This window comes from Lepidochelys kempii, chromosome 12 (genome assembly GCF_965140265.1).
Source record: "Lepidochelys kempii isolate rLepKem1 chromosome 12, rLepKem1.hap2, whole genome shotgun sequence".
In the NCBI taxonomy this organism is placed as follows: Eukaryota; Metazoa; Chordata; order Testudines; family Cheloniidae; genus Lepidochelys; species Lepidochelys kempii.
Genome location: NC_133267.1, coordinates 27,021,846 through 27,166,024, shown reverse-complemented (window position 1 = coordinate 27,166,024; position 144,179 = coordinate 27,021,846). Strand labels below are relative to the sequence as shown.

Sequence of the window (144,179 nt, the reverse complement as noted above, 5' to 3'; positions counted from 1 at the left end):
ATCTTTTATTGGCCCAACTTCTGTGGGTGAAAGAGACAAGCGTTTGAGCTACACAGAGCTCTTCTTCAGCTCTGGGAAAGGTACTCAGGCTCGCTCTACATTAGAAAATGAGGTCGGTTTAACTATGTTGGTTAGGGGTGTGAAAAATCCACACCCCTGAGCATCATTGCTAAACCAAACTAAGTCCCCAAGTAGACAGCACTAGGTTGTCAGACATTCTTGACCTTACCACCACCTCCACCGATGGGAGTCCTACGCACCGATGGCTGCGTAGCTAGAGTCTACACTGAAGCACTACAGCAATACGGTGCCAGTGGCACAGTTGCACCACTGTCGCATTTTAAGTGTAGACGAGCCTCCTGAGCTTCACAACCGACTATAAGGGGGGACACATTGTTTAGCAAAAGAAGGTAACATATAATCTAAGAGACCATTCAAGGTGAAGTTAACATCTCTCCAGTCATAGGCCAAAAAGGGGGCGGTTAGTAGGTTACAGACTGTAATAAGCCATAAATCCAGTGTCTTTATTAAGACCATAATTTTTAGTGTCTAGCAAAGTTCCGAATTTAAGGGCCCAAGCTCGTCTTTTGAAGGTGTTGTGCAGGTTTCCTTTGAGGATGAGCACTGAGAGGTCAGATATGGAGTGCTCATTTTGTAAAAGGTGTTCGCCCACAGGTGATATGGTGGTTTTGCCTTTTATCATTTTTCTCTGTGTGAGTTCATTGAAGGTATGAAAGGTGTTTTACAGGCATGAAGCATGACAGGTCCCTGCTCTGAATGATCTTACAATCTGAATAGACATACTGACAAGAAGGGGGACAGAGTCCTCTTTTATTTTCTTGTTTCTGTTGTCCCATTCCTTGTGATTTTTTTCCTCTTTCAATGTTTCCTCTATAAATGTGTGTTTTAAATTAAAATGTGTCTGAGTAAATCAAGATGGCATTTAGAGCAGCCCAGTGCCCTTCTCCAAAGTTTTATAAAAAAGCTCTTGCCAACAATGAAGTTGTTCCTCCCACATAAATTTAAAATATGTATTTCAATACTTTCCAGGCCTCTAAGACATAAATGTTTAATTCTCAGTATTGTCCTCAATCAGGTTAGATGATCTATGAAAGATGTCGCTGGTAAAAACTTCCTTGCATTGTTTGCACTAGACCTCTAAATGCACTGTGGGTGCAGGGAAAGCTTCTGAGGAGCTGATGTCAGAGTGGGGCTGTTGATTAATGGTTCCCTGGGACATTCTGACACCTTCGTATGGATCAGAGAGATAGGAGACAGCTAGAGTCTGCCAGGGTGCAGTGCTTTATAGAAGTGAGGCAAAGGTTAGAAGCATTGTAGCATTCCAGAGAGAAACATTAGATACAGAGTTTCCTCTGGGGGCGGATAATGGTCTGCAAAGGCTAGTAATAGAGTGAAAGATCATTTTGTAGTACTCAAGCAAAAACAAGAGACAAGACAGATGATGTTAAAGGGTAAGAATAAAAACAAGAATAAGAATCCACAGAGAAATGAAGCTTAACGTGTCAAGTTTTTTAAAAACAACAATATGGTTTAATTTGTCAGTGGTGAAAAGGGGCTTTTTTCATAAGTTTTCACTTATTCATTTTTGTTAGAATAATCTACCACACATAATTAAAACGCACTTCACAGTTGTGAAAACTGTGGGCCTATGCTGCAGTTTACTAAGGCCATATCTACACTCCAAAATTATGCTGACCTAGCTCACGTTGGCATACAGCCACCACAATTATTAAATCGTTTGTGTATACACGGTTGGTTCCTTGTGCTGGTCGTGCACGTCCTCACCAGGAGCGCTTGTACCAATTGTATTGTCAGTGTGGGGCATTATGGGATGGCTCCTGAAAGCCAGTAACAGTCAATGTAACACATTGTCAATACTGACACTGCAGTGACCTAATTACATTCCCTGTGACTCTATCCCGCTTAGGGAGGTGGAGTTACTAAATCTGCATAGAGGCACTTAGGTTGGTGGGAGCCAAATTTAAGGGAAGACACTTCCACAGCTAGGTAGACACAAAGCAGCTTACAAAGCTCCTGTTGACTACAATGGGAATTTAAATTGATTAAGGGCTAACGAATCTGCACTACAGCATTCACAGCACTATTTTTAGCATGCTAGCTTAAGTCCCACAAGTCTGTCTATCCTGGGTAGGTCTATCCTGGCTTGCTCCCAGCTGCGGTTAGACATACCCTTATATTCCAGGGAACCTCACTTTGTGTCATTGATAATAATCTGCACCTAACACAGGTGTCTCAGCAAAGATTTAACAGCCGAGAGAGTGCAGCAAGCTATTTGAGCAACATAGTGAGGTCTCATTTAACACAATGCTGTTGTTATAACTCCTGCCATGTAAACTGAAAATGTGTGTCTGAGCCTTCATTAGGAACATAGGAACAGCCATGTTGACTTAGAGCTCAGGTCCAGGTGCCTGTCTCTAAGAGTGACCAGTACCAGATGCTTCAGAGGAAGGTATAAGACCCCCACAATGGACAGATGTGGAATAATCTGTCCCGCACACTAGGTCTCACCCTGAGCTTTAGTAGTTAGATATTGTCTTGAGCCCTAACCATGAGATTTCATATCCCTGCCAGAACACTTATCATTAATTATGACAACTCTGGATATTCTTGATATCCATAAAGCTGTCCAGTCTTGACTTCAATGACTTCCTGTGAGAGTGAGTTCTAATTTAAATACATGTTGTGTGATAATGTATTTCCCTTTTATTAGTTTTAAATTTGCCACCTTTTAATTTTATAAAACGTTCTCTTGTTCATAGAAGACAAGGAAAACAGATGTTCCCATACGTTATGTTCCCATATGTTTCTCATGTCCCTTTTTATTCAACTTCTTTCTATGGTAAACAATCCAATCTTTTCTATCTCTTTTCATAGAAGAGTTTTTCCATGCTTTTAATCATTTGCATCATCCTTCCCTGACGCCCCCCCCCCACCTATAGTCCTGCAATATCCTTACTCAGGTGTGGACCACTGTTGCACACAGTATTCGAGATAAAACACCACTGATTCATAGGAAGGCATTATAATCTCTGTATTATTCATCATCCCATTCATTACGCAACCTCATATCTTGTTTGCTTTTTTGGCACAGCTGGCACATTGAGCAGAGGCCTTCATTGAGCTGCCTACAATGACACCCAAGTCCTGTTCTTGAAATGATACATTGTATTTAGACAGCTATAAGGTGTAGGAATCGTCTAAATGAATATCCCCATTACTTTAATCCATATTCTAAAGACAAATTACCTAGCCATTAAATACAGTTAAAGTACTTTATGCACTTTACAGCTTACTGTGAAATAGTGAAGCTCTATTGCATTCATGGTTGAAACCAATGTATGTTTTGCTGCTTACCACACAGCTGTAAAAAATTATTCTAAATTCTGGCTTGTTTTATTAAAGAATTCACTAAATTGAAGACAAAAAATCCCATTAAGTCAATTGGTGTTCAACTGAAATCTCCCGTTGAAGTCAATGGAATGTTTTCTTGCATAAAGGGCACTGAATGGGTTACACATCCCTGACAAGGAGAGAGTTTGTTATTTACGAGTCTGTGGAAAAACAAAGCCAAGCAAACCATAGAGCAAGTCTGGTCCTAAGATTGGCAGTTGTAAAGGGGCTTCAAGTAGAATTCTGCAATTAGGGCCTGAATCTAAGACCATTGAGATCAGTGGGAAGACCTCCATTGACTTTAATGGGCTTGAATCAATACCACAGACTACTACAGTTTGGCAGCTGGGAGATGGGGTGAGATTTTGCACCACAGCAGCTGGGGCTGGAAAAGCCTAGTTCCAAGGGAAATAAATGTGATTGTTTTAATGGTGTTGGACTGGGATGCTTATCACTTAGGAGACCTCACAGGAGTAGATCCTAATATTTATCTTTTAAAGTGAGAAAAGGTCCACCATCAGGTAAGTGGTGAGGTAGATGTTGTTCTAGAAATGGGTGTTAACTGTCTAGAGCCACCAGAAATATAGAGCTTTCTGTAGCCTCATACTTCTCACGTGCATAGCATGAGCACTGTGTAGAAATGAATGATCAGAGACACTTATCTCCTACTAATGCACATAGCTTTGTTATATAAAGTAGTTTGTAAATGGTATGCTGTAATGATCTCAGTTAGTTATAGAGAAAAGAAAAAAAAATCACATGCAGTTCTTGACATAACTAAAAACAATATAAAAACAAAAATCAGATACAGAAACGTAAAAAAAAAAAATTCCATGGATTAAGAATAGATTTCAAGAAGATCCCAAAGGGCCATATTCAGAAAAATCACTTGGAGATGCTTAGTAAAGCTACAATAGTATTTCATTCAGATTAGTGAAGTCTATTATTCATAAGCAATCATGCACAGCCCACATATACTGCACCCAATTCCAAAATACAACAGAAAAGAAAACAGCAAAAATAGGATTGAAAACAGATTAGCATGGTACTTTTGTTTTCTTTTGCTATATGTTACAGGTGATTATACATTTCTCCTACAGGGACAAACTATGCATGAAACAATAAAGTTACACAATACTGTGGTGCTTTTCTTTCTTTCTTTCTTTCTTTCTTTCTTTCTTTCTTTCTTTCTTTCTTTCTTTCTTTCACAAATAAATTAGTTTTTTATTTCATTACTTAGAGATATTGACATTATTGAAATAAAAACATGAAACAAAATGTCAACAGGGTATAGAAATTGGAGGAATTATTACTTAAAGTGGTATAACTGAAAACAATTACACTCTGTGACATGCTTCCTTTCCTTGTTAGAGAGGCCTAGCTTTTATCAACATTTCCTAAGGAAAGAAGGCGGTTGAGAGGGATACACGACCAGGCTTTTAAAGCTATTTAGACACCTTGAGATGCAGATAGGAGCCTGCTAGCATGATTTTTCAAAACCACCCAGATATCTAACTCTAACTTATTTCAGAGGGAGTTAGATGACTAGGGGGTTGTGTGAACTGAGGATCTCCTACATCTGGTGAGCACCCACTCCAATAGGCATAGTGAGCTTCTTTTCTTCTTTTCTTCTTCTCCACTCCTCCCTGCATTTTGTTTCAGGCCCACATGATTTTAGGCAGAAGAACACATATCTTGTGGGCTGTAAGTAGAAATAATCATCTCCCCACAGCCTGGACTTAGGTACCTATCTCCAAGACAAGGGGCAGGACTTTGGACTCACCTCTCTGGTTAGCATCTCCCATTGGCTAGCGTAGGCAGGGAGCCACCTAGTGTGCTGGCTTTGTGGAAAACAGCCTAAGGTGTCCATCACTCCTCATTCATTGTCTAGGAACCTAGGCATCTAACTCAGTCTTTGTGGATCACAGCGTTGTTCCTGTGATTTTTCTAGGTACCTAAAAATTAGACACCACAATGCTCAGCATCACAATGTCCCTTTGTTGATCTGGGCCTTGGGGCTTTGAAAATCCCACCAGACACCTAACTATATCCTCAGGCACCTACATATTTTAAAAAATCTGGGCAACATTACCATGGCTCTTTTAAGGCACCACCTGATAGAATTGAGCCCGTAAAGGGTGCTGTGGCTGAAATGCAAAGTTATTAGAGGAGTTTTACTACTGAAAAAAAAAACAACCTTATAAGTAAAATCTCACTAGGGACAGGAGGTTTGGAAATAAAAGGGAAAGCTAATTAGTTTTAATTAGGTCAGAATGGGTAGGCTGATTGCCATAATTAACAGAGCCTAATGATTGTCCTAAGGGATTGTGCTTGGATGCGCCAGGTGAAATCTGGTGAAAGTGGGGATTTGCTTGGCTCTTGTGGTGTGAGAACACTTGCAGCTTCTGACTAAGGCAAATGTGTAAGCAGGGAACGTGTGTGGGAGGCTGGGAATTCTGAAGACTCAGAACAGAGTCTGCTTTAAAGAGCTTAGGGCAAATGTAGGTTAGTGTGCTGAAAGGCTGCATGGACTAGGTTAAAGGCAGTTCCCTCTGGAGGGAAATATGTGTGGGCTGGGGAAGCACTTATGGTCTAATAGCAAGGGAGCTGGGTGTAGCCTGTAAGTGGTTAGAGATCTCTGTATCAAAACAAATTGCAATATTACTTAATTTAAGCTGAGTCTTCAGATGCTAGAGAGAGAACATATGCTCATGCTTTGGCATCCTAAATCTGTAGATCCATCCTGAAGCCTTTCTTGCAGGCAGGTGTGAGTGAGTCCAATAAACCCATAGACCTGAGCATGTAAATATTTTTTTTACATATAGTGACTCCAGTCATTAGAATTACCAAAAAAACCCGCCACCCCACATGTGGTATAAGCTTAAACAGAATCCTACAATATTCTATTGTGAGCCTGCTGAATCATGTGTCCTGGTTACCTATGTACCTCTATCATCTCTCTTTTAGAAAGTGTCCCACCTTTAGGTCAGCTGGTCTCTTCGACTTTGCAGTAATTTTGTGAAATGGGCTTGGATGCTGGCCAAAAGCATAGAAGCAGCTAACAGTTAAGCTAGAAGTGACCAGGGGACACAGAGTCCTCTCTACCCACTTGAGAAACAACTAAAGCTCCGCAGTGCTTTTAGCTTTTGATATCCTGCGTGGAAGGACACACATTTGAGCCTCACTCTTGGCCTTAACCTGCTCATCCTGTTCAAATGAGTATTCCTACTGGAGGCAATAAGGGCACTTCCATGAGTAAGGTACCATCAGACCTTGTACAGATTTCCTCCCTTTTATTTATTTAGATTTAAATACAAAGGCTTGAGGTGCTTGACAATTCAATGTTATACCATAATATCCCCGTAACATTAAGAAAGCAAACAGTCTGTGAGGGACAAATGACTCAACTCAGCCAGCTCAACATTTCCTGCCAAGAATAAAACATCTCCTTTCCACTCCCACACCATACATTAGCTTTGAAAACACACTCAATCTACCATACACCCTGTCAAACAGAAGGCTTTTCAGTGTGCTCAGAAGGTTATTAAATCGGGGCCATATCAGACCAAGCTCCAGACCTCTTAAAGAGACCCCCCACACACCAAAAGTCCCCTTATTTATAATGAGGATCTGACTTTGCTGACCACAGATGTGGCAGTATGGAGAAGGAGACAATCTCTCAGCTAAACTGGTCCCAGGCCATCCAGGTTTTTGTAGGAGATTACACTCTAATCTCCATTTGGAGATCAATAGGTAGCCAGTGTGAATCCCAAAGCGCTAGTATCCAGTCCTTCCAGTGAGATACCCAGTTCAGTAAGCAAGCCATAGCATCTCCACCATCATCAGTCTCCGAAAGGTTTTAAGGTGAATCCCTATGTAGAGTGCATTGCCGTAGTGTAATCTTGAAGTAACAAAAGCATGGATAATGGTAGCAAGGTCCATCCAAAAGGAAAGTTTGGTAAGCTCTGAGCCAGACGCAGACGTTAAAAATCTGACTGGGTTATTGCTGTATTTTGGTCATCCAATTGTGCTGGGGGTTTAAAATTACCCCTAAATTGTGGCAGATGCACTTCCTCCGTCAAATATACTACGTCTGCCGTTTCCTCCAGCACCTTCCCGCACCCAACCATCATCACTCAGTCTTCTCTTTGCTGAGATTCAGCCAGCTCACTCCCACCGATGTCCCAACTCTACTGAAGACTTGTGGTGGGATCAGCTAAAGGATGTAGGCATTGTAAGGCCGAGCACCACAACTTGTAGACACCAAGCAAATAACAGCACTGCCACCCACACAGCCTGAATTAGACACCTAGGCTCACTGTCCAATGAATGGGGGAGAGACAAGTGTCTCAGAAGTTGATCAGCAAAGCTAGTATGCTAGGGATGGAGCCACCTAAGCCAGCCAATGGGAAATGCCAACCACAAAGGTGTGTCCTTGGCCTCGCCAGTGTCTTGGAATTCAGCGCCTAAGTCTGGGCTGCAGGGAGGCACTTCTCTCTACTTGTGGTTTCTGAAAAGGGGGAAAATAGGCATTTAACCACTTAAGTCATGTGTGGGGCCTGAGCTGGGAGGCTGCCTATCAGATCGGGCTCCACACACAAAACTGCCAAGGGATGGAGGAGGTCTTCCCTTATGACCTTTAGTGGTTAGGATACTCCCAGGATGTTGGAGACTCTGATTCAAGTCTCCCCTCTACCTGATAAGAAGGGATTTGAATGGGGAACTTCCCCTTCTTAGGTAAGTGCCATAACCACTTGCCATTAGAGTCATTCTAACTCTTTCTCTGGCCCAATAAATAGTTAGTTATGGATGAACAAGTTCAATAGGAAAGATTGAGGGCGAGCCACATAACAATATTTTATTGCTTAGTGCCTAATGATTAGGCCATTTAGCTAAAAGGTGGCCGATCCCTACTCAAATTCCTTCCCCTTGTAAGACAGATGGGGGACTTGAACTGAGGGTCTCCCACATCCTGCGTGAGCACCATAAGCATTGGGCTAAAGATTATAAGGGAGGGCCATCCTCTCCTCAGGTGTTTTGTGTGAACTTTCCTGAGGATCCCAATCCAGTAGGTGACCACTTAGCATGCCTAGTGGATCGGGCCCCTCAGGCATGCTAAGCAGTTGCCTACGGGATTGGGCCTGGTATGCAATTTAAGTGGTCAAATGCCTCTCTTCCCTGACTTGTGAATTGCTCTGGGGCTCAGGCAAGAGACAGGTGCTTGAGCACCTAGAGTGATTCTGCAGTGATTAAAGTCAGAAAGATAGGTGCCTAGGCAAATGTTACTACAAAAATGTAGTCACTGAGTTACTTCAGGAACCTACAGAAGTTTTTTAGATCACTGCAGAGCCCAAAGTGGGATTTAGATATCTCAACTCAAGATTTAGATACCTTTAGATGCCTAAACACCTTTGTGGAGCCTACCCTTTTAGCCCCCACCCCCATCACAAGCTTTTCTGCCAGAGGAGGCCCAAACTGGGCCCAACTTTTTTATTAGTATATTGAAAATTAACACACGCATGAAAAGCTATTTAGAAACACAAACAGACAACAAGATCAGCAAAGCATTAGGGAATTCAGAGGAGGAGCACTGTGTGCATCTGCAGTCCATCGTCAGCAATTCCTCGAGGTTGAGGATGATCTCTATTTTTCATGGGTCCTTTGGTGACTGAGCAGTCCAATCCTTGAGCCACAAGCTCATTGGCAGACATTGCAGGTGCTGGTAGAAGACAGGGTTGGGCCAAGATTGCTGTGTGAGAGTTGTCGTTCCTTTCTTTTCTGGCTTTTTTCTGAGACCAGGGCAAGGCGATTTTTCCTCAGACAGGATGTTCCCTTTCTGAAAAGTCTTCACCAGTTATCTCTATCCTGGGCTGCTGTTTCCCAGTGTGTGGTGTCGATGTCACATCTCTTGATGTTTATTTTGAGGGTGTCTTTAAAGCATTTCTTTTGGCTTTCCCGTTTCCTTTCTCCTGTGGTGAGCTGGGCACACAGAAGTTTCTTTGCTAAGCGTACATCAGGCATGTGCACACGGTCCCACTCCGCCTCAGCTGGTGCTGGACAATCAGGGCCTCAGCGCTGAAGATGTTGCCCTCTGTGAGGACACTGACATTAGTGCAATGATCCTCCCACTCTGTGCTGAGGATTTTCTGAGGAAAGTGCTGGTGTTGGCGTTCCAGGTTTTTCAGGTGTTTTCAATAGGTCACCCAAGTCTCACAGCCGTAGAGGAGTCTGCAGGCCACAGAGGTGTTTGACAACGCCATGATAAACCAAAGGAGGATGCAGCAATGACTTAAGAAACTGAGAACTAACATTAAACTAGCATAAGATAGTTTATTATAACAAAATAGTACCTCCAAATTTTAAACTAATGTCGTCTTTCAGGCACGGCGTAATTATTGCACCAGTGGGATCCCATATGTTATGGAACTTTCAAATGTAAAGGTTGTGCCTACAAAATAAAGCCATATATTCCTATTAATTGAAGCCATTGATTTCCAGTTACACAATATTAGTTCTAATGTTAAGACTATTAGGAAGTCTATGCATTTCTTTTTTATTATTGATTTGCAGTGTTAAGATTGCACATTTATAAAGTATCAAAGTTAGTGAGAGGGTGACATTCACACCAGTAATATTATAAATAAAGGTGAGACTCTTCAATTTGTCCTCGGGAACTTAACAATAGAATAACCTTGGAGGGATGGTAGTTTTGTGCAGTCAGCACTAGCATAGGCTGGATAGAAAAGGACTAGCCAGAGAAATTTTGACGTGGTTATTTATTAGCAACAAAAGCTGACTTCAAAATTGCCTTTATCTGAGGTTTTCAAAGCAATTTATATTCATTAAGCCATACAAAATGTTTGTGAAACAGGTAAAGGGTAGAAAAATGCAGGCAATTTGTTGTGGAACATACAGTAGTACTGTGAAAGCATACAGCAACACAACACAACAATTTGAAAAAGGAATTTCAGGAGTCCAGCATGAGGGTGTAATTATCTGAATTGGAATTGACCAGGATCACAGGGTTAACATTCCCACTTTCTCTGAAAGTGCTTCAGAATCTTCATTGACCAGTGCTCAGGGCTTCTGTTTTACAACTCATCTCATCTCTACAATGCAGTAGTATAAAATAACCAAGTCAAACACATTGGTGACCCCTGTATTTTTTGTTGTAATGATAGCTGATTTGTAAGCTGCCAGCTCCAAGAACTCAAAAATCATGATCCAGGCCTTTGAAAATGAGGAGTTTGAAATCCAAGAGATCTAAAAAAAAAGAAGAAGAATTTGCAGTTTTGGTTTTTGAATCACATTTATTTCCTAAAAAGAAAAGGAGTACTTGTGGCACCTTAGAGACTAACCAATTTATTAGAGCATAAGCTTTCGTGAGCTACAGCTCCTTTTCTTTTTGCGAATACAGACTAACACGGCTGTTACTCTGAAACCTGTCATTTATTTCCTAGTTTTCCTCTGCAACCATGAAACTTTTTTAAAAAATAAATAAATAAAGCTGAAATTCTTTGAGTAGTGGCCCTGTGGGTGCTCCACTTCAGATGCACATGGGTGTCTCAAGTCCTTGATCAGAGATTTTCTGTTAGCAGTGTCTTTTTGGCCTGCCATGCATCCTGTATATCCTCATGCCAAGCAGCAAGGCTACATAGCTCTGCAAAGATGAAACACCCTGAGTTCCTTCTAAACCATCTCAGTCTTAGCTGGAGCCATAGTGTGTCTGCTTTGAGTGTGACTAAGCTAACTTTTTGTTTATAATTTACTATTATATAGATATATAGTAATTATATAAGTAGTGAGAGGATTAATTTTGTTCCTCTCTCTCTGGCAGGGCATGCCCGGCTCTCCAGGATTCAAACATTGCCTCTCTTGCAGGGAAGCTGTCTCAGTTAGTGATGGCCACTTGCAATGTATCCACTGCCTTGGAGAGTCACCTGTCTCCCAGATGTGTAATTTCTGCTTGCCCCTTAAATCCAGGGCAAGGCAGAACCAGGAGATCAAGTTGAGGCTGTTGCTGATGGAGTGCTCCCTTGGACACACTTCAGAGTCCCCTGGACATCTATCTCCAGGAAGATCCAGAACCCCTTCAACCTTGGGGCAAATCTCTCCTAGAAAAGGGAAGATTCTTGAGACCTCAGTGAAGGCTCAAAAGAAGAGGAGTTCTGACACCAATCATAAGGACTCTGCTCGCAAAAGATCTTAGTTCCCTGCTAAGGCCATGGTATGAAAAACCTCAACCTCTTGTCTTGGTACCATAGAGGCAAAAGACTCCCTCTCTGGTATTGGCAGGACCGGAAAATCCCAGCATTCTAAGGAAAAACATGATTCTGACAGAAATCTGGTACCATCTACCAGAGTCAAGGAGAGTAATAACAAACATCTCGTCCAGAGTGGTACCACTGAGCACAGCTCTGTCATTGGTACCTCCCCAGTCGGACCCTAGGTACTGTGCAACTGAAGTATCAGAGACCATTGGCGCTGCTTCAGTGTGGTGCTGTCTTCTTCAATGGCCAAGCATGCCACCACATTGGTACCGCCACTTAGTGCCACTGGAATTTACAGTCAAAAGACTTAGCAGTGGCGGATGAACCAGGCTCTCCACTACTCAGAGGTACCAAATGTCTCTAGGTACTGAAACCTTGGTCTCTGGATTACCATCACTCTCCAGTACTGCTGGACTCGCCATCCTTTTCTGATGTTTCCCACATCCATATTGAAGGTTATTGAGGAGGATGAGGGAGTCCTCCATTCAGTATCTTCCATCTCAGTGCAAGGTTCTCCTACCTATCCATAGAGGGACCCATTTTTGACATCCATAGGGAAGCCCATCATGCATGACATGAAGGATGGTGGGACCAACCCTGGATGCCACTCCTTCTCCTGTATGCCCTCCCCCCCCCCCCCGGCCAAAAGGCCCTACTGGGATACCTGGGCTGACCCACTGGTGACCTTAGGGAAGTCACTCCCCTTGTCTGTGCCTCAGTTTCTCCATGTATAAAGGGTGTATAATGATGCTTACCCCATTTGTAAAGGGCTCTGAGATCTACTTATGAAAAGCATTATATAAGAATTGGGTATTATTATTAAAGCCTAAAGTAATGTCTGCAAAATATTCTGTGGTGTGTGTGTGTATATATATATATATATATATATATATATGATACCTCACATATTTATGGTCATAAATATGTGAGGTACCATAGCATTTGAGTACCTCACAGCTTTAACATCCAGCTGAGGTAAGGAAGTACTATTTATCCTCATTTAACTGATGGGTAAATGAGGCACAGATATGCTTAGGGCCAGAAGTTTAAAGTTATTTAGCCATTTCTCCATTTGTAATGTCTGATGGGTATTATGACGATAAATACATGAAAGATGGGCCCTAAATAACAGATAGCACATGGAGCTGAAGCGCCTGGTTGACCCATATGAACAAAGCCCTTTCAATTCTATTCTGTTACATATGTTGTAAGGTAGATGAGTGATTTTGAAAAGTAGCCTCAAATAAAGTTAATTATGCTAAAGTTAATCTTGCCCTGCTTCCAAACCCTATTCTCCAAGAGATACCCTGTCATCAAGAGAAAGGACCACTACCAAGCAAGCAAGATTCTTGCAACAATCAGTTTTTTTATAACACTTTCTACAACTTGGATATTGGTCTTTAATGTTGGATTAAGTCATAGTGTTGCTGCTTAAATGTCCTGGGTCGTTCAAGTGCCATGGAATCAGTTGCTATAGGACCTGTATTTAAGCAACATCAATACAATTAGTCAGTCTTATAAAATGCAATTAATTTAATAGTGTTTAAGTTAAGACTGCCAGAACATAGAATAATCCGCTGGGAATCTTAAATTATATGGGAGTTGAGGGGATGTTCGTAAAAGTAGCACATTTTTACTTGGAAAATAAATGCTGGAAAGAATAGAATAGAATAAATATGTTGAGAAAGGGAAATGCTACAAAAAGTAAACCTCCCGTTCAGATTCAGCTACATCCTGCGAGTAACAAATACAGGAATGTTCCTTACATCACAAGGTACCATTGTATCAATATTAATAATAATTTGCCCTGACGAAGCACTTTTCAGCCAACAATGTCAAAGGACTTTGTATAAGCCAATGGGCAGAGTCTGCTGCCCTTACAGTGAGTAGAATGCGTTTCTGTGAGCAGCCATATTGAAATCCCTGAACTGCTTTCAGAAGTCTCCATTATTGCTTTGCCACCAGCCCCTGAGCAGGGGACCATCCATAGTTGTGCTGCTCCAGGAGCAGATCAGGAACCAAATTGTGGCGTGGTGAGTCTGGTTCTCCCCTTGCACTCAAGGAAAAGAAAGGGACGTAATCTACACAAACCCCGGACTCTGTGCTAATGACTTCCCCTTGAGCACCAACTGGCCAGCGTATTGGGATGGAGTGTCTAGTTTCCTCCCACTTCCCAATCAATTCCTTGGTTAGATGTGCAGGACAGGGAGTAGCAGGATGATAAAGGGATAGCCTGTGAGACAGGGGTAGACTGCACCAGGCTCTAAGGGCCTTATGCCCTTCACTCCTCTGTGGCAAGGGCACCACCCAGCCCAGTGTAAGGTACTACACAGTGTGAGCAAGGATATTGCAATCTGGCTTTCATTGGTAAGTGGTACATTTTGTATCCAGTTTATGGATTGGTAAATTAAGGTACAGGGAGGCTAAACTAGGGTGTAGGCTGAGCATATTGCACCTACCAGGGGCTCCTTGCATCCCTCCATTCCACCCCACAAGCTCTCTGTGGACCCCTTGACCATCCTGCTCTAGTTCAGGGACTCCAGCAACTCTCAGCACCCTCCTCCCTTATGCCTGGGGCACTTGGAGACTCCATAACCACCTTACCCCATGACGGTCTCCCCATGTTCCCTCCCATGCCAGAGGCTCTGTGTGCCCCCATGCCTCCTGTATACCAGGGTTCCACACCCATGAACATGTCTCTGTGTTCCCTACCATTCCCCCTCCAGGTCCCTTCTTCTCCCTCACCAGCTCTATTCACCCCTCTCTGGGTCCCTGCTTCTTCCCCATCACTTCTTGCCCTTAATCTGTGGCCCTACTTCCATGACTTCCCATATCTCCCCCTCCTTGTCACTACTCCCCCACACTCATCCCCAGTTTCTTTCTGAGTCCCTGCTTCTTCCTGCATCTACTACCCCTCCAGTCCTTGCTTGCTTCCCTCCACTACAACTGTCTCATCCGTCAATGTCCTGTTGCCAGACTCCCAGCCTTGGCCTCTACCCCTCCTGGTTCCCATTTCTTCCACCCATTCTGTTCTCCCCTGCCCCCTGATGCCTGATTCTCCCCAACAGACCTCCCTGTAAGTCTCTCTTTTTTATTTTTTCCCTTGACAGAGTCCAAACTACAGACTCGCCTCACTCAGCGAGTTAAGCTGCTGCCTCTGATTTGTTTGGGTGGCAGATTCCTCTTCCCAAAGCACCAGGCAGTCTGGGGACTCTGATTTTTCCTATGAATCAGGCTTTTCTAATGTTCCAAATTTGTATAAAAAATCAATAGGCTTGTGCCCACTGATGCTTAGAACATTCCATGCATTTTAGTCACGGGTCAGATGCAGCATCCAAAGTTAAAGCATTACAAATAAACAGGCAAATGCCACCTAGTTGAGTGCCTCTTGCTTGCTTCGTTAAGCCAATGATGTGTATATACTCACATAGGAGTTACTGGCCCAACCAAAACTGCAAACTAGGAGCTTTAGCTCTTGGGTTCTTTGCTGTAGTATCCTCAATGGCGGGTCTATTTTGTGAGTGGTCCAAAGGAAGAAAAAAACTGCTCAAATGTCAAGCGTTACTGTGTTTGTTCTCTTTTCTTGTTTTTCATTACTTTTAAGTGCTGCTAGTCTAGGGCTGGTGGGAAAGATGAACTTTCAAACTATTAAGGTGCTGATTGGAATTGGCAGCATATCAGCTTGGGTAGCATATCAGCACTTGATAAAATTGACTAAGCTCTCACAGAGTAATCCATCACATTGTTTCCTGGGTTAATGTGCAAAGCAAGGAGCTTTACTAAAATCATTATGGCTGCATCTTTTATAGCTCACAGGGCCCAATTCCAGGAGGTCCTAAAACCACCCATGAATTGCTGAGCATTTGCAACTTTCTTGGTATTGTGAAATCCTATTAGGCACTGAGCACCTAGGAAGCTTAGGCTCACAATTATTAACAACAATTAATAAAAACAATGTATTGCATATCTATAATGTACGTTGCATTTTATTATGCAACAGTATATACTTTTGTCTGACAAAAATATTATGTAGGGAGAACTGCTGTGAAGATATTTTAGCAGAAATTGGGTGAGATACTGACAGTATCAGGTGTGAAACCCATCAGCTAGTGTTCTGTTCTATGTCCCTTCTCTCCTTTATCCATTTATTATAAGCATCACTTACAGCAGCCAGCTTGGGGCTTATCTCTCTAGCTCAAGCTAGAGTTCATTCTTCAGCCCTGGAAAAGAATGGGCTTAGTCCCCAGTACTGTCCAAAATCCATGTCATAACTATGCAGTGAAAATAAGAGAAATAAATTTTTGCATGCGTACATATATTACAGAGCAACTGTGTGTGCTTAGTGTGATACTTGCATAATTTCTGCTGTTACACACACCTCCTGGTGCGGTGGGCACAAGGAAAAATTTTCACCTGTAAAACCCATTGCCAAAACTGAGATTTCCATGTGAAAAATTCTAGTACACATGGATTAACATTTTCTAAATGCATGTGCAGGTGTTTGTGTTCCCAACTACACTAGCCAGTGTATACTCATCTTCACTAGTGAAGACATGGCTTCGAACCACAATGGAAATATAGTCTTTAAAAAAAATACTGGTTAATCTTGTATCTAAATTCAGATGTAACATAAAATTGAGAAACGTGGTAGAGGGAAGAAGACAACAAACAGAAAGCGGTAATATGTCTTCAGTTCTACACAGCATTGAGATCTTCTGTCCCAGTTCAGCAAGCGCGTGTGTGTAGTGACTATAAGAATAGTCACACTCAGGTCCTATTACGTTCAATAAGACTAGTTGCATGCTTACCATTAAGCATGTGTTTACATGTTTTGATCTAGTTTTATAGAAGGCAACCTTTTACTGTCCTGTGCTACAATATTCTAGCCTGCCTTGTGTATGCAACTTGTGGTGGCAAGAATGTTCAACGCATCTTTCCTTGGTAGCATTACTTGTAAGAGCTTGATAAGTTTTCTTTCTTTCTTTCTTTCTTTCTTTCTTTCTTTCTTTCTTTCTTTCTTTCTTTCTTTCTTTCTTTCTAACTGCCATATGATTGTAATGTTGTTAAGTAATGAATCATTCTTCAGGCTGAGAGGAAGCATTTTAGTTCCTGTCTAGCAGTAGGCTGGGTAGCAGTAAGATGAATTTCAGTTTGCAGTGGTCCTACTGAGTAAAATATTCTCATTCTGTAGAGTTAAGCTGTTTTATAATAGTCTGGTTCTATCTGGTTCTGGCTATTGAAATACACTGTAAGACTTTTTTTTTTCAGTTTGATTCACAGCATTTTCAATTATTTTGGTAAGAACCTGGTTAGTTTCACAATTAGAGGGAAACTTTCAAAGCGGTGCATAGAGGTACAAACTCCAATCCTGATAAAGATGAGCAATGCTTTGAAAATAAATCCCTCAGAGTTTGGTGGTTGTTTATAAAATCCTACAGTAGGTGTCCACAGACAGCCTTTGAAGGCCCTTTAATTCTTTCTTTATATATTCTTGGCACAGAGAACTTTTAAAGTGCACAACTAATTTTTAATCAGAGGCATGAGCGGTGATATAATCGCCATGTGTATTTCTTTGACTAGACTTACCCAGTACAGGAGTACAGTATAGGGCAGTGGTTCCCAAACTTGTTCCGCCGGTTGTGCAGGGAGAGCCCCTGCCGGGCTGGGCCGGTTTGTTTACCTGCTGCATCCACAGGTTCGGCCGATCGCGGGTCCCAGTGGTCGCGGTTCGCTGCTCCAGGCCAATGTGAGCTGCAGGAAGCGGCGCGGGCCGAGGGACGTACCAGCCGCCGCTTCCCTCAGCCCCCATTTGCCTGGAGCAGTGAACTGCAGCCAGTGGGAGCCACGATCGGCCAAACCTGTGGACGCGGCAGGTAAACAAACCAACCCGGCCCGCCAGGGGCTTTCCCTGCACAAGCAGAGGAACAAGTTTGGGAACCACTGGTATAGGGAATCAGCTGATTGAGGCGTGACACTTGTAGTACTAAAAGTGGCATTTCAGTAACTGTAATAAGTAGCTTGGCCACAAAGCATTACCTTGTTGGAGTTATTATTTGTATTACCGCAGTGCCTGGGAGCCCCAGTCATGGGCCAGGACCCCACCCATTGTTCTAGGCACTGTACAACCAGAGAACTACACTGGGAATTAGGGATATGATTCCTAGCTTATGTATACCTACTCATTCTCGCTGTCATCAAGCTAATGTGCTCAAAACAAGAGGGTACCTGGGATAGCGTGGGTAGTGTCAAGTGGCCACACAGGCTAGCCATGCCAAGTACATACCCACAAGGGCCAAGTGGATCTGTGTACTCATTGCTACCCCGTGCTACCATGGAGTTCTTATAATGGGAAGTGACAGTGATAGCAGCTCTGCCTATAATGGATGAATCTCTATAAGGAGATTAGGCTAGCGTTTGCAATGGTACCTAATGGGGTTAGATGCTCACATATTTGAATAGCAGTTGGGCAACTGACTACATTAGTCCCTTTAAAAACACCAGCCTGATTGCATATGACTCAGCATATTGTCTCAAATAAAAATGAAGCTCTTAATGACCTCATTCACTTCACAAGAATATGCATCATATATAAGAATATGATGGTTACATAATATGTATTATTTATGTATTATTGCCTTCAACGCATATCCCTTCCATATGGGATGTTCTCATTGGACAAAGCACAGTATAATGCAATAAATACATACAACCTTTGAGTTAACCCTCCCCCCAAAAAAACGCCCCCAAGAATCTACAGTGAAAGGAAATTCCAGCTTGTGGGAGCAATCACTGACAATCTACATAAGGCGGAAGATAGTCAGATGGCAGGGAAGAATTTGCATTAACAGAAGCATTGACCTTTACACACGCCAAATGAAGCCATATGGGCCTTGGATCAGCAAGAGTTCAAGCAAAACCCATGCATCGTTTTTAACATAGGCGAAATGTCCAGCTCAAGACCAGTGTTGACATAAGCACAAGAAATCTTAGCCCATAATGTCCTCCATTTCTAAAGGAGGGGCATGTAGGTTTTGAGGCAACTGCTCCTTAAAAGCTTAAAATCCTTGAACAAAGAAAGGGTTGGTATAAATGTTGGCCTATCAGCTGTTTAGGATGGAAAACAGATGGTCTGCAGTTTACAATTCCATCAAGAGTTCAAATTAAATTAATTGGCTTGTTCTTTCTAGAATTAATAAAAGTTGAATAATATGCACTGGAAGCCCTTAAAGCCCTCTGATTGCTGGCAGTGTGTGAGTACCATACATCAAGTACACATTCTTCCCTGGCGTTACTTAACTGAATACAGTAGCCTTACATTGGAGATGAATTTGCAAATCTTACTTCACTGCTTGGCCCACCGTATGCTCAACGCTTATCTGTGAATGAGGAGGACTGGAGGAGCTGAGTGATGACATAGCACAGGGGCTGTTTATGCATTAATGCTAGAGAGGGTCGAATTATACTGCTCCTTGACAACACTGATGTCTAACTGAAACAAATTAACCTCGTGTCATAAATTTTCTTGATGAAGAGTAATACACTGACTTCTGAAAGCAATGGCAAAGCTATTGCTGGAGTATTCAAGAGAGTAGGGGGTGGCAAATAGAACAAATTTTAAATGTAATCTACCAGAGATCAGAAAGGGGAATAGCATCTTTGAGGGCAAAACACAAGCAAAGACCAAATCCAGTGTTTGTGAAATCTTTACTGTGACTAGCATAAGTAGAGCTAAACCATGCTGAACTATGCTCAAAGAATCTCAAATATGATTGCTCTCTATAAATATATCAGAAGGCTAAATACCGGAGAGGGAGAGGAATTATTTAAGCTCAGTACCAATGTGGACACAAGAACAAATGGATATAAACTGGTCATTGGGAAGTTTAGACTTGAAATTAGACAAAGGTTTCTATCAGAGGAGTGAAGTTTTGGAATAGCCCTCCAAGGGAAGCAGTTGCGGTAGAAGACCTATCTGTCTTTAAGATTAAACTCGATAAATTTATGGAGGAGATGGTATGATCGGATAACATGAATTTGGCAATTGATTGATCTTTAAATATTCATGGTAAATAGGCCCAATGGTCTGTGATGGGATGTTAGATGGGGTGGGATCTGAGTTACTACAGAGAATTCTTTCCTGGGCATCTGGCTGGTGAATCTTGCCCATATGCTCAGGGTTCAGCTGATCACCATATTTGGGGCCGGGAAGGAATTTTTCTCCAGGGCAGATTGGAAGAGGTTTTTCGCCTTATTCTGTAGCATGGGGCACGGGTCACTTGCTGGAGGATTCTCTGCTCCTTGAAGTCTTTAAACCATGATTTGAGAACTTCAGTAGCTCAGACATAGGTGAGAGGTTTATCTCAGGAATGATTGGGTGAGATTCTGTGACCTACATTGTGCAGTAGGTCAGACTAGATGATCATAATCGTCCCTTCTGACCTTAATATCTATGAATCTATGAATCTAAATAGTGTAGTTCTTGGGCCAGCAATTCAGGTCTAAGAAAAGACTCTGAACAATAAAGTCCACAAGATTTAAATTATGACAGGATTGAAAAGAGCAGCCCAATGACCAATTTTACCGAATCAAAGAAAAAGAATCTGAAACCTTTTGTCCAATAAATAACTGACAGTTTTCCCATTAAACAATGTCGATTCTTAACTCCTCAGCACACCACTTCCCTACTATTCAACCGTGGACCAGTTTGAAGGGTAGCTTAAGGACACCTAGGGTCTAGATCCACTAAAATGTTACACCACAGGAAATATTATGCCCCCTGACACTTCCTCCCACCAGCCCTCAGCATAGACACTGCATAGCCATCACCAAGGAACATTTTACACCCGAATGCATCTTTTTACCATTGCTACCTCTGTGTGGTGCCAGTGATGCCCTTATTGCTCTGTGAGGTGTGGCTGCCTCACCCAAGATAGTGTGGTCATCATGGAGACATGGTCACAGATGCCACGGCCGACATCTAACAGGCCCCTTACGGTCCTTTGTGCTGTGTCCAGGTCTTCTCTTTGTCACTCTTTTAATGTAGCAAGCAGCTGTGAGGCATGCCGCCTGCTCCTTTCCCCTCTGTGTGTCAGGAGTACTCCTGTCCTCCTCTCATCTTTGCCCTAGATGGGTCATAGAATATTGCAGATCCTTTAGTCAGCTGTGAGGTGCTCTGTGAGCTGCAACTCTTCCTCCATCTACTTGCTGGCTAACTGCGGTAAATTCCTACAAGCTCTGAGCTTGGAACCCGAGGAGCCAAGAATATTACACTGATTTTTTTCTATCAGATGCTCTTTGATTGCTTGCAAACTGTGCTAAGCCAGGCCTCAGAATCCATCTAGGGAAGTCACAGAGAGGGGAGGAGACTGGGTTATAGTGGGCAAATTGTTAGTACATGGCCTCCATGAACTCAGCTGCATTGGAATAAGCATGTGTGTCTGGATTGACTTCCACAAGACACTACAGTAAGCAGTTTGCTTGCTAGGATATGCAGGATCAGGCCTGTCACATAACCATTAATAACAATGAGCAAATCACTAACTCTGTTGAGTTATTAATGGGCATGTGACAGGCCTGATCCTGCATATCCTAGCAAGCAAACTGCTTACTGTAGTGTCCAGCGGAAGTCAATCCAGGAGCACACCCTTTGATAGGCGGCTGTCATAAATATAAAGGGAAGGGTAAACCCCTTTAAAAATCCCTCCGGGCCAGAGGAAAAATCCTCTCACCTGTAAAGGGTTAAGAAGCTAAAGGTAACCTCGCTGGCACCTGACCAAAATGACCAATGAGGAGACAAGATACTTTCAAAAGCTGGAAGGAGGGAGAGAAATAAAGGGTCTGTCTATCTGTCTGCTGCTTTTGCCGGGGATACACCAAGAATGGAGTCTTAGAACTTTAGTAAGTAATCTAGCTAGGTATGTGTTAGATTATGATTTCTTTAAATGGCTGAGAAAAGAACTGTGCTGAATAGAATGACTATTCCTGTTGGTGTGGTTTTTTTTGTAACTTAAGGTTTTGCCTAGAGGGATTCTCTATGTTTTTGAATCTAATTACCCTGTAAGGTATCTACCATCCTGATTTTGCAGAGGGGATTTCTTTACTTCTATTAAAAGTCTTCTTGTAAGAAAACTGAATGCTTTTTCACTATTCTCAGATCCAAGGGTTTGGGTCTGTGGTCACCTATGCAAATTGGTGGGGATTTTTACCAAACCTTTCCCAGGAAGTGGGGTGCAAGGGTTGGGAGGATTTTGGGGGGAAAAATGTGTCCAAACTACGTTTCCCAGTAAACCCAGTTAGAGTTTGGTGGTGGCAGTGGAGATCCAGGGACAAAGGATAAAATTAATTTGTACCTTGGGGAAGTTTTAACCTAAGCTGGTAAAAGTAAGCTTAGGAGGTTTTCATGCAGGTCCCCACATCTGTACCCTTGAGTTCAGAGTAGGGGAGGAACCTTGACAGTGGCAAATGTACTTTTATTAGCACAGCTCCAGCAGTGTGCTTCATGCCACACTATCTTCCTCCTAAGCTGGGGTCTCTGATTACACCACAAATCCAGCCAGGACTAACAAACACACTCTCTCGATTACGGTCCTGCGCACCTTTTGTACTGGTTATCTTCTTACTAAAGTCACATTCATAAGTCTCGTTTATGGGAAATGAAGTTAACAAAGCGGTTTCCTATCAAACATTTCTAATGAATGGCTATGATTTGGAGATGTTTTACAATTGCTTAGGAGTTTTAATGGTTTTGTGCAACTTTGAAATCCTTAAAGAACTTAATTTCCATGCTAGTATGGTGTTCCTGCCTGACCTGAAATGGTGGGCTCAGTCCATATTAGCATATTTACTTAGTTTAATCTGGCACAGAAATTGGCCGGTATCTTTCCTGGTATTTGTCTCACTTGCCTGAAGACTACTGTTTCATATACCTCCTCCCCCTCCCACACTCCCCCAGAGGAAGGTTATTTAGACCACGAAAGGATTTTTTTTTCAAGGGGAGCTTCATTTTTTTAAGGTGGTTTGTTGGGCAAAAGATCGTAAATACCTTTTACCCACATAACATGGCAACAGAGCACTTGTCATGGTTTTCCCATCTGAGGGGCAGCCAATGTATTTCTGAATATTCTTCTGCATTTCTGCCACTACTGAGCCTCTTGCTAGGAATGCAGGTAATACAAATGCCATGTTGCTTATGTATGTATGTAGCTATAGTTTTATTTTCTCGCAGTACACCATTGCCCATGAAGATGGCTGTCAGATATTTGATATTAGCTTCTTTGGCCCTCAGTAAGATAGATGCTGCACATCCAGCTCTGTAGGTCCAGGCATGCAGCAAGCACCTGTCGTTTAGTAGTTCAATGGGAGAAAATAAAGAAATGGGTTATTTTTTTCACTGGTATGGTAAGGTAGCTTTGTGTTTTGTGAATTGTCTGACTGCAGCATTATGGTGCTTCCTGGCTACTGAATTTCTTCTGTTTAGTATTTTTTGTTTTACATTCTTTTGACTTTATTTTCTTTCCCTGTTGTTTGTTTGCTTTTCTTTTTCTCATCACAGATCCAATATCTTTGCTACCAGCTGTAGTGTCCTGCAGCAGTAAATCAGAGCATACACACCCACACAGGAACAGTGTTCATGTTTTGTTTTGTTTTTTTAAATTTAGGAGCGCTTCAGCATGTTGCACTATATTCTAACAGATTGTGCTTAAGACAAAATTCCTGTAGTGCGGGTTTTTTGAATTGCAGTACAGTAATTTTACAGATACACCTCATTATGCTTATTACTATGAATACTCCCATTTATTCACAGCACTAAACTTTATGCCTGAGTGTGGGTCTATAGAAAATAATATTACAAGTAATGAGCCAATCTTAAATGTGTCTTCATGAAGCCTGACAACTAGCATTAGCAGGATCATGACCTAAAGATGTTGAACCATATGTGGAAAAATACTGCCTTGTTACAAGCTTTTCAATTTGAACGACAGCTCTTTCAACTAAAGTGATAACAGAAATGATATTTCCCAAATAAGGTTACACTCTGCTCTAACAAAACTCTAGTAAGTTATTAAAAATGCCCTAATTTTATTTCACATTTATAAAAGCCCCAAACAATAAGAATGTGCAGAAAAGTTGTTCAATTCTATAAAATATTGTCATGTTTGCCAATTTTTCATACTCACAAGAATTAGTCAAGAAGTGAAAAATATTACGTGATATTTGGAATTTACCTCTAACCCTCAGTGCGGCCTGTGCTGCTAGGAACAAGCATTACTGTTATTTAATACAAAACAATTGTGTTGGCAAAAAACATTTTTCATTTGTGGTGAAAGGAGTTAACTTACGCTGACAAAAAGCAAATATTTTCGGTCATAAAACAAGCAAAAAGGCAAAACTTGCCTCATAAACTATGGCCCTCCAGCACTGAGCTTAAGGTTTTGCATCACTGACCCATAAATGTGTCTCATTCATGACCAACTCTGCAACATTCTCCTTCCATGTTCAGTCCTTGGTGCACTGTGGACTCTGTAAGCAAGGGAGCTCATGTTCATACTTTTGGAATGTAGATTCCTGTCCAACTCAATAAACATAGGCCACCCAACATCCATTCATTAGCTACAACTTTCATTTATTATTGAATGAGCATGGATTTATATCAGCAAGTAAAGTAGAGGGGAAAGGTGTCTTAATTCAGTTTCAATACCCTGAGCCACTGAGCTCTTCAGCCAAACATGCTTAGAATGCAAACACTGGTTGTCTCTATGACAACTACACAACTCCATGATCAATAGCAGAAAATGTTACTAAAATGTCCAGTAAAACCAAAACGAGATCATCTGAATCAGCCATTAACCGAAAGTCACTATAAAACTAATTAAGTGAAGTCTTGGTGCTGTCATACAACCTAAAGGTTGACATAAATTTTTCATACAAGTTGAACTTTGCTAAATGTGCTGCCAGTTGATTAATGATGACTTTCTTCAGTTCTCGAACAAGAAAATATGAGAACATGCTGTAGCTGGGAAAATAATATACTGAAAAGGAGGACATCTTCAGCAGTAGAGGAACAATAAGACCTTTCAACAGAGCCTTACTAAGCGCAAGAGAATTTTTCCTCCTTTTGAAATATTGCTCCAACCCACTCCATGACCAACCGCATGAAATGTGGATCGTGCAGTGTGGAGCATAAAGACTCCAGAATCGTGGCAGTTATGGAAATGAAACCATTAGGGCCAGTTAGATGTGAAGACAAAGTAACTTGTGGGTGTTTTGGGGGACCCCTTAACTGATGATTTTGTTCACAAAGGAATTTTTTTAATTACAAAAATGCTTTATATTATTGATAAGTATTGTGAGCTGACTAGATTGTATTCAAAAGCCTGCTGGTGATGGAACTGGGATTGAGGAAATTGAGAAAGAGGGGGGGAAAAAATCTCATTTGCAGTTTCGTAACCCAATTTTTCTTATTAAAGCTTCACTTTTGAAGACAGAGAAACCTGTCTGTGGCTATGTTCTTGAGCACATGTGCACCGCTTTTTCACATGTGAAAAGTCATGAATGAAGTCATGAAATGAATTCTTTGCATTGGTGTTCATGGCTAAGGATGTGAGGGAAAGTCCAAAACCTGAGCCATTCTTTTTAGGTGACAAATCTGAGGAACTGTCACAGCTTGAGGTGTCAGAGGAGGTATGGGAACAAACTGATAAACTAAACAGTAATAGATCAGCAGGACTAGATGGTATTCACCCAAGAGTTCCTCAGGAACTCAAATGTGAAATTGCAGAACTACTAACTGTAGTGTGTAACCTATCATTTAAATCACCTTCTATACCAAATGACTGGAGGATAGCTAATGTGATACCAATTTTTAAAAATGGCTCCAGAGGTGATCCTGGCAATTATAAGCCAGTAAACTTGACATCAGTACCAGGAAAACTGGTTGAAACTATAGTAAAGAATAAAATTGTCAGACACACTGATGAACATAATTTGTTTGGGAAGAGTCAACATGTTTTTTTGTAAAGGGAAACCATGCCTCACCAATCTACTGGAATTCTTTGAGGGGGGTCAACAAGCATGTGGACAAAGGAGATTTTGATTTTAGATTTTTCAGAAAACCTTTGACAAGGTCCCGCACCAAAGGCTCTTAAGCAAAGTAGGCTGTCATGGAATAAGAGGGAAGGTCCTCTCGTGGATTGGTAACTGAATAGGAAACAAAAGGAATAAATAGTCAGTTTTCAGAATAGTGTGGTGGTGTCTCCCAGGCATCTGTACTGGGACCAGTCCTAGGCAACATAGTAATAAATGAGCTGGAAAAAGGGGTAAACAGTAAGGTGGCAAAATTTGCAGATGATACAAAACTACTCAAGATAAGTCTCAAGCAGAATGTGAAGAGCTACAAAAGGGTCTTCTCAAAACTAGGTGACTGGGCAACAAAATGGTAGATTAAAGTCAATGTTGATAAATGCAAAATAACGCACACTGGAAAACAGTGAAATGCAGAGGAAAGGTCTGGGGCTTAGGGCCCAGATCCACTACTGGCCGTAGGTAGCTGAATAACAGACAAGAGGGAAGTACCTAACTGCACAGAGATCGCCCCCCCCCCATCACTAGCCCCGTGGTCAGGGCATGTACCTGGGATGGCAGGGAACCTGCTTTAAAATCCCTTTTCCTCTCTTTCTGATTTGTTGGAGGGACCTAACCATCATTTGGTATTCTGGGTGGGGCTCTCCCAGTCTTCACTACTGAAGATGTTGCACTGTGTATAAATAATTAAATAGTCATTAAGCCAGAGAAAGACACAAAGTGGGAGGCTGACTCTGTAGCCCAGTGCGCAGGGCATTCACTTGGGATAGTGGAGAGCCAGGTGCAAGTCGCTATTCCAACAGATATTTAATTAGGTATACGCAAACGGTGCAGCATCAACAGGGGAGGTTGAGAGATGGCCACCTCAGAGTCCCTGATAGTTTGTTGGGTCGGGAACTGTGGCTTCAAGTCGCTGCTCCAAATCAGGCAGAAGGACTCAAAGCTGGGTCTCCCACAGGAAAGGGCCCAAATTACTGGGCAGACTGGGACACATGCATGCCATCCCCCCTGCCCAAATTCTGGTTCTGCTTACCCTCACCTGTCTTCTATACCACAGCTGGCCCTGCAGGCAACATAGGTGGGACAGTGCCTACTCTGAGCATCATGGCGGGGCCTGCGTGTGAGTTAGGGCTCCAAGCAGTTTGGTTGTATCTTTGCAGATGCCTACTGGTGAAAACGTAGGCACCTACCACGTTAGAGGGCAGCTGAGCAGGAGCTTTGTGAATGTCAGTAGCACTTGGACACCTCGATCTCCATTGTGAATTGAGCCCAGGGTACCTGATCCTTTTCCATGGAGCGAAAAAGGTTCACAGGAGTCACAGTGCAGGCTGGAAGCACTGCAGGGGCTGATGCCTTCCATCAGCACCAGCATCACCTCTCATCAGCTCCTCCCCTCTGTTCTGCGGGTTGCACCGATGACCTAAGGCAGCGACAGTGGAAAGAACAGAGATGCTGCTGCCATACATATGCTTCTTGGAGCACTAGCAACTTAGGAAGGGCTCGGCAGCTGCATTATGTTCTCTCCTCAGTAGAGGCACAGAGCGGGGTTCCCTGCCTCTCCTAAAAAATATTTTTCCGTGGGGGGTTTGCTTTTGGTTAAATGGTTAAAGCCTGTGATTAACTCCACAGCCAGTAGCACAGATGTTTCAGGGTTCTCATAGCGTCAGGAAGCTTTCAGGTAGCCGGATGGGTCTTCTGACTTCCTTTCAGCATGTGGCTGTCCCTCCCACTCCTTCACACCAATTGCAGAATCCTGTTTCTCTCAACAGACCCCCTGTGTCCTGGCAGAGTGATAGGAGTGTGTTACCTGTTATAGTCTCCCTAATACTGCCCCGGGAATATTTTCTATCTATTCTGGGTTTTTCCAGAGTTGAGAGAATAACTCCAATACTAGATGAATCTAACCTGTTTCTTTTCTAAAACAATCTGCCAGAGATGTTATACTACATGGCAAAAGAGCAACATGTGAGGGGAAGTACACAGAATGATGAATCACAGAGGAGTTAGGGCCTTGTGTTTAAGTGGACTTATTAGGCCTTGGACAGTTGAGATGCTTTGGAGAAGTGGCAAGTTCGGGAAGAGACTGAGGTGGGTTTTATTTTCCCATTTTTACTCCAGCCAGCGTATGTTGCCTTTTGGAGTTTGTGTTGGTTGTTGAAGCTGTAATAAAGTTTTGGACACAGACAAAATGATAACAGTAGTGTCCCCCAGTGAATCCCTGCCATTTCAACTGAGTTTATAAAGGTCAGTGGGAAAATAATAAATTATTAGCACCACCCCCCATGGTCCACTTATGTATTTTATCCCATAAATCAGACTGAAATCAATGGCAAAACTCCTATTGACTGTCATTGGAAAGTATTAATAGCACTAGAAACCTAGAAAGATTCAGCTCTAGTAAATTCAAATTCGTTACTCTAGCAACCAAGGTTTCTGAACATTCAAGTAATTCATTCAAATTTAAAAGTGATTTTTTTCTTCAGCTCTGACTGTGTCCCTTTTGCATTCATTTGCTGAGAGCATTTGAATAATCTCACTTAAATGTGCCCAGAAAGCAAATATTTAGGTACGTGCAAGCTTTAGTATTCACATCTGAAGTAGTATCCTTTACATGGTAATGGGAGGTCAGGGCTCCCAAATCCACTCACCAGAACCCTGACATGAGGCAATTAAAGCAAGCAGGCTAGGGTCTTACAGCTCCCTTAGCAACTAGCATCATACTGGCATACACAATTACTTTGTGCTGTTGATGACAGGAGGGGATAGACCTCTGCATGGCATACTCTCTGGATATTTTATAATCAGAATAATACCTGACATAGCTGCTGTTCAGTTTTTCTGAAAGCCCGCATCGGAACTTTGGCATAAGCACAGTCAAAACAGCCAGACAAAGGTCTGGCTGCACCCTTTGCCAACAGGAGGACACATGTATGTGCTTAGGTGACTGTGATGAAAGAAAATTAAATGTAAACACTGCACATGGCTAATGGATGTTACAGTAGCCTGTTTTTCTAGGAATGATGGGTCAGGCAAGGCTTGTGTGAATTAAAGGGTTAACGTTTTCTAAAATGACCTAATCCAGTCCTGCTATGCTTCCTGCATCACTCACTCTTCCTCAAATACTCACAGCTACACTGACTTCTTCAATCCCTCTTCTAGACTGAGACTCCAATCCAATGCCCGAGAACTCAATGGGAATCTTTCCATTGACTTCAATGGATGTTGGCTTGGGCCCTCTGAGAATGTCTACACACTACACTGTGCATATCATGTGAGTAACCACAACTAATGCCCATGTTCCTCAGCTGCTTATGGCCATTGTCACAAATTACAGTAGCCCATAGTCTGCTCCAGTACATCAGGAACTCCAACCTAATCTACAGTCACCTCAGGACTGAAGAAACCAATAGGCACGAGCTGCACAAGCTCTAAGACACAGCCAACAAGGATCTGGGCTTTAGAGTCCAGAGAACAGCAGCATGGACTGTCACACAAATGCCACTTTTTTTTCAAGGAAAAAAACCATTTGTGGAAGTTCTGCAACTGTTAGTTAATTAAACACCATTCCCAGAATGCTATAGGTAGCATCAGTTTACTAATAAAGAACTATGCTAATTTTATATTCACTCAGAGAGGTGGGGGAAGAGGCCAAATGAAAAAGGACAAAAATCATCAGGGAAAGAAAATTTATTTCCAAGCTTCTAAGAGAGAGCTACAAACAACAAAGACTAAAAACCAAACACTTAAAACTATTTTTTAAAAAATTAGTTGACAATGTCCTTTTAAAAAAAAATTAAACATAAATGTAGAAAATGCAGTTGTTAATTCTAAAACTTGCCCAATAGTGAAATAAAAACACCAATGATAAGGATGGAAACTCACCAGTAGTTTTATTTTTTTCTATGTTAATTTGTAAATTGTTATTTTTATTATTAATTATTATTATAATTATTTAAATTTATGTTGGAGAAATGTGCAAATCTAGCAAAATATTCTTTGGATTATAAACATAGAAAAATCAACAAAATTAACAACTAAGGAAATCTGAACGAAGTTAAGAAGTAATAAACTATGGAATTATATAGATATGCATATAATAAAGTGAAATATTACAATAAAACATTGTAAGTGAATTTGCTTCTTCAGCAAACTAAAATAGGGTTATAGTGGGAAAAGTGAATATTTTATGAATATATGCCTGAAAATATATATATTTTTTGAATTTTTAATAGTTAGATTTAAATTTAACTACATATTGGGATTTCAGGTAAGGAATACATCAAAAGAAAAAGATTTCCTCTAAGGTTATGCAGTTTGGTACCTGACTGCAATTCAAGGATGGGATTTCTAAAATTAAAGATGGAAAAATTTATATCATTGCTATTTATTGCCTCTTCTTATATTGCAGTTGCTGATCGCTGACCCTTACCAGCAAACTATATTAAATTTAGCAGAATTACAGCTGCACACAGATGTTGAAAATGTTGATGCACAGAACATATTTTGGTCCCTGGCCCATTCCAAACTAATATAAAAAAGGTTATAGATTAATTTTACTAGATTAAAAACATATATTACAAAGACCGACTCTGAAAGTACTCAAGATTTTGCTTATTAAAATTAAAATATCTTGTTAGCTGTAGATTAGGCAATTCTACTGACATAAACTAAAAACATTTCTAAACACCAGAACCATAATTAATGTTCAGGTAAGGTAATTGTCAGGTAGAACAGTCTTTAGGGAATTCCTAGCTAAAGTGGGTCAGATTTAAGTCTTTTGCAACTCGCAGAGTTTAGTAAAGATATTATAATTAACAAGTGTGGAATATACTGTAAGTACAGTGTACTCCTGTTCATGTATGAAGTTGTTTCTGAGATCCATGGACTTTCTGGGCTATAAGATAAATGCATATTACATGGGAAATATTTAAAAGGATTAAATGTAATTTACTCCCAGAGTAAGAATAACTTTGTATGAAAGGTGTTACTGTACTCTGGGAGCAGCCACAAGCTGTAGATAGAGAGGGTATAAAATGTTCACCAGACAGTACAGATGCTTATCTAAAAACATTCGTAAAACATCTTTGATTTTAAATAATCACTTAACAAGGCAATAAACCAACTACAAACACATAATAAATAGGGCTATTAAAAGGTCACAATTGTAGTAAATTAGTCAGAACTATAAATGGAACATTAGAAACACTACATGTTTTCTTAAATGCTTAATAACCAAAACAAGAATTAAAAAAAGAATCATTTTATTTCAAAGTCTGCTTCTTATATTGAAGCACATATTAAAGCAACAGTACAATGTTCATAAAATATAAGTGTGATGCTGTAACATTTCTTACATGTCAGAATACTGATATTTGTATGTATACTAAAATAAGAACTTTAAAATTGTACAAATAGATACATTAAAAATGACATAGAAATAGGGCGCCTCCCACTGCAACAAGACAGAGTTTTATATCTGGCACGTATTAGTTCAAGATGAAAGTATAAGCAAAAAGTTTTACAAGAATCAGCAGTAACAAGTTTGATGCTCAAGAGACATTATAATTGTACATTGTACTGTACATACATCATATGGGCTTAAGCTGGCTGAATATTATATATTTCAAGTTTAAAAATGCACTACATATACGAGTGTCCATAGTTTAAGGCGAAATTACAGCTCAGAACTGTTATCTTTTTTCTAATGTGTGGAAGCTTCTTTGACATAAAAGATTTAGATGTTCATAATACATAAAAGATTTCCCTCATTTGTAGGTTCACTTTTAGAATTTTCCTTCCCTTAAATATTTTGTACTTCATAAGTGGTTTTTTTTCTCTAGTGAAGTTGATAACCAACTTCTATATTTGCCTTTTGTAAGAAAAGGTACTTCACAGTATTTACCACTTTTATGTCCTTTTCATTATTATTAAAGGAATCCTCTTTGTCAAACTTAAAAGTTTAAATGAGCCTTTTCTTGATTTTTAAAAAAATACCTGCTTACATTTCTTCTGTATTCTTCAAAACATCAGACACAGTTCTTAAGGCCAAATTTGTAACTTTATTGTTAAGAATCATCATCAAAAGTGTCTTTGGAACCATACAAGTCTGCTAGTTTCTTAAAGCGAGGTCCCCAGTTTTGTAGATAGTCATAGTCCAAATCAGAATCTGTTGTCGCTGACTCTAACGAGCTAAGTGAACCAGCCACTGAGCCTCTTCCTTCATAGCCATAGATCTGAATAGAGTCATAAGGAGGAGCAGTTGGATCATTATCAGCCTCTTGTATTCTTGTGTTGATGAAATCATCAACATCAACGCTATTAGGAGCTGGCCGAAGCCCTGGTCTTGGCATATACTGATACTCGGGTTTTATGTCTTTACGAGGAATAAACCCATTGATGCCATCAGGGTTCTGTAAAGTAGCAATGTCGAAGGCTTCAGTGTCTTCCTCTCCACCACCTTCATCATCATAAGTTATAATGTTCTCTCTGACATCTTCTTCTTCAAAAACAATTAAAGGTTCTTTCTTCTGCCTTTTCAGTGTTACAAATAACACTACAATGACTACAGAAAAATAAAGGATATAAGTTAGGTTAATTTCCAAGCAAAGTCTACTTTTATAAATGATTTTTCTCTAACGAGAAAGATCACTCATTGACTAAAGCATATCACATTCTTGTCATAATTATTACACTTATTATTAGCTACTCTTGATGGCTATGAGACACAAAGTTTGGGATATTTCCCTAGATCTGAGGGGTTTCAGTTCCAAAGTTTTGGACCAGGCCCATTTGTTGCTGGGTACCAGTGCTTATTACATGATTACTTTAAGTCTTTGATTTGGGTACCACACTGATGGACTCCTAGTCTGCACGGATCTCAGACCACAGATCTGTGACTGTATGGGAAAGCCAACTATTCAGAAGAAAGGTGGTCCTGCGTGAGAGATGAAGCCCAATCAGCTGCATGACTGCCAGGTAGAAATGAACCTTTGATATCCTACAACACCCAACACTGAATTCTAATTCCACACCCTGCTGCCACAATGAAATAGGAATGATTCTAGCTCTAGATTTCAATAACTTTCCTTTGATAGCATGAATAGGTGAAGGGACAAAGGCAAACATGACCTGTTCTCTGTCACTCATTTTTTTAAAAAGTAAATGTTGCCTTGTAGAGTCATCTAGTGATTTATATAGATACTTTGAAATACTCAGGACATTTATGGTGCTTTACAGCTCTTCTCTCAATGGCAGGTCTTCTAAGTCATCAGTTTGTCTTTACTTCCCCTTCAACACTAGGGATGTTAAAGGCAAAGAGCTGGCGTGAATTACTATTCTAGGCTGACCTCAATAAGCAATGTATCATTCAGCAAAGGGCACGAAACCAAAAACTTTGTGTCATGGAGTTAGTATCACTCTCTCAAGCTGTTATATACAGTACTTTACCTGGGCTTACTCAGGGTCTCAGCTCTAGTGAAAGGAAAGTGAAGAATACTAAATAAGTTCATCTTTATGAGGAAACATATAGTATGTCAAATGTGGCCAAGTTAGGGTTAACATTCAATATAATCAAAAGCAGATAAATAGGTAGGGAATTTCCTTACCTAACAAAATCACAATGCAAGCGAGAATGGCAATTAAAGCTCCAGTGCTAAGTCCCGCATTGAGGATGTAAGCTTCAGCATTACATGAGAGCAAGGAACCATTGCTGTCACAGCCACAGACTCGAATAGTGAGGGTATTGGTGCTGCTCATTGGAGGGATTCCACCGTCACTTATTACAATAGGAAGAAGGTATAAATCCTGCTTTTGTCTACTAAAGCCGCCACGTCTAACAAGAATACTCACTGTATTATCTGTTTAAACAAACAAGACAATCTTTAATCACCCAATTTCTTCTCAGACTCATCTTCTTCATAAATATTGAGAAACTGCATTTTGCTACAATTGCTTTGACTGTTTTAATGCTGTATTTATATACAGTAAATTGATTGTTCCATTTCTAATGACACATGCAAAATTAAATATCATTGTTCCTATATACGGTACTGCCCTATTTATTTCAGTTATTCCAGGGTGTGATACGGAATACAAAGAGTAGAATACACACCCAGCCTTTTTTGGTTGCATTTCACATTTATTTTCCTGCTTAAATTTACTCTCATTTACAATTTCTGTATATCTGTGTTCACCTTTTAATGGTCTATCATAAGGGAACAGAGCGCCAAAAGGAAAATCAAACCATTTACTTATAAGGCAAGAGCATTTATGAGAATTTAAAAGAGGTTGCAGATACTGCTGAATGCTTAGATTATTAGGAACATATACATCAGCAATTCACATGTTTTCTGCAACAGTGAGTACTTGCTAAAAACAGCATTCATGACCAAAAAAAAAAAAAAAAAAGGATCCGATCATACAAACAATTACTGCTGGCCGTGGTGCTCAGTATAAAGAGTAGCCATAATAGACCCCACTGGGCAATTCACAGTACTGTGCCAAGTAGTAAACATCTGTAGAATTAGGCCTTGACATTGTACCTATGCTAATTCTGAGCCTGACCCAAAGCCAATCCGTGAACTTAGTATCAGGTCCTTTGTACTCAGGCTATCACCTTACAGAATTATAAAGATTAGATTTTTATAAAGATTTTGCCCAAAGATATTCTTATAGGAGTGCAATTCCCACTGAAATCAAAGGAATATGCACACAATATCTCATGGCAGAATTGGTCCCTGATACTCCACATGGCCATTTCACTAGAACATATTTAAGTAAACAATATTTTGACAATAAACATCTCCTCAGCACTCTGATCCCAGTAACCAGAAATCTTGAAAGTGTATATTGATATAAGATGCTTCTTAGTGTATGTGCACCATGCCTTGGGTGGCACGTGACCAAGGTTCATCACTGAATTTGGTCTACTGCTTGGATCATTAGTTTCCCCGCTTGGGCCAGGTACTGATGGGGAGTGCGACTTGATTGCTGAGCCAGGCCCCCTATAAAATGCTTGAACACACACAGTGAATTACACAATGATGCTAAAAATTAACAATTTTAAGTGGGTTTGAAGCCATACATTACACTGAAAACTTGCTTCTTACTTTCCTCTTTATCCAAGTTTTCAGTTTGGATAAGTGTTTGGATGTTTATTCAAATTCCTTAGGACAAAAAAATTAGGCAGGAGAGTATGTAGAAGGAGGCCTTATGATGAGTTTTCCAGTGTTTCCTGTTTCTGCTCAGACAGGAAATACTATGAAAAACAAGAAAAGTGCTTCTCTCTGGCATTTCTTGGGCTGCCAGACCCAGGACACTCAAAACTCAAAAACACTGAGGTGAGTGGAAGGAGAAATTTTATCCAGCTTTTTCAGATCCCCGGAAAAGTTTGGTTTGGTTAATGTTCAACTCAGCTCTCACTTTATCCAAACGTCTTCGCTTTCTGTTTCTCACTTTTCCAAAAGGAAAGAAAAATGAAAATAGGATGATTCTTTTAGTCTTCTTTTTTAATCAGGACAGGTTAGTCACCTTCTATGCCATCCATTTTGCTGCTGCTTTGGGATTCAGCAGGGTGGTACAAATCCTTTTCCTACTGAAAACTCTGCATAAATTCCAGAATAATGTGATTCATAAAACTTCTTTTAATGATCTGACCAATGTTATTTCCAGAGAAACCTGTGAATAAATTAGATCTAATGGGGCAGAATCTTGCCTCCTACATTCAAAGCCCATGCAGGGGGACATTTTGGAAAAAAAATCTCCACGAGGACTTCCCTGTGGAAATCTCACCACATTGTCCCATGTGCTGAACAATGTTTGCTGCCACCCCAAACCTGGTGGATATGCTGGAATCTGTGGGAGGTTAGGGACATATCTGGACCTAATATGGACTTCACCCCAGATCTCTGGAAATCTGACTGTATTACAAAACAGCACGATAATTTTGAATTTTGACAGTAACTGGGCGGTAATGTTTTGCTTGAGACGGAGAAGATCATAGAATCATAGACCCACAGGGATAGAAGGAACCACAAGGGTCATATAGTTTAACACTCTGCCAAGATGCAGGATTTGTTGTGTCTAAACCATCCAAGACAGATGGCTAATACGGACTCCTTTTGAAAACCTTCAGTGAAGGAGATTCCATGACTTCCCTAGGCAGTCTGTTCCCCTGTCCTACTGTTCTTACTGTTAGAAAGTTTTTCCTCAGCTTTAATCTAAATTTTCTATGCTATAGTTTGAACCCATTGCCTCTCGTCCTGCCCTCTACAAAGGAAAAAAAAATTCTCCCTCTTTTTTATGGCAGCCTTTTTAGTATTTGAAGACCACTATCATGTCCCCCATGAATCTCCTCTTCTCCAAACTAAACATACACAGCTCCTTCAGTCTTTGCTCATGCGGCTTGCATTCCATCCCTCTGATCATCTTTGTGACTCGCCCCTGGATCCTTTCCAGTTTCTCTACATCCTTTCTATACATTGGTGACCAAAATTGGACACAGTACTCCAGCTGAGGCCTAACCAGCACCGAACAGAGTGGTATTACCACCTCCTATGACTTGCACACTATGCTTGTGTTAATGCAACTCAACATTGCATTTGCCCTTTTTGCAACAGCATCACACTGTTGACTCATGTTGAGGTTGGAATCCATCAAAACTCCCAAAGTCTTCTCAGCAGTGTTGCTGCCAAGCCAGCTATCCCCCATTCTGTATTTGTACGTTTCATTTTTCTTCCCGAAGTGTAGCACCTTACATTTGTCTGTGTTGAATTTCACTTTGTTGTCTGTAGCCCAGTTATCCAATTTATAAAGATCCCTTTGACTTTAACTCTATCATCTAAAATGTTGGCAACCCCATCTATCCTTGTGTCATTTGCAAATCTAATCAGTATGCTCTCTATTCCTACATCCAGGACATTAACAAAGATACTAAACAACACCAGACCCAGAATAGATCCCTGTGGAACCCCACTTACAATCTGCTATCATTCCATTAATAGTTACTCATTGTTTATGGTTGTCTAACCAATTATGTATCCACTTAATGGTAGTTCCACCAAGCCCATATTTCTGCAGCTTTCTTTTCAGAATGTCCTGTGGGACTGTGTCAAAAGCCTTGCTAAAGTCCGTGTATATTATGTCCACCATATTGCACCTATCCACAGTTACCCTGTCAAAGAAGAAAATCATGAACAAAGACGTACAAATACAAGGTCTGATTTTTTTTAGTATTCGTAGCTTTGCTAGATACTGTTTAATCCATTTCAGAGCTCATTAGTTCTGCAAAATATTTACACTTTATCATTTTATTAGTGGCAGTGTCTGTGTAATAGTCTTAAAATTTCATGGGGTTAGAATGTGGTCATAACAATTTGCTGTCAGTTGAAATGTGGCATCCGATGTGTATCAGCCTTGTTTAACTCCTTTTTACATTTTTTAGTCTAAAAAAGTATCAACTAATATTTAGTCTAATGTACCGTATTTTCCACACTAGGAATAATAGTCCAATTCTTCTCAAGCAACCAAATAAAAGATCACAAGATGTCAGATCATCTTCATGGTGAAAGAGCTTGCAGACCGATGGATGGGGCGGGGGGAAGCAAGAGGGGGTACCTCTCCTTCAGTGGATGCAGTTGCCCCAAGATTCCAGAAACAGGACAGAAGAGACTTTAAGAGCCCTGCTTCCAACCTGAACAAATGCCAAAATGGTACCCTGAGGACAATCAAAACTCTGACAACTGATAATACCTGATTGTCTCATTACTTTTCTGATTTGATTACCTAATGCCAAGATCACAACAATTTAATTACCAAACAGATCTGCCTAACCCCAAGCAAGCCTAAATCTCCTTTCCCTAGTATGTCATAATGTGAATTGTTTAGACTTAGTTACTTCTTATTAGCAGAAAACAAACAATATTTCAGACAATTTAGGCAATCTTATGTTTTTCCATATTTGACCAGTGATCAAAAGCAAAGATTTGGAATTTGCAAATTTCATAAAAGAATTGAGTGAATGCTTAAAATAACTCAAAGATACAGTAATGCCTCATCAAAATAGTTTTCAAAACTATACTGGGAGCCACGCACTAGGGATTTAGGAAAACTCTGATGCTCTTTTAAATATTTTTTTAACAGACAAAAAGGAAAGCCACTCAAAAACACCATGTGAAATATTATGAAGTCCACTACCAGTCACTTCTTCCTCTGCTCTACTTGTGACCAACTCTAATATCCAGAAACAATATAATGTCCAAAGGAGACAACAAAACCTTAACCTCTCAGGATAAAGGTAACATATAATCCAGTGTAATAGTTTCATCCTTGCTTTTTCATCATTTTCATGCTCTTTGATTCTAAAACAGAGCCTAACTGTAATCCGAGTAAATGGTATTAGGATGAGAAACAGACGTTAAATATCCATGCCAGGTTAAAGTTGGATTCTTTACTCATTCTGCAAGAACCATATTGCAGCTGCTTGGCTGGCAATTTGAAGGACTAGAATGTGCCACAACACATTACAGAAGGAGGAAAACATCCATCCCAAATATCTTTGCAGTCCATTCTGGAACATATATGTTTTCATTTTTTCCAGTTGTTATTCTCTGGAAAATCCCTCTAGCTAGATATTACTTCAGGTGAATCGATCACCAATGCTCTTTATGAAATGGCGGGCATTCACAGATAAAATTTTACCATATCCACCAATATTTATTTTTCCATTTTTGATTTTCTTCTTTGCTTCTTGCGGTCTTACCAAAGCTTTCGAAATTTCTTTCTCCATGAAGGTAGCTGTTGCTTGGTTTCTATTATGTTGTTTATATGCACACCCAGAAATGCAAATAGTTTGATAACAGAAGCTTATTGCAGAGTGAGCATTGCGAGTGCTGCACCAGAGGTGAAAGTGTTGACAGAGCAGGGAAGACCAAACAGACTTCTGGTTGTAATTGCCTAGAATCTGTATCAGGCAGTGATTATTACTGAGTAAAATTCCATGGTAAGAAACAAAGGAGAATTGCACTGGAGCCCATGTCTATTACTGAGGGCCTCAAAACCCATTGATCAGACATGTGGCACTGAAGATCAGAGCATGTTGCCATTGAAATAAAAGGGAGGTAGCCACCTCCTTCTGTGGCAGCAGAACTGGACCATGAGTCTTCCAAAAGTCGTATCTTATATTTGTACATTCCAGAACATTATATCCCATCAGTGGCAAGCATTAAGAGGAAATTCCCCCACGTCTAAAGGGCCCAACATAAGGCCAATGCACCAGTTTCAGACCAGCTGGCTTTGTGCTTGACTCTGCACAGGGTGAAACTCTGCTTAACAGTACCTCAATGCAGGATGGAGCTGGGATTAAAATAAGGAAACACGTCTATTAATAATCTGTCACTTTTTTTTCTTTTTAAAATATCACGGACTGGCTACTGCTCTTTTTGAAGTCAATTTCTAAACACACACTGACTTCAGCGGAAGTAGGATTGGCCACCAAACATATACACAGTCTGGGAAAATAAAGTATTGTTTATTTACATGGTATAATATAAGTAAACACTCAGAGCAAAAGTAATTTGATGCTGTATCACAGCATGAGATACCCCATTATCTCATGTTTTCTATGGAAAATAGCCTGAGCTGAAAAACTTGGTAACACAGAAGGCTTTTAATGGGATGTAGAATGTGATTACTTTTTTCTGGATTACTGCAATATGTAATTACTTTTTGGAGTCAGTAGAAAGAAACTGTATTAAACGATAATTATAGGACTGTATTCACTTTAAAGTTCTGTGATAGACCTAAACATTGGAGTTTTCATTAACTGTTCTCCAAAGTTAATAAAGCCATTTTTTCTTTGAAACTAGCAATTCCCTGTGAAAGAGGTGGCATGATACAAAGATTACTCTGATTTACAAATGAAAAAAGAAATTTTAAATGATTACATAAGTTATTTGACTTGCAAATTGTAACACACTCTGAAAAGGTTTACTATCCAGAAGTACAATTTTCAGTTTTTCACTTTCATCTCTACCTTCACCTTTTTTAATCAGAAAAGAGTTAAATTAACCATTCTGTTCAATTTGTCTTATAAAATTTACATGAATAAATTAAGGAATGTATGAAAATGATGGAGAGACAGTAAAGTATGAAAAAGTAAAATGAAGGAAGGATTTCATTATACTATGTATCCTTTCTAAAATAGAAGTATATGGACAGAGATTCAAGTGACCTAAAACATCATTGTCTTGTTGAAATAATGTATTGCAGTGGTGTCATATAAAGGTACAGTATTCAGTGGACTATCTGCATTTCCATTATAAAACCCTTATTTATCTGGGATAACTTTTTCATTAAAAGGGAAAAAAAAAGGAAAGAAAGAAAGATTACTTTGATGCTTGTAGAAATGAAGGACTAATAGAACTGGCTCAAACCAGAGACTATGCTAACTTCCTCCTGAAGCTGTTTCAATGTATCTCTGACATGGGATGCCCCTGCAATATTAGTCCTGAACCTCTCTTGAATAGACTGCAAGTTATACCAAATGGTGCCAAACTGTGTGGTGGGTTTCTGATACACACTAATATCCATTAGAGATTTAGCTGATATTACCAAATTCACTACTAATCTTAGTTTGAAGCTTGGTCTCCCAAGGTGAAAGGCTAATTCATTATCTTTCTATGCACTCTAGCCTTGGTTGATATACTGCCCCTAAAATATCTTTCATGGTGAAACATAGCCTAGAAGGAAAAGAGCACATTTTCATTTTCTTTTTATTGATTTACTTATTTTTTCTTTAAAATATATGCTTCAAACTAATTGTATGCTCTTTTTTTTCTTGCCTTTTTTAAATAAAGGAAAGTAAATACAACTTTCTATGGGGTCCTTTACCCACTTCATTTGAGTTTACAATTGCTATGTTGAGGAACCTAGATGTAGATATTCATATTACTTTAAAAAAAATGCATCAGAAATTTGGCCAGGGAGTTCTGATAGTACTCATCTTTTTATTCAGTGTTCAGAAAGGAAGAAATCATGCCAAAATAATACAGGAAGTTTTGTAAATATTATAACATTTGAGATAAAAAGTTCATGTTGGATGTAAGTAATCAGACTCTGTTCTCTTTTATCCTGATGTCAATCTGGAGTAATTCTGCTCACTTCATCATTTAATCAGTGCAATTGAGATCAGAATTTGGGAAACAAGCAAGTTTCTTCTCAAGTATTAAAGCTCATTTTTAATAAACAGTTTCCTGTAAGTTTGAACAATTTTGCTTTTACAAGGAAATTACCATGTTAAAATGAATTTGCTAAATACTTATTATTACAAATGTATTATGCTCTGTGCACTATTGCAATTAAGCAATTAGCATAGAGATATTTATAGAGACTGGATGTGCCTTTGTTCTGTTTCTCTCTCCCCTCCTTCCACAACCTTCCCATGGAGTGTTTGTTAGGGGTCACATTGCTAGTCCAGGACTGATGGTGTCACACTGGGAGATTATGTGGGATTGTGGAAAGAATAGGTTACTAATATCTGGCTCCTCAGGATTTCTCTCATCTTATTGTGGCTAATGTGGATACAAAAACATCCCACATTTTGTGCATTGGAGGTTGGAAGTAGAAGCTGGATTTTGTGACTGGTCCTCATCTAGATAATGAATCAGACTGAAAAACTGGATCTGCACTCCCCTCCCCCCAGACAAGCTTGCAGTGGCAGGGTTTTTACTCATATTTAAAGCCCAAGACATCCACAAATTGACAAACACAACTGAATCCAAAACATCAACCCATACCCTCCCCCACAACTGAACCTAGGGCCCATGCCGAGCCCAGTATGGGTCACAGTGAATTCCTAAAGTTGTGGACTACCTATTACCTTTAACTAAGTAGAATTGTGAATCTTCTGTTTATTGCTTGTTCTTGTGGCTGTAATGCCAATGCATTTATCATATAAAGTATCATGTAATTTTACAAAATATGTTTATGAATCTGAAGGCCAGTGAACATGCACTAAATTATTCCAAAGAATGTCTCTATCAGTTATATTTTCTGCTTTTTTTGCAAAACTCTCAAAAGCAGTCAGTCACAGTTAATGAAAATACTGCTCTATAAAATTATAATACCCTTATGTTTTCTACTTTCGCTGCTCTGAACACTAATATATGGCGAACCTTGATACAAACCTCTGTTGTCTCTGAGCGTAAAATTTGGATTGTGAACAATTTCAGGTGGCAAACTGAAGATAAATCTTGGTCCATTGGCTGCATCATCCTTGTCATCAGCAGTAATTGTAATAAATGGCTGTAAAAGAAAGGTAGCTTGTAAACAAATATGCCTTTGTTTGGTACATAATATATTGCATTCAAATATGTTTTTTTTCAATATTGTTAATTTTGAGAGCCAAAGGGAAAAGAAAGAAAAAAACATCATTTATTCTCATAAATATACAATGGGTATAAAGCTCAAACAGACAACTATTTCTGTTACTATATTTAGTCAATGCAAATGTTTATATATATATATATATATATATATATATATACATAAACACACATATATATACATATATATTGAGCTCAAATGTGGGCAGGTCTGAGGAAACAGCATAACCTCATTCTCCCACCCTCCCCCAAACTGGAAACATATAGACAACAAAAGTAGTGTTAATAAAATAACTGATACTCCTAATTTGAGGTAATCCTTTGCACAAGCTACTCCTAGCAGTAGAAATAATCTGCACTAGGATAATACATACACAGGGTATGAATGGATACATTTGTGGGCTACACCTTGTAAGCACCACTCTATGCTTCCTGTCATAGAAGACAGAGTGTCTCTCCAATATTTGACGTGTGCCCATGATTGCAAAAACTAACTTCTACCCTTGCTTCTACTGTAAGTTTGCTGGTATACACCTGTGGCCATGGCCAGCCAAAACTCAAACCTTGAAATGTAGTGTGTGTGTATATGCGTGCACCCACACATTAATTTATTTCAATTTTGATGTCAAATACAAAGAAGTGCCTCTCTAGTTGCCCTAGGCACCTTTGCCCAAACTTAAAAATAGCAACCCAGCTTCCAACTTCCATACAAAACTGAGCTCCAACCCAGGAATAAAGAACTTCCCCTATCAGGGGAATGTAACAAACAGAGGATACCTGGTTGCTCTGAGCATTTTCACAAATAAATGCTTCATAGGTTGATGCAAATTTTGGAGCATTGTCATTGACATCAAGGACCTTAATTGCTACAGGAACTTTGACTTTCTGATATTCTTTGTCTATAAGAATAAGTGAAAAACAAAACAAAATGGAGACAAAACAAAGCTGTAATATTTTTATTAAAGTTAAAAAAAGAAACAACCAAAAACAAATTATTCCTGTTTTTTATTATTCCAGCTGTTATACCCCACATAAACAATGTGAGGAGTATAGTATTTATATCACCGAGTTGAAATCCTCTGAGGAATACTTACGGACTTCATTTGCACAGACAGAGATGTTATGCCAAGCAATTTCTTCCCTATCCAGAGTTTTTATGGTCTTAATGTAACCATCTTCTAGATTGATACTAAAATATCTTTCAAGGTCAGTGTGACGATCAATTGAATACCTTGAAGGAGATGAAAATTGGGTATTAGACAAAAGAATTACTTTGCAGCCTGATGTTTCAGTGTTTGTTCAATGGTATATTTTCATATTATGTTAATATAGTTTTTCAGTAGCATGTTTGCAAGATGGACATATTGATGGAATTTATCAAGCAACTTTTTAATGGAAATATATTTCCATTATTTATTAATATCTATGTAGCAGAGGCATTTTGCATTCTCAAGTTCTTATATAGTATAGATAATAAAAGCATCTATTCTTTGAAGACCTTAAATGATAACCTTTGAAAAGTGTCTAAATTCCTGTAATTTGTATGGGGATATTTATATTTTCCACCTGTTCCATATTTATTTCTTTTAATTTTCAGAACACTTAGAGCATTATAGAATTTATCATTTCCTAGATTATTTAAAATTATTAATTGCTTTACTAAACGTCTCTTTATTCTTATACAACAATCTGTTTTACTATGGCTTTCAGACCTCCACTTTGCAACTATTTGGAGCATATGTTATGACAACAAAGCATTTTAAATAGCTTCATATCTTAGTTAATAGTAGCAAGATGACACCAGAAAAAACACACAGCAAATGCTACTTTATACCTCTCTCACTGTATGTGTATATATGTGTATGTGTGTGTACATATATGCAAAGACACATAGTGGTTGTCAAAAAAGTTAACAGTTGACAATAGTAACCACACTATTTCTGTTCTAACTTTATTGAAAAATTTATGTCTTTGATAATATTGCAGTAAATATACCTTGTAAATAGTGACCAATGTGAGTTGGTATGCAGACAGACATAGCTATAACAAATTGTACATTAAATATGTCCTAAACATGAGAAAATGTGCAAAATGAATAGCTATGAAAAGATACATGCAAATAAAAGAAAATAATTGACTAGGTACCATTACATCATATTAACTAAAAAGTTACCTTGTTTATCTCCATATAAACAATAGGACTATATTAATAAAGTGTACCTTATAGCATTATTTGCAGCATCAGGGTCTTTGGCATGTACTCTCCCAACAACAGCACCAGCTGCCGCGTTCTCTTGTACTTCAAGAATATAACTTGGTGCTAAAAATATGGGTGGCTCATCAGCATCCTCAACTGCTACCTTTACAGTTACAGTATCCTTGAATGGTCCATTGCTGATGAACTTAGGATCAATATGTACATTGGCTGCCTCTACCTTCAGGCTGTAGGACTTTTTGGTTTCAAAATCTAGGAGCTGTAAGAAATAAGAGGATGATGCATCAGTTGTACAGTGCCAACAACACTGAAATGTAAAAGCTAGTTCCTTAGATTGTGATAGCAGAATCCCTATAAACCAGATATGTGCATAGCACTTAATATGCAAAGACTCAAAAGTCTGAGGCCTTCAAAATGTGCTAAATACTCAAAGTGAGGCGCTACCCACTACATCTACAGAAGAGAAAAAAACTCAACATACTGGGCCAGATTCCCTCCCATGCCCTGTGCCTGTTGTACTGCTTAGGAAACCACCCACATCTCATCAGCTGGGGAGTCCTCCAGCAGCAGGGAGTCCCTGCTGCTACTCCAACTAGAGCCCCAACACAGAGAGCATGTTGGGGCAAGGAGCAGTAAGGAAGGGATGTGTCTGGAGCATGCTGCGCTCTGCCTATCCCCAGCTAGCAGGAAGTCCCTTGGGGACAGTTGGAAGGGGGCCTACTTTAGGGGAGGGGTGATCAATTATTTTTTGTCAAGGTCCAAATTTCTCAGTCAAGGTCCAGACTCAAGATAAAATAATATAATAATAATAATAATTAATAAGAAGAAGTAAATAAAAGGATTTTATGGTATGTTCAAAATCCCGCTTTGGCCCACAATCCACCTATTGACTATGCCTGCACTAGGGGCTGAATCAAAGATCCAGAACTGGCCCTTTTACTTGAGACATGCCTTCTATGTTCATACATTAAAGTCAGAGGATAGCATAGGAGGTGCTATAGTGGCCCCACACCAGCTAGGAATTTCCTCACTGTGGAAGAATCCTCCAGAAGTTGGATGTGTCGGCTTTATGGACACTGTGTGGTGGTGAGCTGGCACCCAATGGCCATAGCAAGGCTCAGGATCTGGCCCATATGAAGGAAAGAGAGGTTGATGTGAGTCATATGACATAGTGAATAAATTATGTGAGTTCAAGTTGATGATTAGTATTGTAATAGAATTACACTTGTATTTGGCATAGTGTCTTTCTAACTCATCTACTGAACAACCACTTTTCAAAAAGTAAACAGGAAATAACAATTAATGAATAAATATTATACACACAATGGTGAGGAAAGTGTGAAGATTATTCTTTCAACTTCTATAGGTCTTCCATCCAAGGATTTCTGAGCACTTTAGCAATATGAAGGGAATAAGCCTCACCACAGCCTGTGAAGTAGGAATTATTCTCCATGTTTCAGATGACTGATCCTAACTATGGTGTACCTGCAATTTGTCACTGACAGAGAGATTGCAATGCTTCAGTATCGTAAGCCAGAATATGGTTATGTCCTTAAATATCTGAGAGACTGGTGCCAACTATGGCTATCAAACTATGCTAACAGCATAGAATGGACTGCAGGCAGTGATAACATACCAGCTACTGCAATAAAAGGAGTACAAACTCAGTTATTGAAGAACTATTAAAACAATGAGCAATCAAAAAACATCACAGCAGTGCAATAACTACCAATATTCTGAGCAGTGACTGCTTCACCATCTCAAAAGCAAAGAACCATCGCCAAGAAATAGATAGGGATAACCTTTACCAACAGACCAGGAGAAGATCTGCACCTCTCCCACATGTTCAAATCAAAGAACATGGATCCCACAAACAGAGGTTAAGACCCAAAATGGGAGAACCACATCAAAATGCACAGTATCCTCCTTAGAACATGGTGAATAGATCTTAACCAGCAGAGCGAGGAAGGATGGGCCCATGGTGCGGGTGCTAGTCTGGGATTTAAGAGAATCAGGGTCAATTCCCTGTTCTACTACAGACTTTCTGTGTGAACTTGTGCTAGTCTCTTAGCATTCTGTGTATCAGTTCCCTATCTGTAAAATGAGGACAGTTGTGTTACCACAGGGTGCTCTGGGGATAATACATGGAAGACTGTGAGACACTCAGATAGCATGGTAAAAGGGGCCGTATACGTATCTAATATGCTGCTTGTCAAAAAAACCTACAGTCTTTTTATCCAAATGACAAAGACTTAATTAGACTATCAGAAATGAGGTGATAATCAGATAAAAACCACAGAAGTTGTTTGAAAAAAAATTAGAATGGTTAATTCTGAAGAGATGTTATAAACAGAAAATGACAGATACACATGTTAGCTTATATACAGTCATCTATGAGGAAAAAAGGAAATGTACATTTGTACTAAAATGTTGTCAACGCACTTCCAACGATGTCATCTGATGTATTAGAAATATACTGCATAAGTTCTGCAGCATTTGAGATCATACATGAGAGCAGAGTAGAGAATAGGATGTCTATAAGGATGCTCACTTTTGAAAAAAGTAGCGTACCAAGGTAATCAATATGTTCATATTCAGCTATCAGTATCAACCAATATTGTTATCCATATATTTAGTGACGTTAACTTTGTACCTCTCTCACTGTATGTGTATATATGTGTGTGTGTCTGTACATATATGTTTCATTATCTCAGTATGGACTATGGATATGCAAACACCCCTGACTGAGTCCTGCTTGACTGGGATCATAGAGAGACTCTTCAAGACTGGTAGGCCCAAAGCATGGGGTTAAATTCCATTAACTAGAAGGTTGGGTACAGGAATGGTGGGAAGAGGGATTTCAGATCTGCTTCCTCTCTGGCATTAGAAATAAACAGTCATGCATCAGTCTTTATGGGCCTGATCCTTTGCTAAATGCTGAGCACCTCCTGTGAGGTGATGAGCACCCTCAACTTCCACTGAAGGTAGCAGGAGTTGAGAGCACTCAGCAAATCACAGGACTGTTCCTCACATCACAGGAGTGAGCCCTATACATTTTGTATTGGCTTGAGAGACAGGAAATTGTATACATAAATAAAACAGGGTGTTGATTTATTTGCGTTTTGTGTGTGTGTGCTTGTTTGTTTGATTACAGGTTTGCACTTTGTGATGCAGTATTATGACAGTGTTGCTGTACTAGAGGTTAACTGATTTTCTAACAAGTGCATACTCTTGTTATAGCTGAGACTTTATTGTGCTGGCACTTCTGTGTCATGGCAATATTTAGAAGAGCCCCTTCTCCCTGATCAATGTACCCATTTTGGGAAAAGTTCCAGGGTGAAGGAATGTTACTCAAGTCCCTCATGAAATTGACCTACGATTGGGTCAGAGGTAAGAAATATTCTGTAGATAACTGCTCAATTCTTCCTACACAAAGCAGACATTTGGGGTTTGATCTAGCACAGCATAGGTGCACGGTGAAGAAAACAAAAGGTGAAAAGCAAAACAGGGAGTTCATGGAATATGATCCCCAACTAATGAGATGCTGCTTCTTGTCCCCCCACCCCCCGCTCCCAAGTAAAGTAGCAAAGTGCCTCATGAACGCAGAGGATCACACTTAAGCCCATATCGCCTCAAAAATGCCCATTGTCCACACACACCACACCCCAATTTTACCCTTTGTTTTGAGAATAAAAGAGTGAGTAAATAAGGGACTTCAGACTTCATACCCTAGAGTGAAGAGGAATGTGCGTGTTATTTACCAGTATTGTTGAAGCCATGTAGGTTCCAGGACATTAGAGAGACAAGGTGGGTGAGAGTAATATCTTTTGTTGGACCAACTTCTGTTGGTGAGCGAGAGAGGCTTTCGAGCTTACACAGAGCTCTGACCTGAAGAAGAGCTCTATGTAAGGTCAAAAGCTTGTCACTCTCACCAACAGAAGTTGGTCCAATAAAAGACGTTACCTCACCCACCTTGTGTCCTTAGTGTTTAGCCTCACTTGTGCACGTGCACAGTCTCCTCTTACCCATGTGTTGGAGGAGAGCAATGATGCCATGGTCCATATTTGAGACCTCACTCTCATTGGTAATGTAGTGGGCACAGAAAATGACCTGGGGTTATCTAGGTATAAATTAAAACTACAGGGAGTGTTTGCTAGGTTTGGGTGTTGTGCAAGGATTTGTTACTAATGAAGTTGAGGCTGTTGCATTTCATCATGACTTGCTATCAGGTGTTCATTGTTCTATGTGCAGTGGCATCAGCAATGTAATACAAGGAAACTGTTTTTGAATTGTGGGCACAAGCCATTTGAAATTATCTTAGCTAGTCAAATGGCAGAATCCCTTGATGGGAATATAACATTTTTCTATTTCACTTTCTATTCTTACTTGCACACCACTTTATCCTTTTCTTTCTATCTAGGTAGAATGAGAGGGAAGCAATATTGATATTTTAAATGATTTCTTTTAACAGAAATACAGGCAAATCCTTGATACTTTGCACATTATCTTAAAATTCTTATGACACTACCAACTTGAAAATGAATGCTTGATTAAAACAACTAAAGCAATCATTTATTTCTGCAGTAATTCTCAGTATGCTTTGAAGAGTGAAAGGTATTGATTTCTCAAGTGGTAGATCAGTACAGAATGCTGTTAAAGAATATATAATAATTTCTTCACTTTATATTAATAAACCCACTATAGAGGTTTTTTGTAGTACTGCTTTCCATTCAGTTACTTCTTTCCATTTTGGCTCTAGGCATTATCAGAGAACACTAAAATGGGAGCTCAGAGTTAATCACAGCTTCATAACCAAAATTATATACAATTGCATTTACCATAATTTTAACATGAACAGTAATCTATTGACAGGTTTCAGAGTAACAGCCGTGTTAGTCTGTATTCGCAAAAAGAAAAGGAGTACTTGTGGCACCTTAGAGACTAACCAATTTATTTGAGCATAAGCTTTTGTGAGCTACAGCTCACTTCATTGGATGCATACTGTGGAAACTGCAGAAGACATTATATACACAGGTTTCAGAGTAACAGCCGTGTTAGTCTGTATTCGCAAAAAGAAAAGGAGTACTTGTGGCACCTTAGAGACTAACCAATTTATTTGAGCGTGTAGCTCACGAAAGCTCATGCTCAAATAAATTGGTTAGTCTCTAAGGTGCCACAAGTACTCCTTTTCTTTTTATTATATACACAGAGACCATGAAACAATACCTCCTCCCACCCCACTCTTCTGCTGGTAATAGCTTATCTAAAGTGATCACTCTCCTTACAATGTGTATGATAATCAAGTTGGGCCATTTCCAGCACAAATCCAGGTTTTCTACCCCCCCACCCCCATACACACACAAACTCACTCTCCTGCTGGTAATAGCTCATCCAAAGTGACCACTCTCCCTACAATGTGCATGATAATCAAGGTGGGCCATTTCCAGCACAAATCCAGGTTTTCTACCCCCCTCACCCCCAAACTCACTCTCCTGCTGGTAATAGCTCATCCAAAGTGACCACTCTCCCTACAATGTGCATGATAATCAAGGTGGGCCATTTCCAGCATAAATCCAAGTTTAACCAGAACATCTGGGGGGGGAGTAGGAAAAAACAAGGGGAAATAGGCTACCTTGCATAATGACTTAGCCACTCCCAGTCTCTATTTAAGCCTAAATTAATAGTATCCAATTTGCAAATGAATTCCAATTCAGCAGTTTCTCGCTGGAGTCTGGATTTGAAGTTTTTTTGTTGTAAGATAGCGACCTTCATGTCTGTGATTGCGTGACCAGAGAGATTGAAGTGTTCTCCGACTGGTTTATGAATGTTATAATTCTTGACATCTGATTTGTGTCCATTTATTCTTTTACATAGAGAAATCTATTGAGTATCTAGATAATCTATTGGTATTGTATCTTCTGTGATAAAGAAAATGAAGTATGTTGTGTATATTAATAGGCTTGAAAGGACAGGAGTGCTCACCTTCTTAAGCTTCACAACACCTTCCTGAGTCTCATAATCTGTTGTAATTTCAAACATTTCCACACCATCTCCATCAATGATGCTGTAAGTCACTAAGCCATTTTCTCCAATATCTGGATCTTTGGCCTTCAGTCGTCCTACTTCTTCTCCTGGAATGGATGCTTCTGATATTGACATCTGGTACACACCTAGGCAAAAAGCATTCAGTTGTAATTACACAGTTTACTTCTTAAAGTATTTGTATTATTACCTGTTTCATTTATACATGTAAAAATAGCAGAGCAAATGTTTAAACTTTCAAATTATCCACATGCAGTAATAGAGTTATCCATAGAAGGAATGGTTATATTATAAAGGTCTAGGTTACTTTGAGATTGAGGTCGTTAGTGAAATCTGCGGTCATGTTGCTAATCTGTATAAAATTACCTTCCCAATTACTACCTTCACCTCTAGTGTGCTAGCAGGAGTTAAAAGGCCAACTGATCATACAATCAGAATGCAAAATTATTGTGACATCAAGGTTATAATTCATACTGGAGATGTTATTACAAAAATCTAGAGAAAATTACATTTCAAATGATTCATGGTATGAACTTCAACTGCGACAAGCCTAGGAGGGTAACTGCCATTCATTCAAAAGCCACAAATTATAGAACAGGAACTGGATAAAATCTTACTGCTGTGGCACTTAAAAGAATAAATCTGCTGCTTTCCATGGTTCTCACTTGGAACATGAAATTGCATTCACTGCAAAGTAGTGAAATTTAGCACAATTCAGTACACGCCCGACTATGTGGGGCCCAAGTACAGATCCATAGAGGGGAGAACAACAGGAAAATTCCCACCCTAACTCAGGGACTATCCCCTCTATGGGTCCCAGTGCCACAAATGGCTGGAAAGGGTGAGGATGGTGCAGCGTAAGCAATGTTCCTGTGCACCAGGAGGCTCCAAGCAATATCCTGTCTCCTGAGGCACAGTCCTCCTGCAGCTTCTTACACAATGCAAATCTCTGGGTGCCTTCCAACACAAGCCAGAGTTTAAATAACATAGCCTGCCCCTAAATACCGATTAACAACTTTGGAATTCTTTACATTACCGATAGCATGAACAAACCCAGGAAAGCATACAGCCAGCAAGATAAAATATAATGGGGTAAATCTAACTCCCACCCTCAAATATCATTTGAGGAACATCAGTGGAGGTATACCAGGTGTGGACTTGCTTCAGTCATTGTAAGCACAATAGCATATATGATAGAAATGAAACACTAACTCCAGTCACAAACAAGCCTAAATTAAAGCAGGTTTCACAATAACAGTTCAATCTATTGACAGAAGGTCACTTGGACCTCAAATGAATGCAATGTGTTAAACTGTTAGACTTCTGCAAATCTAACATCTTTCTTTTCTTACTGGACAAGTGAAACTTTTTTTTTTAAAATACAATTCAGCGCAGTTTGTCCTACATGGTAGAAAATCCCCTCCAGGATAGGGGTAATTTTAAGGCTCCATGCCTGGGCTTCCATCCAGTTCCAAAATTTGAATGAGCTAAAATAAACAACTAAATAAGATGAAAATATATCTGAAAACCAAATAGCTACCCTGGCAACTAAAAACTAACACACTTTACTTGTAGTAACTAGCATTATTTGTCACCAATCAGAAAATTTAATTGAGCTAAATTTTATTTGATCTGCCACCTGTGAATATAACTATTCACAAGGGAGTAAAGGTACAATCCTACAATCTTTAGCTACGTGAACAGTCCTGACTTCAGTAGGACTATACATACAAGTGAAGGATGCAGCATCAGGCCCTAAAATTGAAAGAATACATGAAATAGAAAGTGATCCTCACTCAGCTCCAGGGCTGTCAAAGAGCTGAAAGAGCATACCCATGAGTTGTTAGCAGGATGTGCAGTGCTCTTTCATCTGTGGCCAAGGAAAGCACCTCTTGCCTGACAAATACCTTAAACAGCGTAGGGTGCAGCTGAGGTAAAAAGATCAAATAGATCATCTGCCATTCACCCATATTTATCAATAGACAGAAGTGGACTTGCACAGTTAGAAATGACTATCATAAACTACAACTTGGAAATAGCTATGAATAGAGAGAACTGTATAAGGGAAAGCCACATTGGCTCTTCTTTAGAACAGTGTTAGTCTCACTGCAAGAGCCTACAAGTGGGTGTAGACCAAGGTACTGTGGAAACCCCATATATATTGTACATCTCCAAAAACAGAATAAACTGCTGACACACAGTGGAGGTGAGAATTTGAAGATCTGTTCTTGTAACTCCTCCTGGTTCTCCATCAGATTTTTGACAGACTCTCAAAGATTTTTTTTCTGGTAATGTTGTTATAGTCTGAACAGAATGTGAAACGGAGCTTGCTTTTTCTGAGCAGGCTTTTGTACATCTGCAGTGTTAAAAATTCAAGTTGGAAAACACTTATTAAGTAATCTTAATCCATCATTGCCGCAGTGCAAGTCTTTCCCCTAAAATATATTTTCAAGGACTTTCTCCAGCCTAGTTTTAACTGTCTCAATTACAGGGACTTCACTTCCATAAAAGTCTAGACAACATCACATTGATCTCACCATAGGTACGTTTATAATTCAACATGGTTAGATGGTTTTCAAAATGAAGCGTGGCGCCAGGAATCCCCTGGCTTCTAATCCTGGCTCTGAAAATGACTCACTCTGTAGCACTGGACAAAACATTTAAGGACTCTGCAGAAAATAATACTTACCTATCTCACATTTCTGATGTGGTACTCCATTAGTTACTATTTCTTTGAATATACAAGGCACTACATAAGCGTTAAGTATAATTAGTAGTAACCATTATGTATTAAGGGACTTGTCACTTACTCTGTGGGAACTTTGGTGGGTTGTCATTGACATCAGTAAGTGTAATTGTCACTTTGGTTGTCCCTGAGAGTCCTCCCATGTGTCCTCCCATATCTTTTGCCTGTATTACAACATGATATTCTTCCTTAGCTTCTCTGTCCATGTTGGGAAGAGCAGTTCTAATAATACCTGTACATTCAAGCAAAAATGTCACACAAATATTTAGTCATGCAAAACTGGTACCTGCATATTATACAGTGTATTTAAGATGAATCACACATGCTGCATAGAGCAACAATGGCCCAGCGTCTCCCTTGGGTTCTAGCCACTATGCACCAAACCATGCAGGGAAAGCAGCCCTGAAAGCAACACAGCTGACCACAGGGTAATTCTTTAGCAGCATAGAGCCTGCATTTCAGCTTCTACACCATCTCTCTGCAACTCATAGAGTTGCAACTTACAGAGGGGAATAGTCCTGTCTCAGGGATACCTCTCTTAAATGCTAATACATGCCACAGGACCACCCTACTGAACCGCTCGGGCAGAGGAAGGAGAGAATGAAGGTGATTTAGAGCTATTTGTACGCACACCCCAAGATGAACTGCATTGCCCCATAGCTGCTACTGAGGATCTGGGCCAAAATATTTAGTTATTCATATTAATGTACTCAAAAAAGTGATGGTGTTCCAAACAAATAAGCCTGGCTCAGTCATACCTGTTTGTGCTTCCACGGAAAAGTACGGCTGACCTTCAAGAATACTGTAAACCAGTTTGGCACTGTTCCCATAGGTAGGATCATCAGCATCCGAAGCGGTTACCTGAATAACTGATGTACCTAAAAAAGTAGAGAAAGGATGTTTAAAAGGAAATGTGTTTGCTAAAGCCACAGAGGTGCTTTCAGTCAAACCACAGAGAAGCCTGTTTTATGTGACTTTTTCCACTCCAAAAAAACAAAACAAAAACATTTCACCAATTACAGAGATCTATTTTAGCAATTTGTGCTTTAGAAAATACAAGTCCTAGGAAGTCACCAATAATGACAGTGATTATGGGTCATCTCCATCCAATAAATTAGACAGCCTAATATACATTATACTACTTGGGCATTATACAGCCTCCCAAGACTACCTCCTTCATATGTGTACTTGTGGAGCTACACTCTCCACAGGTACACTTACCGAAATGCTGCTTGTAGTGATCCCCAAGGCAGGGGTGAGCTCTTCTCTGGCTGGCTGATTTCAACCAGGGGGACATGTAAAGTGGCATTATGCTCTAGCTTACAGCTACGTTACATAGCTCAGCCAAGATTAAGAGTACTATACGCCCTGTAGATCACTGCACCTCTTGCGCCACAAACCTTGGTTTGACCCCTCTCAATTGGGGGAACCCTCCCCACTCCTCGACCCGCATACAGGCTTGCAGAGACTCTACAACCATCATTCTTGTAGCATTGCCAACTCTCGTGATTTTATCTCAAGTGATTTCAGAGGGGTTTGGAGCTCGTCTGGTGATGCTCCAACCCATTCCAGAAGTTCAGCCCTTCTGGAAGCCAGCAGAGTCTCTCATCTGGGCTCACCATGCTCAGAGGGGAGGTGGCGGGGCAGAGGGAGCAAAGAGCCCAGCAGCTCTGTGTGGCTCAACTCTCTTCTCCCTCTCCCCTCCTGTGAGAAACACAGACAGGACGGTGTTTCTTCTCCTCCCCCCTGCAAAATCCAGCCTAGGAATGGGCAGAGGGGTGTGAAGAGCCCCCTGGTGCCCCCCCCCACCCAAGCCTGGGAAAAGGGAGATAAGAGGGGACGCTGCTGCTGCCCACCAGGCCTGGACATGTGTGAAGAACCCTGTGAGGAGCAGAGGTGAGGCTGGGAGTGCTGAACTGGGGTGTGGGGGCTACAGGGTGCTGCCAGGTTCGGGGAAGGGGAGAAGCCTGGGGGCTGTGGGAAGGAAGAATAATTAAAATAAAATGAATTATTTTTAGCTTTTTGAACTACTAATTAGAAGAGATTTTTTAAAAAAATAAATGTTTTGTGATTGTGGGATATTGTATTTACTTACGTAGTTATTGCATTATACAAAGAAAGAACAATGATTTACAGTTATTTTTGACATATTTTGAATATAATTGTATTGATTATTTAAAAAAATAGTTTGGGCCTAAACATAATTACTGCACTGAAAGACAGAAAGCTCTGAAAGCTGGTTGATGTTGTAATGGTATTCTTGCATGTACACGTTTGCAGCTCACATAAATCTTTACTGAAAAATAACTGGAAAACTTGATACATAGAGGGAGTGATGTGTGTGATGAGGCTGTTCATTTCTCAGCTCCATTTTATAGGCCTTCTACAGTATGCTTCTAAATATGTGTGATTTAGGGTTTTTACCATCATATTTTAATTTTATCACACCATGGAGCTCTTCACTGAGCGTTATCTCGGGTATAATCACTTAATACAAGTACTCCCTGTTTTTCCAACCAGGAGGGATGCCTTCTCTCGGCCCCAGCCCTCCATTTTTGAAGGGATACTTTTGAAATACCAATAACAGAAGCATCACGAAATTATATTGAAATGAGTCTTTGCTTAGCACTAGCCCCCACCCCCCAAAAACCCACCAAAAATACCACTCTGCATCTTCTCTATTCTAATTCTCCTTCAATATGCATACACTGCATCTGCATTTGAGCTGCCATAGACAGATATGTGTGCATTAAAAGGTTGACTTTTCAATCTGAAATTATCACACACACATTTCCAGAAGAGTAGAGACAGTGTTAAAAAATCAAAAGACAGATTAAAATACATGGTTTGATGGTGGTTTTTAAATCTCATGATTTCTGAGGCCAGTCTCATGATTTTGACCTTGTGAGGCGGTCTGACTCAAGATTTTTGATCTCTTGTGGTTGGCAATACTGGATTTGCTGTAGCAGAGTTTGAATCCTTCAGCTAATTAGAGCAAATGACAGAGGATATTTCATTGATTAATAGAGGAACTGAATACATTTTACCTTCCAGACATTGGGAAGATGTTAATTAGATTTACCTAAGATTCACTGTCAATGTAATTTACTCCAAAAAAAATGTAAACTGGCATGCATTTATCTGTACCTACCCACGTTGGACCTCTCTGGCACATTTGCATGATAGTTTTCATGTAGGAACTCAGGTGGGTTGTCATTTATATCTTGAACTTTCACAATGAATTCAGAGGGTGGTTCCAAAGGTCTGTTCGTGTTTCTGTCTACAGCTTGTGCCGTTAAAATATACTGAGCTCTCTCTTCTCGGTCCAGTGTCTTTGTTGCATGGATGTTCCCTGATTTGTCATCAATAACAAAAATGATTCCTGCGCCTTCACCTGAGAGAATGTATTTAATGTTTCCATCTCCAGAATCGATATCTGAATGAAGCTACAAAATGATAAACATACATATTGTAACAAACCAATATACACTATGTATTTCCAGCCACTAAAATAATAATTGAATTACTGTGCATTACTGTCTAGCCACTGCTGACTCAACTTTCTTAACTTTCATAACTAATGCAAACTTCAATTTAATAAGATAGGTGCACAAGGGACCAGATTTTCTTTTGCTTACATGTGTCTAACTTTCATTTAACTCAAGAAACTGATGACAGAATTTGGCTCACTGAGTCTGACTCTCCACTCTATTACACCGTTCTTAACCCAAAATAACCTAAAATAACCTAACTGACTTTGGAGGAGGTAAAATCAGTGTAACAGAGGGGAGAGTCAGGCCCAGAATATCTAATGCAGTCTAACATATTTAATCTTACTGAGTAATATCTTAAAATCTAGAAGTACAATTAGAGTACGTGTTCACTGCAGCTGGGAGCTGTAACCCCAGAGCAGATAGACAGACTTGCATTAGCTCTCCTCTAATGATAGCAGCATGGCCATGTGGCACAGATGGTGGTTCACGCTAGCCGCCCAAGTCCAAGCCTGCCAGCCCAAGCTGCTGCTTGTGCCACACGGCTATTTTTACTGAGCTAGTGCTAGTCCGTCTAACTGCCCTGAGATTGACATCTCCCAGCTGCCTTGTAGACATACACTTAGGTTCTTTTTTCCTTTGGTGTGTCAGGTCAAATCTGTTTTTAACTTTTACACAGGTTGGTATTTTCTAGGCTATCCTTACAACAGTGAGAGCTATGCTCTAATGACTGGACACCAAAATTAAGAATGGTATGATGATTTACTGGAACACAGTGGCCAGTTTGGGGATCAGGCTTGTTGTGCAAATGATCCTTTTGGTCCTAGTAGAGAAGGTTTCAATCTACTGCTCTCAGGCCACAAGTCAAAGTGTACTGAAGTCAATGGAAAGTCTCTCCTTGATTTCAATACACTTTGGATCAGATTCTTATTGAGCTACAGATGAAATGATTAATACCAGAAGTTTCAGAGGGTGCTGATTAGGCAGCTGGTATGAAAGAAAAGTACTGGAGGAAAAAAAAGCAGCTCACACCACAATGAGGCAGGAAATAGTAACTATTAAAATACAAACGAAAATGTAGAATACATTTCTTACCTTGCCAACTAGTACAGGATCTGGTCCTGTGTACTCTTCTATTACAAAGAACTGATTCCACACCCAGCCTCTTTTTGAACGATGCAGAACTTGCCCTTCTTTTCCTTTTTCATGGTGACCATGGAGTGACGGCCTTAAATGGTTGAGTTTTTCTGTAGACATGGCATGGCTGTAATATAGCATGCCCAGGCATATAAGAGCAGCATGTAAACAACTGTCCTCCTTCATTTTTGGTTAATTTATAGGCACAGGAGTATTCAAGAATCTCCTCCTTCCACCCAGGGTCACCTCTGAAGTAAGAACCTCGGAGCTAATGGAAATTTTCAGATGTAATGTTCTGCATATAGGATGCCACTGCTCATTAAGTGCATCACTTTAATGCTCTGCAGGTTCTCAGCTTAATTGCTGAAAGAAAGAGGAGTGGAGAAAAGTGTCAGTCTTTCCCCTGTCTTTGAGAAGTGACAATTATAAGCCAACTGTAATTTCTAAAATGAAACTAGTACCAACATAGCACAGGGGTAATACCCATTGTCCACTGAAAGAATATAACAGACATCAAAAACTAATGATTCAGTAGGAAAATAATACTTTGATATAATTACCACCAACTATGAATATTCTAAATAAGGTTTTTCTTTTCTGGTGCTTTTCCAGTAAAACTCCTTGCTTTTTTACTCAAGAGTCTGTCAGTTATAATTCCCCCCTTCTCTTAATTCAGGAGACAATGATGCACATATAGATCACAGATTGCATTCAGTACTCTAATAAAATATTGTCATTGAGTGCTTAGAAGCATTCCCAAACTTCAGTGCTTCCCTTATCACTCCTGTCTCCACCAACCTTCATCATGAATGAGTAAAAATACCTACAGACTCTTTGATAATATGATCTTTGGCAGTAGCACCATTCCAGGTGTCTCTAAGGGTACGTCTACAATGTCATAAAAGACCCATGGCTGCAAATGGCCCTGGTCCACTGACTCAGGCTTAGGCTGCCAGCTAAAAATTGCAGTGTAGACATTCGGGTTCAGGCTGGAACCCAGGCTCTGGAACCCCATGAGAGTGGTGAGTCTCAAAGCCCAATCTTTAGCCTAATCCTGAATGGCTAGAATGCCATGCTTAGCCCCACAATCCGAAGTTAATTGACCCGGGCTCTGAGATGCAGTGCACAGGTTTTTATTTTATTGCAATATATACATACCCCTAAGTTTTAGTTGTTCAAATGACATTGCCTCTTTCTTTATATCTGATCACTTCTATGTGTAATAGGTCAGGGTCAAAGTTTGACCATAAGATTGTCTAATACAGTGAAACCTGAACTAAGGACTACACTTCCTGTACTAACAACCTATCTTAAAGTACCCCTTGGATATACCCCTGGGGCTTCCCATACAATGTTTTTCTGCCTTTATTTAAAGAACATCTGTACTCTGTGGTGCTGGAACAATTTGTACAGTGGGGGTGCTGAGAGCCATTGAACCAAACTGTAAACCCTGTGTATGATGGACACCAGCAGCCCTAATTCCAGCACCTATACCTGTACCGAGCAACCAAATTTTACTGTTCCTGGAATATTTATTTTAGGATTCTCAGTAATTCACTTTGTATCTGCTACAGAATACTAACAAAATACTAACTTAAGGCTATATTCTTTCTCTCTCACACACACAATGCTCTGTGTTAGTTAAGGATTCTCTATAATAATACATGTAACACAGAAAGACAAGGAACTGAAAAGTTAATGCTGCCCACACTCTACTCCTTCACTCAGAGACACTCAGCTCACTATTAGCACAGCCACACCACAGAGCATGCACTCCAGTCTTAACTCGCTCCCAGTAGAAATGCCACACATTTATCATCCTCTTCCCCAAATTCTATTTAGACCCTCCCTACCACTGTACTCTTTGCACAGTTCTGTTCAAAAGCATACATTCAAGTTTGTGATAAACATTTGGGGGCAGACACACTGTGTTTTTCATATAAAACAAAGACGTTGATCTTCCATTTTTAGTGTAAACCAGAAACAATCTTAACTATGACATGGCAATGGCTCCAGCCTAATATATTTAATGAGGATTATGCATATATTTGAGAACAATCTGGCACAGAAGAATTTCACTTTTTTTCCCCTCAGGCATATTTAATAAGACCATTTAAAGTAACCATCTGAATTTTTTTCAATATTATTTTCTCTATGCTATATTATGGGGGGAGGGATAGCATTGGCCTGCTAAACCCAGGGTTGTGAGTTCAATCCTTTGAGGGGGCCATTTAGGGATCTGGGGCAAAAATTGGGGATTGGTCCTGCTTTGAGCAGGGGGTTGGACTAGATGACCTCCTGAGGTCCCTTCCAACTCTGATATTCTATGATTCTATGAAAGAGTCATAAAAGGATGGGAGGTAGGAAAGCCAAGAACACTATTCATCCTTTAAAGGAAAACCCCACAATTTGGCTCAGAAAAATTATTTAAAATTTCAGAAATCTATGTTAGGTATAAACTGTGCAAGGAACGACAGATTTAGTCAGAGCTGTCCTTTCTGAGCTTACTTATGTTTGCTGCCATTTTGCTGATAAGTGAAATTATTTTTGACACCAGAAGCGCTGGAGCCTGAAATAAGAGACTGAAAACTAGTTTTTATTCTGTATTATTAGTGGTTTATTCATGAAAAAAAGTCACAATGGAACGATCTTTCTCTGATAATAACTCATTCTTAGAGAAAATGGAAACAGATTATTTCTCACTTTTGTGTAGAAAAGACAAACTGCAGCACCTATTACTTGATGATTACTGGCTAAGCATCACTTCCATTTAAGTAAATACCCATTAAATGTAGCTCAAAGTTTAGAAATGTCATCTTAAATATGTAGCCAAATTCTTCTCCAGTTACACAGGTGTAAATCCAGAGTCACTCCAATCCACTCAGCGGAATGAATCTGGATTTACACCAGAGTTGAAAGCTGAATTTAACCCACAATGAGCAGGCTCTAAAGTCACCTCTGTAGTGTTACAATGGGATATTTTTGTCTGCATTCATCTGTTTTGGGCGCAACCAAAACTCTAAATACTGTAGCTGGCTCAGCTTGTTGCATAACTGCATTCACTTAACCTAAAATATGGATGTGTTTCAGGAGCAGTTTCCTGTGGAGTGTCCTTTCAAATGAATGGAGCACCATGATGTGCAAGTTATAGCCAGTCATACTGGCCACGTACACTTGCTGGAAGCATGCTATTCTGAAGTGCAGCAGTTAATAGCACTGGCACATTTTTCTAATAAGGACCCAACACTCCAATAAGATGAATGGAGACAGTTACCCGGTTTTGCTGCTGGTGCATTCTTTCCGCTTATTTTACAGTAGGCTTAGCAAGTGAACAGTTTGCAATAATAGAATCTCAAAACAAGTTTAAAAAGAAAAAAAACCCTGTATATTTGAATCCTGTTCTCCAGATCGTTAATTTCAAATCATGCCACCAACAATTAAAGTAAGTAAGCAACCAAATATTCCATAATACCCAAAACATCATATAACTTTATTACCAGTATTGTTATGTAATTATCAGCAAAGGCTTTATACATGATGCTTTAAAATAATGGAACAGACATTCAGATACATACAAGTGTTTACTATCGGTTATTGAAGTGTGAAGCACTAGATACAAAACATTAACCACATAGCCGTACTTAATTTACTAATTAGGATTTAAAATGGTAATTGTCTCCAATCCTTTATTTTTAAACCTCTTTGCAAGAGGAATAGGGTTATGTATTCCTAATACAGAGGGAAGTATTATACCTACAAGGGGCTTTTTCTAAGAGCCCAATTCTGTAAACACACAATGGGACTGATCATAGTAGTATGGTCTTTGCACACTAGTAAGTAAGATCCAAACCTCTCTTAATAAGGAAAGTTAATAACTTTATATCAGACCCTTAGCTAGAGCAAATTGACACAGCAGCAGTGAAGTCCATGAAGTTACTCCGATTTAAATGAGCTATTTGGTGCTTTATTTATAAAGTGCTTCCTACCAGCCAAGGTGTATGAGATGCTGCTAAATTAAGGTATATCAACAAATATAACTAAAAATCAAGCTACAGTGGCATCTTTAAAAAGAAAGGAGACTTGCTTCCAAAACAATTAACTCATGCCATTTAAACCATTTAAAAGTAACTTCCAGGTTGAAAATAAACAGTTTATTTCTTCAACGGGCCAATATGGAAAAGCAGCTAAACAATTTATAAACCAATTATTGTCTTTTGGCCAACACCAGAGGAAAAATACCTCATCACTTCCCAAGCATGGCATGCAGATCTGGGAACTGAACTTGCAGCAGATGATTGGAATGTGGCTCTGGTTAATGTCCAGAAAGCCACAATTTGCAACAGATTGATTCAGATGCTGTGCTACATTCACATGTAGATAAAACTGTTAGAATAATTCATTGTGAATTTTGCCTTTCTTCAATCAACGATTAGTTGGGAATAACTGTTTTAAAATTATTATGATTATTCAACTAACTCTACACAAAGATTGTACCATTCTGAAACTATGGCAAACAACATGGATGCCCATCTATCCACATTGCCCCAAATACCATATCCTAATTTTTTCACTGTTGTTTGGAATTTCATAGTAAACAGTTTCTGATTTCAAAACCATGTATTTCCCTTAGAAATTACTAGAAATCCAACCCAATTCACCTTTTTTATACTTGAGTAGATACTGTAACAAGGTTTGGGACAAGATGGATCTAGGAGGAGATAGTAAATTTTAACTGCTAACAAGCAAATTCTGAGATTTTTTAGAGACTGAATGCTAGTCCCACCATAAACACATAGAAATAAGTATTAATCAGCTATCTCACATTATTAAATCAGAAAATAACCCTATGTCAACAAATGAACAGGTGTGGTTTGCTGTTACTTGAGATATAAAAGACAAAGTTCACTTAAAACTTGAAATAATATATATCCTGTATTGCAAATATGTAACACATAGTGAGGTCTCCCTGTGCCATGGAGAGGAGCACTTCTCTAAAGGGCACTTCTAGCTAAAAGGTCACAAAAGAAAAAAAAATCAGACCGAGTTGCACATACTCTGCTTTGCATGTGCAATATGGTTGGCAGATGTAAAAATGCAAATGAAAAGTGTACCTATAAAAATGGAGGCTGGGCTTCAAGCCTTTTGAAAATGCAAATAAAAATATACTTTATTAGAAATATCTTAAAACAAAGCTCTCTGTTGAGCTTATTAGGCACTGATCCTCCTTAAGCCCTGAGTCACATTCTACCAGTGCAATGTACTCCCCTGTGTACCACAGACTTACTCAATGGGCTGCTGCAAGGTTGGAATAGGGCTATGGTCCTTCTCCTTTTGGAGCAATGTGCTCCCCAGAATGCATGGATTGAGCAGTCCCTGTGCTCCCCAGAGCCCAGGATTGTAATTCTGATATGTTCTTGCAATGGGTGCTGAATGGAGAAGGGGTCTATTACTCTTTTCTCCTGATCATCCAGTTTAGGGTCTGTCCAAATGCTACCCCAATATTGCTCGTATCAATACCATTCTTAAATTGAATAGTCAATCTAAACTAATGTTAACTATACTGTAGATACTTTGAACACTACCAAACTTCAAACAATGCCCAAATTTTGCCCTCTTTTATAGCACAGCAACTTCAATGCAGTAAAATGGGTTATCCCAGAGTAACAAAGCACAATTTCGGTCCACCACACTAAAATGTTTTTCTCTCCAAAAAAGACAGCTTTCCCCACAGAACTTCAGTTTCAAACTTTCTTGGACAAAAATTGTGCTGATCATTTACACATGAATCATAGACAAGACTACGGAGTCACCAGAGATTATTTTAATGACAAAACCAGAGTCTCAGAAGTTGTATCTAGCCAACTTTATTTTTTTTCTATATGTAGCAGAAATAATCCCAATAGAGTTAAGCTTACCTCCTGTATGTACCTCTATTAAATGACCATATGCCAAAGTATTATAGCCCAAACAATTCCTTTGATTTGTCTAGCCCAGAACTTCTGCACGACACACTAAACTAGTAATTGTTCCTCCAGGATACATTTGATAATGTATATTCAAGAGTACACTGTAATGACAAAATGATGGATGATAGTATTTTGAGAAATTTTACAAGAACATTGAGTAAAATTTCACAAATTCCTAGTCTAAATGAGCTCTCAGTTTTAGTCAGAATTAGCGAAAAAGAGAAATGTTTTCTTAATCCCCAGAGAGTTCTTTGACAATTTTATTAGCATTGTTATAGCAGAATTTTAGTACTGTCAGATGAACAAATACATATTTTATTTCATGATTGAACAAGTACACTATATTGCTCCAGATTATCTTCTGATGGAGTTTAAGGGTTTCAATTTATAAAATCTCAAGGGTTCAACTGTAAGTCACACTGTGAGTCATGCGCACAAGAACGTGAGTTACCCCTTATATGAATGTGCTACCCGCATTGCGGGTCACAGCACAAGCAGGAGAACTGCTGGTGGAGCTCCTATGACTATGTTACACTCCTGACTGCTCAGGTAGGCAGGAAATGTCTGAGCACAGCTGGGGAAAAGGTGGGGCCTTAATTCCACCTCCCTATACACACCCATCAACACAGCTGAGCTGGCGTACAGGGAGAAGTTGGACTCTCATCTGCTCCTGGGGCAGTGCAATTCCACACTGCCCCTCAGTTAGCACTCACGGCAACTCCATGATCTGACCTGAAACATTCTGAGGCCTGGATGCCTAACAGACAGTTTCTGTCTTTGATTGATATGAGCACAGATGCACTCATCAGAGGCACTCAAACTAATAGTCTCCCAGTTTAAATGGGATGGGGCTAATGCCATGTTTGGATCTGGAAACCAAAGAGGTGAAACAGAAACCAAATTTGTTCATCTTTAGGGTACATAATGAACCTTAATTAGTCTTTATGTTTTATTGAGGGAGATGAGTTGAGGAATGCAGAATGGCCAGGTATATATGGACATGTTCAGGGGGAGGGGTGTAATTTATTTATACATACATACATCAGTGGATGGGAACCTGGGAGGCAGTGACCATGAGATGGTCAAGTTCAAGATCCTGACACAAGGAAGAAAGGAGAGCAGCAGAATACAGACCCTGAACTTCAGAAAAGCAGACTTTGACTCCCTCAGGAAACTGATGGGCAGGATCCCCTAGGAGAATAACATGAGGGGGAAAGGAGTCCAGGAGAGCTGCCTGTATTTTAAAGAATCCTTATTGAGGTTACAGGAACAAACCATCCTGATGTGTAGAAAGAATACTAAATATGGCAGGTGATCAGCTTGGCTTAACAGTGAAATCCTTGCTGATCTTAAACACAAGAAAGAAGCTTACAAGAAGTGGAAGATTGGACAAATGACCAGGAAGGAGTATACAAATACTGCTTTTTGCAACATTGCATTTTGGCAACAAAAATGATTAGGGTTCTGGTACACATGACTTATGAGGAGAGGCTGAGGGAACTGGGATTATTTAGTCTGCAGAAGAGAAGAATGAGGGGGGATTTGATAGCTGCTTTCAACTACCTGAGAGGTGGTTCCAGAGAGGATGGTTCTAGACTATTCTCAGTGGTAGAAGAGGACAGGACAAGGAGTAATGGTCTCAAGTTGCAGTGGGGGAGGTGTAGGTTGGATATTAGGAAAAACTTTTTCACTAGGAGGGTGGTGAAACACTGGAATGCGTTACCTAGGGAGGTGGTGGAATCTCCTTCTTTAGAAGTTTTTAAGGTCAGGCTTGACAAAGCCCTGGCTGGGATGATTTAATTGGGGATTGGTCCTGCTTTGAGCAGGGGGTTGGACTAGATGACCTGCTGAGGTCCCTTCCAACCCTGATATTCTATGATTCTATGATTCTATGCTTAGGCATGCAGGAGTGAAATCAGGAAGGCCAACTCACACTTGGAGTTGCAGCTAGCAAGAGATGTTAAAAGTAACAAGAAGGGTTTCTTCAGGTATGTTAGTAACAAGAAGAAAGTCAAGGAAACTGTGGGCCCCTTACTGAATGAGGGAGGCAATCTAGTGACAAAAGATGTGGAAAAAGCTAATGTACTCAATGCTTTTTTTGCCTTTGTCTTCATGAACAAGGTCAGCTCCCGGACTACCGCACTGGGCAGCACAGCATGGGGAGGAGGTGACCAACCCTCTGTGGAGAAAGACGTGGTTCGGGACTATTTAGAAAAGCTGAACGAGCAAAGTCCATGGGGCCGGATGCACTGCATCCGAGAGTGCTAAAGGAATTGGCGGATGTGATTGCAGAGCCATTGGCCATTATCTTTGAAAACTCATGGAGATCGGGGGAGGTCCTGGACGACTGGAAAAAAGCTAATGTAGTGCCCATCTTTAAAAAAGGGAAGGCGGATGATCCGGAGAACTACAGGCCAGTCAGCTCACCTCAGTCCCTGGAAAGATCTTGAAGCAGGTCCTCAAGGAATCAATTCTGAAGCACTTAGAGGAGAGTAAAGTGATCAGGAACAGTCAGCATGGATTCACCAAGGGCAAGTCATGCCTGCCTAATCTAATTGCCTTCTGTGATGAGATAACTGGCTCTGTGGATGAGGGGAAAGCAGTGGACATGTTATTTCTTGACTTTAGCAAAGCTTTTGATACGGTCTCCCACAGTATTCTTGCCAACAAGTTAAAGAAGTATGGGCTGGGTGAATGGACTATAAGGTGGATAGAAAATTGGCTAGATCATCGGGCTCAACGGGTAGTGATCAATGGCTCCATGTCTAGTTGGCAGCCGGTATCAAGCAGAATGCTCCAATGCTTGGTCCTGGGGCTGGTTTCATTCAATATCTTCATAAATGATCTGGAGGATGGTGTGGACTGCACTCTCAGCAAGTTTGCAGATGACACTAAACTGGGAAGAGTGGTAGATACGCTGGAGGGTAGGGATAGGATACAGAGGGCCCTAGACAAATTGGAGGATTGGGCCAAAAGAAATCTGATGAGGTTCAACAAGGCCAAGTGCAGAGTCCTGCACTTAGGACCGAAGAATCCCATGCACCGCTACAGACTAGGGACCGAATGGCTAGGCAGCAATTCTGCAGAAAAGGACCTAGGGGTTACAGTGGACGAGAAGCTGGATGAGTCAACAATATGCCCTTGTTGCCAAGAAGGCTAACAGCATTTTGGTCTGTATAAGTAGGGGCATTGCCAGCAGATTGAGGGATGTGATCGTTCCCCTCTATTCAACATTGATGAGGCGTCATCTTGAGTACTGTGTCCAGTTTTGGTCCCCACACAACAAGAAGGATGTGGAAAAATTGGAAAGCGTCCAGCAGAGGACAACGAAAATGATTAGGGGACTGGAACACATGACTTATCAGGAGAGACTGAGGGAACTGGGATTGTTTAGTCTTCAGAAGAGAAGAATGAGGGGGGATTTGATAGCTGCTTTCAACTACCTGAAAGGGGGTTCCAAAGAGGATGGCTCTAGACTGTTCTCAGTGGTAGCAGATGACAGAACAAGGAATAATGGTCTCAAGTTGCAGTGGGGGAGGTTTAGGTTGTATATTAGGAAAAACTTTTTGACTAGGAGGGTGGTGAAGCACTGGAATGTGTTACCTGGGGAGGTGGTGGAATCTCCTTCCTTTGGAAGTTTTCAGGGTCAGGCTTGACAAAGCCCTAGCTGGGATGATTTATTTGGGGATTGGTCCTGCTTTGAGCAGGGGGTTGGACTAGATGACCTCCCTCCCAACTCTGATATTTTATGATTCTATGATTCTCAGTAAATCTGATCTGGTGCTGAGAATTTTTATTAGGCAAAGTAAAATATATGGATTCAAGTAGCATAGCATAATGGCACATTTAAATGAATTCTCTCTTCTCTAAAACACAGTTGCACTGTCAGACCACTTATGAATCCTTGTTACTTTAGAAAACCTCACAACCATGCAATGCATGAGTATGTACCTATGGTCTCAGATAGGATAGTAGTTGGGTAGCTGCCCTTTCCTGCCCCTCGTGGCTACCCGTCAATTTTTAACACACTGCCTTAATCAGAGCTAGCACAGGTATCACTACTTGTGCTGAAATTCATACCTTCCACCTATAGTGCAGACATACCCTAAGAGTGTTTAGTCCAAAACCTTCAATATTTCATATTTATTAGTAACTGGGAGATAAAAATGTCTGTGAGGACTTCAGCCCGCTCCAACTGAAGCAGTGGCAAAACACCCATTTACTTCAATGGTTGCAGAATTAGACCATAAATGATTATTGTCTTAATTCCAATATTGGGAGTCCAATGTTGCAAAGATTTATGCACTGTGAATAGTCTCATTGTCTTCAGTGAGACTACTCACTGTGTTCTGTATTTGTACCACACCTAGCTCAATAGGTTCCTGTTTCTTGAGTAGAGATCCTAAGTGCTTATGGTAATACAAATAAATAATAATATACATAAGTCTTTGCAGTTTCATAGAATATTATTCTGTATAGATTTATGCAAGGAAACTTCACGCTCTGTGTTTTTAAATTATGTTTTACAGCACTGTATTGAATTACTGAGATGTTTAAACCTAATAATCCTGAGGTTTTCCTAAAAATTACTTTTGAAATGCAGCCATTTTTCCCTTTGGCAGTTTTGAGATTCAGTATCAGGAAACCATAGACTAAAATGTATACCAGTGGCTCTTTGGAAATAAAAATCATTCAGTAGGAAGGAGGAGAAAAAGTAAGCATCCTGACTAACAGGATGTGATATTTCTTTTCAGTATCTACCTCTGAAATCAGCACAGAAGGAAATTATTTTCCTCTGAATTTAGTTTAATTTGTAGTCATTCAAGGAGAGTGAAATTGCAAAGCACTGTACCCAATACAAGCAGTGAAAGAGACAAGACAACTTAGTACATTACGAAGTGAATGACATAGCAATAGGCCTGAGAGACTGATATTAAAAGGCTTGGGAAATGAAAAATGGTTGTAAACAGAGTTTTACATTTACTTGCTGCCCTAGGGAGATCTGCTTAAGATAAATGTGACACAGACTGTCTGTTTTTAAGCATAAACTCTGCAGGAAAACAACTAGCATAAGAAAGGTAGTCTTATTAAAGAACTCAGTGACTGATAGAGTCATTTGGAATAATGACTACACTCTTGGAAGAGTTTATTTTAAATAATAATTGTGTACTTGTGCATCTCAGAGTAAAGTGGAAGTCTCATCATTTACTATGTGCTCAAAATCCAATATAACCATAGCCTAGGTTCACTCTAGTTTCAGTATGGTTTGCTATTATATAAGTAAGTGATAATAGATGATGCCCAGTGGGGAACATAACCAACAACTAAAGTCAAGTTACTTCCAATTATATGTTGTGCTCATGTTTTAAGTCTGAGTATTTCTTTACTAAGTGCTTATACCAACTAAAGGCAAAATTACCCCCCAATTTTTCTTGCTAGCTAATTTGATTTATGCCAAATAAAACATTGAGAAGAAAGTCAGAATCGAAGGCTAGATGAAGGATAATTCCAAATGTCTTCAAAAGCTAAATATTACATGCAGACCCATCAAAACACACACATTATATGATTCTATAGAAGTTTTCTATGATTCTACAGAAGTAATGGGCTTAAATTGCAGCAAGGGAGGTTTAGGTTGGACCTTAGAAAAAACTTCCTAACGGTCAGGGTAGTTTAGCACTGGAACAAATTACCTAGGGAGGTTGTGGAAGCTCTGCTATTGGAGGTGTTTACAAACAGGTTACACAAACACCAGTTGGATGGTCTAGACAGTCCTTCCTCAGTGCAGGGCACTGGACTGGGTGACCTGTCAAGGTCCCTTCCAGTCCTATATTTCTATGATTCTGTATGCACTTTGGGCAAACTCCTTTCCTTATTTCAACCTAATGAAATTAATAGTTTTGAGGTACCTCCACTAGTCCATGAAGTGCTAATTTAAACTGAGCCAGCAGGTGTGCTGTTTGTAGCACTACTCTGTCTGAGAGATTCTGCCATTAGAGGGCAATTTTAACATTACTGTGGGGAGTCCATTCAGACTATAGCAGGTAGAGAATAGCTAGGGATGTGCTGAATGAGTGCATAGCCTGCCATTCCCCAATTAGTGCCACCCACTGTGGGTCAGCTATAAGACCCTTGGTAGAGTAGAAGCCATGGGCAGCTTGCCACCCCACCACAATCCCTCCAGGAATCTTTCTGCTGACAGGGCTCTTGGATTACTATGGTGGAAGCATAACTCAGTGGTGAATCTAATACAATACAAATGCCTTCTCATCAAAGACCAAGAGATAGCACAAACTCAGTATTTTACTTGCATTTACTGTTGTTTACCCTTTCGTCTTGTCTACATGAGGGAAATTGTCCAGAATAGCCATTCTAGCATAATTTGGGGAGAATAATGCCACTGTGTGAACACTCTATTCCAGAAAAAGTGACTTTATTCAGAATAAATATGCCACTTTCTGAGATTTCAGTGAATTATTAGGAGTCCTTGTGATTCTCAAAGATGTTTGCAGGAAGGACAAAGGTGAGAGCTAAAATTCTAATGAAAGGACCTGCATCTTTTCTCAACTTTCACTGAAAGAGTACTGGGACCCAAACTTTGATTTCAAATTATGAATAGTGATTTTATATAATATGTTCTAAAGAAATATAATGTCAGAACAGAGGAGTATGTGAAGAGTCATTTCAGAAGTGCATGAAATGGAATAAGCATGGATTTAGGAATTCCTGAGTTGTAATGGTGGCTTTGACATTGACTTGCTGGATGGCCTTTTTCAAATCACTTAGTTTCTTTATGTCTCAGTTTATCTTCTTTTAGTAGCTGGACAACTGTTTTAATTTACCTCACAAGGGTACCTGTGAAATTTGTTTCTCCTCAGCTGAGGAGAAAAAGTACTACAGAATTGCCAAATATAAGGTCCTGCTTATAAGTTAGTGAAGACCATAAATTAGGTTTGTTCAAAAAGGTGTCTCAGGCCTTAAAGAGTATACAATGTACAATATAGATGGTCAACTCTACCCACTGGGATACAGAGGAAAACTGAAAAGTCTGTGTAAAAGAAGGAGCTTTGGGAGGGAGGATTTGGATACATTTAGAAGTACATAATCACATGGCAGACATGATGTAAAAGCTTAAACATATGAAAGATTCCCCAGACAGCTTTCAGGAGGTCAATGCAAGTAGTTAGGGTTTATTTTGATTTTTACTTAATTTGTCAACTGGAGTGTAAGTTTCTGTACTAAAAGACATAAGGACTGTCCTTAGAACTTTCTGAACATGTGCGAATCAATAGTTAATTTTTCACAGAGATAAGACTGGCTGTAGATGGGAGTAGTTTGGGGACTTGCAGAATAGCACCCATACAGTCAAATATTGTGCTAACTCAATGACAATATCCAAGATGAAGGAAGCCACCAATTGTTGTAGTACCCAATGGCAAGTTAAAGTAGAATGGCTTGCAACTTCAACAGGAAACAGCTACATTCCACCAAACCATTTTGACTCAAGACTGTCACTCTGGCAACGTTTCGATGTGTACTGATATAGTTCTTTTAACCTGGCTTGTTCAATGTAGTCTCCACTATCACTCTTCACTTCCTCAATCCTTAAAGATCTACATTTTAGCAACATTTGCTCTGGCTGAGAAATCCTGATATGGCTCCCTTCAGAAAGTGCCTATCCTGCTCTGACACTGACCAGAAGGACTCAACCCACTGCCTTTTCAGTGTTCCCAGCCCTTTGGATCATAGGCAGGCAGAAATGAAATGTGCGTCCCACTCTTGTATCCTGGAGTGCTGCCAAAATATTCAGTTAGGTGATAGACATGTCAATATCACAAAACAGACTGACCACCCAACCACTTGGGCCCATCAACCTGTAAATAAAATTAATACTTTTCATATGAATCACACACTTCCAAAAAAGGAAAAATAATTAGGTATGTTTTTTCACTGATTCTAGTCTGAGCTAATCCTATTTAATATATAATATAGTATTTTCCAACTGTACAAAGGGGACACTATCATCCAACTATCACAAAGGGGACACAATTACAGATGATTAAATCTCTCTTCTCTGATGGAAATCTAGTCCAGACCAGACCTATTTGGGTTTTTGGTTGGCTACGGTCAGGACAATGCAAGTATTCTAGAAATTCACTGTGACTATATGAGTAACATTTAAATATCTCAAGCTCAAATTCCTCTTGTATAAAAGTTTACCAAGGTGACATCTCACACCAGAGGGGCAAGATCAGAAACTATGCTGAAGAATTTGCAACAAAAGTCCATCCAATATTACTAGTTCTTTAAAGAGACCATCATTATTTAGAGTAATTCCTGAAGCTCTAAGTCAACTAAAGTTTGACACCTTAAGGAGGTAATATTTTTGGACAAAATATTTTAGCTTTGGTCCGATCTCACTGAATTCAAGGATAAATCTCCTATGGTGCAGAATCATCCCTGTATCATTGTGTTGTCAACCCGGGCCAGAATCTCATTTCACCAAAGCCCCTTTACACTGCCAGGGTTGGGTAAAAGCAAATAAGACTACCTTATAAGTGGAATACTTTTGGTTCTGAAATGACAGTAGGTAGATTGTCTTCCAGAATATGTCAGCCTACTGTCATCAAAAGAAGGATGCTTGTGATGAAGAAACACAAAACCAATCTAACAGCTGAATGGTACATCACAGCACTTTATGTCATTCCAGGTTTGAGACCAGACCAGCTAGAGGTTGTGTTATGCTTGTCCTATAACCCTGGGTACCTTGAAAATATTCTGCTGCTGTAGCTTCCAGACAGGATACAAGCATGCACTCAGTGTCTGTGTGATAAACAAATATGGTTCAATGCTCTGACTCCAGCAGCCTGCTTGTTACACCACAACCACATTCTGGTCTCCACCAGCCTCGGTTACGGCTAGCCACGTGACCCCAACACACTCCAGTACTGAATTTCCTCAAAACAGTTTGCCCTAAATTGTCCAGCCCTCTCCTGGACCACTCAGAGAAATAATAAGGTCCGTTTGTGCCTTTAAAGTGCCAACACCCAACAGCTTGCCACATTAACTGGAGTCAACAATTACTTCAATTCAAACACAGGACTGGCTTGGTTTAGATTAAACATAAAACATGTTTATTAACAACAGCTTAAGTGATGCCAACTCTAAGAGTAGAGATGGTTACAAGGAAATAAAAGTGAAAACACAGATCTAAAAGTCTAAAACTTAATCTGGCAAGGTACAGTCTTTGGTTAAGATGGCTTCTCTCACCAATTATTCTTTGTCCAATATGGCTGACTGTGTCTCAGTCAGGACCTTCCATGGAAGTATGAGGAGCATGTTTCCCTTTTCATCATCGTAAAAGATAAAGAGGAGTCTCTCTCTGTTCCATATATTCCCAAAGAATTCCCAAGGAATCCTCGAAGTTAGGAAGGACTCCTGGGGATTCACTCGCCTGTCTCTCTCTGGCATGCAGAAGCCAAGTTACTTCTCTGTCTCTTGAGTTCAGGCTCAAGACAACCACCACTGGTTTGTTTGAAAACGTTGTTTATGGCTAATATGTAAATTGAGGTAAACCCAAATCCCTTTATCTAGGACAGACCTGTTTATCACCTTTACCTTGGATAGGCTGTCTTCTTAAATGTGTTCTAGGAGCATCATACGGAGGGAATTTATATCTTTACAAATAAGGATTAACACATGCATTTTATAATGATATTAATGATTAATGTACTATTTGTTTTCAAATGATATCTTCAAGGCATATTTTGCACAAATATCATTGCAGTAGTACGTGGGGTGCGAACACAGAGGTGCTTAAGATCACAACCTCCTTCTACCAACCCTACAGACACTTCTTTGTGCAATCATTGTGCTGCTGGGAATCAAATTACTACAGAAGGGATATAGTGTAGGCCAGTGGTAGGCAACCTGCAGCCCGTCAGGGTAATCCACTGGCGGACCACGAGACAGTCTTTACATTGACCGTCCACAGGCACGGCCACCCGCAGCTTCCAGTGGCCATGGTTCCCCATTCCCGGCCAATGGGAGCTGCGGGCGGCCGTGCCTGTGAATGGTCATCAGAACAAATGACATTGCTGTAGACTGTCCACAATGGCATGTACTTTAGAGAAAGCAGATTCTGTATTTGAACGCAATAAGTGAATGTGAAGAATGCAAATAAAGCGAACAGGTATGATATCTTATATTTATTGCTTTTGATGTTTTCTCATTAACCCAGATTCTGAAACCCACTGTCTTCAATGGCACTCCTCCTGGAGTACAATTCTACTCCTCATGAGTAAGTTTATCAGAGTCTGTCTCCTCAGTGACTTTATTTCCCCCCAAAGCAATACATTGAAATATTTTAATGAAGTAATTGTTAGTAAAATGACCCACACTGCAGGTTCATGACAATGGTACATGCTAATTCTGCGGTAGAGAATCTTTCTTAGGGCCCAGTTCTGCAGCCCCTCAACATTTAAATGAAAGTTTAACCTGAGTAAGAACTGGGCCACCAAAGAGCCACATATGAAGATATCCTAACAGCAGTGGGCATTTTCTACATTTTTTAATACAGTGTTAAAAGAAATTATTAATTGTTCTATTCACTACAGATAAGTTTTTCTATTAAAATATTTTTGTATTTCTTCTACATTTATTAAACAGGAACCCATCTTTTAAATAAATATAACTTGCTATAGGGATATAATTGAATAAGGGAGGGACTCAGCAGCTAAAGTAAAGTCCATTGCAGGCCCCTTGAATACTGTATTGTTTTGTTTATGCTGCAGGAATGCAGCAGAGCAGCACTAACTGCTGGGCTATTGGCTGTGCAGTGACAGAGCCTAACAAAGACTCGGTTATGCTATCCTTGGAATAATTTGTGCATTGTGATTCACCAAAAAAAAGGCAGTTTCCTGGAATAGTGTTTTTCTCTCCTGTGTTTTTAGGTAGTGGAGAAGGGAGCAATAGTCCCTGTGAAAATTTAAATAAAACAAGAAAGTACCAAGATTTGCAGTTAGCATCTAACCCCTGAACGCGGAACTCAACAAAAGAACAGTGTGCCCCAAATTAGATTATTTGCACAATATTAACAAACTGACAAATATAGAGTCCGTCCCCCCCGCTCCAAGTTAATTCAGTTCTAGTATCTTAGGTGACACCTGTAACTACAGTAGGCAGAACTCAGAGAGAAGAGTAACTTTTTTTATTAGCTGGCAGTATATCTATGTTTGGTTCACTATAACCCAAAACAACTTGAACCATTAATAGATCATAATTGATCATAATTATAGTAAAGGTATATATATAGCTCTACTGCACTGGTCAATGAGTGAGGGGATGGAGTCATGACTGTGCCTATTCCCTTCCTACTTGCTCTGGGTGTTCGGGGGGAGGGTCATCCAATTAACAGTTTAGCTCTTCTTGGTTAATATATTCTCTTCTGACATATATTATGTTTATTCTTGTGTTTTCAAAGTTTAATGAAATATGTATTTTCTATTAGGATAAAAGCTACATACTTTTGTAGAAGTTCCAAAATACTACTTTTATGGACCTTTCAGGTATCTCAGACATACAGCTTTTTCTTGCAAAGGACTAGACGGACAGGCTTTGCCTAAAACCTTGGAACAAACCTTCATTTATGAGCTAAGGGAATCATTTTTATCCCACTACACGAATTCAGTGGGCTGCCACAGGCCAGTCATCATCTGTTATTGTTACCCTGCAACTCTTGTGCTATTAATTTTTCTTTTTAATGAACTGTCCAGTCTAGTTTAGCTATGGGAACGATGATGGAGCTGCAGTATAAATGGTTTGTGTCATGCCTTTGTCAAAAACCTTTTCCCTACAGCACTAGAATATAATTGAAAAGCCATTTCAAAATAAAATAGCTGAATGGTTGCAAATGCAGGTTGTCAAGAATCAAGTGGGAAAATCCTATTTCAGAAATGCATTCTATTATATTTTACCAATCCCTGATCTGTGTGATTTACAAATTAGTAAAACTGAAAAAATCACTAGGTTTGTAAGGGCTGTTAGTGTGTATTTCTGAAAGATTTTTGAATATATTTTAAAGAAGTTGTTCTTTAACTATGACTAACAAGGCAGTAATTGGTCTTGGTAAATGTCTCAAGTGAATTAAATGTACATGCTGTACAGTAGTACATATCTACTGTAGTGTTCTTTCTAATATGCAGCAAAGCTCCATGCTTGAGGCAGCAAATTAGTTTCTAGGAGCAATTCAAGGTATAGTTTATTATCTATGAAGCCCTAAATTGCTGAGGACATGGCAAACTCTGAGAAATCATCCCTCTCTATGCCCTATCACAACAGTTATGATTGGATGGGACATATTTCTGCTGAGAGTCCCTAGGACTGAGCTTTTGGGGACTAAGGGCAATCTTGGTGACAAGTAGGGGCTGCTCTATGATTTAGAAATCACTTCCAGCAGTCTCTTAGATCACGACTTCCTCCCTTTAGGACATGGTGCAAGATACATAGCTTTCATTTCATTTTTCTTTGATCATATTTTTCTAGTTCATGGATGGCTTGGAGCAGTATTTCTTTATTATCTAGTCTTGGGTAATATTAAGAGTATCAGTATATCATGCATGTGTTTCACTATATGACATCATTTATTTTTTTGAAACTATCCGTTGCGGAAATCTGAAAGGGACCATTATGGAGACATTAGTTTGCCAATAGTTAAGGCTGAAGCTAGCTTTTTCCAGTAAGCTATGTAATGAAATAAGTAGGCTTGATTGAAAATTTTCCATAGAAACATTTTTGACAGAAAATTTGACTTCTGTTTAAACAAGGGGTTTTGGTTCTTTTTTTAAATAAAAAGTGTTTGCTTTCCATACACATTTTGATTTTTTTTGTCAAAAAATAAAACAAATGCCCCCAAAAGAGTTTTCATTTTTCTTTTTGTCTGAAAAACAAATATTTTGACTTGGATATGCTGCTGTGCAGCCTGATGGGCAGTGTAGTTTAGCAGCCCCATATCCCCATTCTCCCTGAGGGGTCAGGCTCCTTACCTGGACTTCATCTCCTGTGACGTACTGTGGATTCCCTCTTTGACTCAGCCACTGCAACGCATCATGGTAGTCCTATGCTTGCAGTGCATAATTGGAGCTGATGTCCAGTCAGGAATCCCAGCCCAGAAGAGAATGGGAACATGACACATGCAAAACTATAACTCACAGAAGACACTGTGGCTTCTCAGGTATCTGTAGAGATCAGTTTTGAAATTACTTGAAACAAAATATTTAGTTTCTGGTCAACCTGGCCTGAAAATTAAATATTTTGATTTAATTTTTTCAACAGAAAATCTAAAAACGTGTGTGTGTGTGTGGGGTGGGGGGGAAGAATCAACATTTCACTATGGAAAATATCAATTTAACAGAAATAACATTCACAGAAAAATCTCACCCAGCTCTAATAGGAGTTAACATGATTGTGAGAAACAGTGTAATGTGAACATATTTTCTTCTCACCATGTTTTTTGTGGTTTGGCTACACATAGAAAAAATATGCTACTCATATTTTCTTTCGTAATGCTTTGAACAAGATGAATAAATTGTTCCTCATCCCTTTTAGCTGTATTTCCAAAGATGTTACCTTAGCCCAAGCAACGCCTGGTGTCAGTGTTTGCACATTTAGACCCCAACTTGTCAAACTGTGCATACACACCAGAATTGGCATAAACTAATTTATACTTTTGAAACTCTGGCCAATAGGCCTTGCTCCAGCAAGGTTTTTACATATGTGTTGAACTACCGGGGGGGGGGGGGGGGGGCATGATTCAGCATTCATATCGCACTCGCAGTCAGTACTGAGCCCAGCGGATGAAATTTGGTGATGAATGCTGATCACATGCCACCTGAGGCATGTTTTGCATACGCTAAGAAGCATGAGAGCAGTTCCAGTGAAGTCAACTCGATTATTTGCATGACTAAAGTTACTAATCTCCTTCAGTGTTTTCTTGGATCATACCTTAATATACAACTGAAGTCACCTAATTCTGCCTAAATGACAAGTGTTTGTGTATGTAATTGAGATTTTTCTTTATATACTGAATATAGAAGACTACATCTGGAAGGTGTGTGTCCAAATATGTGCTGGACACATATTAATGGATATATCTTTGCCTTTGTGTTACAGGGTTCTGTAGACTCTTACTTAAATGATCCAAACATGGCAGCCCAGAATATTGAATTAGACTCCCTTAACGTGACTGTGGAAAGGCTGTTTTAACTGACTGATGAGAATTCACAAACAAAGGTTTATGAAAACTATGTAAATGACTGTTACATTAAAAAACAGAAGTGTAAACATGGGCTGTTCTTGTGTGTAATGTGAAGCAGATTGTGGGAGGCACAGTGCATTATGTATGGATATATTAGGCCACATTCAAATTTGCTAAGACTTATGAGCAGGAGAACATTTTAAATATCTGAAATCTGGCCTTTTTTCCCTGTGGTATTTCTACAAAAAAAAGATGTGAAACTATTTCCTGCCAATATCATATATTTGGGACCCTCTGTTTTTTTCCTGTCACAGTCTATGGTTTACAATACATATGAGTACTAAAAGGTGTATATGTGACCTGCCTGCTTTATATTATAACAGTGAATTCATAAATATAGTGGGGGTACTGAATTTTTTTCTATCAGTTTGAGAGATACTATTGGTTTTACCAATATTCTCCATTTGGGGCATGAAAGAATCCCAGTGAATTTAGTGAGCACACGTTAGGGCCTTTAATTTCAGGAAATGATTCTCAAACTAATTTAATCTTCCCTTCAAAAGGAAAGGAACATTTCAAGTGTGTCCACTGCCCTCTCCCCTTGAAATGTGAGTGCATAATTCCAATTAATGACATGCAAAAATGAACGGGAAAATCTATAGCCAATAGACCAAACCCTAGCGACACCAATGGCAACTAGTCAGGACTCTGGAAGATGCATCTAAATTACACACAGATCTACATAACCACAAGATACGTGCATAGCTATAACGAAGGTGGCACAGAAGAGCCTCCAGTTTCTCAATACATGCAGAGGAGTCCACTATACTGGAAAAATACTCCAGTATCACGTATGATGGCTTTAGGGCAGCTTTCTGATGGAAAACTGACAAAAAGCTGCCCTAAGAAATCAGAGAATTTTGTACAAGATATAGACATATAGTAGAATCCCATTTATCCGACCCTCCATTATCTGACTCTGTGTATTAACTGAACAACCAGTGTACATAGGTCCAAAAGCAGGTGATCTCTCCTGTGGCCACTAGACAGCACTGCAACCTCACACTTTCCCATTCTCCGGACTATCTGAATTTTTGATTATCCAATCTGTCCCCGGTCCCAATTAGATTGGATAAGTGGGATTCCATAGTATATAAAATGATGGCATAAACATAATGAGACCCCCTACCTCACAATGGAATTGTGAAGATTAATTAGTTAATTTTTGTGTAACCCCTTTGGGGTTTAGAGAGCATGGCCCCTTTAAATCTTTTTCCTAAGGAGTGGGGGAGCAGTGAGAGAAAGGAGGGAAACTCCAGGGGGGTGGCTCTGGAGCTCCGGAGAGAGAAGGGCTGCAGCAAGCAGGCCCTTGCAAAATGAAGCAGCAGAGAACCTGCCTGAAGCTTGGGAAGGAGGGGGTGGCCGATTGGGGCACCCCAGGACAGGCGCCAGGAGGAGCACTGTGCCAGGGAGGAATAGCCAGAGAAGGACAGGCCAAAGCTAGACCCAGTGTTGGTATCACTGCGGCCCAGAGCTGCATGGGACTGTGAGTACTGGGGCTTGTAACTCTGCATTGGGAATAAGGAGGGAGGCTGCTAGCTAGTTAAGGATGGAGGTGGTTGCTCTGTGTGGCTTTGCAGAGAGCAGCAGAAGAGGGCACTAGAAGGGTTTGTTGGGGAAAGTTTACTGGCGCCAAAGATGACCAGGAGCACCCAAGACTCAGCACTGGACTGGAACTTTGCTCAGGACTCCTGAGCTCTGTGTGCAGACACATTGCTCGGTGTCTGCCCTTTCAGACTGTGCTACCACTGGGCCTGTGGGGCCTTGGTTTGGCTGCAACCCTGTTTTACTGCTCCCCCTATATTTCCCCTTGTTTTATCCTCCCATCCCTCTGTAAATAAATATTTCCCTTTCTTATATCCATTGTACTTTTCCAGTGGGTTTGTGGGTTCACTCTGGGAGGGTTGGAACAGGTGCCCCTAGGGTAGAAAGAATTTTTCCTCCTGCATTCCTGCGAGTGCCTTCTCTTGGCCAGAGCTGCCTGTAGAGCAAACTCCATCTTGGCCATGTGGGCGCTAAATTTGTATGGTGTTTGGGGTATGCTACTCCCTGGGCAGCTCTTACCACTGCCTGGCTCCAGCTTCTGGTCTGCCCAGGGGGAAGAGGAGGAGCAGGGGACAGGGCTACGGAGGGGGCAGGCTTCTACATGTGTCCCGATTTTGCATTTTTAGAAGGTGGTCACCCTAAATGGTTTGCAGAGCAAAAGAGGAAAGACAGTCCTCAGACAGTGTGGGCCAGGTCTGTGTTATGTGAATACACTGATTATAACTCCAGTTTGCTGCTTTGTTTCAATAATCATAACTGTACATGCATATTTTACCTTGGTTACTGTTGATGATTTAGATACTGAAACAGGAAATCTGCATTTCTGAATAGACGCAACAGGAGCAAAATTATTTAAGAAAAAAATCCTCCAAAATGAAACAGAGAATTTAAGAACCATCAGGACACACAGGTTTACATGACAATCAACAAAAGCTGTATGTGTTCATTCTCTTTACATCTCCCTTTACCGAGAGACAATTCAAATGCCTTACAGTGGACATCCTAAAATCACTATGCAGGAAGTTTTTCAGAAATGATTACATCTCTAACTTCCCCTAACTCTGAAATGGAAAAGCACCTAGAGAAACCAATGGGGCTGCTTTCAGTGTAAGATGCTGCTTAACCTGAGTTAATTTAGATTTGAGCCCCACATTAGTAGTTCTATGTTTCTTCTTTACTTTTCCCAAGCACATGTGGTGGTCGTTTTGTCCCCATCCAAGAATGTCATTAAAATAAAATCTGCTTGTGAGTGTAGCACTGAGCCAAGAATGAAAAGAGCAGGAGTAGGCCTGGACTAGTCTAAGAAGCCAGAAATGAGAGGGGGTGCCACGTTGAAAAGAAAGCAGATTAGGCTTTATTCAGAATCTTAGTAATGTGAACACTAAAGTTCAGTAACTGGCATAGATGTGCAAAGAGAGCCCAAGCTCCCTTCCCATTAAATCAGTTGCCTAACTCCCACTGACGAGAAGGGGAGCAGATTCAGGGCCGTAATTAAGACAAGGTGGGGTTTTTTGTTTATTCAGTGGTGTTTTTGCATGCATGCAAATCATGCAGCTCTTACTCAGGCTAAACTGTAACTTCACTGGGAGTTTTGCCTGACCAAGAACTGGGTCTGGATGGCAACATTTGGCAATTGAGTTTTAATGAACAACAAAATAAGAAGCACTGTTAGACACAAATATATAGAACAGCTTCTTCCTAGTTTGAAGGTTGTCATAAATATAAAGGGAAGGGTAACCACCTTTCTGTATACAGTGCTATAAAATCCCTCCTGGCCAGAGGCAAAGTCCTTTTACCTGTAAAGAGTTAAGAAGCTCAGGTAACCTGGCTGGCACCTGACCCAAAATGACCAATGAGGGGACAAGATACTTTCAAATCTGGAGGGGGGTTGGGGGGGAAGGCTTTTGTCTGTCTGTGTGATACCTTTGCCAGGAACAGATCAAGGATGCAAGCCCTCCAACTCCTGTAAAGTTAGTAAGTAATCTAGCTAGAAAATGCATTAGGTTTTCTTTGTTTTGGCTTGTGAAATTCGCTGTGCTGTAGGAAATATGTATTCCTGTTTTGGGGTCTTTTTGCAACTTAAGGTTTTGCCTAGAGGGATTGTCTATGTTTTGAATCTGACTGCCTGTAAGATTATCTTCCATTCTGATCTTACAGAGTTGTTCTCTTATCTTTTTTTGTTCTTCTAATAAAGTTGTTTTTAAGAATCTGATTGGGTTTTTTGGGTCTTAAAAATCCAAGGCTGGTTTGTGCTCATCTTGTTTATTCTCAAGCCTCCCCAGGAACTGGGGTCTAAGGGCTTGGGGGGATATTTTGGGGGAAGATGTCTCCAAGTGATCTCTTCCCTGATTCTTTGTTAAATCACTTGGTGGTGGCAGCATACTAGGTTTTAACCTAAGCTGGTGGAAATAAGCTTAGGGGCTTTCATGCGGGTCCCCACATCTGTACTCTAGAGTTCAGAGTGGGGAAGGAACCCTGACAAAGGTGTAGAGGCCTATAGATTTCCTCAAGGAAATTCAGTGTAGTGGGGTCAGTTTAACGGTTGAAACCATTCTATTACAACTTGATACTAATTGCTGCAGTCTACCTTAACGACTCAGTGAATGTTGGACATGCACATCCATGTAGCTGTTCATAGGGATGTTGTAGTATTTTGCCCATTTGGCTGCCAGAAATGAGATCATCATCATTCAAGGACATTTCCACAGAAATGAAGCATCTGTCAAGCAGGACTTTAGTGTACTGAATATAAAAAGATGTAAATGAATCAGATAGCTACAGAGCTTTAATGTCACAGTCTTGTAGACTCTTTAAAAAACATCACAATTCAAAAGGGATTTCACATCTGATACTGCTATAAATGACGCTACTATCTATATTATTTATTACAGATTTTATCGTTGATTTAAAAAAATATATGGATACTTCTGTCTAAGAATTCTCACCTCTGAGGAATCTCTTGTTTCATTGGTAGATCAGAAAAGCACAGAATGTCAGAGGTTAAAGGCTGATAATAGAATTATGGAGGAAGAATAATAGAACCATTTTTCCACCCTGTCTCCACATTTTCAGCAGCATTTTTCAGCTAAGCCTCACAGTGAACAACAAAACCTTTTGCAGCACAAGTATGAATGGCTGTTTCAAGATTAGTGACATTACATGAAATGGTACAGGTGAAAAATAAATACAAAAGCTGCTCATCCATGCAGCCTTAGAAAAACAGCAACACAGAGCCCATTTTTGGATTAATGTAATATGGTTACTCTCATTGTTTTGGAAAATTTCTGACTATAGCTTACCATCCCCTCAACCCTTTCAGTGCTAAATTCCTTTTTGTGCGTCCTTAAGAAGAGTTATGATGTTATAAATGTAAATGAGCATGATATGAATAGTGCAGCTTTTCAAACAGTGCATTACAAGATAGTCACAGCAAGATGCTCAATGTCCTAAGGCACCAGCTCTCCGAGTGGCACTGAAGACCGGTGTACCCACACTATGAAAACTCTGAGAAAATCTGGCAACAAATTGGCTTAAACAAGAGGTTACTAATTGTTGACATGCCACAGTGTATATATGGAGCGACAAAAAGAGAGCAACATATACCTAAATTGTCAATTATAAGTCATGAAGTCAGATATCTTACCTTCACCCACTGGAAACTTGCTGCCAATTTATGTAACATATTCCGCCCATTTGAATGGCCACTTAATGAGTCTGTGTTGACAACGAAGATTTAAATTTTGTGCTGCCACTTATCCGATATCTCAGCTCTTGCTGCAAAGAATGAAAAGTTCATTTGAAATCAAAAGTAACTTTACAGTCACAATAAAAAGGGAAAAACAAACAAGCAAACAAAAAACACTAACTTTTAAGTTACCCCAACAGCCCAATGGGATTTTGGAGACAGAAGAATATCTATAGGCCGGGGATAGAATTTACAAGTAACTTTTACCCATATAGACCTATTATTGGAAGAATGTTCCCATAATTAAAGTGCTGGAGGCCATGCCAATATCCTTTCACATCTTTCTCTCTACCTCCTAGACAAATAGAATCTCATGAAAGAAAATATGCTCTGGGAACATTCTCCAGAGCAAGAGACACTTGTAAGGGAAAAACAACAACCCAGCTATAGTCACATGTCAGGTATCATCAGCCAACAAGACGTGCTTCCAGCATTTCTAAGTGCTGTAAGACATATTACAAATCAGATAGTTTAGTATCATGACAGAATAAGGAAAAGAGGAAACTGCCTCTAGAGTAGTGGAACTATATGCCCATGATAAGAGTTACAGTTGTATTGGGAATTTGAAAATTGGCAGGGGGTTGCTCTTCTGTTGGGCAGGTTTACAGAGCACATCTTTCCTTGGGTTTGTGGTCATGGGAGGTTCCTTCATACAACAAGAAAATTAACTTTATTTTCATGGCTATAAACCACATTATTTTATAATGTGAACACTGCAAAACGTGTATTTTGTTACTACTAAATTTCCAAGTCTACATGTTGTCTTCTTGATGCAGCTATATACTTAGGGTTGGCAGAATTCAACATTTTAAAATACATCTGACAGATAATTTTGATGTTTATTTTTAAGCATTTTTTCTATTTTTATTTATTTAAATTTTCACAGTTGCAGGAAATTATGGGAGGGTCAGACCTTAATTATGTAATGACAGCAGAAATTGAGATTCAAAATGTTTTATAACTTAAAACACAAATTGTGAACATCGCATGTCAAAATATATAAAGTAAATATCCTTAAATGAATCTAAGTTCTCAAGCTGCATTCTTCCTTCTTTGTCTGTCTTTTTATTCTGATTATTATTGAAGGAAATACTTTTTCTCTGGTTTATGTGTTTGTACTTTGAAATTGACGTTTACCAACATTTACCAATAAAAAAATAATTCTTTCAACAAATTGGAATGCTGCCTTTTTATCCAGCCAGCACCTACAGTCCGATTCAGCAGTATTCTGGACATTTATGGCTGTGTGCATACACCTGTTGACTGATATCTACAGTATGCTACTTACCATCTGCCTGGAGCAGGAGAGAATAGGAGAGATACCTTCCTCAAGTTTTCAATAAAATAGCATAAAATTCTCAACCTGTTTTGAATTTTTAAAAAATATCTTGTTTACCTCTTTCAGTAAAATCTACATTAAAATTATCAAAGCCTCATGATAGCACTTTACAATTATTAAATATTAAACTAGGACTAAAGTAGGGCTCCATCCTGCAAAGGGATCCAACCAGGGCTTCCTTACACCCATGCAGAATCCCACTGAAGTCAGTGGGACTCCACACGTGTATCAATGTCCAACCACACAGACAGGTTGGTTGCATCATCATGTTCCTATTACGCATCATCATCATCATGTTCCTGTTACCCACATTACAGAGAATGAGCACATGATAATTACTCCATTAGCCAGTGACTATTACTAAGAGATGATCAAAGGGTGCTGCATCTTATATTCTCAGAGCTTCTGTTATGCAGTTGATAATAATTATTAAGTATTTCAGTGTGAGATAATAACGGTTATACCAGTGCAAGCAGGCTGTAATCAATGAGATAGCACAGATATAATGCGGGGAGTAGAATGACCCTGTGTGTCCCCAACAAGCTGAATTACTCAGAAGAAAACTAAATTCCCATTTCTACAAGAATACAATTTTCTGCTTCTCTTGTTCAAACCTTTTCTTTCCTTGTCTTTACAGACTTTGGTTTGCTAAACATTTAAATAATAAAATAAGTGTAATATAATTGTGAGCCATTAATAGATGTTTCTCTTTTTTGTAAAGCAATTTAAATATTTTGTGTAGAGGACTCAGCATTAAAACTAAATGAAATGAATTGCTCACATGCTGTTTTTTCCAGTGAATATTTTATATTTGTGGTGAAATTAATACACTGGTTAAAATGCATTTTACCCTAGGATTATGAGCACTGCTGAGGAAGATGGCCTCTGTGCTCTCCAGACCTGGCTGGCTAAATGCTGGGCCAGTCTCCTGGCATACCTCAAAGAAGCCTAAATGTTGCTCTAAATTGCACTAGTTGCTAATGGCCCAAGGTGGTGATTGGGCAGTCAGGGATCCAGGGAGTTTAGCCTTCTGTGCCAGCAGTATGGAAGCAGATGGGGGGGAGGGGGAGAAGGCAGCAGGGTCCCCCTGTAATGAAGTAAGTCTTTGTGCCTCGCTATTCTGGCTTTAAGTCCAGAATATGCAGCAAAGCCCAGACACACCGTATCCCAGGTTCTGGGCAATTGTATTCCATCCATAGAGTAGCCAGACTGTATTCACGACTGGTAAGAGTTTTGCCAATATTGTACTTGAATGAGTGTTTCAAGTATAGTGCATGTACATGGGGATTCCTTTGGATTATTAAAGGAACCCATGCAAGTCTGCCAAGGGGCCAGCTCTGCAAGGTGTTGAACACTTCCCAGGATTTGCAGAGACCCCTTAACTCTGAGTGGTCAACAGCTCATAGTATCAGGCCCTAAGCATGCTATACTTTTCAAAAGATATGTGGCCTCATAGAGCTAACTTCTACCAATGGATAAAAGAATGTAGCTATTTGGATTCATGGCTAGGTGGTGACAGGAGACTATACTGAGGCTCATGCTTCTGATGCGCACCAGATACTTTAACAGCCGTTAGGCTGCTACCAATGAACACTCCTAGGAAGTCAGACTAGATTGCACTCTATCTTCTTTATCCAAATACCCAAAAATTAAATGAAAACTTTTAGGAAATTATTACAAAATACTCTATAATGTGTGTTGATATGATTACAAACATGTTTCTAAATATCAGAGCTGGGTAAATATGCAAAAACACTATGAATATTCATTTGGATTTTTAAATAAATTTGCTTTTAAATCTCCTTTTGTATGTGCTTTCCGACCACAGTAGAGCAATCAAATTTTACTGGCAAAAAAATGTTCACAGACTGAGAGCTAATTTAAGTTGCATCCACGTGTTCATGGATAACAAATTTTGTACTTGCATAAATATTCACACCAGAAATGCTTCTCACTAATCGCATCAGAGAACAGAAATAAAAACATGCAACTCATCTGGCCAATCACAACTTTGGTAACCAACTCAACTTACAATTTCAGATATTTATGATCAATCTATAGATTTAAAAAATTGGAAAACATGTTCACCAACTAAATTCAAATTATGAATAAGTCCTAGGAAAGCGCAATCTGCTCATGGATATGTTGCAAACAGAATAAGTTAAATTAATTAATTATTGTGAAATATTCAATAAAGCTCTAAATCATTATATGATAGAAAACAAATGTAAGCTATGGATGATGATATATAGTGAGCAATCATTCAATAACTAATACGCTAAAAGCTTGATTCATGAAAATACATTATGTAGACAAGCTTTGTATGTAGTTTACTGTGAAGTACATATCACACTCTTTAAATACATGTTTTTTTTTTCAAATAAACTTGTTGTCTTTGCATTTGTGTTTGAAATTACACAAAAATGAAGCACAGAAAAGGAATAACATTGGAAAGGGACTAAATTATGCCATTTTGATAATTTGCTTATATGGCTCAAAATGTGCATGGCTCCCTTTACAGGACCAAAGTAGTGCCCAGGTAAGGTTATCTTATTTTTGGAAGACCTGTATCCTTGGAATTGGAAGTGTATGGGTTTCAATCTTGGCACATACTGTTACACACCTGCATGTCATCAATTTTTAAAACCTCGTTTTAACTTTATGTGGGGTGAATAGAGTTGGGATTCAAAACCCTCATGCTTATTCCCAGTTCCCAGCTCTAGCCACTGTACAGTGAAATTTCCTTATGTACATAAACGCAAAACAATGGACCCTCCTATATACACGATAGTTTAACTGTCAAACAAGAGCTCCATTAGCAGTAACACAGCATTTATGCAGGGTACATGGGTTTCAAATCAATAGTTCTTACTAATACTGATCATTCTGTGTAGCAAATAGCAAAAAAAATCTGCATTTTCACCTCAGGGAAGGAATGAGAAATGCCATGATCAATGTTTTTAATGAAAAACATGATGGAAAGCTACTGTAGAGTTCCCATCTAGTACATCAGCACAGAGCATAGCTTAGTTTAGTAATCTTTATATGTATGCAACAGGCATTACCTATATATCCTTATATATTTGTATTTGTTATTTTTTCCATTGTAAACATTTTTGCTACATTGTTTCCCAACAGAATATTCAATATCTGCAGTTTACAGGAAAAACCCCAAACAAACAAAAACAACAACAACCACAACCCCAAAAAAGTAAAGAAAAAGCCCTACTAATGCACTGAAAAAAACCTGCTGTATTTACAGAATATTGTGTTCAAAGTCCAATTATAATTACAAGAAAACTCCAATAAACAACCAATAAACAGTTCTTGTGCTTCAAATGGATTTGACATAGTGGCACTTTAAATAAAACTCCTAACAAGATTATTTTATTTTTTGTAAAGTAAGCAATGTCTTAACAGTTGGGTTATACAAATTGACAACCCTAGAAATTTTGAAAGTGTTGCTGGTCAGATGCAAAAATCCATTGTCACTATGGTAATTACTTCACAATGCCTGATGTTAAATGGACAGTCCTGTGGCCCAAGAAGCAGCTGAATCCTGCATTGTCCTTGCATGATAAAAAGATTAGAGAGTCTGAAAAGCAGAGGAACGGAATCTCACAGCTTCTTAGACTTTTCACTGAAAGGGCCATTGTAACATCATCATAAATCCTGGGTTCCCTAGGCACTTGACAACTAAAGCAGTGGACAATAGAATTCTTGTGTTGAACAAAACACTCCTTGTCTGCCAAAGGGTTTATCTGCTTCATTTACAAATGTCTTTCATTGTACCAAAATAATTCCCTATTAGAAACACTATTAGGAGCAGAACTAAATAAATATTCACAGCTTTGGTATGTTTTCAGAAATGAATAAACCAATACAATCAAGTAGCATGCAAATATGAGTCTTTAAAAAAAACCCTCCTTTGCTCTGTTCTGTGAGTCCCTCTCCCCCGTACTGTAGCTATGTATCCATTCATGTACCCTATCTATCTTTTGCTACAAGGAAAATGCCTATCATATACCACATGTACTAACAGAAGAGAAAAATATTGGTGAACTGGAAGGATTTCAAAGGAGAGCAGCAACTGTAATCAAGGCGCTAGACGGACTGACTTCCACAGAAGGATTCTGAAAGCTAGGTACTTACAGCTTTGCTAAGAGATGATACCTACAGCTTGGCAATTAATGAAATAATAAGAGTATGTAAATATCTGAGGGTTTATAAGACAGACAGAGAAAAATATTTATGATGTTAAAAGGGGGCAAGGATTAAATTAAGAAAGGGAAAATATAGAGTAAATATTAGAAAAAAACGTCGTGGGTACTGATGGATACCAATCTGTGACCAAGTCTCCCAAATGAAACAGAGCTAACAAGTTTCTTACTATATTTAAAATTAATCTGGTCAAAATATTGGAATATTTAGAGTAGAAATGAGTAAGTAAATAAACAAAATAAATTATACAAAAATATGCATTTGCATTTTTTTAAAAAATGCTTCTGCCATAGTTGCACCTCTTTTGTGTTTGGTATCTGCAAATATTTAATTAATGAAGTTTTACTAGCAAAATGCTCAAGGAAAGAGAATTTCTAATATGCACAAATGATTCATGATGAAAAAGTTTCAAAAAATATTGATCACATAAAATCAGTTAGTGAATGCATTCAAGGAAATCACAATAGTCCATGAGAGTAAATTCAAAAGCAAAAGAGTTTAACATTTCCTAAACAAATTATTTGTCCAGATATTCTGTCTAGCTGCTATTAGTTTATAAAAATACAACAACTATTTCCAGATGCTCACCCAGAATGTTAAAGATAGCGTGTTTAAAAAAGTAACCAAAATAAAGTACTTGGCTTCCACACACTGATCAGCGTAAGTACGATTTTAAAATGTCTTAGATGGTTTAATAGAATACCTTATAAATTCTGAACATAAAATGATTTAAGCTCGCAGCCGCTATAGAAAGGACTTAAGACTGGGAGATGGAATATCTGTGTGTCTGTGTGTGTAATTTATTTGATGTAGAATGCCTGTACACAAATGCAATATGGGAAACTCTGAAGGTAATATATACACTATAATAGTAGAAAAAACTGAAACACACATCCTTAACCTCAAAGTCACTTCTAAAACTGAGCAAAAATATGCCATGCAACATTTCACCTATAAAAAATATACATGATGAGCAAAAGCATACTCTAGCTCTGATTTGTGGGGCATCTGTTACTGGCTGCTGAAATACACTAAATCTAAATCCAGATTTTAATGAACATCTGAGATAGTACAATGTAAAAATAAAGAAAAAGGAATTGTATACACAGGTCAGAAATGTATATCATACAAATCACTTCATTTATAAAATGATGAAGTTAATCTTAACATCAGGTAAGAGAAGTGCAACATAAGACAGAAAAATAAATATGGTAAACTACCTACTCTGGTTTTTATGCCACAAACTATGTAAAATTATCTGGAGCAAAAAAGCCGAGCAGATCAAGTAACAAAACTCTTCTCTAAAAATAACAGGCTTTTCAAGAAGTAACCAGATATCATTAGGAAATCAAAGATCAAACAGATTGTTAAATAAATGAAAAATAAAGTATTTGCAGAATTTCATGTGCACACAATATAATACACACAAATATTGCAATTAACACAACTGTGTGCAAAATTTTGGTGCATGAATGTGCCAGGTATGTGCCTATCTAATTCTGAAAATCCAGGATTCATTATAAAAATAAATAAGATAAAATTAAATGCCCAGAGTATAACAACTAGTTCATATTTACTATATGAATACGAATGAGCCAATTATATAGAAATACAAAATTAATAACAAGGTGGCTCAGTGGGTTAATGAACAAGTGGAAATATATTGGGTGGTTTCAACCTAGTCCCTGGCACACACTTGACATCACAAACCCACAGCACAATTTGACTGATGGCAGTCTCTGCCTCTGAGCCACCTATGACTGAAACAAAAAGGGTGCTTCTGGCCAAAACAGAGGTGGCTTAATATAATCATCCATAGCATCTGACCACACTGTCCCCAGTATTATCAAGTGACAATAGCCCACCACTTGTATGGGTATTAAAGGCCTAATCCTGTAATGTGCTAAGTACTTGGTGTGTGTTCAGTGAGAACTGAGGGTGCATAGCATCTCCCAAGAGATGCTCCTCACAAGGGGAAATATATTCTTTAAAATCAGAATAATATACAAGAAAGGACAAAATCTAAGAAAGACAACCAGGTAATCATCCCATCCCTGCCTTGAAGATAACTGTTTCTACATGATCCCACACATTTATGCGATGCAATGCCTAATATTTTGCTGAAATAGAGAAAACATTACATGTGAGGACAGAATGCAGACAGCAGCATAAATCATACCCACAAATGCAAAGCACTTAACAAAACAAATAATTGGGTAAACACTGAACAAAAGAGGAATAAATATCACAAAGGAAAAGAAAATAATTATATGACACTTAAAGGAAGATTTCTGTATATGTATCCTCTCCTCCTATCCAGCCTAATAAAACAACTACATCACCAGAAGAATGACAATTAACAATACAGCATAAATATAAAATAGTTCCTAGAAGTGGAGACTTTGTTTATTCTCCAACAGCTTAAATGGGAGTTGTAAAGAGATAGATCAACACCAAGAAAGAGTAAAAGCTCCACATGTGTTTTTGTTATTTTGCATCGAGAAATAATTTTTGCTCCAAATCCCAGCTGTATACAAATTCATTACTGTTCTTTTTTACAAGGGATGACAGAGCCAAAGGAATATAACACCAAAGCAAAAATACAGGCAACCCCAAGTTGTATAAATCAGGTACACGCACATTAATTAACTTGTAATTACAACTACAGAGGGCCTAGGAACAACCAGCCCTGCATTGGGAGTTCAGGACCATGGCCAGGAGGGTCAGCTGGGGCTACTGTCCTGGGACTAGGCTTAAGGGGCATCCAGGCCCATCATGATCTATGGTTTTGTGCACATGTGCACAGTAGAATCAGAACAGCTGTAGCAGGACTACTCAATACTTCCTTCAGCTGCTGAAGGAAGAGAGCAAGGGGACAGCACTGAGGTACACAAAGCTCTTCTCCCACCATGTGATAGCTGAGTGGAGCTCCTGGCCGCCACAGAAAGAGGAAGGGGGCCAGAACATAGGGCAAGGGAACACAAACAAGAGCAGGAGGGGAACAAACAAACAAACAAGGAGAAGGAGGGGAGGGGGGGAAATGGAAAGCAGAAGATTAAAAAAAAGAGAGAGCGAATCGGGAGGGGGAGACCAGAGGACAATGAGAAAAGCAGCCATAATCTGGCTGCTTTAATTCATGGTATATGGAAAACTGGTTAATAGCAATGAAAATTAAGTTAAGTGAACAATGAATGAGAAAAATGCATGATTGAAATTACAAACTGGATAGTGAAATAGGTACATTTTCATACAGGGCTATAGTAGACCATGATTGGTTTTTACAATACCAATACTCAATATGTACTGAAGGCCAAATCCTCTGCACAGTTCAAAGTAAATGGGATTAAGCCAGGGTAGTTCCACAGGGGCCAGCAGGAGACAAAATAGCTGCACAACAAAAGAATCCTCCTCAGATTTTACCACAGTGGTGTAGAGATTGTGCCCCCTGCACCAGCTCTTCACAACTTTCCCATTGCAAAAGGACTTCATCTCTTCCCCTCTCTTTTGGGTCATGTGGGCCCATGGGCAGGCTATGGGCCTTTGAGAATGAAGTCTATGTTAAATAAACCTGTGCTGCTCCAGCCTAATCCTGTTCAGGTATCAAGAATGAAAGTAGATTCAGAGGTTTCAGGCTCTGTCATATTAAATATCATAGATCAAATTTGTTTCCATAAATCCAACCTCTCTGAGTTTTTTTCTAAAAACTAACTTTTTGTAGGGGCAAACCACTATATGTATAAAAAGAACTTACGAGCCTACTCTGGAAAATGTGGATATAGCAGGCGTAATTCTCTGCATTCTGAAAGATTTTAAGTGTGTGCACTAAAACACAGCTTTTCTATATGGAATTTTCTATTAGACTAACTGAAAAAAAGTCCTCAGATCACCAGGGGCAAAACTCTCTTGTATATTTTTCCATCACATATATAAAATTGATATAAAATATACAAAACACACACAAGTGATTATCATCATTGCACAAAACACACAATGGTACTCTCAACCCACGGAACCCTTTCCCTTCTGAGTCATATTTAACCCAGGATCTCCAACGGGAGAAGCCATACGCTACCAGGATGAGATCCTAAACCCACTGCAGTCATACTGTAGTTTTGCTGTTGACTTCAACGGAGACAGGATTTCATGCTCAGTTTCCATAAAACGTTTTCCTAAACAGTCAGAGCTTCTGACACATCCCCCGAAAAAATCAAACATTTACCTAAAGAATACATTTTAGCATCAAATTTCAGCACTGTTACTTATTTTGTTTCTTCACGCTTCTAATCTCTGTCCTTTCTTCCTTTCCTTCCACTGTATATCTAAGGGCCTGATCTGCTCCAGTTGTGCTCAATGGCAGAATTCCCACTGACTTCATTGGGATTTGACCCCTATTGTATCTCTTTCCTGTTGTTTTCAGTGTCTGTTTTCTTTTCCTTTCTTCTGGCTTTCTTCTATTTCCTTTTATCAACCTCTCCTAGTGACCTGAAAATGGAACCTAAAAAAGTGAGAACCACTGAACTATGTGCTGAATGCCCCCATTAGTCAAGCTTGTAGGGGACAGCCAGCACAGACATAAACTTCAACTAATCTTTCAAAAACTAATCTTTATATAATGTCCCATAAAATCATCCTGCTGGTTCCAGGTCTGGTAGAGACACTCAAGAAAGAATAAGTCTGGGACATTCGAAATATCGGAAAGGATCTTTAGCTCAGAATTGGTCCAAGGTGCTCAAAGAGATGGAGTTCTTTTGTCTAAGGTACTTTTTCTCCAACCTTCATTCTCTTATTAATAATTAAAAGAGGAATTGTTTAAAATCATTACAGATATCTGATGTTTCTGAATTCGTATAGGCCCGATTCAACTGACTGAACATCTCTGTCATCACAGAAAGATACATGATTCATTCTGGAGCCTATTGTAAACCAAGTGACTCTTCAGAAGTTTTAAAGAATCTTTTTATAGTTTAAGTCAAACTTATTTCTGTGTTGATCATGCCCACACCATAGTATATTTGGCATTTATTTGCATGGTAATCTTATTTTTAAGCTTCTCTCTCTTCTCTTTTCCTCCATCCCAATTTATCTGTGTGTGTTCTCAACAGGGGAAAGTTGGTTCCCCAACCCAGAAGTGAGGAGGTGATGCAAAATATATAGCCTATCAATAATCTCCTTTAAAATCTATGTTTGTTATTACAAAACTGAACAAGCAGTAAGAGTATTCAATTATATAAGAGTGTGCAATTTTCTCCAGAATTAATACAGCACCCGAATTTTCAGCAATGTTACAGTGGGGTGATATGATTTTCCATCTCTCATCAGTTGAAGATATTTTACCCTGGATATTTCAATATCCTTATATTTCTTAAGAGAAGTTATTTCCCCAATATTTCATAATATGCCTACCTATCTAGTCTTGAGAGTTAAGGCATAAATAATAATAATCTATATTTGAGTTACACAATGTAATTAAATGCTCATAACACTGAATTTCACAGCTAAAATTAACCAAAATTGTCTACTATATTAATATTTAACATGTTTGTTGGCCAGTATGTCTCCAAGTACCACTAGACTTTAATTTTCTATGTTATAATTACTATAAGCTATGAGTAAGAGTATTATGAGATTAGTTCAAAACAATGGTGGTGAAGTAGAAATATATATAATCAAATAATAACATAGCAAGCACATGGTATATACAAGGAGCCAACTGTGCATTACACACTTAAGCCAGCTGTACATTACACACTTAAGCAAAACTCCCGCTGAAGGTAATTGGAGTTTTGCCTAAGTAAGGAATATCATATCAATCCTAAATAAATATATTAATTTTAATAGGGATCCCTGAGACAGGACACTAACCTCAAGACGACAATGAACTTCTTATTCTGCTGAGGTAGATGATAAAAAAAAGATCTGGCATTTCAGAAACTTAAGTGAGAGAAACTGGACAGTCTGAAGTTGAGTCCTCATCTTTGCTGATCTTCCAGTCGTTCCCTGCCAGGAGGACTATCCTTTAAGCCTTCTAACTGCATATCCCCAGAAAGTTCTCTAAATACCCACCATACTTGGGCTACAACAAAGAAAGTCTGTTGTTAAAATGACAGCCCGGATAGGTGTGTGACTTGAAGAACAGTACCTGGGGACAAGCCTATGGCTAATAATAAGTAAAGAAAAGATCAAACTAATAAAAAGATCCCTTTTGGCAGCTGCCCAGCAAACTGTCTCCCCAATGAGAGCAGGAAAATATCTATCTGCAATAAAGCTGAAATAAAAATAGAAGTTGGATGCAATCATAGAATCATAGAATATCAGGGTTGGAAGGGACCTCAGGAGGTCATCTAGTCCAACCCCCTGCTCAAAGCAGGGCCAATCCACAACTAAATCAATATATTAGTAATTTTTCCTCCCGTTTAAAATGTATTTGGTATACAGATGGGAGAATATTCCTGGATCTGCCTTAGAACTCCTGTATGGCCTTGGCAAATCTGTGTGTTTCCATTTTTTTATCTGTAATTTAGGGATAAAAATAATTACCTACAGTACCTCATAAAGGTGCTGTGAGGTTCAGTTAATTCACACTTCCAAAGCAATCTTAAGACCCACCCATGATAGGACTATGTAAGTCCAAACTATTTATTAATAATTATTATTTTGTATGTGTTCTTGCTGGCCTTAGTAATGAATATTTATTCCTAAATATATCTTAGGTTTTTCCCTACTTTAAATCACATTTACATTGATAGAATGTTCACACATACTTAACATTACATTTGACTGGCAGCAAACTGTTGATAAAATAAATAAGGTTACTTCCATGCCTCCACTGTTATTTTGCAATTGAACCAGAGGTATGGGTAGTTCTACAGCTCATTATCTTGAATTGTGAAGGCCCTAAACCAAAGGAGTTTCACTAAAAAATAATTACCTAATTGGTTTCACTTGATAGTGGGTGGACATATTTACATCAACCAGTTGCTGAATTTCCATTCACTGTTCATGGTAATCATAATCATAATTACCATTTAGCCATGTTTAGTAGTTAGACAGTAAGCTTAACATACAGTTATTCTTGCTAAATTACACTTGTATGGTTTCTAAAACCACTATTAGAAATTGAAAATGTACATATATGGAAGTTTGAGAATCCGTGAAATTATCAGTTAACATTTTTGCTATTATCAATTATATCAAATAATTTGGAGCTTGGGAAAAAGGATAATGTTGTATTTGGTGACTACGCGTTATAATAATTGACACTACATATCTCTGTGTGCATACATATAAAGTGTTGAGGGGACAAATGAAAATGCAATAATCTGAAAGACAGTAGACACTTTCTGTGTTGTAGCCCACTTTGCAGAGAACTTGGTTTAATAAAAACCAATCATCTTTCTGAGCCAGACTTCCTATACTCAATATGTCATTGGGTCTTTTTTTAAAGCGGTGTTTAATTAATGTGGTAGTTGAGTGCACAGAAAAAAGGCCACTCCTAATGGAATGACTAACCCTCCAGAATCCTGAGAAAACCCCGATTAACTTAAGCAAGACAATAACATTTTCACTTATTAGTGGTATGAATTATCTTCTATAGAACTTTGTGATGCTTCACAGAATATCTCTGTGACATCCTGTGGTACTGTATATGTCACACGGTAGCTAAAAGATAACAAGTGACCACCATATAATGCATTTTTTCATGTACTCATGCTTGTGCATGGTATAGTATATCAGATAATAATCACAATTATATACAGTATCAGGCTGAACTGGACTGCACAGGGTGGGAAAGGGAGGAAGGAGAAAGGAGGGTGCAGGGAACCCTAAGTATATGTCCATAGGACCAGGGCAGCATATCCTTTGGTATTTTCTTCAGCACTTGTGTAAGGGCCCAAATGACATGCCCAGAAAGAATTATGGTCTGCTAGCGTGGAAACACAGTCCCTTCCGCTGCTTGTGCACAGTAAGCAGCAGCATTCCCTGGAGCTCAGTGACCTAGTCAAAATCTCCACTACCAACACCACTCTTCTTGCACCTATCATTTGCTCGGATACAGGAAAGGCATGCTGCTTTTAGTGTTACAAACTGCACTCACAGCTTAAGTACAGGTAGAGTAAAATGTGTACATTTTTATATTATCCAAAATGTGTGTGTGTGTATGTGCCCACACACACAGAGAAAGTGTTAAGGTAGCTTTTTCACCTGCACAACTTCACTGTCTTATGACTCCCCATGTAGTAAATACAAGAAATGATGCTCTGTAGACCTTAATGTGCGCAGACCAGGAATATGTTTAACAATTAAACTTAACAAAACTAATAGTTATATTCTCATGGGCCCTTTTTAAATAGGCACATGAAATGTATAGGGGAGATTTTCAGAAATGCCAAAGGGATTTAGGTGCACAAATTCAATTGAAAGCCATTGGGGCTTGTGCTCCTAAATCCTTAAATTCCATTGATTTTTTTGATGGAACCTGTGTTCCTAAAACACACAGGCACTTCTGAAAATCTCCCATAACTGCAATAAAACGTCATATTTGAATGCCATAAACTCACCCATGTGCAATGAAAATAACTCCATATGCAATTGCCAGGTATGTTTGGGCAAATGCATTTTTTCCATGTACAAAATTGATTAGTTGCATGGAAGAATGTGTAATTTCAATGAAAGACAGTATTTAGCTGCAAAACAGCTTAGCCATGATTAACTTTTTTTGTTTTTCAACAATCCAGAAATTTCTGTTGAAGTAGAAAAGCTGCACCTTACCAGTTTAGTTGGCACTGTGAAATAGTTTACACTGTCCTCCTTGCAAATAATATTTAGGACTGGGATGTCAAATCAAATGGATATGACTTGAATTTAGGTTGGGAGCAAGAGAGACATAGGGAGAAAGACTATGGGCACTGAATGGAAGCAGGAGAGTTATTTCATAACATTGTCAAGTCACAAACAGCTGCCAGTATTCTGAGACTGAAATGAGGAAGACTTTGGTGATAAACGTGGTGCACCAGTGGTGCATGTATATTGAGAGGGGAGGGGAAAGTACTTGCAAAACATATTTTTAAATATAATTAAAATTATATTAATTTTATTATTATTATTATTATTTTTATTAAGAATCATAAAACTAAAGAACCAGTTGGCAACACACTCAAATTGCTACATGAGATATGGGTACTCAGCACAGGAGAGTAAAGGGCTATCCTTCAATCCCCTTTCATGGGCCTCAGTCTGATCCATTAATAATACAGCACAATGTTTAAAATGGACTTTGTGGTCAATGGAGAATAGAACCCTTGTAGGGAAAGCCTAGGAATAACCCCACTTTAAAATATGTTTATAATACCACCCATTTATAGCAATCAAATGCTTTCCAGAAGAAAAGAATTTACACTTGATCAAGAGATAAAAGCCATCCCTGGCCGTGTGGGTTAGCTGGATGGGTAACACGGACATGAGATTGTGGTATGTAAGCAACTAGTTCTTGCAATCAGTTATAGTAGATACCTCATCTAGAGCTAATATAAGGATTCGAGAGTCAGAGTGGTTTGATTGGATTTTTGCATGAGTGAAAGCACGCTACAGAATTTTGAATCAATGCTGCCTTTAAGTAGGCCTCTCTGGGATACTAGAGAAGATTACACTAATTGAGCCTGAAGAAAATAAAGGGATGCACAGTATGAATATCTCCAATACAGATAATAAAATGTTATATATATTTACAAAGGAAATTTGAACAAATAAATAAAACACATCTCTTTATCAGGAAGTTTCAAAAGGATACATGCAATATGCTCTTTGTATGAGCTTCCTTGTGAATTAATTAGGTGCACCTAAGTGTTGGCTGGAAGTTTAAAAACTGTTCATCATCATGTGTTGTTGATTTGTCCCAGTTACAGTATATAACATACCGTCCAACATCATAAAGTTTCAACTCAGTCAGATGACAGCTAAATGAAGGTGTCAGTAAAAAACTGGAATATATTATTTTAATGACAAAAAAAGAATTGAAGAAGGATATAACAAGCAGAAAAAAATCACAGGTCCCATAGCAGAGCACTGAGGATTTGCACAATCCACAACAGAGACCTATTTTCAGTCAGACTTTAACCAAAACTTTGATTTAATAACCAAACCTTTGATTTAATAAAAAGCAAATGTTTGTGACCACATTTTAAAACTTGCAATTAATTCAGGAACAAGTATAGTACTCTATCAGAATTGTGGATACAAAGGCCATCGCTGAAAAATAGGCCATAAGTATCGAATTGCTGAATTATTATTAAACTGGGAATAGTTTTTATTAAGACTGGAATCAAGCCAAAAAACCTACTAGAGACTTTACTTTAAAAACAAATCACATGTTCTAAGAGTCCCATGCCTAGATGAGTTAGTGCACATTCAATGCCAGTAAATCGGTCCAAGTACAATTTTACCCTGTGACTAAGTATTGTCACAGCTAAACATGCATTTCAGTACCACAGCCAGGGATAGGTGGAGGCAGGATTCATGGGCCTGGCTATCAGTGTCATGTACTGAAAATAAGTTGATTGATTTGCAAGGTTTAGATCCCAGGATCCCTGGGACAAGGCCAACAGCACAGAACACCAGGTTTTTCCATGGAATAGCAGGGTCTTAATGGAGACTAGGGAGACAGGAACGCAATGAGCACTTTTGCAAGGGAGGAATGGTTACAGCTTGGCCATGTAATTGGAGCCCTGTGGTTTATTAGGGGCCCTTTGCAAGGTTTGGATTCAGACCTCATTTAGGTCCTGATCCTGCAATGTATAGCATGCAAGCAGACTGCTGGACCTGTGCAGAGCCCCAGTAAAGCCAACAGGGCTCCTCACAGACACAAAAACCCACCCAGGCACTACATACTTCAGGATAAGATCCTCTCACTGCATCCATTACTGACTGAAACACAAGGATCTCACTATTATAGCACTCTCCCTGTTTTAAGGCCAGGGATTTTTCACAGGGCACGGTACAGTTACCATACCTCAAAGTGTCAGCTGTACTGAGACACAGTTATCTGTGCCTCTGACAGTGAGATGCTATTGTTATACAGAATAAGGAAAAGAACCCAGGTCTGATGACTCATAGTTGTACTCTGTATTACACAGGTGACATCAACTGTATAGTTTAAAAGAGACCAGAGTTCTGCCATATTGAACTTTCCCTTCTATATCTATGAAATATCAGGGAAGCTCCAGCTTTTATTTTCTATGCTTCATAAAAAGAAAATATTTCCAAAAGATTTTTTTCTAATATTGCATACAAAAAATATCTATTCCATCTCCTTGATTAGCTAGTTATTGTATTTTGTTATATTTCTAACTATCTATTCATCCATGTCTCTTACAACAGAAAACAAAGATGTTCTGATAGATCTCTGGGTAATTAAAGACGCTGTGCAAATACTGCCAAAAATTCTATAAGTATTCATTTTAAATTAATTATTTTTGACCATGTTCACACACTTTGTGTGTACTGTATCTCTGAATATTCTACAGAATGAGTTACTGCCAGGAATGTTTGCTGAAACAGCAAATGTTAAGTAACCATTACAGAATAGTCATAGAAAGCAGATTTTGATTTTCTAATTGCCAGTATTCATATTGGAAACCTAATTTTAGGAATTACACTTATCCAAACAGGGAGCAGAATACTACCACGTGACTTATATGGCCAATGAAAATGGCTTGAAATGCATCACATTTCTCACAAACAAGGAACAGATTTAGAGTATTATCCCTCAAACAATGCACAGCAGTATTTTTATTCTCCAAATCCACTCAGGTGTGTAAAGCTACTGACATACATAAGTGTTCACAGGATAAAAATAAAAGGAGTACTTGTGGCACCTTAGAGACTAAATCTGTTAGTCTCTAAGGTGCCACAAGTACTCCTTTTCTTTTTGTGGATACAGACTAACACAGGTGCTTCTCTGAAACCTGTTCATAGGATAGTGACCTAAGAATAATTTGCAGAAATTAAATGGTGAATAGTTTTGAATGAATAAATTAGAGGACAATTTATTAGTGGACATTTTGGAAACGGAAAAAGAGATGAATTTCACAGAAGTATTTTTTCAAATTAGCTACCCGATTCTAATAAATACTCCATAAATATAAAATAAAACGTACGCTAAATGGATGCCATATAAAACATGGATTCAAAATGTAATTTTTAAAAAAAGTTAGGGGAGTTTACAAATAAACTGAATATCAAACTATAGCCAATTTGATTTTAACATTCTATGTAAAGGCTTAGTCCACCTCCCACTGAAATCAATGGAACGTGACTAGGCATTGGTTCAGGCCCTAGAAGACCATCCAACACCTTTGATAAAATCAATATTTATTAATAAAATATTTTTAAACATAATCACCTACAGTACAAACCCGTTTACATGGCAATCCGCTTAATGCGTGGTAGCACCATGCCTCCCAGTGCTACCTATTTAACACGCGAGACTCGTTAAAACATGGTACATGAACTTGCTATGTAGAGCTCAGATTTGCTCACTAACTCACTGACATAGAAATCAACAGGAAGTGCAAAGCGGAAACGTGTTGTATGTCTGTACCGATATTGGTATAGACGTATCACGCACGCTTAGTCATTGTCCCGCTAGAGAGATATATAATATATAGTAGTTATATAGTAATATATATACCACATTAGAAAATTTTAACTGTAGGCCTAATATAATGGCAGAGGGCAAGCATCAGTGTTCCTACACTGTAGAAGAAAAGCTAGTAGCAATAGATCGAGTAAATAGCGGAGAAACCCAGGCCAAAGTTTCAAAAGATATTGGGATTGCCGAAACTACTCTCCGAGGATGGCTAAAAAACTAATCTAAACTGAATGGCTTTGTACAAAATATCGATTCTGCCATGGGGCTTAAGCGAAAACGTATGTGCTATTCGGCAAAACCCACAATAGACTTCAAAGGAAAGAAAAAAATGCGAGCCACAAAGAGCAGAAACTAACGGCGTTTTTTCCTAAGTGAATCATAGACACTTTTTAGAGCCAAGGACTATCTATCATTGTGGACTCTTGGTACATGCAATATATAGTCTGTGCTAATAAATTTCAAAATTGTTTGATTCTCGTTGATTTGATTCTAACAGGAAACCTTTCTTTCGCGACATGTCTCTTACACATTTTTAGCTTAAACTGATACATGTATATATATATATCTTAAGATATTTCAGCATGGCTCTCTTAACCTGCAGTCCATTAACACGCGGTTGTGACGGCTTGACTCCTGACATCCGCGCGTAAATGGGTCTGTACTGTTCTTATAATGATTTTCAGTTATTTGAACTGATCACTGACTAGACAGCATCAACTACACACATACAAAGACAAAAGAAACCAGAAAAGATTAATTTAGCTCATATTTACAGATACAACAAAACCATTTTCTTCAACTTTTATACTTCCACACTACCTTTAGGGCAATATTTGTATTTCTCTGCCTGCTCAGCATCTTATACAAGTCTGAAACACTGCACAAATCAAACACTGCTTTGATTTCACGAAAGAACTGGCTCATCCCAAATGAACTGGCTCATAGGTGCTACTTTCTTCTGCTGCTTTGTTCGCTTAATATAGCCCATTTAACTGTACATACTTCCAAACTTTGTCTTCATTAAGAAGTTTATGATCAACCTAAAGCCTCAAGAAAGTTTTTATTCAACACAACACCCCCCGCCCCCGCACACACACACACTCTCCCCCAATGCATTTGCTGGTCTCCTTCACTTCAGCTTTTTGCAATAAAGAGCTTTCAATCTTCTTCTTTCCTTTATAGCAAACATTTTGTTGGCATCATTTGTGCCTGCTGTAGTCTGCTTTTCTTTGGCACCTGCCATACCACTGTTTCATGCACATTAAATGCCAAACATCATAGTTAAGAATATGAACCTTCATGATATCACCTGTTGAGAAATTCTGTGATAAACGATATCCAGCTTAGGCACAGTTTTGACAATGATGTTACTTCCTATTTTTCTTATTTATTTTAGAAAAAGTACAGTATTTTAGTACAACTGGGTACTCAACATTTCTGGATGCTCCCAGATTTTAATTAATGGCAGCCCCATTTCCAGCAATAAATGAAGTTAGATATGAACAACCCCAATGGGTACCTCAGTTAATGTTACAGTCACAAATAGTGTCCTGTAATCTCCATCACAGCTCTTGGGTTAGCATAAAGAAGGTCTGTCCAAGCAAATAACTTTTTTACTAAAATTAAACCTACATATGTATCCAAAACAGATTTCAATTCAATCAAATTCTTCTTTTTCATTATCCAAAAGAAAATATGCCATTGATCCATCCAAATGACTATCCGTGTGTGCCCTTCTTAATGTAGACAATCACCACCCTGCACTTTAAGCAGGGGTGGGGTTGTCTGGCTGGCCAGGAGAAGAGGGCAATGCTTTCTGGCTTGGGGGAGGAGGGAGAGGTAAAACTGCCGGAAAAGCAGTCAGCGTGGTGGCTGACTGAGGGGTTTAAAAAGGTCAGCCTGGGTCTGGTCCCTCCCTTCATTCACACGGAGGGCCTGGAAAAGGAATTAAGGAGAGGTGCTTTGTAACTGAGCAAGCCGGGGGGCTGTTGGGGACACCTCTGATTGGTACAGCAGGGAGCCAACCCCCCATCATTATAGTCCACCTTTACCCCTCCTAGAGGAGGCGTGGTCGGTAAGGTCCTGGCAAGGGAATTGCTGGAGGGACCTGGATGAAAAGGGGGGGAGCTGGTGGAAGCCCTCCCCACCCCCTGGAATTGGAGGTGCCCGGCAGTGGATCTGCTGGAGGAACATGAACGGAAAGGTGGAGGGGAGGGGGATGAAAAAAGACACACACACACACACACACGGTGAATTGTGCGGGTTTTCACCTGCACAGCACATTTTATCTGCCAGGTTAGTCCCAGACATCTAATAATAAAGTTGCGGCCTATATCCCGTATATAATATATAACCCATATCTAATGTCTCCTGTCATTCTTTCAGCATAGTCAGACAATCCCCAATAAATCCCTGTTGAGGTTACAGGGACAAACCATCCCGATGAGTCGAAAGAATAGTAAATATGGCAGGCGACCAACTTGGCTTAATGGTGAAATCCTAGCGGATCTTAAACATAAAAAAGAAGCTTACAAGAAGTGGAAGGTTGGACATATGACCAGGGAAGAGTATAAAAATATTGCTCGGGCATGTAGGAATGTTATCAGGAGGGCCAAATCGCACCTGGAGCTGCAGCTAGCCAGAGATGTCAAGAGTAACAAGAAGGGTTTCTTCAGGTATGTTGGCAACAAGAAGAAAGCCAAGGAATGTGTGGGCCCCTTACTGAATGAGGGAGGCAACCTAGTGACAGAGGATGTGGAAAAAGCTAATGTACTCAATGCTTTTTTTGCCTCTGTTTTCACTAACAAGGTCAGCTCCCAGACTGCTGCGCTGGGCATCACAAAATGCGGAAGAGATGGCCAGCCCTCTGTGGAGATAGAGGCGGTTAGGGACTATTTAGAAAAGCTGGACGTGCACAAGTCCATGGGGCCGGACGAGTTGCATCCGAGAGTGCTGAAGGAATTGGCGGCTGTGATTGCAGAGCCACTGGCCATTATCTTTGAAAACTCGTGGCGAACCGGGGAAGTCCCGGATGACTGGAAAAAGGCTAATGTAGTGCCAATCTTTAAAAAAGGGAAGAAGGAAGATCCTGGGAACTACAGGCCAGTCAGCCTCACCTCAGTCCCTGGAAAAATCATGGAGCAGGTCCTCAAAGAATCAATCCTGAAGCACTTGCATGAGAGGAAAGTGATCAGGAACAGCCAGCATGGATTCACCAAGGGAAGGTCATGCCTGACTAATCTAATCGCCTTTTATGATGAGATTACTGGTTCTGTGGATGAAGGGAAAGCAGTGGATGTATTGTTTCTTGACTTTAGCAAAGCTTTTGACACGGTCTCCCATAGTATTCTTGTCAGCAAGTTAAGGAAGTATGGGCTGGATGAATGCACTATAAGGTGGGTAGAAAGCTGGCTAAATTGTCGGGCTCAACGGGTAGTGATCAATGGCTCCATGTCTAGTTGGCAGCCGGTATCAAGTGGAGTGCCCCAAGGGTCGGTCTTGGGGCCGGTTTTATTCAATATCTTCATAAATGATCTGGAGGATGGTGTGGATTGCACTCTCAGCAAATTTGCGGATGATACTAAACTGGGAGGAGTGGTAGATACGCTGGAGGGGAGGGATAGGATACAGAAGGACCTAGACCAATTGGAAGATTGGGCCAAAAGGAATCTGATGAGGTTCAATAAGGATAAGTGCAGGGTCCTGCACTTAGGACGGAAGAACCCAATGCACAGCTACAGACTAGGGACCGAATGGCTAGGCAGCAGTTCTGCAGAAAAGGACCTAGGGGTGACAGTGGACGAGAAGCTGGATATGAGACAGCAGTGTGCCCTTGTTGCCAAGAAGGCCAATGGCATTTTGGGATGTATAAGTAGGGGCATAGCGAGCAGATCGAGGGACGTGATCGTTCCCCTCTATTCGACATTGGTGAGGCCTCATCTGGAGTACTGTGTGCAGTTTTGGGCCCCACACTTCAAGAAGGATGTGGATAAATTGGAGAGAGTCCAGCGAAGGGCAACAAAAATGATTAGGGGTCTGGAACACATGAGTTATGAGGAGAGGCTGAGGGAGCTGGGATTGTTTAGCCTGCAGAAGAGAAGAATGAGGGGGGATTTGATAGCTGCTTTCAACTACCTGAAAGGGGGTTCCAAAGAGGATGGCTCTAGACTGTTCTCAATGGTAGCAGATGACAGAACGAGGAGTAATGGTCTCAAGTTGCAGTGGGGGAGGTTTAGATTGGATATTAGGAAAAACTTTTTCACTAAGAGGGTGGTGAAACACTGGAATGCGTTACCTAGGGAGGTGGTAGAATCTCCTTCCTTAGAGGTTTTTAAGGTCAGGCTTGACAAAGCCCTGGCTGGGATGATTTAACTGGGAATTGGTCCTGCTTCGAGCAGGGGGTTGGACTAGATGACCTTCTGGGGTCCCTTCCAACCCTGATATTCTATGATTCTATGATTCTATGAAATCAGGGTGGAGCAAATAAGCCAAGAATGAAAGTTTGTACCACTTTTGCCAACGTGAATTCTCATCAACATTGGCTTGTAATTCTGGCTAAGTAATGGCAAGCTCCCTTCTTGATACATATTACTATTAAGGTCATTCTCACAGTCTCTAGCAAGCACCCAATTTCCTGGGATTAATTCAGAGTTCATAGGTGCAAATCTGATACTTGACCAATCTGGGAGCATCCAGAAATGTTGAGTACCCAGCTGTACTAAAATACTTCTTGAAGAATTCAGAAATAAACTCTTCATGGTTCTAGGCTCCTCCAAATGGATAAATTGTAATTAATATATTTTTAATCTCATAAAATAAAATGGGAGCATCCTCAGCAGTCTGAGCTTGGAGATTAGCACTTCACAAAAGATGCAGGAGTCTTCCTTTGTCTAACACGATCAGAGAATTATACAAGTCTAGCTGGAAGGACTTAAAGACTTGGTTGATTATTTTTGTGAGGTGAACACACTTTTTGTCCTCAGTGGGTGATCTGCTAATATTAGAATCTATTTTATTTACCCATTTTTCACCAAGAGTCAAACTAATTTTAATCAGAGAGGAAAAGTGGATATTCTTTTACTATAGCACTTTGTAAACTCAAATTTCTTCTGCACTTTCTGTTGCTCAGTTTCATCCTGTTTACTTTGTACAAACTCTCCTTATTTCTTAACACTGGGTTTCAAGAACACGGGTTTCTTAGCTTATGTTTTTCTTGTCTGTAGAAAAACTGACGGAAAAAAAAATCCAAAACAATGCATAAAATGCAAAACAGTGACAGAATATAAGGCGCACATACAATCCACATTTAGATCTATTTCTCTTTCTCAGATATCAACACAAGAAACCAAGCTTTATCATTTCCATAAAGTCCAAATTTTGGAAGAGAAGAGGGCAGAAGAACATAAACAGGAATAAAAAAGTAAAGAACAGCAGCAACTGTGTAAAATATTTTTAACAAGTGTCTATACTTGAAATTCAAGACAAATTTAGCATCAAATGCTTATTCTCCTCTGTGAGTGCATCACTTTATTTTGTACAATAGTAAAGCCCCAAATTAAAAACTCACAAGTAGATTCATGTGAAGCTATAATGGTTAACAGGAAACAAAGGCACAGCTATGTCCATTGGACGGAGCTCTTCTGAATCTCATGGCTCCTACCTGGCAGCTTCTCTCATCTTGAGCATCTCATTTCTGCTGGGGGATTTTGCCAAAAGGCTTCTATGTCCTTACCCCACAAGCAGCTGTAAATGAGACAACTCTAAGCTTGGTTGGACTGGACTCTAAACAGTATGTCCTGGAAGCTATTAGCCAACTGGCAATGAAAGAGCAAGATAGTAAATTCTATAATTTGGCACTGCTGCCTTCTCAGTTATCAAGGAAAATAAAGTGGTTTTATACACAGTAGAAAAGTACTGGAAAATCAGGTGTGCTGCAATAATATTTGCTTCCTTGGTGGGCAAGGAGGGAAAGAGATGTATTGATTTCCCGGATTCTCTTATCCCTGTGTACTTAATATTGACATACCTGAAGATCCAATATATAATCAAGTTTTCTTCCTCTCTCCTTGAAACAATGTGAGTGCTCAGGTCTGCACTATAAACTAAAAAGAGAGAGGAGGGGGTGGAAGAAAACCATAATACAAAGCATCACCGAATGCATTTCCCTAAATTAAGAATTCAGATTTTCTTAGAATATTACTGAGTGAGCAAGTACTAAGAAAAGAAACAGAAGAAAACCAAGTTGTTACTGATCAATAAATAATAATGTGTTGCACTTAAATATTTACACATAGAACTCTAAAAGTAGAAAAAGAGTATGTGACTATGTAGTTAAGGATTATATGATAATATGCATGTACAATACATATGTTTCATGGGCAGCCTTACTACTCTCATTTTCTAACTTCTGAATGCTTGATTTTACAAACTTAGTAACGCCAGTTTAATCTTTGGCCATGCACAGCTGCCCCCAGATCGTACTACATCCATAGGCTTCAGTTCTGTTACGTGAGGTTTATATGTAACATGCAAGAAAATCCTGAAGGGTCATATAAGTCATTTCATAAAAAATCTTATTATATATTATATTTGTCTAGAGGCCCAAACAATGACCAGGCTCCTAATACCCTAGGTATTATGCAAACACATAGTAAGAGACAGTCCCCATCTGCAAGAGTTTACAATCTAAATAGACAAGACAGACTAAGGATGAAAGGACAAACAGAGATATACTTGGGGAGTGACCTGCCCCAAGCCCATGGAATAGAATCCACATTTCTTGACTACCAGTCCAGTGCTCTACCCCCTAGATCAGATAATACAACCATCCAACTCTCTTACTCTGTTTATTTTTCAGTCTTTTTCCCTCAGGCTTTTGCAGCCTTTGAAATCCCTCTCGTCTTTAAGCTAACATCCTTTGATAGCTTTATCCTTATCTAATCCTGGCACTATCAAGTTTTTGAAATGAAGTCATGGTGTAGAACAGTTTTGAACAATCAGTACATAACTGAGAGATGGTTAAACAAATACGATGATTTCCCAGGTGCTTGTAGCAGCTCTGAACATCCTAAAAATCTCATTTAGACCTGGTCTACACTTAAAACATTTGCCGGCTTAGCTATGTCACTCAAGGGTGTGATTTTTTTAACTTCTCTGAGTGACATAACTATGTCAACAAAAGCCCTAGTGTAAAGCAGTTATACTGGCCAAAGGGGAAAAAAGGGTCCTTTTGCTAGTATAGAATATTTTGTTCATGGAACTAGTAGAAGCTATACTGACAAAAGTCCAGTATAAGTTATCGGTACACTAGAAGGATTTGCCAGTAAATCTATATCATCATAGATAAACCAGCACACACTTTTTAGTGTAGACAAGGCATAGGAATTCTTACCAATTTTTTTTTCTTTTCATTAACAGCATTTTAACATTTTGAACTGTAAAGAAGTTCAGTCTTAAGACCAAAATGTTTGGAGGTAGTCAAGAAGGAGAATTAATTTGTGGAAAAGAAGAAAGGTTTACTTTCAAAGGAATTTTTTGTTTTCTATTATTAACCCAAGTGAAAATCAATTACAAATAGTAGCAGGGATTAAAGAAGTTATTTCAGATGTCTTGTCTATAAGGGGTTTTTCTATATTCCATTAATCTGGGGCTGATGAGTATTTCTTTTCTCAGAATGCTAAGGAGAAGCAGTTGCTGTGACAGCACAAAAACATGTAAGCATCTTCCACAGATTGCATATAAAGGGCCATATTCTCCATCTCAAGTATGGACTATGGAAGTCCTTCAGGGCGTGAGTACTGGTCTGGCACACCACAGACCAGATGGGAAAATCCCATACAGGGATTTGAACTCCATGTGTGCTGTGGAGTTGTGCTTCAGAGCAGGCATTAGTTAAGATGGGGCAGGCTGTGACATATGTGGGGCATGATTAGTGGATCCGCATCTACATGGAACTCTTGTGCAGAGGTTTACTCTACTAATTCAATAGAAAGCACTGGCTCAGTAAAACGTGAAATCTCTTCATTTATATATTTCTCAGAGTAACAGAAGGCTATCCACAACACTAATCTCTCCCTTAGTAGCATAGATATATTCAACTGTTTTTCTCCACTATAGCTGATATCTCCGAAAATAATAAAATACGTTATTTGCATTTCAAGAATTTAGATAAAACTAAGTAAAATTTAAAGTCCCATCTCACTTCTAGGGAATAGAAGACACTCTCCTTTCAAAGGAAAGAGGAGGTGAAAAACTAAGTTTATTTCTTGTCATACATTAAATCTAAAGTATAAGACAAAGAAGGTTGTAGTGCTCTGTGAATTCCAGAGCCTGATGTGATTCTGGTTGCTGGATGTGAGCAGCAGCCCAGCTTAATTTCTGTGTTCTGCCTTGGAGAAGGAAAGACCTGATTATGTTTGAAAACTGACTCTGAGGTGAGTCATTTGCTGAATATATACTACAGGATGGAATGAATTTTCCTCTGGATTATAAAGTCTAGACATTGAGACAGAGTGGTTGTACAAAAATAATTGCCACATTATCAAACCTGTGGTCTTAGGTTTGGGCCTATCCCAACTTCTGGGGAACAATAAATTCAAAGGAGTAAACTCCCTGTTTCTTTTCTATATGAGGATCTTAGCAAGAAAGCTTCTTTCCTGTTGGAAAATAACTTGAAGATGGTAACAACAGTTAAGGAATAAGAATTGTTTGAATTCTTTGTGATAGCCCCTGGAGAATGTGCATGTCTACCGTGCAACCAAGAGATGTGACTGCAGCAGATGTAGTCATACCTGAGCTAGCTTTGATCTAGCTAGATCAAAGTTATCTTGAGTAACTATGGGTATTTCTGTGCTATAATCAAAAGTAGGACTGCAGCATTTGCTGGCTTCACTGCTAATGTTACTCAAGTTAGCTTTGATCTACCTAGACATAGCCTATATACAGGAGGATCTATTGGTCTGTAGTGATTAGCGTGCTTTTGTTCTTTGTTTTACAAACTGCAACCTTTCTACTAGAGCACCCCATAGTAGACAGCCAGAATGATCACCTGGAGGATTTTGTGCTCCATGATATCATCATTCTCTCCATGAAGAGTAACAAATTGGATAAGTAGTATTATATTATATTTTCCATTCTTCCCCTTTACACATAGGAAAAGGGTGGCTGGAACAAAAATGGTACTGGAGAACTGACTGAAGGAAAAACTGACTGGAAAAAGCATGTAAAACTTGGAAGATTAATTTGTGTTCAGTAATTCCTTTAGGACTCTATCTAGAGAACTTCCAAAAAAATGTTCCTTTAAAGGGTAAGGACAATTGCCAAAATTTCATGCTGAGGTCACCTAATCAAACATATAATCATAAGGTTTTCTCAGCAGCTATAAGAACTTATCAAATTCTTAATGCTCAAATTTAAGCAGTCCTGAACAGCAGCATGAAAGACAACATTCACTGTAGTGCATTGTAGACAAAGGATATCCTCTACATGCAAATCTGGAAGAGAAAACTTTATGCAGCCGTACCAATATGGTTCTGGAGGGAATACAGGGCATATACAGAGATGGCTAAATAAAGCTGCAGAAAAATAATATCTTTTAATTTCACCCTTTAACTTGTCATCAGCTGAGTCTTTAAGAATATCATTAGCCTCGACAGGTAGGGCAGATCTGTGTTCCCTTTGACACCATTGCAGAATCAACTTTTGAAGAGGCAGTTCACAAGTGGCTGGCTATATACACTTCTGCAATACAGAAGAAGCTGAAAAATGTTTATCAGGCTCAGCCCAGGTTTTAGTAATTAAAGCTTGCACAGATGAATGAGTTAGAAGGACTTTATCAGATTTATCGTGATCATTCAACAGGAGAAACGGCTTCTGACATCTCCTTAGCCTTAATATCTTTTTAATATTCTTGCATAAATAATTCACATCTTCTTCATTCAGCTTCCTGACAGCAAAAGCAGAATATGAGTCCTCTTTATAAGACTTCAAGTGGTGTTTCCTTCTGCAGATGATGAGGAATATCTGACTTCTCTTTATTGCACTTTTCCTTAGTGATCTGCAAATCATTTATCCCTAATGATACTTTGGAAGATATTTTCTTACATTAATTTCCTTTAGTTTTTAGAACCACAATAGAAGTAAGGGGATCCTTTATTAATTGCAATAGGGTAGTTCCTAAAAGTGTGCAAATATGTTGTGTGAGATCCTAGGCCCCATTGAAGACATTGGCAACATTCCCATTGTCTTTAGTGAGACCAGGATTTCATCCATATTGAGAGACAATCCCTGCCTTGAAGACCTTATAGTTTGAATGGACAAGCCACCCAAAATGTGAGAAGGTGGAAGATACAGATGTGAAACTGCTTGCCTAATGGCCCAGTAGATCAGTGGCAGAGCTAGGAATAGAATCCAAGGGGCCTGACTCCGCACTCCAACCACCAGTCCAAAGGGAGGTTTTATCACAAGGCATAAAATTCCTACCTACAAGTATGGTATCCTTTAAAATATCTCTTGGTTTAGGTTTTTAAATGGAATAATAAGTATAACTTGCTGGAAAGCCGAAGATTCTTACCTTCAAATTAGCAAGTATGTTGCATCCATGATTCCCCACACATACCCTCTGCTCCCCAGCATGGAGGACTTTCCTGGCCCATAATTTCCAGTCCCCTCCCCAACAAATACGGAGTGAGGTTCCTTGAATACTCAGCCCTTTTTAGGGAAAGACAAAGTCTCTTATCACTTGCTGTCATAGTCCTAGGCTCTGCCGAGATTCACTAGTAGTACTGAAAAAACAAACAAACAAACCAAGCCATGGATGGTGATAATACCATTTTTCCAGAGCTGAATTTTGGGTCAGCTTTTCTTTCCCTTCTCTTTCTTTTTCGCTTTGAAATTAACTGCTGTCACAAACAAATTCTTTGGAAATTTCATGGAGAGCACTGCTGCGTGACCTGCATTCAGTGAAGCAAAACAAAGCTGAGAGACAATTATCTTGGTAGCATGGAGTCAGTGCAGTGTAAAAAGGTGCCAAAAATTCCAGTGGTGTTATTAGCTGCTGTTGCTGCTTGTCCTTCTGAGAGCAGAGAACTACCCATCAGTCTGTACTGGTAGCCTGAGAGATCAGAACGTACCTTGGTCACCACTGGATATTTATAAAATGTAATCATGCTGAGAAAAATATAAATTGTCTTACAAAGAGTCGTATCACTTAGTCCAGTTACATGACATTTCATTTTTCTCTAAAATCGGCAATGTCATAGCTCTGATCCTTTTCTGATTTAAAACCAACAGTTTCCAGAACCTATTAAATATTGAATGTTGGTGTATATCCTGAATTGAAAAAAGGATAAAGGAAGGAAAGAATAAATGAATTCATTAATGGAATATTTTGTCTGTTTCCAGCTGATCCATTTCCTTTGAAATTGAAAGTAAAACTTAAAAGAAAACTGTCAACTTGATTTTATAAATTGATCATTGAAAAAAAATCCAATTTGTAGAGGAGCACCCTTTAAATAGTAAGACCTAATCTTTAATAATGGTTTAATTAAGAGTTTTTCTGCTCCCATGCTATTGTTGCTATGCAGGGGAGCAGTAAAATCACTCTACACAAAGTGCTGTCATAGTAAAAAACAAAAAATCCTGAAAAAGGTGTGGGGGGTTGGTTTTGTTTTTATTTTTTTTAACTTGGTTCTTTCAATTATAGTAAACTTAAGTGTTACTTTAACTACAGTAGGTATGGCATTTTCAGACAGAAATATGACTTAAGTTGATAGTTAAATTATATTTTTGTTTAAAGAAAAAAATTGTTCATATTTATCTACAAAACCCCAGTACTACCATTAAGTATTTTTAAAGGACTTTAAAAGTATATTTTCCCTTGGTGTATGTAAGTGCTGGCCAATTTCTGCACCCAGCTGCTGAGACACACAATCTTAAAGCTTTAACAAACATTTTTATTTTAATTTTCCCCAGCATCTCATATCAAGCAGATTTGTCTTAATCACAAGAAGTGTCACAAACCTAGATTCCAACAAAATCTGCTATATATAAGAACCAGCCACTGAACTCATAGTACAGGGGAACTAAATATCAAATAGAATGAAAAGTGGGGGAAAGCACTAGGCACCTCCAAGTATAGGTGGACAAGGGAATAATGGATCAGCAGGTATGATTAAAATATATTGCTTTTACATTTGTACTGGAATGAAGAAAAAATCGTGTTAATTTTAGATTGAGTAGTTTATCTATGAAACTGTTTATACTGTGAAAGCAGGTCTTGTTCTACTGGAAAGCTCACATCAGTAGGGCTGTGCAAACCCTGAAGTGTTGGTTTATACAGGGTTTTCTGAACTGAACCTAGCAGCTGAATTAACAGGTGTTGGAAGCAAACATGTAAGTTTGCTTATAAGTTCAAGTTCAATTAAACCAAATCTCCATGTGGAATTCCCCTCCTAGGACAGCTCTTTAGCTGGTATGAACGATCATTGTTCCATTGACCTCATATGTACTATTCCTACACACACCTTTTCTCCCCACTTCCCAGATACAACTTATGATGTCATGAGGCAGTTCCTTACGTTTTGTTAGGTAGGAATAAGGAAAACCTGAAAGAAGAAGCAGCATAGTGTCAGTTCCAGCTGAAGTGTTGTCAGCGCGTGTTTAATCAACAAGAACGTGCTGACTTTTGGAAACATCAAACCTTAAACTTGCAATTCAAGCGGGTTCAAGGTTTGATGGAAATATTTTTCAGAACTCTCAAAATCAATTTGGTGTGTCTACCAGTTCTCATAATTGTGCATATAGTAGAGGAGTGGATTAAAAGCTACTGCACACCATCCCTCCCCCATTTCAAATAGCGCTCAGATATTACAGTGATGACCCCATGGTATAAGAACGTGAATAGAAAGAGAAGACATCATTACCTCTGAGAAAAGGACTGGGCAACTGATAACTGGTCTTGCTCTCATTACTGTCCCCTATAAGGACAGCTTTTCTCTCTTGCTGACTCGTGCTTTGTCCTTTTAATCGTAAGATTAGAGGGAAAAAATTCTCTGGACTGTCCCTTGTAGAGAAACCAGTTACAAACAGGTTTCAGAGTAGCAGCCGTGTTCGTCTGTATTCGCAAAAAGAAAAGGAGTACTAGTGGCACCTTAGAGACTAACCAATTTATTTGAGCATAAGCTTTCGTGAGCATCCAATGAAGAGAGCTGTAGCTCACGAAAGCTTATGCTCAAATAAATTGGTTAGTCTCTAAGGTGCCACTAGTACTCCTTTTCAGTTACAAACAGACATGGAGGAAGAAGGATGGAAGGTAAAATGGTGGTCAGAAAAGCTCAAAAGTGAATGAGGCAGCTTATGAAGGGATTTATGCAGCATAAATAGCAATTTATGTGAAACGTTGACAAGAGATAAATAATGTGCTCATTTGCAAACTGCATAATCACATTAACACCAGACCCTGGCTATTGATGAATGCATAATCTCAAACCCCATCTTTTCTCCTTGGCTGGACTCCTAGCACTCTCTCTCTTTGTCCATATTTAATTGGCTTGAAAATGTCTTTGTAACCTTCTTAACCTGACATGCTTTATCTACAAATGCAGTGTGTTTGTATTATAATCTTATTTACAAACTATTTGAGCATACAGACTATAGTTGACTACTGAGTTGGATTTTGCATAACTTCTTTCATATAGAAATAAATTAATTTATGTTGTTTAATGATTTCTCTCTTCATCTATGAAGTTTTTGCACTAACACTATCTATGCATCGGTTTGTGAAGCATTTGGGATTGCTTTGAATATAACAGGTATTATATAAAACCAAATCCTGTTCTAAATGTATTACAAAGGTCAAAATGCTCACAAGTGTCAGATATTTTACTGCTAATGGTGTTACACAGCTTTTTGAAATATAAGTCACCACGTCTGTAGCACACTCATGTTTTTCTTAATTTAATCTGGGCTAAAATCATTCATATCACAGACAATTTCAGTTTACAAGTAAAGTACAACAGTTACAAACTGGCTACTAAAGTAATATCAGACATATTGAATTATGTATTAGTAAAACCATTTTTAGTGCATGTTTCCATGAAAGGATTGAATCAATATCCTAAATATCTTTAATATTTAAATATGGTCAAGTACTAAACTATACACTAAAGAACTTTTTTATATAATCAGGTAACCACTACACTATTAATACAATTAGTAACTACTAAATACTTTATTTAATAAAAAGAACAGGAGTACTTGTGGCACCCTAGAGACTAACAAATTTATTTGAGCATAAGCTTTCGTGGGCTACAGCCCACTTCGTCAGATGCATAGAATGGAACATATAGTAAGAAGATATATATACATACAGAGAACATGAAAAGGTGGAAGTTGCCATACCAACTCTAAGAGGCTAATTAATTAAGATGCGCTATTATCAGCAGGAGGGGGGAAAAACTTTTGTAGTGATAATTTTATTTAATAAAATCCTGATTCTGCCATTCTTGCTGATGTTGAGTATATCTCTACTCTACAAATACTCCAATTTATTCCAAAGAAGATAAAATATGATAGGGAGGGATGGCAAAAGTCAAGCTACAAAAAAATACAAAGAAATATGTTTGCTCTTATTCAATAAATTGTATTTGGAGAACTGACTGCAGGCCCCGTAGTTAACTTTTCATCCACCAGTATAATGCCAAGGAGTATGAACATCCATTTGTACGTTTCCTTCATTTGTGATGGCAGATCCCCAGAAAGGATTTTGTTTGACCAGAAGTGGGCATATTGAGCAAAATGTACAACTTCTTTGTATGCCAGAACAATTTATCACACGAAAATGACAGCCAATTTTGCTAAAATAACTTTTGTATTTTATTTATTTTAATGAGTATGGAACATGGTAAGCCCCACTGCACTTCACATCCAATTAAATATATATATATATAACAAACAAACAATGCTATTACAGTTCTTTCTTGAGTGTCTTTATTTGAGCAGTAAATAGGGAGCTGTCTAACATATACATTTTTGAATATATCTCGGCCAATTCAAAGATCCAAATGCCAAATCTCATACTATGTCTGGATTTGTGACAATCCACAGAGGCCTTAGATACATAAACCAACAAATGGATTACACTGATCCCTATACATATCATTTTCATCTGTCACAAATATTATCAAGATCCTATATTTTTCCTGTTACTTAACAGTAGCAGAGTTCCTCCAAAAAATGTCTTAAGTACTTTTATCTTTCAAAAAGCAGAGTTTGACCCTAACAGCTGAAATTAAACTATGGAGATTCATATTTGTGGTATTTCATTTCTTTACTGGTTTTATTCCCAAACGTAGATTTGAAATGTCTCACAGGATGGGCTCCAAATAATAACAGCCCCTGCATAGTACAAGTAAAATAGGTATCTTTCCTTTCAGTAATGATAACTTTTAACTTCAATGTACAGTAGCAATCCAGACCTGAGTAGGTTTATACCACCTTTCTCTTAGAAACAGGAAAATTAGTCCAATTCTGAAAGCTTTCCCCGAGGAATTTTCATCTTTCAGCATTAGTTTTTTATACGGACATTTCTGTTAAATAAATGCTCTCTGGAACTCAGAGGCTGGTGAAACTGAATTAGCAGGTTTATAGAAAATAAGTTATCACCAATATTGCAAAGGTGGGGGAGGGAGACAAAGGTAATATACCAGCAAGATGCAGCCTATTATGTAAATTTGTCACCACATGCCATACATAATGAATAAACCTTGTGCTCTTAACACTTTGATTATAGACTATACAGACAATGCAAATTAAAAATCCTGCTGCTGTACAAATGCAATGAGGGGAAATTATGTAAATTTTAACACATTAGATTGATTTGGTTGAAATGAAACCTGTTCCACTTGATGTTTTAGGGAAAGAGCCACAATTACTATGATTGAGAAAGTGCAGTGTTAATGAAGTGTGTTATTGCTAATCAATTCCTCCTCCTCTGGTAATGGCACAGGCATGTGCACTGTCACTATATTATTCACAGATGAAAGTAACCACTCATACCTCTGCACTGTTTTCCCATTGAAAATTTAGGACTGCATATTATTTCTGCTTAAATTAACTCTACTCACAACAATGAAAATAAAATAGACATTAGAGAAAGGTGTATATATAAGTTAATTAGTTGGAAACACTGTGCAACAAGACTACAATGCAATCTGCAATGATATTGCACATTTGTTTGCAGTGATACCAACCAAATAATTGTATTTATGTCTGAATCAGTATCTTTCATTAGGTCACTTTTGTTGAAACTATGGTTTTAGGCTACTGTATGGTAATAATTTAAAATGTGCCTATTTAAAACTAAAGACAAGACGCTACCATTTTATTAATCATTCGGACATAAAAGATTCTGCACTTGAAAGATGAATGGCTTCAAAGGCATAATTTGATTTTATATTAAATTTATTAACTCAGGCTTATGTCACGAATTTAGAATCTGCTTTAATACTATTGTTTATAGTTAAATTTCATTTAGCATATTTACTCAGTGAGGTTATAAAGTTCATTGGCTGGTAGGGTTATTTGGTAACCGAGCATTAGTTTGTAAGAGTAGATTCTGCCACCCTTAACTTATGCTGAGGAGTACCTTACTCTGCAAGTAGTCCAACTGATTTCAATGCGAGTACTCACGGACTAAGGTACTTGTCAGCATGAGTAAGGCTGGCAGAACCTGGCCCTAAGAGATTTTGTATTTTAAATATGGGACACGTTCTATGAGATAAGTGATGTCAGTATTTAGAACAATTAAATTCAGTTTGGCAAATATTTTATACTGTAACAATTGTCATGACATTTCATAAAATGATTCAGTTTGCCAAAGACCCCATAATATTAGAAATCTGGGGCACCTCTATCAGTTTAGAGTTAAGCATGAGAAGCTAGGAAGAGCCTACCATATTTTATTTTATTTATATTTTGTAGTTTATCACTTTGTTTTCATGTTCAAAAACATTTTTCACTATCTGTAGTAACATTTATTTCTTGCCTCTAGCAGCTTGCTTCCTGCTACTTTAATTTCTGTTCCCTGCTGAAATATATAGATAGAGGGGTCAAGGTACTCTGCACAAAGAGATCCCTCTGAATGGACTGGTTTCAGGATCAAACCCATGAATACACACACACATAAGCGCATGCACACAAAAAAACACAATAAAGGCAAATGCAGGCATTGAGAAAATATCAACATTTCTCATTCAGAGATCATACTGCATGTACACCAATATCTGCACTGCAAGGCCTGGTCCACCACCTGAGAAACTTTACTTATGTCATGGTTCCCGGCCAATGGGAGCTGCGGAGCCACCCCTCGGGGTGGAGGCAGCGTGTGGAGCCTCCTTGGCTGCCCTTGTGTCTAGGGGCTGCCGGGAGCTGGCAGCCACTTTTGGGAGCCGGCAGCCACTTTTGGGAGCCGCACAGAACTAAGGCAGGCAGAGAGCCTGGCTTAACCCCAGCCCCGCACTGTGCCGCCGACCAGACTTTTAATGGCCCAGTCAGCAGAGCTGACAGGAGCTGACAGGGTCCCTTTTCAACCAGGTGTTCCGGTCAAAAACCGGATGTCTGGCAACCTTACTTATGTGAGTAGCCTATAAAAGTCTGCAATGTGTCAGCATTGGGCCCTGAGTGTCCTGAGAAGTCCTTCTGAGCAACAGAAGAAAGTACAGGCAGGACCAAATGAAAATGAAAGTGAAATGATCCAATAGGGCTATTCATTCAAAGTTACTTACTCATGCATTTGCAGGATTAAGTCCCCTTTGTATTACAGCGCAGCTTTCTATGAAAACAAAACAAAATCACATTTAAATATATCTATCTGCCATGTTCTGGGTGTTAGTAATGCCAGTCAAATGATCTGAACTCTGTCCTCAACTCAAATCTGGGAAGGAACAGGAAAGAGGTAGATTATATGAATTTTCAACACTCATGTGCTCTCACCTTCCTCTCTTCTTCTGTCCCCTCAACACATACTTTCAGTTGGACTTCTTGGAACATTCAGGGACCAATACTGACTCCTCCCATACACAAAACAACTGCCGTTGAATTCAACAGAAGTTCTGTGCAATAGACAGCAGACTGTTCTTTTCTCAGAACTACTGTCACCAGACCTCTTCTGTCTTTAGGCAAGAGCCTCTGGATAATCAAGTAGGTTTGTGAGCTCTTCTTCCGCTTACTCTTAAGACAAGACGGTTTACACTAGATAGTGCTCTTTGGAACCAGAAAGTATGATGAAGTTACTTCACTCATTTAAAATTTAGTAAATCTAGGACTGATTTAACAAGACACAATATAAGACACAAAGCAAAATCATGCAACAAGAAAAACAATGTTAAAATAAAAAGGCTCACAGCAGTTGATGGAGATCAGCATTTCACTCAGTACCTTGTATGGTCCAGTTCAGATGTTTAGTTACACAAAATAAATACAAGAAATCACTGTGGTAAATATCTTACCACACAGGAGTCAGGTTAATTTCCAGCTCACTTAGGTACTGGGGAAATGAGTCGCATCTGCTTGCTTCACTCTCCAGTCCTTGCTTGAGTTCTTTGACTTCTGACTACTTTGGTTATAGGACAAACTCTCTTTGATGTTGGGATATTAGAAGGAGTGAAACAATAAATTCCCCATATTCTAATATCCAGACATCATGGGTTTGTTCAAGGACCCTTGTTTCATAAAGGAAAATAATTAAATTACCTAAGCTTTGATCAAGGAAGTGCTGCAATCATTTTTTGATGTAGAACTTGTCTGTTTGAAGCTCCAGGCAGGTAGCTGGCCCATGCCATGTTTAACCCCTTCTCTGTGTGCTGCAACTGCTAGCAGCCTTTGCAGCATTTTGAAAGAGCCAATGTTCCTAGAACTTCAAAGGGGAAATACAGTATCAGTTTTGCTATTCTGCACAAGGGGGTCAGTTTTGTATCACACATCTGGTAGGTAGTTAATTGCGGAAGGGGTTAAATCAAACTCCACTCTCTGTGTCTGAAAAAACGCTCATACTGAAATGATTTTCCAGTTGAATTAACTTGTCTTCATATTTACATTACATATCTGATATAGAGCAAAATCAGCCAGTAGTGTCTAAAAACAGATCCTCATAAGAAAGTGGTTTTCTGACAGAGTTAACTAAATTTCAATGTAAAAAAATAAATTCATATTTAGGACCAAATTTTTGAAAATATGATACCTAGTTCTAGGTATACAAAATATGTATGCGGGCATGTATTGTGCGTGTCAATTAGATTATTGCATGCAAAAACAGTACACTACATGTGCAAGCCCATGACATTTTATTCCATGCAGAAAGCTGGCTTTGCCTAAGAAGTGTGCATATTATGGACACATAGAACTCCACCTCCTTTGAAAATGGGGCCCTTATTGACAGCTGTGCACAAAAGATATGAGGAAATACTACATTTTTGTTTTAAAATGTAAATGTATTTGGAATGTTTAGGTTTATAGATGGGGCAGGATCAGCCAATAACGGATCCTCACAATGAAGTGGGTGTACAACTGAGTTAATTAAGCTTCAGTGTCACAAAATAAATCCTTAAATCTCTTGAGGTGAAATTCCTCCCTTCTCTGCATCAAGACAGAGTCAGTATGTTTTGTTAACCAAAGTAGGGGGTTGTATGGAAGGAATGGAAATCACACTTTCAGCTATAGCTATGCTACTGTAGCACCACAGCATAGATACTTCCTACATTGATGGAAGGGGTTTTTCTGTCAATGTAGGTAATCCATCTCCTCAAGCGTCAGTAGCTAGAGCAAAGAAAGAATTCTCCCATCAACCTAGCAGCATCTACACCTGAGACTAGGTTGGGTTACCAACTGAACTCAGGGACACAAATTTTTCACATCCTTGAGCAACATAGCTAGGTCGATCAAAATTTTAAGTTTACACCAGGGCTCAGCTTCCTGGCAGGCTCTAGGACTACAAGATAGCTCCACTGCACCACTTATCAGGAATTTCCCAGCCAGAAGATCTTCCTAAACCTAAAGTGGCTCCAACCCTGTTTCCTCAGCCTATCTGCACTGCTGAAGTAGATGGTTAAGGGTTCACTCAGAGATAGGGAGTTGCACCTCTCCCTATGCATTCTGTGGCCTCTTCTGGGGGGGTGGAGAGGTCATTAAAAAGGACTTATAGATTATAGAAGGCTTAACTACTGTATAAGGAGCTATCACCTGAAACTCTTATGAGCATTGAGATTGACTGTGGAAATAGCCTCACCAGGCTGTTGAGATCTGAGGAAAGTAGGTTTGAGGGACGACTTCCATGGTAGCATTTGTGGCAGAAAGCTGTCCTTCCTTCAAGGAACAGGGGTGAAAAGGAATTGTGTCATTCAGACTGACATCTCAATTCACAAGGGCATAGAATTAATAAGGAATAATGAATATGCCTGGCTTACTAAAGATAACAGGCACATAATTCTGTGCATGTGGATATAGATAGAAATTCATGACTTCATTTAAAACATTTGATATGTTACTAATTTGCTGGATAATAAAGTGTGTGGCTTTTGAGAAGCCCCAAAGGAAAAAATGTATGATTTTGGGAGAATGGTAGAGCAGGCTAATGTTTTGTGTGATATTTTATTTATTCCATAGTCACAGGTACTGTATACATAAGTAAACAACAGGTGATATACAGGTATTTACAGTGGTGAAATATTTCTAAGGAAATTAACTTCTAACATTAAAGGTTTTATGCATTTCATATTGAACTTGAAAATGGGCCCATGTCTAATAAAATTGGACTAGTTTTCAGGTGAAAATAGACAAATTTTGAAGAAAAAATAGGGCTATTTCTTAGAGCAAAAAAAGTATTCAAGCCCTGGAAAAATCATATTTTTTGTAGACCTTTAATGTGAAAATAGTGGCTTTGTTCACATTTTAAGTAAAACAAACAAACAACAATCCAATTATTAGACAAATCTCCCTACATCTACCGGCCCCTCCCCCAACAGGAAGAACATGCTGATTTGTTTTATTTTTAAAAAGGAAGTTCAAAAAGGCTGAATTGTCAATTAATGTTGATCATAAAAACAGCATTTAATGGTTATGAGAATAAAAAACAGATTGGTACCCAGTTAGTCAGCAAGCTGATATATGTAGACAATCTGGTTCAAGTCTGCCGCAGACTATGGCCAACAGAACCTTATGAAAGGAGTAATTACAGTTAGCACCCTTTTCAACCTCTAGCTCAACCTTAAAAAACCCAAGGTCAAGACAACAAGCAACTATCACATCTTGGTAAGTATCAGAGTTGGCATTTTCGCTATAGACTCGATTATTTCAGCCAAACTCATTTCTTGTTCAATGTGATTGGAAAATTAAAGTTATATTAGTGCAATTTCTCACATATGATAGTGTGTGGACTGCATGCCTAATGCAGCTAGCTTCAAAAGTGTTTTTAGTCATAAAAGATATGGTTATTATTGTAAAAACTGAGGTAATCGTAATAACAAAAAATGGTTTAAAATACTGGACCAAATTCCCTCTTCACTAACACTAGTGTAAATCAGAGTAATTCCACTAATGTCCTGGGAGTTACTCTGATTTACACCAGAGTGACTGTAGGCAGACTTTAATCCATTTACTATTTACATAAATAGATGCTGATCGCATAAGATATAATACATGATATACTGTCCAGGGGTCTTTGTTGCAAACTGCATAATTGTTTTCAATAAATGAACTTATTTCTAATATATTTTGTCTATATAATTGATTAAGGTGGAAGCCTTCCCTAATCATATAAAAAGAAACAATTATACTTATAAATATATAAAGTATGACATTACAAAAATAAGCAAATTTGAGGGTGGTTTGTTTTCAATATTGAAAAACTAAATCCAGGAGTAGTTCAATTCTAGGTCCTAATTTATTCTATTGCCCATGTTGGGAAACAAAGGGAGTTCTATTGTTGACCCAACTCTAAGAATGGTGATATATTTGTATCTCTGTAGTTTACATTTCTATCATGATCTCTTAGTTTAAATAAAATTAGGCTCTGATTCAGAAGAGCACATAAGCATGTGCTTAGCTTTAAGCACACTCTTAAATGCTTTCCTGAAAAGAGATGGATTTTTGCCTGAACTAATGATGATTGCATTTCTTTTCTTTTTAATCAATATGACTAATTTTAATTGACAAATTGACAAAGATTCATTGTTTCAAAGGCTCTCTTCCACTTTTATAACTAACTAAAAAAATCAGCTTGTCCAATAATTGGAAGCCTATCAGTTCACTGACATAGCTCCTTTTAAAGAGGATTTCTGAACATAAAGTGCAAAATTCTGTTATTTTCCAAATATGTGCTGAATATCTCCAGTTGGCAATCTAAAAGGGGTAGTCAATGTATTAGCATTTTAAAATATGCTTTGATTTTCATCTTTCAGAATGCTTCCATATCTGATAGACCCAGTTTCCACCTACTATCATAAGATGCCTTTGCATAAGCTACAGAATTACTGAACCCTATTGGGGTATGGAGACAGCCTATGGGTTTCATGCTTCAATGGAGTTCATCGGTACTGGTGATATTACAGCATAGTATATGTTCCAACATCACTGAAAAGCAGCAGACAAACAAATTGAAAACTGTGATGCAAGGGTGAAACTGTATCCATAATTTTCTGTGATTCTAACTGTAAATGTCCCAGTTGAACCACATACTGCAAGAGAAGGTTTCAAGATGTACTACCTAGGCACAACAGATCAATTTAAGAATGATGGGAGAGTGAGTTAAGGTGGAATACCATTTTTCTGTGATTGCTTCATCATTTATCAGTTTGCATCAATATCATATTACTTAAAAGTGGGGTTTTGTTGCTTATTAATGAACTAAGATAGGAATTTATTAAAGCACAACATAAAGTTATTATTTATAATTTTCTATATGCACCTCTTAGCCTGCATGCACCTAGCAAACCAGAAAGACAACAAGGACCTTGATCTTTGAAGTCTACGACCTAGACAATGTGTAGCCACAGGTGGGTAACAAGACAATAAAGAAGTTTAGGGTAGTATCTGAGATTACCCAAGTATCCAGTTATGACCAGTGCACAACGTGCTGTACTGAAAAGATGAGCTTGAGGGGTTTCATATATCAATTTATTTATTTCATAAAGTAATGTTCTGGTTAATTTCATCTAGGTTTGATAGCCGAAGCGGTTCTTAAAGATGGGCTTTAAAGAGGAGAGGGTGGGGACTTTCAGATCAGCTTAGCCAGGGCATTCCAGATATGTTGGGACAGGAGAGCATAGAAAAAGGCTCTATAGCTCTTTTTTATAGTGGCTTGGCACTAACCAAAGATGTTTGCCACGAAAATGGATGAATGGGGTATTGAGGCCGGTGATGGAGGAGACAGGAAGGGAGGGTATGCAAAAAGAGACAAAGTGGCAATGAAGAGGGGCAAAAATTATGAGGTCTTGAACACTTGAAAAACACTTGAAAAAGTTAAAACTTTATGCTCTAGAGAAGTGGAAGTTAGTGGAGTTATCGGGGTGATGTGGTTAGATCAATTGGCAAGGAATACAACCTTGGAATAAGCATTTTGAATGGACTGAAGAGGGGTAATGTGGGAGTCTGGGAGACCAGAGAGGAAGTGGTTATGTTAATCAGCAAGATGAAGGGATAACAGCCAGAGCCTGCAATCTGGACCGACAGAAAAGGATGGGTCTTATAGACAGCATGCAGAAAGGAGTGGCAGCATTTGGACACACTAGGATGTGCAATGCAAGGGTGAGGAGTTATAGGCCAGGAAGAACATTGGCTGTGTCTACAGAGAATGGGGGATTTGAGTGAGGATATGAACTCAGTTTGGCCATGTTATATTTATGTTGATAGTAAGACATTGAGGAGTAGATGCCCAAGAGATCGGTAGAAATCCAGGATTGAACTGAGACAGATTATTTGTTAGTCTCTAAGGTGCCACAAGTACTCCTTTTCTTTTTGCGGCTAAAGACTAACACGGCTGCTACTCTGAAACTTGTCATTATGTGTGGAGAGACAGATCGGTAAGGCAAAGAAGCTCAAGTGGCAGGAAGGGCTAGCTTCACTGGGGCACGTGAAAGAGGAAGGAAAGGAAGTCTCTGAGTGGATAACAAGGAGGAAGGAGAAAAGGGTGCTGGAGAGGAGGGGCACAAGAGGCGGTCATAGCGGACCTTGTCCATCTTTTCTTTGAAACTGTTGGTAAGATCCTATATGGAAAAGGAGAGGACATAGAAAGAATGCAAGAGAAGGTTTCAAGATGGATCTGAAAGTTGCAAATTTATCTTTTTTATAGTGGGTTGGCACTAACCAATTTTTAACAAAGAGATTCTTTCCTGAAAGTTGACTATTAGGCCCAAATAGTCAGTGGGCCTCCGCTGTTTGTGAATGCATCATGTTTCACATGACTATTAAACAATTCTTAGATTCATAGATTCTCAGGTCAGAAAGGACCATTATGATATGACCATTATGATCTAGTCTGCCTCCAACTACTGGTCTTACTATTTGTTCTGGCCTTGCATATGCAAAAACATATTGCTGTTGCAATGTACTATGTTTCACTTTAGAGCAATAAATAGTATGTAGCATCGCAACCCCACTGTAAACTATTGCAATACATATTGATCGGACTTGTTCTCTGGGCTGCAAGTTCTAACTGGAACTGGAATATGATGAGGCTTGGAAGGATTAGATTTTTATTAGTAGATGTCAGTAAATGTTGATTTCACCATACATACATAAATCAACAAAAATATTTCCATCTAAAATAACTGAAATTTACAGCCAATATTGCTTGAAAACTTATTAGAGTTTGATTTAAGGATATTTACCTCATATATATTGATATGTGATGTTGACAATGTGTTTTAACTTTTTGAATCTCAACGGCTAATGTCATGAAATAATTATTTTCTGACTGACCCCTCCCCCATAATTTCCCACCACAGTAAACATTTAAAATCAATACAAATAAAACAAGTTTAAAACCCATAATTTTGCATAACTGTGAAAATGTAAATCAATAAAAAAAGGGGAAAAAAAACCTTTACAATCAGAAACTGATATTAGCTGCTCAAATCCCATTCAAATTCTGTGAACCTCTTATATCTGGGCTTGAAATCTTGCAAGAATGGTAAGTCTCAACAATTTGCACTGTCAGGTATTAGGCGGATATTTGCAAAAAAAAAAAAAAAACCATGCACAATCGGAAAATAATGAGGTAATCAGGGTTATGCTCAAATGATACTCTGTTCAGGTTCACTGGAATTTTGGATGAAATTTGAATTGATTCTTATTTTAGCTGTAAAGATTTGCTCATTCCTAATGACAGAATGGGGAGGATCACATGCAGTATGTTTGGCATGCTGCTACATATGTTGGATTAATCTGACAGCATCCTGCCATTTCAATCCAGTATTGTCTATTCCTCACTAAATGATTATTAGAGTTACTACCCTGGTTCCAAATTATTTCCAGTAAAGAAAAACACAAGTCCATCTTGATCTGTGAGCCAAAATGAGCTTCATGGTAGCCATAAGTGACTAACTAGAGGCAGTATATCACCAAGTATACCATAAATAAGGACTGACTCTTTGCTTGGTAGAAGTTCTGATCTGAAAACTTTGCCTTCGCCAGATCCACAAAGATCCATGAAAATCCAAAAGGATAATTTGCAGAAAATCAACTGTTACAAAAGGGTCACCATTAATTTATTCATGTTGAGCTGTACCTTACACCACAGAAGTCTCACTGAAGTCAGTGGAACTTATTGTGGAGTTAAAATTACTAAGCGTATCAAAAACTAGCCTAAAGTAACCACACAGCTGCTGAAATGTTGCAATTAATCACAAGGAACTTAAAAAACAAACAAACAAACAAACAAAAAAGACCACCAAAAAAACTAGCCCTAACTATTCAAGAAGAATTTTTTAAAAAAAATCCCAGTTAGAACCATTTTCTTTTAATACTATTATTACAGGTTCAAATACCAAAAAGAGAAGACATGCTTACTTAAAATCCTTATATCACAAAGTTTATTAGTTCAATTATTAATTAATTAGCTAAAACCAAGGCATAAATGTTGAATTTCACTTTTAAAGAAGGTTTCAGAGTAGCAGCCGTGTTAGTCTGTATTCGCAAAAAGAAAAGGAGTACTAGTGGCACCTTAGAGACTAACCAATTTATTTGAGCATAAGCTTTCGTGAGCTACAGCTCACTTCATCGGATGCAGTCAGTGGAAAATACAGTGAGGAGATTTATATACACACAGAACATGAAAAAATGGGTGTTATCATACACACTGTAAGGAGAGTGATCACTTAAGATGAGCTATTACCAGCAGGAGAGCGGGGGGGGAGGTGTGGGGAGAAAACCTTTTGTAGTGATAATCAAGGTGGGCCATTTCCAGCAGTTAACAGGAACGTCTGAGGAACAGTGGGGGGGAATAAACATGGGGAAATAGTTTTACTTTGTGTAATGACCCGTCCACTCCCAGTCTCTATTCAAGCCTAAGTTAATTGTATCCAGTTTGCAAATTAATTCCGATTCAGCAGTCTCTCCTTGGAGTCTGTTTTTGAAGTCTTTTTGTTGTAATATTGCAACCTTTAGTCTGTAATGGAGTGACCAGAGAGATTCTGTGTGTATATAAATCTCACTGTATTTTCCACTGAATGCATCCGATGAAGTGAGCTGTACCTCACAGAAGCTTATGATCAAATAAATTGGTTAGTGTCTAAGGTGCCACTAGTACTCCTTTTACTTTTACTTTTATAGAACAAATTAAAAGTTGTATCCTTTTTATGTTGTCTGAGTTAAAACATGATTGCCTTTGAAATGATAGATATGTGTTGAAATCACCTTAAAAAAACCCAAAAGGCTTGAATCTGAGACTTGCACCGTATTTTTTTTTTTAATTTGGTACTAACATTTTAACATGAAATTCTAGACTAAGTTTACACCAAATCCATTGATTTTGTTTGCCTTACAAATCCATATACAAAATTAAATTAGTGGGTGAAAAAAGGGGAAGGGGATAATATAGTATTCATTTATTTGGGGCAGCCAAGAGCTTTGAGATAATTACTTTCAATCAAGGCGGGGCCGACCATTTAAATGTATGACTGTATGCCAACACATGTGTGTATTAATAAAAAAGTTTAGCATTCATGGAAATAGGGTTTAGTCAGATTCCAATAGAGCTATCACATCTGGTTTACACTCAATTATGACTTATTCTTGGCAGAATGATATGCATGCATGTAACTAACTATTTAACTCAACCACTGAGACTCAATATGTTTCTGGATTATTTTATTTGAAAGTACACACCAGTAGCCTCACTGGGATAAAAATCACATTTGCACAAGGGTTTTGTAGCATCATTTTATGCAGAAATACAAAAGCAAACAGATAATACTTATAAGCAAGTATTATGCAAAATTTATGACCACTGAAATGCAATATATTTGAAGCATCTCTTCAACAGACTGGATGACTCAGGAGAAAGGTAACAGGATAAGGTATCGTTTTTAACCTGGCCCAAATTGGCAATGACTGTGGATGTTTAGTGCTGCATTTGAAATGAAATGGTGCTCTCAGTCCTGTTCCAAGCAGACACAATGTCCGTATGATAATATCCCAGTTAGTGCCCCCAGTTGCCAGTTTCACTGGGGAGACCGAGAGTTCTGTGTGTACAGAGGATGAAGTAACCTCTTAGATCTAGACTCTCCCTAGAACAGGACTGAGGCATGCTTGTGTAGCAGCCTGGGGAAACTTGCACTGTGAGTGCAGTACATGTCTGGTGGACAAATGGAGCTGAGTTCTTAGTGCTATCAAACCATCACCTTGCACAAACCTTAAAATTCTGTAAATTGTATTTTCAAAGGATGTTGAACTTCATTCTTTCTGTACTTTATCCCAGCCTTTGAGCAATGTGGTCCCTGCCTCCCACTGGCATCAATGGGAGCTCTGCCACTGTTTTAAATGAGAGCCAGTATGGTCTCTTACTTGATCAGTAACATGAAATCTCAAAGCATTTGCATCTTAGATATATTGATGTTTTCTACACTTGGTTTCATTCTGTTTTAAATGTATCAGCAGGAGTTCCGTTCAATGTTGTTTACTTTACAATAAATATTAATTAATCTCTAATGAGTTGCATACTTAGTTCATAATGTTGCTATTGTATATCTGCCCCATTGTGGTATGTTTTATTTCTTTGGTGATGAACTACTAAGTCATCATTATAACAATAATTTATTCTTGAAAATATACAATAGTGTTAGACCAGTACTATTTTGGAAAACCCTGCATCCTCTTTTTCACCCTTCATTTAATTCTTGCTCCTATAATCCATTTAGATTGATTTCTACTACTTCAACTCAGTATCCATTCCAATACAATTAAGAACGCTGATGAATTCTTTAGCTGATTCAGAAGGGAGAGGATTCTTTTTCATTGCAAAAGTTTGAAGCAACAAACTAGCATTTGCTTAAGACAGCATTTTAAAACTGAAGAGCTAAATTATGGCTTCTGGAGCCAGCTGAGCACTGTGGGGCCTGGAGGTTTGGAAAACACTGAACCACCCAGCCAGTTACAGTAGAAAGCATTATGTCTTTGTCAAGCAGAGGGAGGGATAATGCCTTCTTCCACAAAGGAGCCAGCAGCAGTCCTGGCTGCTCCACTTGATATCAGCCTCTGAATGTTAGCTGGCTTGCAAGGTGGGCAGACACTGCAGATGAACCAACCACACCTAGATGTTCCCTTGTGGGCCTTGAGCACCACTGGCAACGTAAATCCATCCTCTTTGACAACAGCTAAGAGCATTATGGATGCTATAGGTGCACTGGGGATGGGAAGGAAAGGGATTCTGCACCCCAGTATGTCTGTGCGGGGGCAATCATCATTTTCTCTTAAAGTATGTAGCAACTCTAATCATTACACACTACTATAGAATAACGTATATAATTTATATTTGAAGTTAACTGACTGATATGATTTAATGAGACCTTGTAACTATCATTAAACTGTATCCATGAGAATTTCTGCTGTTGCAATCATATGCTAAAATTTCTGTAAGTCATCTAAACTTCAAGTCATATGTCTGAATTTCAGCCCAAATAGAGCCAAACACTGGAATCAGAAATTGTATGCACAGTACTTACTACAGATTGATTTACAATTTCATATGCCAATAATTAACATTTTAAAATCAATATTTCATTATATGCCATTTCTGCATGTTATTAGCTTATTTAGTAATAGCTTAGTTAGTAATAGCTTATTTTTCAAGTATCAGTTATATATGTTTTTGAATTCTGTATACTAAAGTGTTTTGCAAAATGACAGCTGGGATGCTTTGGGCCAAATACTGTTCTCCGTTGCACTGATGTAAACCAGTTTACTCCAGTGTAAATAGGAGCAGAATTTGACTATTTGAATATAAAATGCATGCTTGTTTCTTGTCTAAAGTGTCTTTCAGTCTTTTCCAAATATCCTCCATCACTGGGAAGAAGGTACTAAGACATTATCCCAAGTATTACCAGTAATTTTTATCATATTACTTTTTCTCCTCTCTCTGTCTCTACATTTGTTCCCTTTTCCTATCATGGATTGATGCTTTTTTTGGAAGACAGAGGAAGAAGCAGCAAATCCCTTAAAAATCATTGCTGCTGGGAGAACAGATACTGTTTATTTTACACCTAGACTCCAGCTGTGTCACTCCTCATACAATCTAAAGTTACATGATTTCAAAACTTTGCAGTGAACTCCAAGGTGGTAATATGATGCTGAAGGTAACACGATCCACTGACTAGAAAGATGTTAATCCTGACAAACTGCCTGAGCATTAGCCTGAACCACAGCTAGATTGAATTCTGTCTCCCCTGGGAGGGCCTGCAATGCTGGTAGTAACAAAACGTCTTTTCATAGTGCCCTGAGAAGCAGATGGGCCACTAGAAATGATTTAGAGAAGAGCTTCAGTGCCCTCTAGTGCTCACAAGTGTAATGCCTTTGAAAGAACAATTACCAAATTTAGAGTCCCCCAAATTTCCAGCTACCGTTCGTTATACATGAAAGAAACAGACTTACAGCTATCATTTCTTTACTAACACAGTTACTTCAGAGACATTAAACTATATAATGTCCAGTTTAGTAAATCTGGAGGAATTTGATATAAATTCCTCTTGATTCCTTACTTCTGTAACTTTTAAAAAAAACAACATAATTTTTAAACCGATCCAGAGACCTGTTGATCAGTTTGTTCAGCAATAAGTACTGTAAAAACCACTTTCAAAACTTGAGATCTTTTAGTCAAATCAATCCTCTAATTTATAAATGTATCAAATATAGTCTTATAACCATCTTTTAATTACTTCAAACTATTTACACAAAAACAAAAAAGGGGGGGTAGTATTCCTGTATATGTCGTTTTGGAGGACAGTATTCAAAATGAAAAAATAACTATACTTTCTAGGAGAATGTTTTGGAACCCTCTGATCTTCAACAATATAACTCAAATACACAATTAGAGTCCTCCCCCACCCCCTTTTACCCCTATGTCACTGGGAGAATTTTAACAATATACACTTGGATACATTCAATATTGTTCAATTTATTGGTAGTACCACTGAGAAAAAAAATGAATGCAGAGAGTAAGTTAGACAGTGAAATGAGATTACAGTACTTAACTATAAAATGAAGCCCTCTTAAATCACATGCATCAAGGCCAGATCCAAAGTCCATTGAAGTCAGTGGGAATACTTCTGTTTACTTCAATGGCCTTTTAATTGGGCCCAAGAAAGGGACCGTGAAAACCAAAGTGCCATTTTTTAAAAAAAAGTTGTCATGTTATTCGAAATTGCCTATAGATTCTGAGCTTTACATACATATGGTGGCTTTGCCACCAACAAATATGTTTTGTAGATATGTTGCTTAATGGTTTCAGGTAAAACAAGTCGAGATGAAAATATTATTTCTCACACACTAACATCTGATGGCAAAACGTCTGATTCAGAATGGATTCAAATAATTTTCATAGAGATACACTAAGTAAAAAAGAGAACTAATTTTTAACGAAGTTTGAAATTGCATTATATTTTTATAAAAACCGGCTCAATACCTGAACTACAAAGAACATCCTTTTTAAGAATACTGTAGTAAAAATATGTTCTGCTTAGTCTCATTATTTGTTTAAATAATCTGTGGAAAATGTAGCCTCCTAAACTACTGCAACTCCAAAGTTGATACATATATCCTGAACTGAACAAAAGGCAATACTTCCAACTTTATTAGAATGGTAAGTTAATTGCACTTGAACTCGCATAACACATAAAAATGACATGTTTTAGCAGAAAAATCATGAGATTCTTTCTAACCCTTATAATTGCTCCAAATGTGCTGTGCAACAGAAATAATTTCATTTTATGATCCAGTCTCTCAATCGACATTTTTCTATGAAGGTCTTCATTCAGAAATTGCCAATCACAAATTGCAGTTACTTATCCCATCTGTTAACACAGTTTATTATAATTGCTTCTGTAATAATGATCTAGTCCAGATCATCATAATTTTTACAGACAAAAACACTTATATAAGCAGACTTTGTGTATTTCAGCAAAGTTTAAGCTGCTATGAGAAGTCTACAAATAGCATATTCCAATCATACTTATTTCTTCATATTAGAGTACTAAGCTTCAGGTTTAAATAGAAATTCAATATTTCCACCAGAAAATCCTAATCACAAGGTGATTTCTAACTTGTTTTCCTATAGAGGTCTATATTCCTTTGTAAGATCTGTAGTCCTTTGTTTTGTAACTTTTTTTTTTTTTTTTTTTTTGTTCTCCTGCAATAGCAAGGGAAACTGCTTTGGAAGTGCAATCAGAAACTTATGTTTTCTAGGGTTTAATACGTAGAAGAAATGTGGTAGGGAGGAAAAAGGGCTTCTTGGAATAAAGATATGAAGCTTGGTTCCTTTGCTCTAGCTTGCATTATTCTCTCTCCTGTTCTTTATTGCTTATCTTCCAACATCAAGAATTGTGCTGATGTGCTATAAATTTTTTGCTCATAAGAAAACATCTGCATTTGCATGTCCATATAAAAAAATCCAAAGACCCAAAAGATCATTGACTTGTGCTTCAAATCCCAGTGGAAAAGGAATTAATTTATGCCCACTTCAGATTAATTATTGCAAAACCCCCAAACTAAATACAACATTTTTTATTGACATTTTAACTGGAGTAGAGAAAAAATGTGATATTTACCTAGGAAACCACATAAATCTTGAAATATTGCAAGCTTTAAAAAAATAAGTATATTGCATACTTCACCAGATATATCTGAGCATCTCTGCTTTGGAATTATTTATTGCTTTTTGCATTCAACAGTTTTATTATTAAATAATTATAAATATTTGATTTCTTAATAGAGGTTTGATGGTCTGTGAAATTCTTATATCAACACAAATCAACAGGAAGAAAGTGCTTTCCAATGAGTTACAAACCATTGGAATGTGAAAAACAAATGAACTTCCCCCAAATTAAAGGCCATTTTCTGAATTAGTGACTCCTGTTGCTAAAGAGAATCCTTTGTCGTAGATACTTCGGTAGGTAAATACTGTATTACATAGTCACACTGTGCCCTTTTTAGCAAAGGTACAAAGAGCATTCCCCAGTATATGCTATCTGGCTTATTTCAGTCCTATCCTGGCCAAATTCATATTTTTAAAAGAGTAGATCATATATGAGCATATCGATGAAAGGTAATGACTATGATGTCAGATTGCAATATGTGCTCCTGGAGGATTACACAGGAAGCGATTTTATTCTAAAAGTTAATGGTATTTATGTGGACGTGCAGCCTTAAAGCTCCATCTAGTTTACCTTCATTGAGATTGTGATTACATATAGACCAACAAAAGCATAATGATTTTTAGACTAACCCAGTCTAGAGATAGATACCATCTTAGTACCTTGACTACTGCTGTATGAATTTAAAAACAAGCAGAAAATCGAAGTCTTGCTCGCTTCCCCCCCGCCCCATTTCTATTCTGGAGAAGGTATCTTTCATTTCATGCACTCATATTTTCGCTCTCATTCTGCATATCCATTTCACTATTGTGAGCTACAACGGCAAGGGAAAAAGCTGTTTTTCACTTCGTTTCTTTTAATACCTGCTTATCCAGAGGACCGTTTTTTGAACGCACACACACAGACAAAGAAAAATTGAAGAAACAAAAAAATCCTGAATCGCAAAGAGATTTCTTTCCCCTCCGGAACGATCACTTCTTCCCCTTTTGGAACTCAGTCAGCTCCAGTCTGAGGAGCTGATGCAGAGAAACCCAGCCAGGAGCTAGGAATAAGAGTTGCCAGATGTGGCTTGTGCTCGTCCGGCGATTGCTCCTGGACCCTTTGGCACGGCTTTCCCAGTACTCAAGCCCCTCCCGACCAAAAGCAAAGGGTCTAGGTTGGGTGTGCGCGCCTGGCCGTCCCCTCCAGGGGCTCAGGAGCACCCCGCACAGCACAGGTCTCCAGCAGCACGCCCCAATCTCAGCCTTTCGCTGCTGTCAAGTTTCTAGCGCACACAGAGGCATCCTCCCGGCTCGGCTCCCTCGGTCACTGGGCAGGGGAGCGACACGCAGCGTCTCCGCTTCTATCTCCCACCAGAAACGCTCCTTCCCTGCCCCTCCACCTCGCAGCGCCTTTCCCTGCAGCAGCCTTCACTTACCCCCCCCCCCCAACACCCATCCTCAAAGGCAACCCCAGCAGCCAAACCTCCCCGCTCTCCCCGCGCAGCGAGGGCATGGCCCCGAGCCTTACCTGGGAGTCCAGCGGGGCTGGCCGCTTCCCTGGGTCACCTGCGGCGGAGGGCGAGGAGGCAAGTCCCATTCACAAGTAGACACCGAACAGACCCCGCCGCGTCCACAGCCTGTTACGCTCCGCTGGCGGCGGCGGCTGAATGAGGCTCGGAGCGAGCGGCAGGAATTAGAAGCGGGGGAAGGAGGGGACGGGAGCGGGGGAGGGAGGAAGAGCAAAGGGGGGTGAGAGGAAGGAATAGGCTGGAGGCGCTGGCTTCTTCCCGGGCTCTTCTCTTCCCCGCCAAGGGCGATTCCTCCCCGGGCGCCCCCCGAGACCCGGGCGGGGCGAGAGCTGGGCGTGGGAAGCTCTGAGGAGGAGCCCGGCGCCCCGTCCCTCGGCCCAGCTGCCCCGGAGGGGTGGCTGCGGCACGGCCATGTGGGGCGCTCCCCGCCCTGGGCGGTCTTCAGGGAGCCTGGCTCCCGCCGTCTCCTCTTCCCCACCCCCACCCCCACGGGTGTTGGGGGCGGAGGCCACCCACGCTGCTGGGGCCACCCGCTAACCCACTGCTCCGTCTCCTCAGGCTGGGGGAGCCCACCTAGGGGGAGGGAGGACTCGGTGGCTACCGAAGCAGGAGACCCCTGGCTATGTGGGGGAGGAGCCGCACCCCAGCAGGGGGGCCCCCGTTTGTGGGGGGGCGATTGTGGGGAGGAGCCGCACCCCAGCAGGGGGCCCCGTTTGTGGGAGGAGCCGCACCCCAGCAGGGGGCCCCGTTTGTGGGAGGAGCTGCACCCCAGTAGGGGGCCCTCCTGCTCCACTCCAGCCAGGGCTATTAGTAGAACTGGGCGAACCCATAGGCCTGTGGGGCCGACCCCATCAACTGCTATTTTTCAAAGTTACGAAATTTTCCTCAAAATTTTGCCATGTGGTGAGAGCCCTGGCCAGCTCTGGTTGGTAGGGTGGAGGGCTAGCGGCCCTGCCATCCAAGGCCCTCCCCTGGGCAGGAGTTTGCGTGACCCCCTGCTCTAGCAGGTGAGGTGGAGCTCGAGATCGATCCCTCTTTCAGACCCCTCTGTCCACCCTGTCTTTAGTTGTCTGAGGACTACTGGCGGTATTTTCCCTACAACCAGAGGAAGGGGCCAAGTCCCCATACCAGGCTGCTCAGCAAACAGCAGACGTGGCCGACTCCTTTCATTTCATGGACCTCCAGAGAAAAGTACAGCCAGGCCCACCCATCAGAAACGAATGGCAGTGGCAGATGCCTTACTTCCCACTCCCAAACATTCACAGATAGGAACCAGGAGGAGATGACCATGGCCCAAGTCCCTCTTTTCCATCAGCCTTAGAACCAGTGGTGGTGGTAGTGAAGACCTGTCTGCTCCCTGGATTCCCAGTGAACACAGTGGATAAAGCATTCCCTTTCCCTGTCACCTGTGATCCAGCAGCAGAAGATCATATCTGGCCACCTAATATCCAGCCACCCAAAAATAAGCACAGCAGAGGCAGTTGGGTGATTTCTAATCCCAGGAGTTTACTTTAGCATTTGGGTTGGATCCATCCACTGGAGTCTGCATCAGGTGGAGATAATTTGCCCATGCCTCAATCTGTTCCACAAGTTCTCCCCAGCTACACTCACATTGTTCTGTGACTTTATAGCCAGACCCCTAAGAACATGACTCTCGTACTTTGTGGTTAATTCAGCATTGCCAAAAACTCTATGCAGAGAAAAAAATGGCACAGGCACTACCATTGGAGAAGGAACAAAAGGAAGGAGGCAGCGTGGTAAGCAGATGGACTAAAGCAACCCAGGCTGGGAGGGATGCACTGCTCATGAGCCCAGCAGATTAAAGCTACTTCCTCCTGAGTACCACAGGTCTCAGGGAAAGAGCAGGGAGCCTCAGGCACTCTAGGTTGGTAGAATTACGTCCCTGGAGAATTAAAGAGAAAAATTTTTTCAAAGGGCCATTGTGAGTTGGAGATTCAATTCACAATCCCATTGGGGCAATACCTATATGGGGAAACAATTTTTAGGGGACAGGAATGTTTTAAGGTACATATGGAGTAAGATCATCTGATATTATGATAGCAGCTGAAAACCAGACTCAAAAATCCATTGTCTGGACACTTTACAGACAAGTAACAAGTCTCTGCCATATGGTATTTACAGTCTAGGTGTGGCAGCATACAAGAAGTAAAATAAAAAGAAACATAGCGGGGATGAATTGAAAGGAGTAAAACAAGCTACTAAATTATTATTTATTATTTTATTTGGATGGGAATGGTGTTTTCAGGTGGCAGATATCTGGTGAGGAGGAAATTTGTTTTGGGAAAGTTTTATAAGAGCAAAGTTGATGTGGGGAACTAAGTAAGAGGAAGGTGTTTTGAGGAGTTTTTGAGGGAAGAGAGTTTCAGAGAAGAAGTTTGATGAGAATGTATTTTGGATGTGTTTTGTGAGGGGAATTTGTCTTGGGAGAAGGAAGCTGTGAAGAAGTAGAAATTTTGTGAGCATTATTTTGAGGGAAGGCAGCATATTGTGAGATTTTTACACAAGTAAGAGTTGGCTAAGTCATATAAAGTCTGCTCCCATATACAGAGCAGAACACACAGTTTACTTTTTCTCACTATTGGCCTGATCCAACTCCCACTTAAGTTAATGGGAGTCTTTCCACTGATTTTCACACAAGGTGGATTAGGCCCTAAATTCTCTGGAATTATGACATGGAAATAAGCAATGGTTTTCCTTTGAGTATATACAGTAGTGACCGATACTTAGTTTGGTTCTGCTGTTGTCTCTAGTGGCAACTGAATTTCCGTTTGGCAAAGCTCAGAGCTGGAGAGGTTGCTGGAACATGTTTTCTTCTCTTTTCCATTGCTAGTTTTGGATGCATAGGTGGAGGGATGATTGTTGAGATTTTCTTCTTAAACTGCTGACATCAGATTTTTCTTGAATATAAAGGAAATCTGAAAGCAATTTCAATCTAATTAAGCATACACAAAAGGTACTTGTAATACTCTGTAGTCAAAGACCATATTGATCTATAATGTAAGCTTGCATTAATTCTATTCAAGAAGCATGTTAACAAATGAGTGTGGCAACATTAGATCTGGTGATTGGCTTGAGTTTTCCCCTGGTTTCTGAGCTAAAATTTCAAAGATTAAAACTAATCAGATGTTTCTATTACATTTGTCTTGTGTGATCCTGTGCCTTTAGCAGTTGTAGTTGGAGGATCCCATCCTGCAGGAAAAATTAAGGTGAAATTCTCATCCAAATCAATAGAGTCCCAAGCTCAGTGCTGCCCTTTGTGTATTCAATAGCATCAACAGTCAGCAGCCAAACCACAAAACAAGACATACTAGATCAAGTTTTGTTCATGATGAGAAACTGAAATCAGTGGCTTGCATGAATATATCTGAGGTCAGAATATGGCAAATTAGTATTAGCCACTACATGGTGTATAAGTAAAGGAACAGTTCCTAATTACTATGTCACCATTTCAGGAGATTTATTTTGGAAGGGCCACATCTTGATATCCTTACTCAGGCAAAACTCCCACTGAAGTCAATGGGATTTTTCCTGTTTATGGACCGCAAGATTTGACACATAGCTCCAGAGCACAAAGTCCAGCCTAGACCAAATACTAAAGGGATACATGCAGGAGGCAAGGGAAGAAGAATCTCCCGAGCCACAGAACAGTGGAACCTACACCATCTGGATGGTTGAAGTAGGTTCTTATGTATCCTCCCCTCTTGGGATGTACCATAGGAGGTTCCCACATTGCCTGCAGCAGGAGTTGGAAAGAGCTCAAAATGGAGGAAGATAAGGAACAGGTGAGAGAAAAGGTGTCAAGAAGAAGATGAATTAGGAGTTAGGACACCTAACAGAGGATACTATTGACCAAAATTACACCTACGACTTCAGTTCAATAGGATTTCACTGAAACAAAGAAGAATTTGGTTCAGTGTGAGAAACCAAAGAGCAGCTGGGATCCAATAGCCACAACCATCACTGTAGCCATAACTATCTTCTTTCAGGAGACGTGAACTTTATGGTTTTAGAGAAAAGTTGAAAAAAATATAGAACAGATATCATCAGGTTAAAAAAATCATCTCATTAAACACTACTGGTATAGAAGCTGCTACCACAACAAAGCTTGAAAGTCTTGGTATTTCTCCATGGCCATAAGGGTGAAGTGTTGGACCTTGAACATGAGGGTATTAAAACAGGAAGAGAAAAGACAAAGGCTCTATTTTTTAAAGGGTGGGGGAGAATGAGGATTAGGGAAGGAGAAGAAAAACTTCTGATACAGAAAATATCATATTTCCAATCTGTATATTATAATCTTTCCCCATTGTGATTTACCAGTTGAATACTACACAATTGTCTTATTGTAAAAATGAAAATTGTAATGATGAATACTGACCTGTAACAGGTACTCTCAAAAGTGCATTCCACCTCTATACCAAATGGCACCCTGGAGTAAATGGCTTGTATGGGTTTTCATTCTGGTACATCAGTGACTAGAAAAGTTTGTTTTCATTCCGCTCAGTGTATCATGTTAGTGGAAAATTGTCCAAATCTGGAAGGAAGAAAGGAAAAAAGTAAAATGGTGGGGACATCTGCTTTTGAGCACAAGTATATCTAAGTACTGAGAGTGGGTTCACAGCGGGCAGTGACTCTTCATCCAGAACACCACAAAAGGAAGAGATGTTGGTATTGCCTGCATCTTAATGTAAAAGTCATTGGATAGGTAATTTAAAAAAAAAATTGACATCCTGAATGAGTTATTTCTCTCCACCCCCGTTCCCCTGCCCCTGGTATGCCTGTGGTGGTGGTGTCCAGCCTCCATTTCCACTCTGCCCACTCCAGCCAGACCCAAGGCAACTGTGGTGGCAGTGCCCAGCCCCCCTTCTTCCACCGCACTCCCCATATATGGGAGATCAAAAGCCCTGATCCTGCAATCCAATCTGTGTGATCAGACCATTGGGGATGACTTTAGTGGGACACCATGCAGATATAAAGACTCACTACTAGAGATCAAATTTCAGAACCGGGACTCAAATTTGTTCATGTTATAATGGGAGAAAAAAATCTTTCTGTGTGGAGATCCTTTTCCATTTTTACCAAACACCTGTTTAATGGAAAGTCTGGTTTTGATTAAGACCATGGCAACAGAAGCTAAATCAATTTACACCATCAGGAGATCTGGTTCAACATGTGCTGAGCACAGCTGAGTACAGGCCTTTCCAGATCCATGATCTCTGGGCCCATCCTGTACTTATTCATTCCCCAGTAATGTTTAAGGCAGATCAAAATTAGGCCGGCTGGCTATCACTCCTAAGAGCTGGTATACTTGGTAGGAATTTCTGGGATGAAACAGCACTCTGACCATGCACCCTTTCTGTTTCTCTCACCTCTACATTCAACATGTCTGTCAAGCTGGGAGCTAGGTAGGGGTTGGCAGACTCAGCTCCTATGCCAATCAAATTCCCTCATGCCAGGATAATCCATGGGTAGACATCTAAGCCAGTTTTCTGCCAGCTTTATAGTTCAGAACAGCTCAACGCAGTTGATGCATCTAAGGATCTGGCCCAGAATAGTTAATTAAGCTGTGTTATTCGTCCCTACAGGACTTAGACTGAAATACATTTACAGAGAATGCCATTCTAAAGTAAGTGAATTTCTGTACATTAAAGTACTGCATGCAGAGGATATATTATGCACTCCACTGTAACTATAGTATCTGTTTACACACACTTCACTGTAACAATAGTCTTTATTACCTAATATCCATACAGCACAGAAAAATTAGAAGAAAATGAAATGGTATGTCAGATGAATCTCAAACTTTTAAAAGAACCTATATCTTTTGCTAATGGGCTTTTAGGGATACAGGTCAGAAAGCTAGATTTCTTATTTAGATAAGATATGATTTACAGTTAGGAACTTGAGACCCATTTATTCCTGACACCACATCTTAAAAGAAAAAAAAAGAAAAAAAATATCACCACCATTGTATAAAGAGAATTTACCTTTCAATGGCACAGTGATTAAGTTGACAAGCAGGATCGGGCCCTTACTGAAATTCCAGATCCTGTTGGGGTTTTTAAAAAACTCGGGGACTTGGGGGAAGTAATTTACATAATTCATTTTACATGAAAACAATTGTCCAAGGAATCGTTTCAACTTACTAGAGAGCATACACAGTTTGAACATAGACAACTTGACAGAAAAACATGGCATAGCTTAATACTTAGTACCATTATTTGTGTTCTAATTCCACTTCTGAGCATCACTTCTTTTGTACAGCATGTGCTGTATAATTAATAGCTTTGCTTATTGCAACTCATAACAAAAGGATATTTAAAACCTTTACAGTTTGACATTTCTCTATTTTCTTGTGCTCCATTTAAGGAAAATGCATGTTATGATTCACAAATGATGGGGTTTTTTTTCAGTATATAGTGGGAGTATGTAACTTCAGTTTGCAAATAGTCCAAAGTGTGGCCAAGTAGATTTAAGGGAGAATGATGTTCCTGTAATCTTAGCAGCTAACCCTTCTGTACTGATGAACACCAGGCAGTCATGCTTATCTAGCACAAAGATCTTTCTTCATTTAATGCCCGCAGCTTGAGATAGTCAATCTTGCCCAGCATGCACCTCAAGTATTTCAGATTTTTATTTGTGATTTTTGTTTACGTCCTGGTGCTATTTCTGCTACTATGAGTCAATAGCTACTTATCTACCCATACAAGGCCATAATCAGAGGCACTGTTATACTGGTGACCATATTGCACAAATCTCAGTGCTCAATCACTATCACCGTTATAGCTGTCGGGTAAACAATTACCAATAGAGCCATTTGTTTATAGTCCAACAAAATAATGATAAAGCGTTAACTACGAATTTTACTTTAAACTATAAATAAAGTTGAACCAACTGAACTACCAAAACTGCATTAACATCTATCTGATGTTTTAAACAATCCATAATCACTTCCATCTAATAAGCTCAAGTGAATAAAAATGGATATACAAAGAAATAAGTTTGCTTGACACTTTAAAGTCCACAGGACTATAATTCTTTAATACTGCTTTTATCATTAGATAAAATATTATTAAAACATTATAATTTAAGTCACATGAGTTATAACTAAAACATTAGATGATTCACATAATAATCAATCATAAAACAGGAAAACAGTCTCGGTTATGAAATGTAGAAAAATGAAATGATCTATGTTGCTTTTGTAAAAAAACTCTTCCATTTAGTTTTGAAAGTTCATTGATCATTGGATGCAATATAAGATTTTGGCGAAATTCCCATGTGTAATAAAGCACCAATTTGCTTTATTATGGATGATTATTTAAAGAGACTGGTATTTATTCAGCATTTGTGGCAGGTTGCATTTTTTAAATCATGTTGCATTTTTTTTATTGTCATATACTAGTTGGTCAAGGGGTATAAGTGACTCCCTGAGAGTGAGCAGGCTGAATGAAAATGACAGGTTTTGCTTCAAAGAAGGTAAGATGTGTTTATTCTTAATTGGTGGATGTAATAGAGAATCTAGTAAAATAGTTTCAGTCTCTGAGTTTTAAAGGGTAAATCACCTTCTGCAGTTACGTTATTCAAAAATCAGCACAAGCAATAAGGTTCCAATGTCTGGAGGCACAAGATCTGGAAAGTTCACAAAGTTCTCATTCAAATCAATAGGAGTCTTTCCACCAACTGTAGTGACCTTTGGATCTGGTCCTATGGTGTCTGCAATCCATGTACGTCGTGGAATAGTGCCTCACGAGGGTTCTTTTTTAGTATCACGCAGGGAGTGTGGGTGTAAAGACATGGAATGGCCATTAGATCTTCAAGTAGGTGGCTCCACCAGCCAAACATTCATGCATAGGTATTGCATGCTGAACCGCCATCACATACCCCTACAGATCTAAGGTCACACCACAAGCCACAGGGTAGCTTTGGGACGATTTTGCCCTCTATAGAGCACCTATTTGAAAATAAAACTAAGGAGATTTTGTGACTAAGGAAAATATTTGGGGCCAAGAATGAATTTGAGATTAACTAAAATGGAAAATTAAGCAACTATCACATAATTGAATTTGGAGATTGTTGTTATAGGCATTTTCATGTTGAGGAGGGAGCGGGGAAGACTAATCAAACAGCTGAATTTATCCATGCTTCGTCAATGAGGCTGCTGCCATTTTCCAGGCATTTATATAAGCATGCCAAGAGAACATACAGCTTTCAAAAACAAATTTTTAGTAGCTGTTCTTCTGTAGCTTTAGTAGCTGTTCTTCTTCTTTATACAATGGTGGTGATTTTTTTTTTCTTTTAAGATGTGGTGTCAGGAATAAATGGGTCTCAAGTTCCTAACTGTAAATCATATCTTATCTAAATAAGAAATCTAGCTTTCTGACCTGTATCCCTAAAAGCCCATTAGCAAAAGATATAGGTTCTTTTAAAAGTTTGAGATTCATCTGACATACCATTTCATTTTCTTCTAATTTTTCTGTGCTGTATGGATATTAGGTAATAAAGACTATTGTTACAGTGAAGTGTTTTAGTAACTTGATGCTTTTGGTTATTTGTTTTATTTAGTTGGGAGCATTAGTTATTGAGAAGAAAAACATAGCACAAGAGAAGAAAAACAAAGCTGAATCTTCTGATGATTCACTATCCAAGACCTGGGACAACTTGCCCTCCATTTCTCAAAATGAGAAATTAAAATAACGAAAATGCTTAAATCATCAAACAAAGCCCGACATTTTA

At 39.2% G+C, this 144,179-nt stretch overlaps 1 protein-coding gene across 4 annotated transcripts; it reads right to left on the bottom strand.

Moving 5' to 3' along the window:
* Window positions 1-31,078: 31,078 nt before the first annotated feature.
* Window positions 31,079-135,799, bottom strand: CDH11 (cadherin 11). Of its 4 annotated transcripts, none has more exons than XM_073307968.1 (13): window positions 135,425-135,799; window positions 83,260-83,390; window positions 57,750-58,154; window positions 56,315-56,609; window positions 53,922-54,041; window positions 53,228-53,395; window positions 50,358-50,545; window positions 44,381-44,634; window positions 43,255-43,391; window positions 42,938-43,059; window positions 41,963-42,080; window positions 33,386-33,637; window positions 31,079-32,343 (listed from the first exon to the last, which is right to left on the bottom strand). In XM_073307968.1, exons 3-13 carry the CDS (start codon window positions 57,975-57,977, stop codon window positions 31,847-31,849), a joined length of 2,379 nt encoding a protein of 792 aa, XP_073164069.1. In that variant the 5' UTR covers window positions 57,978-58,154; window positions 83,260-83,390; window positions 135,425-135,799; the 3' UTR covers window positions 31,079-31,846. The 4 variants fall into 4 exon arrangements, with proteins under 4 accessions (XP_073164069.1, XP_073164070.1, XP_073164071.1 ...); XM_073307969.1 differs by lacking the exon at window positions 135,425-135,799 and adding an exon at window positions 134,779-134,909; XM_073307970.1 differs by lacking the exon at window positions 135,425-135,799 and adding an exon at window positions 119,348-119,369.
* Window positions 135,800-144,179: the final 8,380 nt, after the last annotated feature.

What these genes read in the sequence shown, in the direction of transcription:
- CDH11 (XM_073307968.1), bottom strand. Translation starts at nt 57,977, where the DNA reads ATGAAGGAGGACAGTTGTTTACATGCTGCTCTTATATGCCTGGGCATG. An exon ending in GTGTTGTGAAGCTTAAGAAG is followed by an intron (nt 44,635 to 50,357) that starts GTGAGCACTCCT and finishes TATTTCTTACAG; the next exon opens with CTCCTAGATTTTGAAACCAA. An exon ending in GCTGCAAATAATGCTATAAG is followed by an intron (nt 43,392 to 44,380) that starts GTACACTTTATT and finishes ATCTCCTTCAAG; the next exon opens with GTATTCAATTGATCGTCACA.